At 51.7% G+C, this 141,319-nt stretch overlaps 1 protein-coding gene and 13 non-coding genes across 14 annotated transcripts; 6 read left to right on the forward strand and 8 right to left on the reverse strand.

Moving 5' to 3' along the window:
• Positions 1-9,864: 9,864 nt before the first annotated feature.
• Positions 9,865-9,937, reverse strand: TRNAK-CUU. The gene has a single exon. It is a non-coding gene; the product is annotated as a tRNA-Lys (tRNA).
• Positions 9,938-12,661: 2,724 nt separating this feature from the next.
• On the reverse strand, positions 12,662-12,743 carry TRNAS-UGA. The gene has a single exon. It is a non-coding gene; the product is annotated as a tRNA-Ser (tRNA).
• Positions 12,744-56,341: 43,598 nt separating this feature from the next.
• On the forward strand, positions 56,342-56,415 carry TRNAT-AGU. The gene has a single exon. It is a non-coding gene; the product is annotated as a tRNA-Thr (tRNA).
• A 4,973-nt stretch (positions 56,416-61,388) lies between these two features.
• Positions 61,389-61,601, forward strand: LOC120375938. Its single transcript, XR_005586872.1, has one exon. It is a non-coding gene; the product is annotated as a small nucleolar RNA U3 (small nucleolar RNA).
• Positions 61,602-64,561: 2,960 nt separating this feature from the next.
• On the forward strand, positions 64,562-64,778 carry LOC120376552. Its single transcript, XR_005587410.1, has one exon. It is a non-coding gene; the product is annotated as a small nucleolar RNA U3 (small nucleolar RNA).
• An 11,524-nt stretch (positions 64,779-76,302) lies between these two features.
• Positions 76,303-76,374, reverse strand: TRNAA-UGC. The gene has a single exon. It is a non-coding gene; the product is annotated as a tRNA-Ala (tRNA).
• Positions 76,375-77,703: 1,329 nt separating this feature from the next.
• TRNAE-UUC lies at positions 77,704-77,775 on the reverse strand. The gene has a single exon. It is a non-coding gene; the product is annotated as a tRNA-Glu (tRNA).
• Positions 77,776-83,349: 5,574 nt separating this feature from the next.
• On the reverse strand, positions 83,350-83,422 carry TRNAK-UUU. The gene has a single exon. It is a non-coding gene; the product is annotated as a tRNA-Lys (tRNA).
• A 2,777-nt stretch (positions 83,423-86,199) lies between these two features.
• On the reverse strand, positions 86,200-86,516 carry LOC120375506 (histone H4). The gene has a single exon (XM_039496167.1). It carries the CDS (start codon positions 86,511-86,513, stop codon positions 86,202-86,204), a length of 312 nt encoding a protein of 103 aa, XP_039352101.1. The 5' UTR covers positions 86,514-86,516; the 3' UTR covers positions 86,200-86,201.
• A 1,202-nt stretch (positions 86,517-87,718) lies between these two features.
• Positions 87,719-87,790, reverse strand: TRNAQ-CUG. The gene has a single exon. It is a non-coding gene; the product is annotated as a tRNA-Gln (tRNA).
• A 3,782-nt stretch (positions 87,791-91,572) lies between these two features.
• Positions 91,573-91,654, forward strand: TRNAS-AGA. The gene has a single exon. It is a non-coding gene; the product is annotated as a tRNA-Ser (tRNA).
• A 2,469-nt stretch (positions 91,655-94,123) lies between these two features.
• On the forward strand, positions 94,124-94,288 carry LOC120376209. Its single transcript, XR_005587114.1, has one exon. It is a non-coding gene; the product is annotated as a U1 spliceosomal RNA (small nuclear RNA).
• A 4,195-nt stretch (positions 94,289-98,483) lies between these two features.
• TRNAR-UCG lies at positions 98,484-98,556 on the forward strand. Its single transcript has one exon. It is a non-coding gene; the product is annotated as a tRNA-Arg (tRNA).
• Positions 98,557-106,025: 7,469 nt separating this feature from the next.
• Positions 106,026-106,097, reverse strand: TRNAQ-CUG. The gene has a single exon. It is a non-coding gene; the product is annotated as a tRNA-Gln (tRNA).
• Positions 106,098-141,319: the final 35,222 nt, after the last annotated feature.

Below are 141,319 nucleotides of genomic sequence, written 5' to 3' on the forward strand. Positions count from 1 at the left end.
GCACCTGGAGAGCAGCTCAGGTGAGGCAGGGCAGGGCGTGTGGTGTCCGTTCTGCGTTGCCTGGTGCTGGGCCATTGCACAATCCCCAGCCACGCCGCACAGCGCACCCTGAGAGGGAGTGGGGGGCCAAGCAGATGATCCTGCATGAGGGGATCATTCTCATTGGTAGCCGTCCAGTGGCAGTGAGTTCCACAGGCCTTGGCACATGCTGTGTGGGGAAGGAGGTCCTTGTATTTGGAGCAGTGGGAGTGAACTGTGTGCAGTTGTGTCTCTGAGCACGATTGTGAATATTATGGTGTGTGTGGGGGGGTGATTGTGAGTGTGGCTGGGGGAGTGATTGTTGCTGTCTTTGGGGGTTGGGCTAGCATGTCCCTGTGGGTGTGTTGAGTGTGAGTGTTCTTGGGATTGTGTGAGTCTGTCTGTGTGTCTGTGTGTGTGTGTGTGTGTGTGTGTGTGTCACTTGCTGCAGGATACAAAATCCTGCAAAGCCATTTCCTACTGGTTAGCCCAGCAACACACTGATACAAACAGTGTCACACACACACACACACATACAGAGTAGGGCTCAGCCCCACCAGCAGAGGGCAGCAGGGACACACACGTCTCTCCTGGGCCAGCTTGGACAATTTCCCATCACGACCCGGCACAGTGCTGGTGCCCCCACACGGGGGTGGGCAGTCACTGAGCAGGGCGGGCAGATGTGCTGGATCTGTAAAAGCAGCAAAGAGTCCTGTGGCTCCTTATAGACTAACAGACGTATTGGAGCATGAGCTTTCGTGGGTGAATCCCCACTTTTCGTTGGATGGATTCAGAAGGAAGCACTTTGGGAAAATCAGTCAAGGCCCTTAGCAGAGCTGGGACACGGACCCAGTGGCCCTGCACCACCCTGGGAGGGGAGTGGGGTCTAGTGGTCAGAGCAGGGAGGGGGCTGGGCACCAGGACCCCTGGGTTCTATCCCTGGCCCAGGGAGTGCAGGGGGTCTAGAGCAGGGGGACTGGGAGCCAGGACTCCTGGGTTCCATAGGGGAGACTGTTTTTTCCTGGGCTCCCCTCCCTAGAGATCCCAGCCCAGCCCCCTAGTGGAGAGTGAGTGGCAGCGGGGGAAGTTGCTCTCCCACTTCAGAAACATGATTCAAAACCCTCCCCCATGGGCTGTGACATCATGGAACACCCCCCCACCCCGCAGACAGTAGAAGCTCCGCCCACCAGAGAAGGGGGGGGGTCTAATTGCACCCACAAAACACCCACTCATGGTTGCACAGAAACCCCACACAGCCCTCTGCTAGGACAGAATCTGCTGCTCCTACTGCTTTCCTTATCACCATGAGCTGCTCCCGGCCAGGCACCACACCCCATTCACACGCCTTTAGTCAATATGTAGCTCGGTGGCAATCACTGCCCCGAAGTGACTCCGGTGCAGGGACTCACAGCACGAACTCCCCACACCGGATTCTGTCCACACGCAGAGAATTCTCTCCGCCGGGCTCCTTCGGTTCCTCTCGCTGCTCCCCGTCCTGCCGCCAGACACTGCTCATCTGCATAACCCCGCCCATGGACACGTGACACCTTCTGTCGTTTTGGTCTCCAGTGAATGAGTCGCCTGCAGAGAGTGAACACGTCAGCGCACGTCACAACCCCAGCAAACGTCACAGCCGCCGGGCGGGGATTGTCTGTGAGCCCCGCGCTGGGGGCGGGGCTTCAGGGAGAGACCCAGCCCCATAGACAGTCTGGGGCAGGGAGCTATTGGGGGAAGGGATGAGGGGATGGGGGGAGAAGGGGGAAGGGAGAGACCCACCCCCATAGACCTGCAGGGGCAGGGGATCTTGGGGTCAGGAGGGGAGAAGGGGGTTGGCAGAGACCCAGCCTGGGGTGCAGGAGAAATGGGGTGGGGTGGAGGGAGACATGTCGGGTGGGGGTGTGTGAAATGTTGGTCCAGGGAAACTGAGTCACTCCCAGGACATGCTGTGCAGGGGGGAGCACAGGGGCAGGGAGAGAGCCCCAGCTCCAGCCCCACAGAGCCCCAGAGGGATATTGGGGGCAGGGGAGGGGATGGAGGGGGGAGAGACCCAGCCCCACAGACCCCTAGAGGCAGCGGGATATGGGGGGGGCAGGAGAGGGGATGGCAGAGGAGACACCCATCTCCATAGGCCCCCAGAGGCAGGAAATGAGGGGAGAAGGTGGGAGGGAGGGATCCAGCCCTATAGACCTGTAGGGGCAGGGAGATATTGGGGGCAGGAGGGGAGAAGGGGGGTTGGCAGAGACCCAGCCCGGGGTGCAGGGAAATGGGGTGGTTTGGAGGGAACTGGGGAGGAGAAGAGACACAGGGCAGGACACATGGTGGGACAGGGAAACTGACTCACTCCGAATACATGCGGAGCAGGGCAGGGCGGAGGCAGATCATGCTGGTCCCAGGGTAATTTCGGGGGGTTCTGATTCCCCACTCAGCCGGGGGGCTCCCCTCTGGGCTGAGGAGCCCTGGGGTGGGGCGGGTGCAGGGGCTGTGTGTGTGTGTGTCAGGCTGGGGAAGCTGCCTGGGCAGAGGGGCTGGAACCAGGGGCGGCTCCAGGCACCAGCACACCAAGCATGTGGTTAGGGGGGGCAAGCGGCAGGGGGCTCTGCTGGTCGCGGCGAGGGCAGCAGGCACCCCAACCCCTCCCCCACTCTACCCCCCCTCGCCCCACTCCCCTCCCAGAGCTGGGGGAGAACCCAGGAGTCCTGGCTCTCAGCCCTGCCCCTCCCCTGTATTTCCATATGGCTCCATCCAACAGCCCCGTCCCTGAGTGGGGAGAGACGAGGCCAAGGGAGAAGCAGGGGGCGCTGGGGGCGTGGCGCTGCGGGGGTGCGGGGCCAGGCCGTGCCCCCGGCCCCGGGAGTTCGTGTCAGGAGCCGGAGGGGGGCGGGGCCGGGGCTGTCTGGGGGGCGTTAGATCCTGTCCTAGCAGTGGTTTGTGGGGATGTGGGGGTTTCTTTGCAACCATGAGTGGGATTGTTGTGGGTGCAACTAGACCCCCCCTTCTCTGGTGGGGCGGGGCTTCTACTGTCTGCCTTGGGGAGGGAGGGGTCCATGATGTGTCAGCCCATGGCGGGGGGGTTGAATCATGTTTCTGAAGTGGGAGAGCAACTTCCCCTGCTCCCACTCACTCTCCACTAGGGGGCTGGGCTGGGATCTCTAGGGAGGGGAGCCCAGGAAAAAACAGTCTCCCCTATGGAACCCAGGAGTCCTGGCTCCCACTCCCCCTGCTCTAGACCCCCTCCACTCCCAGGGCCAGGGGTAGAACCCAGGGGTCCTGGTGCCCATCCCCCTCCCTACTCTGACCACTAGACCCCACTCCCCTCCCAGGGTGGTGCAGGGGTCACTGGGTCTGTGTCCCAGCTCTGCTAAGGGCCGAGACTGATTTTCCCAAAGTGCTTCCTTCTGAATCCAGCACATCTGCCCCTCCCCCCCGCCCCGTCACTGCCCACCCCCATGTGGGGGCACCAGCACTGTGCCGGGTCGTGATGGGAAATTGTCCAAGCTGGCCCAGGAGAGACGTGTGTGTCCCTGCTGCTCCCTGCTGGTGGGGCTGAGCCCCACTCTGTGTGTGTGTGCGTCTGTGACACTGTTTATATCAGTGTGTTGCTGGGCTAACCAGTAGGAAATGGCTTTGCAGGATTTTGTATCCTGCAGTAAGTGACACACACACACACACACACACATTGACGCACAAAGGGACTCACACAATCCCAAGAACACTCACACACAACACACCCAGAGGGGCATGCTAGCCCAACCTCCAAAGAGAGAAACAATCACACCCACAGCCACACTCACAATCACACACACACACACCAGAATATTCGCAATTGTGCTCAGAGACACAACCGCACACAGTTCACTCCCACTACTCCTAACACAAGGACCTCCTGCCCCACACAGCGTGTGCTGAGGCCTGTGGAACTCACTGCCACTGGACAGTTACCAAGGAGAATGGACCTTTCCAGGAGACCAATAGACATGGCCATGGCGACAGAGGGGGCTGGGCTCCCAGGGTCTGACCCGGGCTGAGACTGGTTCTGACCTAGTGGGGTCTATCCAGCAGGGGGCAGCGTGACCCACACACAAACCCACCAGAAGCACCTTTCTTAGTGGGTCTCCCAGGCCATCCCCCACCCTGCCCCGGGTTGGGTAACAAAGGGGCAGCACAGGACTCTGGGCCATGTCGCAACCCGGCCCAAGCCCCTCGCTCCCACAAGCTGGCGAGTTGGGTACCTGCCAAGGGATTGTACAAGAGAGAGTCAGAGCCAGGGAGAGAACCCAGGAGTCCTGGCTCCCCCCCGACACACACCCTAACCACTGGACCCCACTCCCTTCCCAGGGCTGGAGATAGAACCCAGGAATTCTGACCACCAACCCCCCTCCCCCCATTCTGACCACTAGACTCCACACTCCCCTTTTAGATTTTAGTCCCGCTGCCTCTTCTATCCACCCACCCCACCTGTCCATCCCTTTGCTGCAGGTTTCTGGGGTGTCACCCCTGCTCTGCGCTCCCCCAGTGCAGCCCAAGGCTTTTCCTCCCCCAACCACACATCCTCTCCCCCTTGTGCCGGATCGTCTGCTTGGCCCCCTGTCCCCTCTCGGGGTGCACTGTGCGGTGTGGCTGGGGATTGTGCAACGGCCCAGCACCAGGCAACCCAGAACGGACACCACACGCCCTGCCCTGCCTCACCTGAGCTGCTCTCCAGGTGCATCAGAGCCCAGTGCCCTGCACCTTGGCACTCCTGCCCCACAGGGGGTGAGCTGCAGCCCCCGCCACACTCCGCAGAGGGGAGAAGGGTCAGGGCAGCCAGCCCTTGTAAGATGGGGAAATCACCACTGGGATCGACGGTATGGGGGCTGTGACATACAGAGAAACGATTGTTGCGCCGAAAGAGGGCAGCAGAGCACACACACACACACACACACACACAATTGCAAACATACACAAACACATCCATGAATCCAACCACACACACACACACTTGCTAATATACACAAACACATGCACAAATCCAGCCAACATCAACACAACTGCTAACAGATGCAAACACATGCACAAATCCAGCCACATGAACACACACACTTACACAGCCACAAACACAACCCCCACAGCTGTAATAACACCCCCCCACACACACAAAACCCTTACAGAAAACCACACATGCACAAACACATGCAAAAATCAATCCATTCATCCATCCACCCACACACACACACACACTCCATCCCCACTCTGTGCACACACCTTGGGTCACTGCGACACTGAATACTTCAATTGGATGGGGGGCCCAGCACCATGGCTTTTCCCTGCCCCCCCAGGGCCCACAGGGGGTGGATTGGGGGGGGCACAGGGGGCATGATCCAGTGCCAGCCAAGGGGGGGTTAGAGGTGGGGATGAGGCCATGGTTTCTGCACCACCCGGTTCCTGGCACAGGCTCCTTCGAGGATTTGCATTTCTTGGTAGTTTTCACCCCATCATCACTTCCTGCCCAGCCCCCTCCTGCTGTGCAAGGTGGTTTCGGGGGGATGGAAAGAACCCAGGAGTCCTGGCTCCCAGCCCCATCAGTGCTAACGTGCAAGACTCCACTCTAACCCCAGTGCTGGGACTGGAACCTAGGAGTCCTGACACCCATCTTCCTTTCCTCTAACCACTAGACCCCACTCCCACCCTTTTGGGGAGCCAGGATTCCTGGGTTCTGTCCCCCACTCTGGGAGCAGAGTGGGGTCTAGTGGTTAGAGCAGGAGGAGCCAGGACTCCTGGGTTTTATTCTCAGTGCTGCTGTTTGACCCTGGGCCTCAGTTTCCCCTCCCACTTTTTGGGTGTGGAGCCTGTAAACTCTCTGGGGCATGGCCTGTATCTTGCTGTGTCTGGGCAGCGCCTGGCCCAACGGGGCCTGATCTCAGCTGGGGCAGGGACTGTCTCTGTGTTTGTGCAGCCCCTGGCACAACGGGGGCCCTGATTCTGCCTTGTCAACGGCAGCGCAGAAAGCCCTAGTGCCAAAAGAAGATGGGGGGGGGGGAAGCTTTGCAAAAATCGGTCACACCAATAGGAAACCAGCCTCAGCAGTTTGTGACTTCACTTCCCAAAATTAGACACAGACACACAGAACCCTGCTCAAAACGCCCCGTTTGCCAATGCACCACCTCACCTCGTCCAGGGAGGTCTAGGTGGGGAGCTCAGTGTGGGAGCGGCGATGGACGGCACCATCAAGGTAGGTTCTGGGGATGGTCCTCCAGGTGCGGGCGTCTCGGCTCCAACTGGCACTGGGCTCATGCTGGGCTGTGTTCAGTTCCTCTCTCTGGTGTGCGCCCTGGCTCCACAAATGCCCCCACCCCCTGTTCTTTCCTTCTGGTACAAAAAATATCCTCTTCCTTCGCCCCAGAGAGAGACACCCACGGTGCTGCTCAGAACACGGCTTCCCCCCACCTTCCCCCATTCCCAGGAGCGTGCGGGAAGGGAGTCATGATTGGGGAGAGCCCGTGTCCCAAGGGGAGGGTATGGGGGGGGGCTTGTCCCCTCCTCGGAGTATGGGGGTGCCAATAGGCACCTATGGATGGTCCCTCCAAGCAGGGCCAGGATGAAAATGGTGGGGCCTGTTCCCCCAACATGGAGAAACTGGGGTGCAACCTTACTTAACAGGTCAGTCTGTCCTTTCTCTGACTGTCCCATTCCAGCTTCAACTAGCGCTTGTGGTTCATTCGTTCTTTTTCATTCCTTTCCTTCTCTAGCTTGTATGTTCTTGCTTTCGTTTTTCCCCTCTACCTTTCATGCTCTTCCTTTCTTTCCTTCTTTTTCTAATGTTTTTTTCTCTCCCTTTCTTTCTTTCTCTGCCTTTCACGTTCTTTTCACTCTCTCTCTCTCTCTCTGGTTATTTTTTTCACTCACTCGTTTTCCTCGCTCCTTCCGAGCCAAGCGGGTTCTCCTCCCACACAGATTTTGACAGGTTTTCCTCCTGATCAGCAAGTGGATTAAGCACGTCTTCAGTGGGGGTTTGCCATGCCAGGGAGCAGGCTGGCCGGGTGTCTTTGTGGCCGTCTGCTGGCCACACATACGCATGGTCCTCTCCTCCTCTTGCCCTGCCCTTGGTTGCTCTGTGGCTTTTAAGCCTTCCCTTGTAGCTGTCAGCACCAGCCGCCTCTGCTCCAGGTGCCCAGAGGAGGAGAGGTGCTGGGCTCCAGCCTGGGACTCTGCCTCCCTCCTGCCTAGCCCTGACACTCCTTCCTTCAAGTGCCAGGTGGACAAGAGGTAACATGTGGCTGCAAGCACAATGGCCAAACTTCTGGGCCTCATGTGAAGCAGCAAGAATCCCAACCACCTGGTAACAAGTTCTAGAGCCCCAACCAATTTTGGCCATTCACCACCCAAGACCTGGCTCCTGTGGGCAAGTCACCCAGCAGGAGGGGAAAGATTTGCTCTTGCAGAGCTGGACACAGGGAAATTGAGCACTGGGAGCTCCAGAGCTTTACCACAAGCCAACACAAGGTCCTACTGAGATTTGAACTCAGATTGCAGGATTCAGAGTCCTGAGTGCTGCCCGTTACACCATGGGACCAGCTTGTGTTGCTTTCTCTGCACATCGGTGACCCTCACAGGGCTGGCTTGTGTAAGGGACTGTTGGCCCCATACTAAAAGTTAGTGGGGGTTCGGTTGGCTAGTTCCCAGCACCAATAGAAGGGGAAGGGCCAATGGGAAATCAGGCCCCTGAGACTGACAGTCCCCAAGGGCAATGGGGAGAGGCCAAAGCTCCATGTTAGCCGGACTGACAGCCCAGGCAGTGTAATAAGAGAGTCACCAGGCCAGGGGGTCCCATCCTCCGTGGGAGCTGGAACTGCCTGGGCCAGAGTGGGGCAGAGCTAAGGAGAGCAGGAGCCGAGAAGAGCCAGGAGCAGAGCTGCACCAGCCAGGAGAACCAGAGCAGATCTGTGCTGGGAGCCGAGCCGCAGCAGCACGAGCCGTAGAAGCTGCCCAGGAGCAGATCTGTGCTGGGAGAAGAGCTGCAGCAAGCGGAGCCAGAGGAGCAGCCCAGGAGCTGGAGGCAGAGCCGCAGCAGCACTGGGGCTGGAGGTGGGTGCAGTGAGCAGCGTGGGAGAGCGAGGGGGACCCTGGGCAGAAGGCCCAGTGCAGGAGATGCCACCCGTCAAGAGATCTTGCAGGCCAGACTTTTGGGGGTGGGGGGATCATATCCCCTACATGGGGGCTGACACTGGGGACAAGGGGCCTGTCACCTAGAGCGTGTGGCCACTGCCAGAGCAAGTGTCCAGCCCGTGGTGTCCCTGCAGCACAGCCAGGGCCTGGGGAGGAGGCCTGGGACATGTGAGGGAGAGACTGTGACCTGCCCTGACCCTCCAGAGACGCTGGTTGTGATCTCCCTGCGCCACAGAACAGGGTGACATGTTTTCCTTTCCCATCTTTCCTTATGTTTTACATTGATTGCTGGGTAGTAAATGGTGTTTGCTTGAAGCACATGCAATGAGGAGTGGGTCAGGGAAGTGCCCAGAGTGGGGACACTGTAGCCCCCGTTCAAGTGATCATGACAAGATTGGGGGTCATCAAACCCCCCAGGATTCCTGGGCCCAGCCTTGTTGGGGTTACGAGGTCTCTGCCACACAGGAGAGTAGAAAGAGCGTCCTTGGGGTCAGGCAGCCTCTGGGTAAGGGGCTGGGGACTCAGATCCTTCCACCGGCCAATTGCACCAGGGTCGTGTTGTCATAAACAGATAGTTAAGGGTTAAAGTCTCTTTTACCTGTAAAGGGTTAACAAGCTCAGTAACCTGATGAACACCTGACCAGAGGACCAATCAAGGGACAGGATAATTTCAAATCTCTGTGGAGGGAAGGCTTTGTCTGTGCCCTTTGTTTGAGTTGCCGTGCTCTCTTTGGATCTAAGAGAGGCCAGACATGTCTCCAAGCTCTCCTGGAGTATTTCCTACTATCCAGTATAGTGAGTATTAGAAAGGCGAATTAATCTTCTAATTAATTTCTGCATTTGCAATTGTGTGGTTGCTGGAGAAATATCTTTATTTCTGTTTGCTGTTACTTTGATTCTTCTGAGGAAGGAGGAGGTGGGGAAAGCCTCTCCAGGCTTCTAAGTTAGACCCTGTATTTTTGCATCCTGGTAATACAGAGATAGTGTACTTTTTTTTCTCTCTTTAATAAAATCTTTTCTTTTAGAACCTGAGTGATTTCTTCCCTTGTTTGGATTTTCAGGGGAAGGGGAGGGGGAAAAGTGAATCTCTCTTTGTTTTGATTCAAGGAGTATGAATCCAGGTATCTCTCCCAAGGACAAGGGGAGGGGGAAGAAGGTGGGGGGAATGAATTATTTCCCTTTGTGTTAAGATCCAAGGAAGTTGGGATCTGTGTTCCCCAGGGAAAGTTTTGGGGGAACAGGGAGTGTGTCAGACACTTAAAACTTGACTGGTGGCAGCGAGAACCAGATCTAAACTAGGATTTTAGTTTAGAGGAGTCCATGCAGGTCCCCATCTTGTGAACGCTAAAGTTCAAAGTGGGGAAAAAACCTATGACATGTGTGTAAACCAGGGAAGTTCCCCACAGTAGCCGGACCTGAACCCCCTGTACACTTGTGCTCTGTTCTCATTGCTTCTCTGTCTCTCTTCCCCTCATCTCTGCTGCTCCCCCTCTGGGCTTTCTCAGCACCTGGCCCCACAGCACTTCCTGCCAGCCAGAGACTGCGTGTTCTAGGCCTGCTCCTGTGGATGTGGCCTCTCTCCTGATTCCTGAGGAAAGGAACCTTCCCAGGAAATGGCCACAGCTTCTGGGAATCCGCATGTGGCTGGTGGAGAGCACCAGGAATCATTTGGCTCCTGGCACACAAGGCAACTTAAAAGCTGAGCACCCAGACAGGGGCTTGAACCCTGGACCCTCAGATTAAGAGCCTGATGCTCTACCAACTGAGCTACGTGGGCTTGTTGAGGCCAGCTTCACCGTTCACCACAAGAGTGAGTAGGCCGGCAAACAAGAGGCAAAAAATGTCCCTGGAACCCCTCCTCTTTTTCTGCACAGCCACTGCCTGTCAGCAGGATTCCTCCTCCTCCTCCCTCCTGTGCCTCAGTGCGACTAAATCTCCACACCTAGACAGCCGGTCCGTCCGCTGCACCCCAATCCCCCATGCCTGAGCCTCCCTGCCAAAGCCCTGCACCTGGCCCCATAGAGTTAAGTCTCACGTGTCGCTGGGAACTCGACTTCTTGTGCCCAGAGATTCTCAGCCCCCCTCAGCAGATGACCTAAGAACAATGTCGGCCTTTTCCAAAGAAGGGCTTGGAGGGGCTTTTCTCATGTGGCCTAATGGATAAGGCATCTGAGTGTGGATCAGAAGATTGAGGGTTTAAATCCCTTGGTAGTTGTGTTTCTGCAGTTTTACTGTTGTGCTGAACGTCCTGCTCCTTGCAGGGCTGGAACCTCTTCTTGGCGGCTCAGGCCAATGCTCTGGCTTCAGCTAGAGCCCCGGGAAGGAGTTGGGGGGTGGGCGTCACAAAGGCTGGGGCATGAGCCCCAGGTGCTTCCAGTCTCGCCTTTGCCCTTCCTGACTTGCCAAAGAAAATGGGCGGCTGACTGGGCTAGCGTGTGCGCCTGTCCCTGTGCTGGAGGGTACTTGCTACACAGCGTCTTTGGAGCCTGGGTGTTTCTCTGCTTCTCACCAGCTGGGGAAAAGCCTCTTGGGGTAAAATCTCCTGCCCCACTGCAAAAGTGAGCACCTTGAGTGGGACCAGTCAGAGGCCCCACCATGGGGGCTGGCCCTGCTTTCCTACCATCTTGTGATGTTGGCCACAGAACATCAGCAGCCGCCCCGCATGCTGGTGACCTTCAGTGGGTGTTTGGCATGGCAGGGGGCAGCCTGGCTGGGTGTTTTTGTGCCTGTCTGAAGGCCACACATAGGCATGGTCCTGTCCTCCTCTAGCCCTGACCTCAGTTGCTCTGTGGCTTTTAAGCCTTCCCTTGGAGCTGTCAGCACCAGCTGCCTCTGCTCTAGGTGCCCAGAGGAGGAGAGGTGTTGCTGGGTCACTTTTACAGATGCCCCTTCCCTGGTACTGCCCTTGCTCAGCTGCACAGAGGAGCTTCCATCCCCAATCCCTGCCTGTCACTGCCCAGCAGCCCTCTGGCACCATTCCTGAGGCACAAAAACACCCAGCCAGGCTGCTCCATTCCTGAGGGCTGCCCTGCCTTACTCTTTCCCTGACATATTTGGAAAGACAGCTCCCCACTCTCCTTCTTAAAGGTCAGGTGGGCCAACTAGGGGCAGAAGCCCATTCTATGTTTTCCTACTGCAGAGCCCAAGCTCAGGGACTCACCTTGGGTGCAGGCAGTGCTGTGCTCCCAGAAAACAAGCCACCCCTGCACAAAGAGGGATGAAAGGACCCACCAAAGCCTGGGATTGAACCAAGGACCTTTGATCTTCAGTCTAACACTCGCCCAGCTGAGCTACTTTGGCACCTGCATTGAAGTATTTTGGCCTCTTGCTTCTCTGTCTGGGATGTTCTTGTCAGCAGTTGCACAGAAAAAGGACAGGAAAACGAACGGCTGCTCCACACCCCCACCGGAGGAACCCGGCGCCCTTAGCTGTGGGGAGTAAGAAGTGGCTGTTGGCTGACAGGGCCTGTCCCCGAGGAGCTGGAACAGCAGCTGCCGCCTCCCCCTCGGCTCCAGGCTATGGGAAATGCTCATTGCCTGGCTGCATGGGCGGCTGCTGCTCCGTGCTCTGGAGAGCGTCTGTATTGCTCTGTCAACCCCCCGTCTTCACTGAGCCAGTCTGGTAAGGTCCCAAGTGCCCCCTCCGGCCTGGCAGCTGAGAGTCTGTGCAGACATCAGCCCCCTGCCAGCCCCACAGGCAGCAGCAGCGCCAGCCCCCCAGCACCACAGGGGCACTCAATGCACTTCCTGTGGGGAAATGGCTCCTTGGCGTCCAGCTGCTAGAGTGAGAGCCAGGAGAGAGCAGTGTCTGGCTCACCGTGGGGGAGAGAAGAGACCTGGTGAGTGCGGATCTCCCTCAGCCTCCCCCGCAAGGCTGGTCAGTTTTATTGTCACTGTGAGAGTCGGTGCTTCCCTTCAGGGCCGGCCCTAGAGGGGTGTGGTGCCCGGGAAAAATCCCCCCTTTCCTCCTCCACCCCTTCCCCCAAGCCCCCACCCCTGTCCCATTCCTCTCCCTCCCCCACCTCTTTCCGTCTCTGCTCCTCCCCCTCCCTGCCCAGCACCTCCTGCACCCCACTGAACAGCTGATCACTGGCAGGTGGGAGGTGCTGAAGGGGAAGAGGAGGAGCTTGTCGGCAAGGCCTGTAGTGTGAGTGGGGGGGGGGGGAGCTGGCTGCCAGTGGGCGCTGAGCACCTATTTTTTCCTCTGTTGGTTCTGCAGCCCCGTAGCTCCCATGGAGTCGCTGACTTGGCTCCTTTCGCACTCTAGAGAGAGGAGCAGAACCAGGGCTATGGCTGATCTATGGGGCACCAGGTGAGTGGCAGAGGCTTCAGGTGCTGAGAGTTTGCCTGACCCCTCAGGGACACAGTGTGAGGGGGTGTCCCAGGGATCTCTAGGAAAGGAGCAGAACAGGATTTACTTGGGGTGGGGAGAGAACTGAGAGTGTTTCAGGGGGTTGTACAGAGGTATTGCCCGGGTGAGGGACTGGCTAAAACACAGGCCTTGCTGTGAGCAGGATTTGAACCTGCGCAGGGGAACCCTATTGGATTTCAACTCCAACGCCTTAACCACTCGGCCATCACAGCTGTGAGCACAAAAATGCCCCAATGCCAGAGAAACTGGTAAAGAATCCCAATGCCCAGGCGTGAAGTCATCTGAACTACAGAATTCCCACCGCAAACCTGGCTCCCAAAGCACAGGGGGGATTGGGGGTTTGTTCTCTTTGCTTAGCCATGTGCAGTCACACAGAGAGCGCGTTTAACAGTCTCCCCTCCCACAGAGCGGGAATGAGAAATAATTCTCAGCTTGAAGCTTGATGTAATGAGGCTGTCTGGACCACAGGGCCAGGGACTTATCTTTGCTAGAGAAACCAGTGACACACAGAACTACACTAAGGAAAATGTTTCCTGGAGTCAGTAACTGGATTAGCAGCAGTATCGTGCAGAGAAATGTCTCACAAGAGGAGTCAGCGCATTGGTAGTTCAGTTGCAGAAGTCACAGCTACAGCGGGGGAGGTCTAGCTTTGGTTTCTGGCCAACAGAGGGATGAATTTTATTATCTCCAAATTTCAGTAGAAAAATTCAGACCCAAACTGGGTGTGGTGGGGGTTTCTCTGATTTGGTTTGTTTGTCTCATTTGAAATGTCCTTGATCATTTTTCTGGAAAAATTATTTGGACAAGGCCAAGGAAGAGTTAGAACAATTACAAATCTCCATGGGAGTGAGGGGGTCTCTCAGTGCCGGGGGAGGGGTGGAGATTTTCATGGAGGGGAGTTGAGGAGATAAATGAGAGGCTTTTGCTCCAGCAGAGGGAGCGGCTTGGCAGGTTCATTTTTACCAAGTGAACCCCCCCCCCCCACACACACACACGTTGCTCCCCTGCTGCTGCTGCTCCCAGCTCAAACCCCACTGTCACCCCCAGCATGTGACCTACAGCTTCCTGCTGACAAAGCCCTTATCTATCAGAGACAAAATCCCCTCGTCTGCCCCTTCTCCCAGCTGAGCCCTCCCCCCACAGAGCCCAGGACAACCCCGACCTAGCCATGCTGGGGGGTCAGGCTTAATCTTCAAGGCCGAGCGCAAAACCTTCAGCCGGGCACGTTTCGCTCCCTTCCCACCTCGGCTCAAGCGGCAAGGGAGAAACGGAGGAGACACGCCGGCTGGAAGACGCCTCCCTCCCACGTCTCTATAGCCTGCTGTGACGTTATTAATATGAACTGGGACTGTAGAGATCATTGTTGCCACCAGTGTTATATATGTGCAGCAAATACTGTGCAAAGGTTGGCGTGTGAGGTGTCTAGGACAAGGTTATGATTTGCTGGTGATAATGACGCTGGCTGTACGTGTGCACCATTTTTGTATTTGAAGTTATGAATATGGGCTATGTACTCATATCTCAAATGTATTTGATTCCAAGTAGCCTCAGTGTCATCAACCCCCAACTCCTTCAGGAGTCCATAGCAAAGAGACCCCCCCACCACTGTCCTGGACTCCCTGGGAGGTGCCTCCCACCCCCCAACCCAATGGAGCACCAAGGATTAAAGTGGCAGCATCTAGTGTCAGTGGGGTTCAGTGGCTCAGGCCAGACTCCTGAGCTGAGGACCCGCCCCCATAGCACTGCTCAAGGGCCTGGGCCCGGGGTGCTCACAGCCCCCTCCTCACCCCTCCCTGAGCCCAGCCTGTCTCCTCACCTGAGTCTCCTCCCTGTCAATAACCCCCTGCTCAGCCAATCAGGGTAGAGAATGAGGACGGGAGGCTGAGGGTTCTCACCAGGGAGCCCAAAGGATGGCCCAGGTCACTGGTGGGGATCACTGCCCGAGCACTATTTCAGCCCCACATTTTTGGGTGGACCTCCCACAGTGGGGGCTGCAGAGCACTTCCCTGCAACACACACACACACCCCGCTCTTGATGTTGGGAGGGAAACAGGTGAAAGGACAAAAGAAGCAAGAGACGAGAAAGGAGGAAAGGATGGTGGAAAAGGTGAAACACAAAGGACAAACCCTAATGTCTCCAGTAATTCTAGGGGACAAAATCCCAGGTGCGGAATAAAATTCTGTCTCCTTAAGCTAGTGTTTTCCATGCTTAGACTTTGTCACCAGATGGATCAGACTGAACAGGTTTCAAACCTTGAGGAGGCTCTTACCTTCTAAACAGGGACGGCTGGTCTCTAGTAAAATCAGGAAAAGGGAAGGAGAAAACTCAAAAGAGGTTCCTCCTGGCACTCATATATGTGAACCCGAATACTCCCTCAGTCCTCAAAGAGAGACCTGGAGAAGGAGACTTGCTGAAGCAAAGCCACAGGGGTCTCTGAGGTTTCCCTGGCCCCTCGCCCCTGTCCTGCCTGGCTGATGTCAGCATCTCTCTGTGAGGTCACCACCTCCCCACCACCTTTGACCAATAGTCTGAGGTCCTGCAAAAGGCCTTTGTGATGTCACTGCCACACCCCTCCCTTGCTGTGCTAATATCCTGCCCCTGGCCAGGCACTTTGGGGGTTTGAGCTACTCCCTGTGGATCACCCCACTCAAGGAGCGTTCGTTCTAGGCAGCAAGCCGGCTAGACAGGAAAACATCAGACGCTGCTCCCAATGCTGCACTCAGTTTTTCAGAAATTAGTTGACTTTATGGCCAGAAAAGACCATTAGAGCATCTAATCTGAACCCCTGCATATCACAGGCCTCCTGTATGACACTATAGCGGGTGAGGAAGGGGGGGTTGGAGGATGTGAGCGGGTGGGCAGTGGCGGGGGGACAGGTGAGCCGGCGGCGGGGTAAAGGGCCTGAGGAGGCGAGTGGGCAGGCAGTGGCTGGGGAGCAGGTGAGCTGGCGGCTGGCCCCAGCTTACCTCCGCTCCGCCTCCCCCCTGAATGCCCCGTCCCACTTTCCCCCCTCCCCCCTGCTTCCCGCAAATCAGCTGTTCGCGAAGGAAGCCTTGGCGGGAAGAGAAGCGGTTTGGCGGCTTTGTGCTCAGGTCCAGCAATGTGGAGACAGAGACAAGGTGAGATGGGGCAGGGGGGACACCCATACTGCAGCAGGTAACCTGGGGGGCGCACAGGGGAACCGCTCCCCACACCAGCTCACCCACCTCCCCACTGCCTCCCTGGGCCTGAGCCACCATTTGCTTCTCAGCCCTCCCAGGCTTCCCACACGAACCATCAGGGGCAGGGGTTCCAGGGGCGGTCAGGGGACTGGGAGAAGGGGTGGTTGGATGGGGCAAGGGTCCCAGGGGGGCCATCAGGAATGAGAGGAGGGGTTGGATGGGGTGACAGGGGGCAGTCAGGGGACAGGGAAGGGTGGATGGGGTAGGGGTCCTGGGGGTGTGTGTCAAGGAACGCGGGGCGTTGGATGAGGCAGGAGGCCCGGGGCGGGGTGGCCCATGACCCCGGTGTGGGGTGAGGAGGGAACCGGTCATTAAGATTTTGGCAGCTCATCACTGCCCAGGGGGGTGGGAGGCTGAGGAGGAGAGCGGAAGGGCAGTGGCAGGGGGTGAATATGCGAGCCGGGGATGGGGGAGCTGAGGTGAGCGGGGGAGCAGGTGAGCCAGGGAGTGGGGTCTGAGGAGGCGAGCAGGAGGGCATTGGTGGGGGCCAGGTGAGCGGGCGGTGGGGGAGGAGAGCTGAGGCGGTGGGCAGGCAGGCAGGTGAGCCGTGGGGGCTGAGGAGGCGAGCAGGCAGGCAGTGGGGTCAGGTGAGCTGCTGGGGTGGTGGCTGAGGCGGCGGGCGGGCAGGCAGGTGAGCTGTGGGGGGCTGAGGAGGCGAGCAGGAAGGCAGTGGTGGGGGGGCGGGTGAGCCGGCGGCAGTGGAGGGGGGCTGAGGAGGTGAGCGGGGGGTGGGGGGGCTGAGAAGGCGAGTGGTGAGTCAGTGGCTGACCTTCTACACCTTCCTCAGTCCCACCTCATTCATTCAACAGGGCAACTGATTACAACGTGGGGGGAAGATCTTATTCTACTTCTAGCAAAAGGACATTTTTCTTTTACCTTAATTACACTACCTTAGGGGCCTGCTATAACATATTACCAAGGTGCAATACCACTGTTTTGGCAGGGCAGTGCTGGGGAAGGAGGGTTTGTTTCCATGGGGCAGGCGGTGCTGGGGGGGGTTGTTTTGGGAGGGCTGCGTGGCATTTGGGGGGTATTTCAGCGGCACAGGGGGGTGTTAATGGGACCGGGGAGGTTTCAACCCTCAGCTGTTTTCTTTGGAGCAATATTGCCCTCGCTGCTTTATGAGTTGTGCAGGCCTGGACTAAACCAGAGACTCTGGACTCAGCATTCAAGTATCCTGCAATCTGAACTTTGAATCTGATACATTCCCTCATTGGCTACCATCGTTTGCCCAGCACGGAAGTGCTTCTTGTCCGACAAGACAACCAGATTGGGGCCCATAGGCATGGAATGACTCTGAAGGAATCAGCTGTTTCTGTGCTTCATGAAACTTTGGATCCAAATGGTAAAAGACAGTTGTGCCCAATTTAATCATGGCGTCCTTTAGGAGTGTGTCCAATGTCACTTAACTAGGGAGCAGGGTTCTAAAAATAGTTTACCTGGGCCACAGGTCACCATAGCTTCCATCTCTGGGGTGAAAATCAACCACCACTACCTGCAATTTCTACCTGAGTTCTTGTCAAATCTTTGACCTTACTTGGAGTAATTTTACACATCTCTGGTGTAGAATTCTTCACCAACCACACAACAGATCAGTAGCGATAGTGAGGCACAACTCCCCCAAATATGCCCTTTCATTTCTTTAATCTGGTGGCACAGATTTAAATTAGGGACTAAATTCAGGTGCGGTTTAGAATCCCTGTAAAACACCAAATGTCAGGTATCTATGGAAAATAGGTCTCTTTCTGCAGCTATGTCACATTCAACACGGATTTCATTTTCTGCATATTTGCAGCATCTCCCAGGGGTGAGCTGAACAGAAACATCACTTCCATTTTCCCATCTCTACCTAGATAGGAATTGCATTTCCCAAATAAAAGGCAACATGCACCTGATTAGGAAGGAGATCTCTTCAGGAGCAACCTCCTGCAGGGCCTGGCCACAACTGCTTTGGAAGCCCAATGCAGGGGTATCGTGCTTAGTTAAAAGTCATTTACTAGGGAATCCTCTTCCCAGACCTAACGAATTGAACAACAGAGGGATTGGGATGGTGATGGGGAATAACGGAATCCCTCTGACTTACCCTATCTTCTTCTGTTGTTACAGAGGGTGAAATGACATTTTCCCCTATCCCTGCCCTGTTGCTGCTCTTCGTTATAGTTCAATATATTTTAAGTGAGGAAAATGGTAGGAAAAATATCTGCTCCCCAGCACAACCTGAAGCAACATCAGAGCAACTGGGAATGAAACAATTTGTTTCCAAAGGGGGAACTCGATGACTAACAATTGCTGTGAAATGGGGGAACAGTATAACCGTGCTGCTCAGGGTTTGTTTAGACTAGGAAAAGTGATGGAGTTTAGGTCAGGTCAAGGGGAAAGCTAATGCCAACCCCTGCCCCTGGGCTGCATCCACTCTACAACTATAACTGTCTTTTTACACCAAGATCACTAACTTGAGTAGCCAACGCCATGTGCAGCCCTAGTGGATGGAAGGCACAGGTAGCTTTTGCCTCAGTGTTGCTTGTTGGGAATCAACCCTCTCTCCCCCACCTGGAGCTGATGAACATTCCTGGCTGGAGGGGGGCACGCTCCTATGAGTCAAAAGGAAAGGAGTTGATAGAAAAGATCACAGGACTGACCCCAAAGAAGGGTGAGCTGCAAAAGGCAGAAAGAGGCAACTCATCTGGGGGAGCTGAGAGACCACGGTGAAGATGGTGCAAAGATCACTATATTGGAATTAGCAAATGTGATTTTTTTAAAAAACAAATCTTTGGCCAGCCCTAATCAAGGCATTTCTTACAGTTCTCTCCCATTTGGAGTTTCTGATGTCTAATAGGAATGACCTCTGATTGAAGCTTTTCCCAAATGCAGAGCACGTGTAGGGTCTCTCTCCACTGTGGATTCTGCGATGTCTGACAAGGTCTGAGCGCTCAATGAAGGTTTTCCCACACTCAGAGCATGTGTAGGGTCTCTCTCCTGTGTGGATTCTCTGATGTCTGCTCAGGCTAGAGCTCTGACTGAAGCTTTTCCCGCACTCGGAGCATGTGTAGGGCGTCTCTCCTGTATGGATTCTCTGATGTGTGATAAGGTGCGAGTTCTGATTGAAGCTTTTCCCGCACTCGGCACATGTGTAGGGCATTTCTCCTGTGTGGATTCTCAAATGTGTGATAAGGCTTGAGCCCCGACTGAAGTGTTTCCTGCACTCAGAGCACGTGTAGGGCGTCTCTCCTGTGTGGATTCTACAATGTGTGATAAGCTGTGAGTGCCAATTAAAGCTTTTCCCACACTCAGAGCATGTGCAGGGCATCTCTCCTGTGTGGATTCTCTGATGTCTGATAAGATGTGAGCGCCAACTGAAGCGTTTCCCGCACTCAGCGCATCCATAAGGTTTCTCACCTGTGTGGATTATCTGATGTGAGGTAAGGTGTGAGCTCCGACTGAAGCTTTTCCCACACTCAGAGCACATGTAGGGTCTCTCTCCTCTGTGGATTCCCTGATGTGTGAAAAGGTCTGAACTCCCATTGAAGCTTTTCCCACACTCATGGCATGTGTAGCGTGTCTCTTCCAAGTTGAGTCTCTCGTGTGTAATAAGGTCTGAGAGCCTACTAAAATTTTCCTCTGGCCTCTGCTGAGTCTCACAGGCTTTTGCTTTTACTGGCAGTGCACAACTCCCAGAAACATTTCCTTTGGGTCTTCCTGATAACGTCCCATGTGGTTCTACTTGCTCAGCATCTTCCTGCTGGGGATTCTCCTCCTCTTTCTCACTCACTATCTCAACACCTGATGGGAGACAGAGAGAATCCAGACATAAGTCACTCCCTGTGCCTGAGAAAAAGGAAATGTCAGAGACAGGAATGGAATAAGGGAGAGCCTAGTAGTCTTGCATTAAATGACCAAACTTTTCTGTATGACCCTTCCCAGTCAGTGAAACCTGCAGTGAAAAACTTTCCCTTGACTTTACTGAATTTGGATTTCCTGTCTTGTTGAATGGGTCCTAGGAGCTGTCAGGCAAATATCCATGGAAAAGGGGAGTAGATGTGAGCTTTGTTGGTTGGGAGATTTGACTGTGTTTTGTCTCCTTGTGAGATGGGCAAATTGGAGGAGCTCTTGCAGCATTTCTGATGATTGAGTTAAAAACTGCTACCACCTTTTGTTTTCAAAATAGCTCAGCCCTCAGTGTGTTCAGCCTTTCTGAAAACCTGGCCAACATTTTTGTTGCCCAAATGGCAGCTGAGTTCGTCTGAAATTCTGGCTCTAGGGGTGAGTGCGAGACCTGCTGAAAACTCTGGGCTCTGTGTCTGGAAGCTCTAAGAACCTTCAGAACTTTTATCTTGTGTGAGAGCCTGATGAGAAAACCTTCCTTCTGTAGAACTCAGCAGAGATTTTCTCACTGACTTACAATCACAATGTTTTATCTTGATCTCAGGTTTAGATACCAACAAAATGCATTTATTGTATTTTTACAAGCAATTTGAAACAAACATCCCTAGTTGGGCAGAGAGATAGAAGTAGGTCTGCGACTAAATCACATTCCCTTTCATCAGTAGCTACCTGAGCAAGGTAGTAACCAGTGGGCAACAGGTGAAAGGCCCATTGTCCATGCTTAGAACACTTCAGCAGCTAGACCTCAGGAATGGAAGAGGCTAATGATCAGTTTCTCCGGGATAGTTACTTCCAAAGAGTGGGATGAAAATTTTTGGCTGAATATTTTATTTGCTGAAATATTTTGGTTAACCCAAAATGATTTTTTGGTTTTGTTTCAGCAAGAAAATTGGGAAAAAATTCATCTTGGGTCAACCTGAATGTCTATTATTGTTATTATAATGTTGGTTAGGCTAGCTAGCAAGGGTGGGGGGAATAATTTGCACGTCTATTTGTGTAAAAGGGCATGCAGCCTGGACTTCCAGGTGCACACGGGAAACATGCCCATATTCTGTTACTAGTCAATGGGAAGCTTTGATTTTTATATGGTCTCCAAAGCCCTTCCCAACATCATGTAGAAGATGGGGAACCAGGAAAATACATGGATTTGTTTAAATTGGAAGTGAAAAATAATTGAAGGTTTTCTGATGTGAAGTCACTTTTCCCTGACTGGGAATTGAACCCAGACCATTGCTGTGAAAATGCCAAATCCAAACCACTAGACCACCAAGGAGTGATGATGTTGTTCTTCTTCTCACTTATGCTACACTTCCTTAGGCTACTTTCTGTCCAATTTCTGAAGCAGCTCCATTATCCACTCCCTGAGGGGCTAAGAGCAGAAAGTGCAGGAACCCCTATACTCAGGGTCACAACCTGAGCCCAATCCAAGCCACTGAAACAAACTCAAATCATGCTTCAGCTTCCTCCAGCAGGATCACAGAGCAACACAAAGAAAACCCATGAGGAACAATTGTCCTCTGCCTTCATTTAACCCATCGCAACCCTCTCAGCAGCCGACTCTTGCAGGAAGGACACTGAGCTGATAGGAGCTCTGGCACAGAGACCAAGGGAGGGGTGTTGCTCCCCCTGGGTGTCAGCTGATCACATTCTGACTCGGGACTCTGAGCTTTGCCATCTTGTGAGTTCTGTGTCCTCAACCAGCAGCCAAAGTGCTGAACTCCCCGGACCCTTCTGCTGGGAGCATGGTGATTGCACAACAGCTGCAAGCCCTTTTTCCTTCTCCTTGTCCGCCTCCACTTCCCTGGCCCTTCCCCACAAATGGTTCTATCAGGCGCTGGAGGGATCTAAGGACCTGCAGGTTTCCCTCACCCACCTCTTAAGGCAAACGGTGATTCCCTTCTCTGACACTCCTGGGCCTGGGCTTCTTTTTGAGTTTTTCCCAAGGGGGGCCTGATTCCCTGTGAAAATGTGTGTGTAGCACCAGCTTGTCTGCCCCCTCTCTGGGAGCTGAGAAGCTTTTTCAGACACTCTCCCACTAGATGAGTCTAACAGCACCTCTCCCTTGTGGGAGAATCCTAAATTTCACCCTCCCACCCTGGTTACTCTGACAGCTGATGGCGACAGCATGCTAAATCAACCCCAGCTCTCTGGTCTAGAAAGCAGCATCTAACCAGCCTTGTGACAGCTCCGGTTTGCTCGCTGGAGACATAATCAGGAAAAAAGGCGAATGTCAGAAAGGGAACCTCAGCTCGCAAATAAATACCCTCAGGGCTCCTTCTACATAGAGACTGGGCAGCTGAACAGACTCAGACCTGGCTAGCTCAGTTGGTAGCACATAGCACGTTAAATCCCATGGTCGTGCATTAAAGCCCCACATTGGGTGGTAGTGACAGCCACTCTTCCACTTATATTCACAACCCAAAATGAAATAAACTCTCTGTCCTCTCTACCACCTTAGGCAGGTAATGTGTCTTCCTCTCTCTAAGCTTCTGTAAAACATGAAGAGAGAACAAACTGACGTTTGCATCCTCTGTTGAGACAGGTTTTTCTCCTCTTCCATTCTACCCCAGGCAACAGAGGGGGGATAATAAACATTTAATGGATAATTCCAGAGAGAAAAGTTTGGTCATTATAAATAGGATGATCCATTGAATCATATAGAAAGGTGGGGCAGGAGGGACCCCGAGAGTCAGGACCAAGTATCCCTAGGCCATCCCTGACAGGTGTTTGTATAACCCCTTCTTAAAACCCTCCAATGATGGAGATTCTGAAAATTTCCATTGAGGCCTCTGCCATGCAATCAACAATGCTTGGCTCATGGTTAAAGGCCAGGCTGTGATTCAGAAAATTTGGATTCAGTTCCCAGTTTGGTCCCATTATTTTCTGTGCAAACATGGACAAATTACAGCACATCTTTGGGCCTCAGTTTCCCTATCTGTAAAATGGGAACAGCCCTCCCACACTTTTGTCTATTTCACCTGTGAGCTGTTGGCAGCAAGGACTCTCTCTCTCACTCTGAGTTGTATAACACCTGGCAGAATCAGGGCCCCCACCCTTGGTCAGGGTCTCTGCAGTGCTTGGCCCAACTAGGGCACCCACTCTTGGATGGGGTATCTGCAGTGCCCAACCCAATGAAGCCTAGGAGCCTAATGAGGATACAAAATCTTCCCTTCCATTTGTTTATTTTAAAAGTCCATTTTTAGCCTTCAAGTTCAGGCAGAAAACATGGTCCAAGAGTCTCAGAAAAACCAAGAAAGTAATAACATTACCCCCACAGGGAGCATTTTTAAACATCTCATGATTTTTAAGCTGCCCTCTGGATTTTTGAGTCCAGACTCCTAGTTACTGTTCTCAATCTAACCTTGGCTGAACTCTGGAACTGTAACCAGTGACACTGAACTAGTAAGTGGAGTTGTACAAACAATTTTCCTTGGGCCATTGGTCATCATAGCTTCCTTTACTGGGGTGGAAACCAAGAACTGAGTGTGTGCTCTCTCCACTCCAGTTCTTTCCAAATCCTTGGCCTTGGTTAGGGTAAATTTACACTTCTCTGAAGTAGAATCCTTTACAAAACCACTCCAAATCTCAACAGTGTTAGTAAGCACTGGCTTCCCGAAACATGCTCAGCTTTTCTTTAATTTGGTGGCACAGTTCCAGGCAAGGGACTGGATACAGGGCTGGATCATAATCTTTGTTTGTTACCAGAGCTGGAGATTGTATTCAAAAATAGCTATTTTTCTGCAGCTATTAGATTTCCAACATTGATTTTGTACACATTTTCAACACCTACAAAGGATAAATTCAACAAAAAGCCCACTTCTATTTCCTCAACATCTGCGTCAAGAAGAGCAGCATTCCCTTCTTGACGCAGGATTAGCCAGGAGAGATCTTTTGTTGGGCCTGGGGTACATATCATTTGGGAACCAAATACATGGACATTTTGCCTAGTTCAAAATCACCTAATGTGGAGTTCTATCCCCAGATCATCTGAGACAATATTGACTTCAACAACTGAACTACAATGCGAGCATATGAACTTCCTTCAGATAGTTGGGGTTCTGCTGTTGTTAACCATTTCTGAGTGGAGAATCACTGCTGTGTCTTTGTTAGCATGTCCAGTAAATTGGACAGTTCTCTCCTGTTGACAGAACTGCACTTGAATTGTCTCCATGTCATCAGGGAGGGATGGGGGAAAAGCAAAGCTGAAATCACAAATGAGGACTTTAGAAAATGGTCATTTGTCTTAAATTCTCCAATAAATCTGAGCTACATCCTATCAAACTGAACTAATATCCAACTGGGTGACCAAACAGCCTTCAGGAAAGATAGAAACCCATACCACAGAAAGACAGAATACATGATAATGGAAGTGTTAAGTGAAATTCCAGAGCAGGTTACATCTGATTATTCAGAATCAGGACAAGAGATTCTCCCATCACATTCTTCTCTGATCCATTCAAACCTGCTTCACTCAGCACTGTCTCAATAGTCAGTTATGTTATTTACAACATTTTTAGTATCCTAGCATCCCATAATGGGGGACAAACCAGCTACCTTGTAAGAAGTGGCTTTACCAATAGATGGAACCTGGGATTTAAACTCCCAATGATCACACTGTGTTTGGGATCCATTTGGATTCCCCTCCCAGGTCTTTGACACTTACATCTGCACTCATAGCAACTCTGATATAGGATTAAAGTCAAACCATCATCTCCAAGTACAGATAATGGAGAATGCTTCATCACATGACATTTTGAAAAGTGGATGGATAGAATGTGAAGGTAAACTATACATGGCTCAGACAAAAGGTAACCGTTCTGCAGTGATGGGGAAGGAGGGAATCTCTGAGTCGCCCCGTATCCTTCCGGTGTCACAGAGGCTGAAATGACACTTTTTTCCTGCCCCTGCTCCTCTTCATTTAGATATAATTTGAAAAGTTACCAATAGAACTGCTCTTCAGCACAACCCAGAGCAATGGGAGAACAACTGGCAATGATACAATCTGAATCACTGGTGACTCTAACAATAACTTTGCAATAGGAGGAATGCTATAAATGTGATGCTCCCTTGTTTCTTATGGAAAGGGCTCACTCAAATTACTCATGAGACAATGGAGTTGATAGAAAGGACAAACTGGTCTACCTCAAAACAGGGCAAACTGTAAAAAGGCAAAAATGGGCCACTCATCTGGTCAAACTGAGGGATAATGGTGCTGCAAACAGTTCAAACAGCTTCAAAAGTTACTGTGTGGGAATCAGTAAAATTATTAAAGAAAAATAAAGTATTGATAGCCCTAGAGGCTTTTATAGTGTTGATCTCCTTGGCAGATTCTCTGATGGCTAACATGAGTTGAGAGCCAAGAGAAGGTTTTCCCACACTCACTGCATTGATAGGGCCTCTCTCCTGTGTGGATTCTCTGATGGGTAAAAAGGTTTGAGCTGCGACTGAAGGTTTTCCCACACTCACTGCATTGATAGGGCCTCTCCCCTGTGTGGATTCTCTGATGTTCGGAGAGGGTTGAGCTGCTAGTGAAGCTTTTCCCACACTCACTGCATTGATAGGGCCTCTCCCCTGTGTGGATTCTCCGATGCCTAATAAGGTGTGAGCTGTGATTGAAGGTTTTCCCGCACTCACTGCATTCATAGAGCCTCTCCCCTGTGTGGATTCTGTGATGTTCAGAAAGGGCTGAGCTCTTAGTGAAGCTTTTCCCACAATCATTGCATTTATAGGCCCTCTCTCTTGTGTGGATTATCTGATGCCTAATAAGGTGTGAGCTGCGATTGAAGCTTTTCCCACACTCACTGCATTCATAGGGCCTCTCCCCTCTGTGGATTCTCAGATGGCGAAAAAAGCCTGATCTGTGAGTGAAGTTTTTCCCACACTCACTGCATTCATAGGGCCTCTCCCCTGTGTGGATTCTCTGATGCTTTATAAGGACTGAGTAGTCAAATAAATTCTTCCCACCTTCAGTGCATGTATTTTTTCTCTTTCCCATGAGGATTTCCTGCTGTGTTGTGGTTTCGTTGAGGTCCGTCTGAGTTCCCCGACAGGAAATACATTTATCCACTTTCTCCCCTGGATGGTTTCCCTGCTCTCTTTCTGGTCTGTGCTGAATCTCACAGGAGTTTCCCGGCTCATGATTGCAGGACACATTCCTTTTCGATCTCTGCGATAATTCTCTGTGTTTATCCACTTGCTCAACATTTCCCTGCTGAGAATTCTGCTCATCTTTCTCACGTACCATTGCATCACCTGCTGTGGCAGAGACAGAAACCTCAGACAGGGATGGAAAGGGGAAGGCCAAACCAAAACAAGTGCTGGAGAGAGGTCAAATACAAATCAGGAACTGAACTCCCCCAAACTCTTCCCCCAAATGTAGTGGTGGGATTTTATGTTTGTATTTTATATAATTTGGAATGAAGAATAAAGAATAATTATGTAGCCTGCATTAAGTGTATTGGTGTATGATCTGAGCACATCCTGCCAGCCACCCTTTTTGAATAACAGAAAGGAATGGCTAATGGGCCAATAGGTAGAGATACATCACCCAGAATCTGTGTCTGGACTGAGTTCAAGGCAGTAACAGACCTTTGAGGGTCACCAATTTGTTGCAGGTTTAGCATTTTAAAATAAGCAAAAGAATGCCATGATTGTTTTCTTTTGCGTTGCAATTTGATGTTCCTGTTCAAAATGTTCAGTGTAAATTAATTCTGGTTTGTGTGTGAATAAGGAATGTACATGTTAAGAGGTAAGTGTGAAGGTCATCGCTGAACCAGATGTACGAGGGATGAACTGAAGAAAGACGTAAGGGTGCCAGGAGGCTGCAACACACCCCTACTGAAATGTCAGAGGAGGGCAGACTGATGATTCTAAAGATGAGACAGGCAGGGCCACCCAGAGGATTCAGGGGCCTGGGGCAAAGCAATTTCAGGGCCCCTTCCATAAAAAATTGCAATACTATACAACACTATATTCTCATGGGGGCCCCTACGGGGGGCAAATTGCCCCACTTGCTCCTCCCCTCACGGGCGGCCCTGGGAAAAATGAACTTTCCACATCTCGGCACAAACCCAGTTTTGAGAAAACTTCTTTACAAGGTATCACTGGTTCTCAGCATCAGCTAGTGCTAAAAGGCACTAAAGCTCATTAAATGGGTTGGACAAATATTTTCCGTCAAAACTTTTTTTGGATCGAAAACTAGGGGGTTTTAAAAAGCAGAAAAAAATCACGGACAATGTCTGCTTTCCTTCAAACTTTGTTGTGGTTTTTTAAATTGAAAAGCTGAAATTAGTCCGCCAAAACCTGAACATGGTTTGGGGTTTCAGAAGTGTGTGGCCAAATATATGCTGGCTGTGTTTGATTGCTTAAAGAAACAATAAAAAAATTCTGCTAAAAAAAAAATCCAAAACTTTTGAACCACCTCAGCTTGCGACCAAATGCCTGAGCCCATCCAGGCAGAGATTTTTCCAGGTTTCTGATACTCTGCTGGCTTCCTTGACTAACATCTGTCTGCATAACTTTGGGTTCACTTACCTTAGAACATAAGAACAGCCATACTGGGGCAAACCAAAGGTCCATCCAGCCCAGTATCCTGTCTACCGACAATGGCCAATGCCAAGTGCCCCAGAGGGAGTGAACCTAACAGGTAATGATCAAGTGATCTCTCTCCTGCCATCCATCTCCACCCTCTGACAAACAGAGGCTAGGGACTCCATTCCTTACCCATCCTGGCTAATAGCCATTAATGGACTTAACCTCCATGCATTTATCTGTTTCCTAGAGACTGGCTCCACGGGGTCCCTCACAAACTGGAGACGGTTACTGTGGGTTTGTCTTTACTATAGCTTATGTACATACTCCACGAACTGAGCATTTGAGCTTGTCCAGAATCTGGGATGAGCCTATGTTGTGAAAACTGAAATGCTCAAAATAGCACATGCATGTGAATGGACACAGGGTGCTAAATAAAATTAACCCAGAGCTTCTCAAACTGAGGGTCGGGACCCCTCAGGCGGTCATGAGGTTATTACTGGGGGTTGCAAGCTGTCAGCCTCCACCTCAAACCCCGCTTTGCCTCCAGCATTTATAATAGTGTTAAATATATTAAAAAGTGTTTTTCATTTGTAAGTGGGGGGGATCACACTCAGAGGTTTGCTGTGTGAAAGGGTCACCAGGACAAAAGTTTGAGAACCACTGAATTAACCCCTCTGAAGCCTCAGGGAATGCAGGGGAGGGGGGTCTCCCTTCGTAGGGTTGGGAAGGATATTGCTCTTCTCATGTGATCCCTCCCCCAGTGCCTAATTTTAAATGAAGCTCCCCTCCCCTGACACGAATCACCCTATGGCACTGAAATTAAATACAGACTATAACTTGGCATTTGAGAAGTGAAAGGGATGGGAGCCCTAATGGAAAAGCTAACAGCTTGGCTCTTCTGCAAGCCTCAAACTGCTGAATGAGCTTTAGGGTAGGGAAGGCTGTGCCTCCCAAACAGCCTGGCCCTGCTCCCTATCCGACAACTGATTACAACATGACGGTGCAAAACTCATTGGTCCCTATGAAGGAAAATCAGTATATAACCAGGGTGCCTTGCCATGAAACTTTGGGTTCATCCTGCCAAGACTTCCCCAGAGGATCATGTTGCAATTGACAGAACCCGGCTCCTCCTACCCATGATCAAACTAGCTGGCCACTAGGTTGATCTGGACTTTGGACTGGTAACTATAACATCGACTGGCGGGACAGTGTGTGTGTGTGTGGTGTGTGATTGAATGCATATGATAATTGTTGTATCTTCAATAAATGCGGCGTATTGCCTTTTCCCCTGAAAAGATCCTGTGTGCTTCTTATAAGCTACCCCAAGGTAGCTAGCTAGCACATCTTGGAGGACTGTTCAAATTAAGTGGTTCATCAAGACACACTTGGTTGACAGTGGATCATGGGAGAAGCCCATCTACACTGAGTGGACTGTCATGTAAATGTGCTGTCTGGAATCTAGGTAATGGCTTCCTGCAATGACTGAGGGAAAATGGGCATGAACATGTGACTTGCCCATGTGACTCCAAACTTCATCCTGTTGCTCTAATTTTCCACAGTAAGAACCATGGGATGCCTTTCACACGGCAAAAGCTATAAAAGGCCATGGAAACACCTCCATTTTGTCTTCAATCCTGCTTCTTACCTCCAGAGGAACTTTGCTACAGACTGAAGCTCTGAGTAAAGGACTGAATGACCCATCCAAGGTGTGGATGTACTCCAGAGACTTGATTTGAACCTGCAGTTTATTCCATCACTGCTACAAGCCTGAACCAAGAACTTTGCCATTATGGATGTAATTGATTCCCTTAGCCAATTTTAACTCCCCCCTTTCTTTCTCTTTATGAATAAACCTTTAGATATTAGATACTAAAGGACTGGAACCAGCATGATTTTTGGGTAAGATTTAAATTGTGTATTTACCTGGGAGTGGCTGGCCCTTTGGGATCAGAAAAAACTATTATTTAATGACACTGGTTGTAAAGAACCACTTATCTCTGAATCCAGTATTTTTTGTGGTGATCTAAGAACCGGAATGCCTGAGAAAACTGCCTTTATGTTTCTTGTTAGCCAGTGTGGTGAAACAGGAGTTTACTTTTGTGGCTGGTTTGGTCTATCTTATAAAAGGACAGGAGTATTTGTGGTACCTCAGACACTAACACACTTATTTGAGCATAAGCTTTTGTGGGCTACAGCCCACTTTATCAGATGCATGCTTATGCTCAAATAAATGTGTTAGTCTCTTAGGTACCACAAGGACTCCTGTTCTTTTTGCGGATACAGACTAACATGGCTGCTACTCTGAAACTTATAAAAGAATATCCACCAGTTTGGGGTTGTGTTTGCCCTATTTCTCAGCAGTTCGTTCTGAATTTGGCATCCTCAGTTGTGACCCACTAAGGCTCGGTGACAGGAGGGGGCTGGGTCATGGATTTAGAGGGAGTTAGGTGACCCAACATTCATACAGTCTCCCTTGGGACCGCCCTCTTTAGGGTATGTCTAAGGTGCATCAGGAGTCGGCCGCCTTCAGGCTGAGTCTCATGCTAGCGCATTAAAAATGGCTGTGGAGACATTGCTTTGATGTTAGGGCTCCGCTTGGAGTTCAGACCATCCAGCCCACCCACCCCCCTCAACCCCTGGCTTTAGAACCCAAGCTACAGCCGCAACCGACAGCGCCTGCACCGGTATTTGTAGTGAGTCAGCATGGACTCTGGCTGGGAGGCAGCTTCCAGACGCAGTGCAGACATACCCTTAATGGGCGACACGCTCGCTTTAGCTTTTTCAAGGGTGAACCCTGGTTCCCTTAGAACCATAGAGTTAAAAGGACCACAAAGGTCATCTAGTCTAACCCCCTGCCTTTTGAAAACCTCCAGTGAATAACCTTCCACCACCTCCCTAAGCGTCTGTTCCATTGTCCTACGGTTCTTCCAGTTAGGAAGTTGTCCCTGAGATTTAATCTAAATCTGCTGTGCTGTAGTTTGAACCCACTGCCTCTTGTCCTGCCCTCTGTGACAAGAGAGAAGAACTGTTCCCCATCCTCTGTATGGCAGCCTGTAGCGGGGAAGACCAGCAGGGACCACAACCCGCCCGTTGGGCTACAGAGCCAGGAAAGCCACCTCCACCCCTCCGGAAGCTGAGGGGCGGGACAGGAAGCAGAAGTACAAAGGGAGGGGGCCCTGCAGCTCAGGTGGGCTGGAGCTGCCGCGGGAGACAGACACTTATCACCCGCTGCCGGAGTGGGACACTGAGGACCTGCTGGGGCGGCCACCAGAGGACTGGCCAGAGCTCCCAGGGTCACCAGCCAGTCGAGGTGCCAACGAGCTGATGGGCTGCCACAGACCACCAATCCCTGGGGAAACGGAGGCCAGAGGTACCAAACCCTGGAGATTGTAGGAAGTAGCCCAGGGAAACTCGACCATCGTCTGGCTGAGTGTTGGCCTGACACTAAGTAAGGGTGTTGTGGGCGGATCCCCCCGATCCAGTGGCGGATTACACTGCCACTGCTAGGACCCGGGGCTGGGACCCAGTGGAGTCAGGTGGGCCGGGGTCCCCCTACCTCCTGCCACCCACCTTCGGCCAGGAGGCCTGTGTTGGTCGACCGCCCGCCGAGCTAGGACGCTAGACTGGTGCTTGCCCCTGCCTGAGCCCTAGACTGTTTGGTGCTCGCCCTGGGCAAAGCCCCTCATTGTTTGCTGCCCCACCCTGCCTGAGGGCCTGGGCTTGGCGACTTCGCAGCTCTGCCCTGGGACAGACCAGGAGGGACGGCCACACACGCTCACACGGCCTGTCGAGTATTTGAAAACCACTGTCATATCCCCCCCCCCCCCATTAACTCATTTCCAAACTAAACACACCCAGTTCCATCAGCCTTTGCTCACTGGCTTGTGTTCCACCCCTTTGACCATCTTTGTCACTTGCCTCTCGACTCTTTCCAGTTTCTCTACATCCTGTCTAGTCACTGGTGACCAAAACTGGACCCAGGACTCCCCTGAGGCCTAACCAGTGCTGAGTAGAGCAGTACTATCACCACCTGTGATTTGCATGCTATGCTTCTCTTAATGCATTTGCTTCTTTTTGCATTACCATCACGCTGTTGACTTTGTGTTGAGGTTGTGATCCACCACAACTCCCAGATCCTTCTCAGCAGTGCTGCTGCCATGCCAGTTATCCCCCAGTCAGTATTTGTGCAATGGGTTTTTCTTCCCGAAGTGTATCACCTTACACTTGTCTTTGTTCAATTTCATTGGCGTCTAAAGCCCAGTTTGCCAATTTATCACGATCCCTTTGAAGTTTTGCTCTACCCTCCAAAGTGTTGACAACCCCCCCAGCTTTGTGTCGTCTGCAAATTTGATCAGTATGCTCTCTATTCCTACATCCAGGTCGTTAATGAAGACGCTAAATAGCAACAGACACAAAACAGATCCCTGTGAAACCCCATTTGAGAAATCCCTCCAATCTGACATCATTCCAATAATAGTTATTCTTTGCTTGTGGTTGTGTAACCAATTATATATCCACTTAATGGGAGTTCTGTTGAGCCTGCATTTCTCCAGCTTACTCATGGGACTGTGTCAAACGCCTTTTGAAGTCCAGGTTTTTAGCCACCAAACCAGTTACCCTATCAAAGAAGGATATCGGGCTGGTTTGTCATGCTACGTTCTTAGTAAATCCATGCTGGCTGCTACCGATTACCCCTTCATCCTCTGGGTATTCGCAAATTGAATATTTTATACATTGCTCTAGTAGCTTCCCTGGTATTGAGGTCAGGCTGACTAGGCTCCAGCTTCTCCTTTTTCCCCTTTGTAAAGATGGGCACTATGTTAACCCTTCTCCAGTCTTCTGGGACCTCTTCTGTCATCTGAGTTTGCAAATATTGCCAGAGGCTCTGAGATTCCATCAGCTAATTCTGGGCTGAACAGCAAGAAAGGAGGTGGGGGGCTGGTTTGGGGGATTAAGAGCTCTGTTATCAACATTTGAGCTGTTGAGCTTGAGTTGATGGCTGCCATCCACGAGGAGTCATCAGAGGGAGGCGGGGATTTCAGTCTGGACAGAAGGAGACAGGTCTGGAGTAGAGCGGTAGATCTGTGACTCATCAGCATACGGACAGTAGCTGAATTTGTGTCTGGGGTGAGATTTCCCAGAGATAAAGTGCAGAGGAAGTGACCAAGGACTGAGCCCTGTAGAACCCCCACAGAAGAGTGGAGTGGGGGTGAGGAGGATCTTCCTAAGGACACGCTGAAGAAGTGGTTACAGAGGTAGGAGGAGAACCAGGAAGCAGACAAGATGTCAAGACGACGACCATGGTCAGTGGTATTAAAGGCGGCTGACGGGTCAAGAAGAATAAGGGTGGAGCACTGGTTCTGAGCTTTGCTTAGGGAGAGGTCATTAGAGACTATGGCAAAAGCATTCGCAGTGGAGGGCCCCAAATATCTGCCTCCCTGAAACCTTCCCTTCCCACTGCCACCAGATCCTTCCCGCTCCTTGGAGAAACCACTCCCATCCCTTCCCACTATCCTCAGTCTTTTCCAGTTCCAAGGATCCCAGATCTCCTACCCAATCCCCAGCTCCAACAGCACCACTGCTGGGACCTCCACCCCTTTCTCCATTCCCAGGCTCCCACTCCCCCAAACCACCACACTCCCTGTTCCCAGGAGATTCTGTCTCTGATTCCTCACCTCCTCTTCCTTCCATGGTACCCATCCCTCCCTGATTTCCTCTAGTCCTCCACATCCCTATCTCTTTCCTCCCACTACACTCAGCCTTCCCTACCTTGTGGCACCCCACAAGCACTAGCTCCCATCATCTTCTCCACTCCCACTGCTCCCTGCTCTCCTTCCCCCTACCCCCCAAGAACTCCTGAATAGGAACCTCACACTGCTCTCACAGTCATTGGCTGGTTGGGTCAAGAGGACATGCTGTGGCCACTGCCTCTGACCCACTCATTCATCTGAGTCGGAGCCGTACCACTGTTAACTTTCAGACTAGGTGTATTGTGCGTTTTGCTTGCATTCTGAAGGAGTTCCTCTTAGATGTTTCCCCCTGATTCCAAAATTTCAGGGCTGAGAGCAATATTTTAAAGTGTTTTAAAATCCACTCTGGCCTCTTCTGAGCTGCAAAATTTTGTCAGCATAGCTCTGTTTGTTAGGGGTGCGAAAAACCACATCCTTAATTGATATAATTATGCTGGGAAAATCTCTCATGCAGACACAGAGTGCTGAAAAGTCTATTAAAAAAATAAGGAAATCAAATGCCCATAACCTACATCAATACCAGTACAGGTTGCCCAGTTCTGCTTCATGCCTTTCCACTAGGTGGGTGGTGGCTAAACCTAAACCTCTGAAAACCAGAAGAGCAAGAGTTAATATACACACCGCCCTTAAATGCAACCTTAACTCTGCCCCTGGCCCTGCAACTGGTACTAGCCACTGAGAATGGCTCAGTAAGTCTGGTGCAAAGGTTAAGAAACTAACAAAGGAAGTGGAGGTTTCTCCATTTCTTGAAGTCATCAAGTCGCAGTGGATGCCTTTCTGAGGGCGGATTGAGTCCAACACAAGGTATTCAGCTCAGTACAGCAGTAACTGGGTGAAATTCTATGACCTGGTTATACGGGAGGTCAGACTAGATGACCTAATAGCCCTTTCTGGCCATAAAATCTATGATTCCAATATAGCTATGAAGGACTAGGAACGTGCCACTGTCTGTGTTGTGTTCACAGATGGGAATCCCAGCATTTCTCCACATGCCTCCAGCTGTGTGCACTGGGTTAGCTGTAGCTGTAACTGGATGGTGGAGGGAGGAGTTGGAGCAGCTTGGCAGAGTTGTGACTGTGATATGAAGGGAGGTGCATGTGAACCCTGAGGGACCTAGTCTGCCCCATTTCAATGCACTCAGTGGGCTGTTGCTGAGACAGGGCAGAGCAAAGGAGGCATTGTGGGGCTGGCGTGAACCTTAACTCTTCATTTTCCCTTCCAAGAACCGAGGGGACGGGAATCCTTACCCAGCGAGGTCACATTCTCATAGTTCTCCTGCATGACGTCTCTGCAGAGGGCTCTTTGACGGGGGTCCAGCAGAGCCCACTCTTCCCTGGTGAAATACACAGCCACCTCCTCGAAGGTCACCGGCCCCTGAAAGAGCAAGAGCCCCCCACTCACAACCTGCTGCCCCACTCACAGCCCCACTATTCATGGGGGAGAGGAGCCAATCAAATGGATGCTCTGAGAGAGAGACAGTCAGCAGAGTCCCACCCCCACCCTGCTCAGAGCAGCCAGGAGGCAAAACAGGAGGGGAGGTAGAGATCCCCTCACCCCCCCCCAGCAGACGGAGGGGGAAGGGTCTTCTCCTCCATCACACACCTACAAGCCAGAGGCTGATACGGGGGATGGGGCCCCCAGCAGGCTCCAGGGTCGGCTCCCCAGTAGGAATCCCAACAGGCTTCCCATTGCCAGCAGCTGGAAGGAAGGGGAGGGGTTATCTACTCTAGGCCCCACTGGTGGGTAACCTCCCACCCCCTCCTTCGAATCTCCTAGCCGCCTCTGGCCAGTAGGTTCATGTTCTTGCACTGGGAATCTGATACGTTTCCCCAGCGCTGTCCAGGGTTCCCCCACCCCCAACACAACCCCATTCCACAAATAGGGTCATTTCCTCCCCCAAGACCCATGGGTCTGTTCCCGGAATCCAGGACTTGGGTTAAACAATTCCCAGCAAGTTTGTCTCACTCCTTGTCCCCCTCCCTTTCTCCACCCTGGGTGTTTCCTGCCCCCATCCCACCTCCAGACTGAGCTCCCCCAAAGATCCCAGGCCCTCAGTATTTCCTGCCCCTCCCCCTCCAGCAGGAACCCACTAGCAACCCCGCAATAATCCCTACCTGGACTGGCTCCACTACAGCCAGTTCCCTTCCCTGTCCTGTGGGACGCTGGGACAATCTGGAGCCAAAGGTGGGCGTTACTCTGCCACCTGTCAGGGTGAGAAGGGTGACAGGGAAGCTTTCAGAAGTTAGTTCCTGTCACATCATGATCTTCCCCGGCGCTTTCCCTGCACAAGATGTTTCTGACTCGCATGCTGGGAAAACATTCCATCACTTTATCACAGCCCAGACCCAACCCCTTCCACCAGCACTAAACCCACTGTGCTACTTTTAAAACCCTGAGAGCAACTCCCTCAATGGTGGGGACCAGGTGGAGGCAGGGACAGGACAAAGTCTGCCCAGTGTAGGTGCAGTAAATTAAATGAAGTGGTGATAGCTGGAAGGCTTGGTCAATAGAGACAAATAGTGGACCATGAAGTGGGGCTCACTTCCATTTTATGTATTATCTTCCTCACCCTCATGCTTCAGGGTTTCAGCCAAAACTGCTAGGGGTCAGGAAGGGATTTTTCCCCCTCTATGTATTTTTAGAGGGTTTTTTTAATCTCTTTCCTCTGAAGCTTCAGGAACGGCCAGAGAAGAAGACAGGATATTGGGCAGGGTGGATCTCTCTCTCTCTCTCTCTTTGTGCTCCGATGCTCAGAGTCTAACTGATCATTATAGGTGGGATGTGGAAGAAATTTTCCCCCTGGGTCAGGTTGTAGGTGACCTGGGGGTTTTTCATCTTCCTCTGCAGCGTGGGGTGTGCGGCACTCACTAGGATCACCCAGAAATATCTCACTTAACCATTTCCCTGCCACTGCAGGGGTCTGGGGCACTGGGGCACCTCGGTCCCTCCCATTCTCTGCCTGGGGCATGTAAGAGTCTAGTCTCCTGGGGGCTGCAAGACGTTGGTCTCACTCCAGCTGTTGGGTTTAGTGGGCGGGTGCTGGGGGTGTTGGCAGCCAGTGCTAGACAGGAGGTCAGACCAGATGATCCAGGGGTCCCTTCTGGCCTTAGACTTTATGACTCTATGACCGGATGTGGACAGGTTTGGGAGCTTGTGACCGCGGCCCCCTCACTTATGTCTCCTTCATTTTCTGACTTCTGTTCCCCCCCATCCCTTCCTCTGCCTGGGAGACTTAGTGACCAACGACCCCTGGGTTCTTTTGCTCTCCTGCGATCGCTGACAGCACTCAATGCCAGTCTGAATCAAAACTTTCTGCCTCGTCCCCATTTCTACTGACCACCGCAGGGGTTTCAGTCTCGCTGGCTGGGGTACAGGCAATGAAAGGGTTACTGTGCACAGCTGCAAACTGCCTCATTTCACAGCTGAGATAAGTAAGCAAGTACCTCTCAGTGGCAGTCAATTTTTTTCTGACCCCTGAACATTTACTTAAAAAGTAAGAATAAAACATGTATCCCTGCTGAGTCTATATATCACTTGTATATTTCAAGAGGCTGGCAGAGAACACTGACCACAGTGAACAGGGGACTGCAGGAGTGGGGGAGTGAGATTTTCTTTGCTTTAGATCATAATGAAACACTCAACATCTCTCAGCCTCCTGACTGCCTTTCCTGACCCCCGGGGGTCACAAATCACCAGCTGAGAAACACCAGCCTAGATCATTCTTTTGTATCGGCATTGACTACGCATGGGAAGAGAGTGCTACATGGTGTGAATGAGCCCAGAGCAATGACATACATGGACCAACCCTGGGAACTGTTAATTCCAGTAACACCCACGTTTTGAACTCTCTGCCTTACTTCACTGTAAAAAGAAGACAAAAGTTCATAAGATCTTACAATACCCTATAGCAGCAAGTTGATGAAAAGTAGGTTAAATTCTTTCAGCCACGAAGGCCATGCACAGGTGCAAGACGACCAACGACAGAAAATTCAATTAGTCCAAACAAAAGGGGGCTAATGATGTCGTTCAGGGCCAGCACTAAGCTCTGTGCTTGGTAAACAAGAAAACGTGGCAACAAAGCTACCTAGCCCAAATTTGGCCTTAGGGACATGGATTTAATTAGTAAACAAAATAATAAAAAATTAACTATGCCACCTACATAGAGATGGGGGCGGGGGGGGAGAAGAGAAAATCATCTCCCACCTCACCCCTGACATGGCAACACTGCTACTAAACTGATATATTTCCTTTCTGAGAGGCTTTGTTTTCATTATATTTTAATTTGTGTTCCTTCCTCTTCTCACGATGCACGTTTATTAATTTGCACTTCATTTTGACCATAGTTCTATCCTGTTTCTCAGAAAGGCTCTAAGGGCTTGTCAGTTAAAATATGTTCCAAAGAGACCCATTGCTCCCGTGATTAGTGACTTTCTTAAAGTCTCTCAGTGCTTCTAAGTTAAACTAGTTTTCTAAAAAGACCCCTCTTTTTAAGAGCAGGATTAGTAATGAAACTTACCCTCTTTCCCACAAGCCACTGCCTCTGTGCCGCCTTTACTGTCTGGTGCAACACCTTCAAATAATTCTGCTGAGGATGTTTCCCAGAAATTAATCATCATCGGGATGGCTAGGAATGTATGGGGAGAAAAAAAATTAAGATTCTATATTAAATGAATAAAATCATTCCAAGAAATATAAATTAATTTAAGGCATAATGTAAGCATAAAAAAAAGTTTAGAGCAAAAAGTTAATTAAAAGAACCAAACAAACATTGCATTCTTAAAGAAGTGCAGGTTATGCAAAAAAAAAAATTATATATATATATATATGATGGATAGATAGATAGATATAGATAGAATTGCTGTTTTAACCAAATTAGATGCTAATAGCTGTTTTATTTATTTAAAGTGTAAAAATCAGCTACAACCTGTGTCACAAGAGGTAAATAGTGCACTAAAATAATAATAAGTTAAAAATGTGACTACATTACCAATTTAGAGTCACAACAAAAAAAAGTCTATATTTTTTAAAAAACTAACTATACTCAGCCTTTGTATTTTTTTTAAAAAAAGTATCAAGCAGGCACTCAAACATAGGAAAAGTTGTCAAAGACAACTTAGTGGTCTTTTAAAAAAAAGCTTTAAAATCAGACTACGCAAACTTAATTAAAACACTATTAATATTACTGCAATTAAAAGGGCAAACAAATTCTTAAAATTAATGTAGTCAGTAAAAAATGCAATAATTAAAGAAAGTAAAGGAAAAACAATTAATGAGTACTAAAAAACCTGCAAAACGCTTTAAAAGCTTACGTGACATTGATGAGCTAAAATATTTAAGAGACAAGTCAGTTGAAAATACAGTGGTGCAAGAACAAAGTAACATCCCTTCCCATCGTTACACAGCTTCCAGGTGCTGGAGGCTGTGATCCCCTGTTAACATCGTTATTGGTCTGAAATCTCTCCATGGCCAGTCAGAGACAGACACGTACCTGTGTCGCTCCCCAGCCCCCGTCGCAGTGTCTCTAAGGGAAGGAGAAGATGGGAGAGATGAGAATTCAGTCCCTCGCATTCATGGAGAAATCCCCATTGCTTATTAATGGAACTGCTGTTAACTACGAGATGGTGACAGAGATCAGAGGCCGATAACGCAGCCGCTGCAGACAGAGCCAGCCCCACAGGGCTGCTCCATGGGGAAGGGCGACTCGCTGAGCTGGGCTGTGAGATGGAGCCGAGGATCAGTGACATCACTAGAGTCCCCGACTCCTCCCCAGGGCGAGGGTCGCTCTAACCAGAGGAGACGCCACCGCAGACTCCAATTACCTTTGAATCCCAGCAGCACCTCCTGCAGCATGGCACTTTGCAGAGAGAAATCACTGAGTCTCTTCTCCAGCTCCACAAACGACGGCTCTGGCTTCCGAAACGTCCCATCCTCCCTGCTGGGGAAAGGAGGGGTGAGAAAAAGGCCTGAGCCCCAGACCTTGAGCCCAGCAACCCCCAAACTCCAGGAAACCTGGATCTGAGCTTTGCAGCCTGAGATGGTCGTTGTCATGGTGAGTCACCTCAGCCCTGTGCTCCCCAGAGAGACGGGAAGTGGGGAGACACTAGAGCAGGGAACGGAGACATTGTTCAGGAGCTTTCTCAGGGACACACTGGTTCTGTGGGGGGCAGAGCCACCCCCTACGCTGGGTTACTGCAGGAACAAGGGGCACCAGCACGGGGATCATGTGGAAAGGGAGGAGACACAGAGCAGAGAGTGGGCAGGTCCTACATGCTGACAGTGGCCACAGACAGAGCTCAGGGCTCCAGCAGGGAATGAGCCTGGCCCCTTAAACACCAAATCCCCCGAACCCTTCAGCTGAAGCAGTAACCCTGGGGTGTCCAGCTCATTCGCAGAGGGGGCCACATTGCCCTGTCCGTTACGGCCAGTGGCCCGGGCATCAGGTTAGGACTCTGTGCCCTGTTCCATTCACAGCAGAACACCCACTGCTCCCCATGGGACACCACGTACGAGGAACAAGGGGAGAATCTGCCCTTCGCATCAGAAATAAAATTTTAGTTCTTAGTATTTTGCCAAGTCTTTGTCTGTCACACTCAGTGTCACTCAGGAGGAAAACAGCCCCTTCCCGGACACCCTGTAGGGCCCTGCTGGTTCTTCCCTGTGTTTTACTGCCTTTCCCACCCTCCTTTCTCCATTTCTCTCTTGCTTCCTTGTTGTTGTGTCTCTCCTCTGTTCTTCCTTCCCTACAGCAACCCCCTATTCCCACCCTGCAAAGGTTTCACTCCCGCCCTCTCCCTGATCCACCTGCTCAGGTGATCACCAGGGAACATTCAATGTTGACATCAAAGTGTTGTTATTTCAGTTGACACCCGATGACATTAACAGGGACAGGAGAGTTCACGCTCTCAGAGCTACGGCTTCAGGCTGCTGGCAGCCCCAGCAAGGCAACGCTGTCTCCGTTTACACTGGGGAGGTGCTGAGGGCCAGCAACTCACTTTAACAAATGTGAAAGCTGAGATTCTGCACCCTTGGAATACGTGACGCGGCCACATCAGTCCAGGAGACAGGCCTGGTCCGTCCCATCGGCCCTGGGTATAGCAGCCCTGCTGTGACCTCCTTAGCGATCAGACAGTAACCGGCTCGTCTCCTACCTGAGTCAGCCACTAGGGAGCCAGAATCACACGCTCCCAGGGCAGGGCAGCTTCTATTCAGCGCAGTTATCAAACCTAACGGCCCATGAGGGGAGCGAAATGGAGCCCAGGACTTACCTGCCCCAGTGCTCCCAGCACCCTAGAGAGGGGAGAAAGAGGAGGCCATCAGGGGAGTGTCCCTGGGTGGGGAGGCCTCCTGCTCTGCAGGGGTCACCACTGAGGCCTCGAGCAGTAGGGAATTTCAGGTTTACATTCCCAGAGCAGCTACCCGCCCCGGGACTTTCCAGGCAGAAGATATTTCTCTGCATTAAGAATCAAATTCCCCAGTGCCGAGAGACCCAGAAGGCCCTGGCCCCACTAAACCCATTAACCTGCAGTGTGAGGGGCCTTGGGGCCTGGCTCGGGACCTCAGCATGGTGGGAGAGGATTTCACCCTCCAAGTGCAAATGCAGAGAGTCATTTCCAGGAGAGAAGGTCTTGGGGCTGCAGCATCCAGGACTCCCAGGGCCCATCCCTGGCGCCGCTGCCAGACTCACTGTGTGACCTTGGGCAGGGCTCTGCCCCTCCCTCTGCCTCACTTTCCCCATTTGTCCCAGAGGGATAATGCCCCTGACCCCACTCTGTAAAGTGTTTTGGGGTCCAGGGCTCAGAAGTGCCTATAGAAACGCTGCGTATGATCCTTGCAATGACAGCCTGACCTGCAGGGGTTGGCTCAGCGGCTGCTGCCCCTTCTCTCCTCCCCTCTCGCTGAGCAGGGAAATCTCCCAGGACAGGCTGCAGACGCCCTCATCCCTTCTCTGGACAATGGCTCTCTCTAGCTCTTCCAGCCGGGCCAGCAGCCGCTGCTCTTGCTCCTCCAGAAACCCTCGCAGCTCCTGCCACTCCCAGACGATCTTCTGCCTCTCGGCTGCCGTCTGTTTCTGCAACCACAGGGAGAGGGCGGCTCAGTAACAGGGGAACATAGAACATAAGAACAGCCAGACTGGGTCAGACCAAAGGTCCCTCTAGCCCAGTGTCCTGTCTTCCGACAGTGGCCAATGCCAGGTGTCCCATGGATCAAGTGATCCATCCCCTGTTGCCCATTCCCAGCTTCTGGCAAACAGAGGCTAGGGACACCATCCCTGCCCACCCTGGCTAATAGCCACTAATGGACCTGTCCTCCATGAACTTATCTAGTTCTTTTTAGAACCCTGTTAGCGTCTTGGCCTTCACAACATCCTCTGGCAAGGAGTTCCACAGGTTGACTATGTGCTGTGTGAAGAAATACTTCCTTTTGTTTATTTTAAACCTGCTGCCTATTCATTTCACTGGGTGACCCCTAGTTCTTGTGTTATGAGGAGTAAATAACACTTCCTTATTTACTTTCACCACACAAGTCACGATTTGATAGACCTCTACCATATCCTCCCCCCCCCCCAAGTAGTCTCTTGTCCAAGCTGAACAGTCTCAGGCTTTGTCTACACTGGCACATCTCTCCTGCCAACAAACAGCAGCTACTCTGTGCGCCTGTTAGCGGCACGGCTGTAGCGGCACAGCCGTGTCGCTAAAAGCTGCGGCGTGTAGTCATAGCCTCAGTCTTATTCATCTCTCCTCATACGGAAGCTGTTCCGCACCCTTCATCATTTTGTTGGCCTTTTCTGAACCTTTTCCAATTCCAGTGGGGTTTTTTTTTTTTTTGAGATGGGGTGACCAGATCTGCAGGCAGTATTCAAGGTGTGGACATACCATGGATGTATATACAGGCAATACGATGTTTTCTGTTTTATTGTCTATCCCTTTCCTAATGATTCCCCACATTCTGTTTGCTTTTTTGACTGCTGCTGCACATTGCATGGATGTTTCCAGAGAACTATCCACAGTGACTCCAAAATCTCTTTCTTGAGTGGTAACAGCTAATTTAGACCCCATCAGTTTATGTCCATTTGGTATTATCTTTTCCAACGTGCATTATTTTGCATTTATCAACACTGAAATTCACCTGCTCGGTAACTGGGGAAAATCATAAATGCGCTTCGGGGCGGGTGGCAGAGTTATTTACCAGAACACAAGATCTCTTGCGGTGGGGGATGGGAAGTTCATTTATCCCAGGAAGGGAGGTGGGATCAGGGCCGGGGTGAGCTGTACATCACCTACAGGAGGACACTTCTCCCGAAACCTCATCAACTTGCACTGAGCCAAATCCTCCATCTCTGCAGCCCACGTTTCATCTCCTTCCTCCCCATCCCAGGAGCTAGAAAGGATCCTGGTCACTGTGACATCCAGACAGCCCGTGGGCAGGGGCTCTGGGCTAACACAGACTGACCCTGTGCTGCCCAGCAGCCTCCTGCATCCTAAGGGCATCATGTTACCCCCGTGTCTGACCCTGCAGGCTCCCTGGGCTCCAGCGGGGATGGGTCCCTGGCTGAGGCTGGCAGGGTGGGCCCTGCACTCACCAGGTCATTCTTATGCCAGGCAAACCTCAGTGGCGGGGGGCTCTGGGCACCTACCAGCAGCTCCTCGCTCTGCCGCTGCTCCTCGGCTTTGGCTGCTTCTCTCTCTTTTCCCAGAGGGCCAGATGCTTTGTGGGGCCTCCTGGAAGAAGCAGGAGGAGGGTTAGAAACTGCTGCAAACCTCCCAGCTGCCAGATTTCAGGGCCCGTCCTGCCCTGCAGATGCCTGGGCAGGGTCCCTGGGACTCAGACTGAGAGGAGCTGGTGAAACAGGAGCAGCTTTTCCAGAGGAAAGGCAGGGCCCCAGGCTGCAGGGACAGGGTGCAGCCCAACCCCAGCTCCCGGGGCCTCACCCACATCCCAAGCAGCCAACTTCAGACAGTCCCCACTTTCCCCAGCGCCAGCCCCAAAGCTCCGCAGTCAGATCTGAACATGGAGCCCCCAAACATACCCCAGCCCTGACCCCCAGCGCACCCCAAACTCCCAACTCCCCCACAGTCCCCCCCCAGCCCTGACCCCCCCCGCCACACCCCAAACTCCCAGCAGCCCCACAGTCCCCCCCAGCGCACCCCAAACTCCCAGCACCCCAAACTCCCAGCAGCCCCACAGGCCCCCAGCCCTGATCCCCCAGCGCACCCCAAACTCCCAGCAGCCCCACAGGCCCCATCCCCAGCCGCTCCCCCCCAGCCCGGCTCTGACACTCCAGATTCCCCCCCGCTCCCGGGCCCAGCCTGGGCTCCGAGCTCTGCAGCCGAGCCGCGCTCCGGCCCCTGCAGCTCGGGCTCCGCCCCGCCCGGGCCACTCGCCCCCGCAGCCCCGGGCAGCCCGCTCCGGCCGCGGGAGCGCGGGGACCCCGGGCAGGGGCGAACCAGGCAGCCGGGCCCGGCCTCCCGGCAGGGCGTGTCCGCCCCACGCGTGTCCCCGCCCCGCGCTGCCCCGGCCCCACCGCGCTGCCCCGCGGGCTGCAGGGCTGGAGCAGCCCCGCGCTGCGCGCCCGGCCCCGGCCATGGCCCCGCTGCCGCACACAGGGGCGGGGGCCGGGCGGGGAGCAGGAAGGGCAGCTCCTCCCAGGCCTGGCCCCGCCCCGGGCCCCTCGCAGGGGTTGGGACCCGCCTCAGCCCGGAGGGGCAGGAGAGGGCCGGGTCTCCCAGGGGAAAAGCGGGGCGGGGCTGGTGCTGCTGAACCATCAGACCAAGGAGCCCCCGGCGGAGAATGCAGCGAGCGCGGGTCAGTTCAGCGCTGGGGGTGGGACCCAGCGCGTGTCAATCACCTGCCGCTAAAGCATCTAAATCCCCTGGGCACAGCTCGCCAGGGCACAGCTGGGAGCTGCGCTGTGACTACATCCTGCAGGAATCTCCCCTCCCCCCACAGCAGAGTGGCGCAGCGGGAGTGTGCTGGGCCCATAACCCAGAGGTCAACGGATCGAAACCATCCTCTGCTAGTTTGGGTTTTATTCCAGCCCTGGAAATAATCCAGCTGCCTGCGTGTGTTCAGAAAAGAAGAACAAATTCTCTCCCTGTTCACCCTTCCACGGTGATTAAAGGAAGGAAGGAAGCCCCAGCAGAGCCCTGCCCCACAGAGTCCCCTCCTGGAGGGCGAGAGATGGGCAGTGACTAGGGCTCCAGCTCAGGGTTGCCAGGTTTATATAACTTTTGGTCATGCCCAGAACGGGTCCAAGTCCTGCCTCCCCTCCCCTCCCCATCTCTGCCTAAGGCTCTGGGAGGGAGTTTGGGAACATGAGGTGCCGGTTCTGGGATGGGCAGGGGAGGCAGTTTGGATGCAGGAGGGGTGCATGCGCGGGGAGGGAATTTGGGTGCATGAGGTGCAGGCTCTGGGCTGGGGCAGGGGTTGGGGGGCTGGGGGGGCAGTGGCAGACTCAGGGAGGGAGTTCGGGTGTGTGCAGGATCTGGGCTGGGGCAGAGTGTTGGGGTGTGGCACCTTATCTTGGGAAGCTCCTGAAAGTGACCCGCACCCACATCTGGCAGCAACTTCTACATGAAGGAGGCTGGGGGGAATCTCCTGGGGCCACTGCCCACAGGCACCACCCCTGCAGCTCCCATTGCCACAGTTCCAATGGCAGAGTTGGTGCTTGGGGCAGGGGCAGCGTGTGAGAGACACACCCCGCAGGGATGTGCCAGGTGCTTCTGGGAGTGGTGCGCCGTGCAGAGCGAGGGTGGGCAGGAATCCGCTTTAGCCCCACGGTGCTGCCGGTAGTAGTGGCAGGAGCCCCCAGGGCCAGCTGATCTGACTTTCTGATAGGGAAGCCACAGGAGTGGTCATGCACCCCTCATGAGCAGTTCTGGGGAGTCTTTTGGGGGCTCCTGGAGTAGGCAGCAGAGAGGTGCAGCCTCACCACAGAGTCTGTTTCCCTGGAGGGGAGAGGGGGCTGCAGGTGATCTCCCACCTCTGGGCATCCAGGAGCCTCTGCTCCCCACTGTCATGCTGGAGCCTCCACATTTATTTATTTATTGGCAAATAAAATTTGCAGAATTCTAAAATATTGTGCACAGAATTTTTATTTTTTTTTGGTGCAGAACTGACTCAGGGAACCTGCTTGGATTGTCACTGCTTGGTGAACCACTCAGCCACCACACCAATGCACAGACAGAGTGCCAAGCCCTACTGCAATGTGGGGCTGGGGGTGGGGCTGGGGTCTGGTCACACACATTCAGACTGTTCGCTCCACCAGCTACAAACCGCTGCTGATTTCCCAGTTAGGACATTAGCCGTTACTGACAAGGTTTGTCCAGGTTCTTTTCTTTATCTCATGCTGCTAGTTAGAAGGATCAGTACTGATTTTGTTTTTCAAAAATACACAACCCCCTAAACCTGCTTTTAGCAATCAGAATAATTTACTGTCACCTTATTTTTGTCTACACCAGTACAAAAGAAGAGGCTTTTGTGGGTTTCCTGACTCAGAGGATGAAAATGACCGTGTGTCGGGCCGCACTGCTGTGAATCGTTGTCGAGCGGAACCCGTTGTTGGCATTGGTAGTGTAGACGCAGCCTCAGACTGGGTGCTGGCCAGGGGAAGTATTGCCCCTAGAGACACCCAGGGGTGGTGTGGGATTGTCCCAGGTTACTGGGTGGGGGCTCGAGCGGGTTCTGTGCTGTGTTGTTAAAAAGGATCCCCAAGATCTTGAACCCTGGGCCATGTTGCTGCCGACTCCAGCTGGCAGAAGGGTCACAGAGAGAAGTGGGGGGAGGGGAGGAGCACCAGTGAATTTACGCAGTTATTCAGGGAGGCAGAGGCCTGGCAGGAGGAACTACCTGTGCAAGCCCCCTGGGCAGAGAGGGGGATCTGTGATGGCCTCGGCACTGGAGCTACAGCCCAGGGATGGGGCAGTAACTGGAGCGGGGAAGATCTGTGAGCTGGGAACCCCTCTCCCTGGGGATTTCCCCTGCAGGCCTGTTTCAGGGTCTCCCTTTGCTCTTTCCCTGTGTAACCCAGTGGGGCTCAAACTTTTGGAACTGGTGACCCCTTGCACAAAGCAAGGTGCCGAGTGCGACCCCCCCCATCAATTCAAAACACATTTTTTCATATTTAACGTTATTTTAAATGCTTAATTTATAACCCAATTCTTTAAAATGAGTTTAACTTTTCTCCCCACTTTTAAATTCAGCCTAGAACACACGTCGATTGAATTATTGTTATAAGCAGAAAAGGGTTTTTAAATAGTTCCTGTTTAACACTGGGGGTGTGAAGACATTTGTCAATATCACTTTTCACAGCAGACTTTGCTCCATTGCCACCCTCACTGCTGCTGCCTGCAGAGCCGGGCGGTTTGTGACCCCCACATAATAACCTCACCCCCCCACGAGGGGCTGTAACCCCCCATCTGAGAACTCCTGGGCTGCCCCCTTCCCGCTCTGGCTGGGACACTTGGCCCCTGTCCCGTTCCCAGGGGGCACCTGCTCTCCTGGAGCTGGATCGGCCACTCCTGAGGGGAGCCAGAGCCGGGGGGGGGGGGGGGAGAGGGGATGTCAGTGGGGCCAGCAGCGCTGGGAGCCACAGACACAGGGGGGCAGAGATGGGCTGAGGAGGGGCCGCTTGTGCAGAGTCACTTCCCTGCCAGCCCCCAGTGCTCCCCCCAGCTCCCCCCATCCCCTGGGGCTGCCTTAATTCAGACAGTCCCTTTCCCGCCAGATCCCCAGCACATCAGTGATTGCGATAGCAGGGGGCAGGTTTTCTCTGGGGCACTGAGCTTTGCCAGGGGGTTGGTGGCTCTTTTCTTTCCTCACTCTGGAGTAAACTCAGCTTTTTATTCCATCCTTGATGATTCATGGAATAACCACAGCAGCAGGAAGAAAGAGGTGGGCACAGCGGGTCTCCGGGGGGGAGCCGAGAGGTGCAAGCGGTGGGGTGGGCTGGGCTGGGCAGGGGAGGGGACAGAGAGGTGTGGGTGGCAGGCAGGATGGGTGTCACGGATGGGGCAGAGAGGTGTGGGTGGTGGGCAGGATGGGTGTCACAGGAGGGGCAGAGAGGTGTGGGTGGTGGGCAGACCTTGGGCAGAGGGTGTAGAGGCATGAGCAGCAGGTAAGGAGGAGGGAGGAGAGGAGCAAGCAAGAGGTGGACTAGCTCCTAAGGGAGCTTCCAGAGCTCATGCCCAGCCTCCCCACATGCAAGAGTCATGGGCCACCTGTTCTCTGGGTCGTCACTAACCAAGCCCCTCCCCAAGCTCTGTTGATGGGAGAAGCCCTCCTGTTGACACAGCGCTGTCTGCACCAGGGCTGGGTTGATAGAACTGCATTGCGGGGTACATTTTTACACACCTGAGTAATGTAGTTACACCAATCTAATTTTGCAGCATAGACTTGTGCAAAGAATCACACACCCACCTTAGGAGTAAATCTTCCCCTGCTCCTCTGCTTTACAGAATCCAAACACGAGCAAAGCTTGTCAGGCCCCTGTGGGGGTTGGCAGACAGTCAGGTGTGGGCAGACAGGATGCTTTAAATAACAGCAGGCACCATGGCGTAGCTGGTTACAGCCCTGTTTAGTAAACAGGAGATCCTGGGTTCACCTCCCAGTGGTGCTGTGGGTAGTGGCTTTTGGGGCACCTGGCATTGGCTACTGTCAGAAGACAAGATTCAGAGCTAGGTGGAGCAATGGTCTATCCCAGAGTGGCTATTCCTATGGTTTAAATTACACTCACAGGCACTGATAACAGAATTACAGAAAGTTTGGGAGTTAAGAGCAGAAAGACCAATGGAGAAATGCCATGAGTCTAAGGTAATACTTCACTGTGGCTTTACCATTTCCGCTTGATAAACTCCCTCCCAACTTTCTGGGCTCCTAGAGCAGGGTACAGAGTCTGAGCTGAGACACATATACTGCAACTTTAACCAGACCAAGCTGCAGGATCCTGATTAATATGACATGGGCCAGCCCTGGGTGTTTCATTGTACTGGAGACGTAGACTAATGTTATGTCTACACTGTGATTAAAACACCCAGGGCACCTGTCTCAAAGCCCGGGTCAGCTGACTCAGGCTTATGGGGCTTGGGCTGCAAGACTATAAAATTACAGTGCAGACATATGGGCTTGAGCCCAACCTCTGAGACCCCAGGAGGGGTGAGGGTTTCTGAACCCAGGCTTCAGTGTGAACACAAATATCTGCACCACAGATTGTAGCCCCTCAGCTTTAGCTCCATGAGCCCAAGTCAGATGACCCAGGCCAGCCCTGCTGCCATTTTTATCCCAGGAGAGATGGACTCTAAGGGTACGTCTCCATTGCAGTGTAAGCCCAGGTGTGGCACGCTGTGCTCAAAGCAGCACCCTGCAAGCCCCATATTCACCACTCTCATATAATGATGACATGGTTTGTACAAAGTCTGCCTGGTGAGGTATCATTTCAAAAGTCTTGATCTGTTGAACATTAATATCGTGTTGGATTGTGCGTGCTCACATTGGTTGGGAAGTTATGAAGTTTTGCTCTGTGTGCATTACTGAAATATGAGGTTTCAAAATGCCCCCCACCAGCCTTTCAGGTGTGACAATGGAGGAGCCAGACTTGCTGCTGGCCCATTGAAGGGATCCACACTCCCAAGGACTATCCCAGGAACCATGTACAATGCAGACTTCTCCGAGATAGCACAGCAAAAATGGACATTGCTTGACTCACATCGTAGCAAAGGAGCTTCCTAGCAAGTCGGAAGAATCTATGAAAGAAGGGTAGAGACATCATGACTTGGCCTCTCTCCCCCACAACTCAACATCTGGAAACATATCGGGAGGACAAAGACTGAACTGAACTGATTCAGAAATCAGAAGCGAATAATAACAATAATACTTTCAAACCAGTCTCCAAACAGACTAGTATTGGGTTCTCAGCAGAAAATTTTCAGTTTGGGGAATTTTGTTTTCTCAGTCAGACTTTGCCAAGGGAAACAGGGAGAAAATGTTTGAGTTGCCTCCTTCAGAACAGCTTGGCCTAGACACTAGCTCTGGTTCACTGTTGTAGCCTTGCTCGGGTTGAGGATATTTTAATAATTTGGGGAGGTCCTGGGGTGTTTGGGGGAGATGATGAGGATGTTACCTTTTGAGATAAAAACTAAGAAATATGAGACTAGAGAATTTCTTTAAAAATCTGGGATTTAGACATTTTATTTAAAGCAAGGAGGGTCTGAGTTTCTGAGAAAGTTTTAGTTTGATCTGTAATTGTACCAAAGGGTAGATGGTTGTCTATAAATAAAGAAGGTCTGAAGACTAAACACATTCTATGAGAAAGGGTTTGAACCCGTGCATGCAGAGCACAATAGATTACCAGTCCTTCACCTTAACCACTCAGCCACCTCACCTGAACTAGCAAAAAAAAGGGACAGGAGGAGAAATCTAAGGTCAGCAGTGATAGGGCCAATATGGAGTTTTTAAATACTAAGCATAAGCAGGGGCTGAATGAGCTGGGGGAAAGACTTTAGGAACAAACTGTGTTTGCACAGACACACCTACTCTGCCTAGGTATGCAGCATGATGGGGCCGCTTCCACAAAATGAGCAGTTTTGGCTGGTGGTGGGTTACAAATCACTTTAGGATTGAGTGGAATGAAATGTTATTATCCTTCCTGCATGAGTGAAGGGCAGCAGAACATACCTAGTCCGTCCTGATGGAGGGGTGGGTGGGTGAGGAATAGCTTTTATTGGACTGCATAGATGTGATTGAGGACATCCATGGTTGGGGCCCCTGGGACGCCTTTGTAAAAAACTGGGGGGGGGTGTGGGGGTGTTGCTTGCGGGGGCGGCGGGTGCAAACTGGGTTATGGGGGTCAAGGCCAGGATGGGAGTCAGGGGCCCAGGCTGAGGGTGGGTTTGGGGAAGAGCTGGGGAAGAGGTGGGGCTGAGTGGTGTTATCTCCCTGCCCTCCATGGGGGCTGGCTCGGGCCCTGAGGTGCCCCCATGAAACTTCATCTGTGTCCCCCTAGGAGTCATGCCCCACATTTTGGGGACCACTGAACCCTACTCGCTAAGCAGGGGCTAGTGATGCCAAAGCCCAGGGAAAGGGAGAACAAGTGCAGGGGCTCCAGAACTGGAACCATGACCCCCCATTACTGTCTGTGGCTCCGCCCCCTTCCACACACAGCCCCATCCACTGTCACCTCTGTTCCACCCCTTCCCCCACTGGCCCCGCCCTATCACTCCTTTGCCCCTGCCTCGCTGCGGCCCCGAGACCAGAGAAGCTCTGTGCCCCTGCTGCAGCCCCTGGGCCGTAGCAGGGAGTGGGAGCTCCTCCAGCCCTGGGGCCAACATGGGGGAGACTTTTCCAGGGGGCCCAGTTTGGCCAGGGCCCCTAGTCATGGGCCCCACTGCCCCCTTGGCGACGCAAGGTTTGGGGAGGCTGAGCCCCCCGAGCCTCCATTATGAGCCGCCCAGGCTACCACTGCTCAGTGGGTGACCAGTCTCCCTGTGTCTCTGCTGTTCGTGCTGGGGAGCCTGGCCGGCCTTAGGGGTGGGCCCCCCCGGCAGCCGCCCAGGGCTCCAGGGGTTAAAGGGCACCGTGTGCCAGTGCAAAGGTGCTCACTGCTCTCCCCTGCCCCAATGCTCCTCCGTGGCCCCATAGAGGGTTGTGGGGAGCGAGGAGCAACACTATCTGCTCAATGCGTCCTGGTCACTTTCCCCACCTGGTGCTGTGACGGGAGCATCAGAAGCTGCTGCTCTCTGCCCTCCCCTGATGCAGTCCGGCTGAGGAAAGTGACCTGGATGCAGGGAGCTCGGATGATGTCACTTATCACCCTGCCCCCGCAGCCCCTCGGGGTGCCCGGAGAAGCAGCATTCCAGGGAGGAGCAGGCAGCAATGCCAGCTGCTCCATGCACACAGGTCAGTGTCCCCACGTGGGTGCAGGACGCGGCACAGTGGTTAGGGGTGAAGGGAGTGCAGGAGCGGGGCAGTGGGTTGTAATTGCTCAGCATCTTCCTGCTGGGGATTCTCCTCCTCGTTCTCACTCACCATCCCAACACCTGATGGGAGACAGGGAGAATCCAGACATAGGTCACTCCTGTGCCAGAGAAAAGGAAATGTCAAAGAGTCGGCCCTGGGAAGACGCAGGCACGGCACTCTGACTGGCGGAAGCCAAATGCCCACACCGAGAGTTTAGCATGGACAGCTTGGAAACAGCCAAAGCGGGAAGGGCTGCGTTGGTCTGGAAGAGGAGTCGGTGGCTGTCTATCCTGGCGGAGGCAGGGTCGTTTTGCTGTATGCTGGGCAAGTGGCCAGGGAGTCTTCTATAGTTGCTGAGCTGGTCCTGCATCTGGCTTAGCTTGGGTTAGAGGAAAGTGGTGAAGATAAGAACGGCCCTCCTGGGTGAGACCGATGGTCCATCTAGGCCACTATCCCGTCTTCCGACAGTAACCGATGCCAGGCGCTTCAGAGGCAATGGCCAGAGCAGGCAATCGTCAAGTGATCTATCCCTGCGTTGTCTTCTGAAGCTTGGTGCTTGTTTCAGGGGCTAACTCTCAGCCCAGACACACTCCAGGGAGGGAGCGTTGGTGTTTGTGCCGAGGAGCGTGGCTGAGACTCGGACCCACTTCCCCAGCTCTGGGTAGCGCCCCCCCTCCCCATTTCAGGCTGTGTTCTGCTTAAGGCCTTGCCTTTTTTTGCCCGGTGCCTGAGAGTCAGGCCAGCTGCGGGGAATTAGCTCAAGCGGCAGAGCGCTCGCTTTGCATGCGAGAGGTAGTGGGGGACGCCGCCCGCATTCTCCGAGCCTGTCGACTAAGGGCTCCTGATGAGCGTGGTGGACGGGAGAGCCGGCCATCTGACTTTTGGCCTTGCTGCCCGTAGCGGTCAGGCCGAAAAATCAAAAGCCACCCTCCCCAGGCCCACAGCCACCCAGGGGCTCCTCTGCACCAGGGCCGGCTTTAGGAAGCGCGGGGCTTGTACTCACCGGGTGGTGCTCCGAGTCTTCGGCGGCAGGTCCTTCACTCACTCCAGGTCTTTGGCGGCACTGAAGGACCCGCCGCCGAAGTGCTACCGAAAACCCAGAGCGCCGCCAGGTGAGTAAAATTTAAAAAGGCGCCTCTAGCCAGGGAAGGGATTCTCACTGGACGTGGGGCCCTCTTAGGCGCGGGGCCCGATTCGGAGGAATTGGTGGAATAGGCCTAAAGCCGGCCCTGCTCTGCACCATCTTGCCTGAGCGAGTGGAAGTGGAGCCTGGAACTGAGCTGAGGTGCTGAGGGTTATTTGGTCTGCGCGCTTCACATGGAGGTAAAAACACGTGGCACAGATCTTTGAGCACAACCCTTGTCCTGAGGAATGGAGGGGGCTGCACAAAGAGAGACCGGCTCTCCCTGGCGGGGCTGCAGCGGCTCTTCACAGGGTCAGTGCCACTGGCAATTCGTACCAGAGTTTTGAAAGCCTCCTTTTATGGCCTGGTTCCCCTCTCTTTAGGGAGACTGGCGGCCCCAAACGTCCCAGAAACCATCATAGTGAGGCCAACCTGAGCACAGGCACCTGCTCAGCACCCCGGGGTGCAGCCCTGAACTCCGGCAATCAGCTACGCTCAGCTGCCCACCCACCAAGCGTAACACGCAGGAGCCTTCGTGCCCCGCATGTTCAGGTCGCTCCCAGCACCAGCACCAGCTTTAAACTCCGCTGCTCAGTTCTAAGCTTTGGCCACACGGGGGCAGCCCGGAGCTCAGCCAGCGCCTCCCGTTGCTGGTTGCGTTTCCCGCTCCTCGTGGCAGGTTCACACCCCACAGGCAGATCTCTGAATGCTTTAGCCAGCTAAGCCATGGTGCCTGTGGATGGCTAAAACACACTGTCTGCCCACACCTGACTCCCTGCCATCCCCACCAGGGCCTGACAAGCTTTGCTTGTCTTTGGATTCTGCAAAGCAGAGGAGCAGGTGACATTTCCCTTACAAGTTGTGTGTGAGTGAATCTTTGGCCAGGTCTGCACTACAAAGTTGTTTCAGCAGAATTATATTGCTCTGGTGTGTGAAAAACACACAACGCTCTCTCGGTCGGCAGCTTGTGGCTGGTGCACACACTGCAATGCCACGTCTGGCGACAAAACTGCCCTGTTTTGCTGACAAAATAAAATGACTTCGATGAGAGGGCTAGAGCTTTTTGCAGCAAACTTAAAGTGACAGAGTAGATGCTGCTGTTCATTATATCACCATAACTGGCCTTCTCCAGTATCCCACAATGCCCTCCGTGAACTCGCCTGCCCTGCATTCCTGCTACAGAGCCATGGGCCCCACCCCTTTCATCGCTCTGGGAAGTTCTGACAGCTGAGCCTGCTGCTCTGCTCCGGCAGCCAGGAGCAAATCACTGCCGTGGATGCTGCTCTCTCCCGCCCTGTGAACACAGAGCAGGCGGCGGGAGCTTCCTTACAGTGTAGGGGGGCCACTGGCATCCGAACTGTGACACGCCCAGGACATCCCTTCCTTCGAGGAGGCTCTTACCTTCTAAACAGGGATGGCTGTTTTCTAGTAAAATCACTAAAAGGGAAGGAGAAAACTCGAAAGAGGTTCCTCCTGGCGCTCACGTACGTAAACCCGAATACTCTCTCAGTCCTCTAAGAGAGACCTCGAGAAGCAAAGCCACAGGGGTCTCTGAGGTTTCCCTGGCCCCTCACCCCTGTCCTGCCTGGCTGATGTCAGCATCTCTCTGTGAGGTCACCACCTCCCCACCACCTTTGACCAATAGTCTGAGGTCCTGCAAAAGGCCTTTGTGATGTCACTGCCACACCCCTCCCTTGCTGTGCTAATGTCCTGCCCCTGGCCAGGCACTTTGGAGGTTTGAGCTACTCCCTGTGGATCGCCCCACTCAAGGAGCGTTCGTTCTAGGCAGCAAGCCGGCTAGACAGGAAAACATCAGATGCTGCTCCCAATGCTACACTCAGTTTTTCAGAAATTAGTCGCCTTTATGGCCAGAAGAGACCATTAGAGCATCTAATCTGACCCCCTGCATATCACAGGCCTCCTGTAGGACACAATAGAAATTTTTGGGTGCAACACATTCCAGAAAGGCAGCTAGTCTTCATTAAATGACATCAAGAGATGGAGAATCCACCACTTTCCTTGGTAGCTTGTTCCTGTGGTGAATCATCCTCGCTGTTGAATATTTGTGCCTTAGTTGTAATATGAATTTGTCTCTTTTCACCTTCCAGCCATTGGGTCTTGTTATGCCTTTCTCTGCGAGATTAAAGAGCCCTTTCATACCCAATCTTTTCTCTCCATTAAGGCACTTCAACACTTCAATGAAGTCACTTTTCATTCATGAAGGACCTCCCGCCGCCGAATTGCTGCCGAAGACCCAGAGTGGAAGAATCTCCGGAGGCCCGGACCCCACGAGAGTTTTCCAGAGCTCCCGGGGTTAGTGAAGGACCCCGCTCCAGGAGCCCCAAAAAACTCTTGTGGGGCCCCTACGAGACCAGGGCAAATTGCCCCACTTACTCCACCATCTGGGCGGCCCTGATGGGACCTGGAGCTACTGTTATTTTAGGACTCCTGTGAGACCCTCAGCTGGTTGGTTTGCACTCTGCTCTTGGGACTCTCTCTCCTCCTCCCTCTCTGCTGCTCTCCTCCCCTAGACATTGAACCCAGCCCTTGCTGCTGCCAACACCAACTGGCAGAAGGGCCTATAAGTCCCCTGCCTGAGGGGAGGCCAATGCATGTGGTCGGCCATAAGCAATATGATATTTTCTGTCTTATTCTCTATCCCTTTCTTAATGATTCCCAAGGTTCTCTTTGCTTTTTTGCCCGTCGTTGCACACTGAGTGGATGTTTTCAGAGAACTATCCGCAGTGACTCCAAAATCCCTCACTTGAGTGACAACAGCTATTTTTGGCCTCGTCATTTTATATGTATAGTTGGGATTATGTTTTCCAATGTGCATCACTTTGCATTTATCAACAAATCTGTCATTTTGTTGCCCTTTCACCCAGTTTTGTGAGCTCTTTTTGTAACTCTTCGCAGGCTGCTTTGGACTTAACTTTCCTGAGTAGTTTTGGATCATCTGCAAATTTAGCCACCTCGCTGTTTACCCCTTTTTCCAGATCGTTTATGAATATGTTGAATAGTACTTGTCCCAGACCCCTGAAATACCACTATCGACCTCTCTGCATTTTGAAAATTGACCATTTATTCCTACCTTGTAATCAGTTATTTACCCATGAGAGGACCTTCCCTCTCATCCCATGAGAGTGTAATAGAGCAGAATAGGGCTTCCTTGGGAGGGGGCGTGAATTCACAATATATCAGGGGGTTGTGCACATTTATTGTCCTGGTGAAAAAGTGTGTCTGATACTCAGTCTTTGCTGCTCCTGCCAGCTGTGACTGCTGAGGACATTTTCCTTCTCTGCTCCAGGGTCTCTCCTCTGCCAGATTCTCAGCAAGTCAGGCCCCCTGCAGACTATGGCAGAGCAGTTTGGTAATAGGCTGCAGGACTCAGCATGTAAGAATGTAGCTGCTGTAGCACCTTGACTGTCCATGGGCCAAATCCTGCAGCCCAGGATAACCTCCCACTGATGGCAATGGGAATTGAGCCTTTGTAACTAGCTGCTGGTACCTGAGGTCTCAGTTACGGATTAAACTGGTGGCAAACAGAGCTTCAGCCAAAGAAGTGAAGGATGTAAGTGAAAGAGCAAAGCTGGCCCTGGGGAGCTGCTGCAGTCCCATCACCACAGCTGGAAGGGAGAAGAGGAAAAACTCCTAAAGTGCTGGGAGCAGCCCGAGAAAGGAAGTTTGTCAGTGAGATCAGTCGCAATAACTGTGAAATGACAGAGTACTTTCTCCTCTGTGCCGACATGGCTGAATTGTGTTACTTTACTGTGAGAATAAGCTTTAAAATATCCTGCTCTAATTTCAGGATGGGTCTGTAACCATAACTGGACTCTGTGGGAAGTGGCCTCTGGATAGTGATCTTTGGGCAGAGCTGGCTGAAGAGCCTTCCTACTCACCAGGAGATCCTGGCTTGACCTGCTAGTTCTTCCTTGCTGAACCTAGTTTGTCTGTCAGGCTCCTTTCTTTTATTTCTTCTAATGAAAAGAAAAGACCTCACTGCACAATCCTTGTAAGTGCTTGTTCAAGACACAGAGACCCTTCCTTGCTAAGTCTTGGAAAGTGTTAAGTGGTAAATCTGGAGCTGATGGAAAGGTTACCATGACTCAGAGTTGAGCTGAAGCTGCTGTGACTGAAACACAGAGCACTAATCAGTATCTGATCACAGCAGCTTGTGGGAGAAGCGCATGTTAGAAGCCTTCTGTCAGCTCAGCTGTGGCTTTCTGTGCACTGAGCCAGCCTGCTCAAGGTCTGCAAGTCTTGAGGGAAATGGGGAACATTTTTACTTTGGAATTTGAAGGTGTAGTCTTGGACCATCAAGTGGAGGGGTTGCAAAGTGCCTGCTGGGCAAGGCACCATGGCTTAGTAGACTAAAGCACCTGTCTAGTAAACAGGAGATCCTGGGTTCAACTCCCAGTGGTGCCTTGTTCTATAGCTTTTGTCTCCTCTGCTCACATTTTCCTGTGTCTTCCTAGGAAACAGAAGAGACCTCCCTTGACAATCCAAGTAATTGCTTGTGAAGGAAAAGGCTTCTTTCCAACGGAGCATTGGAGAGAATCAAATCCTCAGTCTGGTGTTGATGAAAAGGCTATTGGCATTGGCAAGGAGGTTGCTTCCGCTGCAATTTGCTGTGACAGGAGACCCTGTGTTGTGCGGCCATGCAATTCACTGGGGATATCTGTGCACCAGGGGCGGCTCTAGGCACCAGCAAAACAAGCTGGTGCCTAGGGCGGCAAAATCTAGGGGGCGTCCCCTGCGGCCGAGGGGGGCGGCAGGCTGGGCCGGCGGATCTGCCGCAGTGATGCCTGCGGGAGGTCCACCGGAGCCCCGGGACGACTGGACCTCCCGCAGGCATGACTGCGGAGAGGGCGCTCGTCCTGCAGCTCGGCTGGACCTCCCGCAGGCATGACTGCGGCAGCTCAAGCAGAGCTGCCGGACCCGCGAACCGTCCGCAGCCGCGGGAGGTCCAGCCGAGCCACGCGGGACCAGCGGTCCCTCTGCAGTCATGCCCGCGGGAGGTCCGCTGCTCCCGCGGCTCCGGGGCGCCTCCCGCGCATGACTGCTTGGGGCAGCCAAAAACGTAGAGCCGCCCCTGCTGTGCACAGAGCCCCTTCTAGAGGGTTCTCTGCAGGGCTTGCAGGAAATGGAGAATGACTGTCCTTTCACTTTTCATGTTATTGTTGATGAAAAATGGAGCAGTTCGGGGAGAAGTCCCAGAGCGTGGCACCATGGCAGAGCTTGCCAAGAGAGCTGCTGGATAAAGAGCAGATTCAGGATCCAGCATCCAGTGCTGCCTTGCTGAACGTGCCTCCTCTTGTCCCCTTTTGGTCAATCTTTTTTGTTAACGGAGAAGCTCGACTCTGGCTAGCCATACAAATGCTTGCAAAAGAAACGGGTCTTTTTGCTGACAACTGTCAAAAGGAGGCTTTGGATAAACATGGAAAGAAGGTCAAAGTCACTGTAAGCTGTTGAAGCTACAAGGCAGAGCACTAAGCACAGTATTACCGTGGCTGGTCACAGCAGGATCTCTGTGTGGTGGGATCCGCGGGGTACAATCCCAAACTGTGGAACTGCTCTGCTCTGTTCTCTTCTCTCTCCAGCCTGGGCTGTGTCTTACAATGCTGCACTAGTGACAAGCAGCAAAACCCCCTCCATGTGCTGTGATCAGTCAGCCAACAACATGCAGCAATGCACCCAACTAAGTTGCATGAATGCTCTATAAGCCACTTCTCAATTATACATGGAGAGACACCAGCATATCTCCCCAGCCCTCAGCCTTGCACCTCAGGAATGTACCATCTTACACTGCTCAAAACCTCTTGAAAAGTGCAAGCTCATTAATTAATTCACCACTTCCTCAAAAAGAAAGTGAACATGCACCAGCCTTTTTAATCTGAGCAGCTTTCCCAAGCACTTTGGACAATTTCACAAGTAAGTATAAAACATTAAAATAAGTTTATTAACTACAGAAAGACAGATTGTAAGTGATTATAAGTGTTAGGCAGAGAGGTCAAAGTTGGTTACGTAAATGAAAATAGAATCTTAGTGTGACATTCTAGACCTTTGGGGGAGCGGCTGTATCCCCCATATTCCTCATTTTCATATAATCGTGATCTTACATATAGAGCATGACTTGTAAGGTATCAGGGGAAAGGATATGATCTGCTGAAAGTCATTTCTCTACCCATAGATGTATACCATTCATGCATATGAAGTTATAAGAATTGTGTAGTATGGTTGTCACTATGCTGTAAGCAGTGATGAGCTGCCAAAATATTAACAACCGGTTCCCTCCTTCTCACCTCACGAGGGGGTCGTGCCCCCCCTGGGAGGTCATGCTCCATCCAACCCCCCATGTTTTTGACACCCCCCCAGGACACCTGACCCATCCCCCCCTTTCCCTGTCCCCTGACTGCCCTTTGCAGCCCCATCCAACCCCTCCTCTCATTCTTGATGGCCCCCCGGGACTCCTGCCCCATCCAACCCCCCCTTCTCTCTGTCCCTGAGTGCCCCCACCACCTCATCCAACCCCTGCTCCTTCCTGATTGCCCCCCGGGATCCTTGCCCCCATTCAATCCCCCTGTTCCCTGCCCTCTGACCGCCCTGACCCCTATCCACCCCTCCACAACCAACCAAATACCCCCTCCCTGCTCCCTGCCCCCTTACCACACTGCCTGGGGCCAGGACTGGGTCCACTCCACCGGGACCTCAACCGGCCCTGCGGGGCCCAACTCCCCGGGCCGGACCAGCACCGGGGCCGGAGCCGCGGGGCCCGACTCCCCGGGCCGGGCCCAAGCTGGGGGTGCTTGGCTGGGACCGGGCTGGGGCACTTGGCCAGGGCCAGAGGAAGCCATTCCGCCCCCATGCCCAGCTTACCTGCCTGCTGCTTTTTTCTGGCTTCCCGTGAACATTTGAAACAGTTTTTTAATTGAACTTCTAATTGTTTGAACTTCTAAGTCCACCTTTTTATGCAGTGTCCTTCTCTTTTGTCCGCCCTCGTTCTAGTTTAAAGTAATAGGCTCATGGATATTAATTCTGCAAGTTCTCTTCACTTTCCACTTTTTCTTCTTTTCTCCACCCTCTCCCCCATTTCGAGTAGCCCCTATTTTTACCCCTAATGCTCTGCCAGTTCGTTGGTATGCAACTTTCTGGGAGCCTCTCTGAGCCCTTAGTACAGGCTGTAGGGTGGAAGTGGGGGAGGAGAAAATGGGACCCTCAGAACTCCTGGCAGGTAAGGGGACTGGGAGAGCTTGGTTTGGGAATGGGGGAGAAGAGGCAAATAGGGGTGCACACAGTCTCTACAGTGGTGGAGAGAATGGGGGCCCTGAAATGAAGCGAGGGGATAAGTGGAGGTACACAGAACCCCTCATCCTATGGAGATTGGAAGAACCTGGCATGGGGGGAAGGGAGGGTACACAAAGACCCCGGCATGGGGGAATAGAGGGAACACAGAGTCCCTGCCATGGGGAAGTGGGAATGGGGGTGTGAACAGAGCCTTTGGTGTGGGAAGAAGTGTGGGGAACTTGGTATGGGGAGAATAAGGGTGAGGAGATTCTCTGGTAAGGTCTGAGATTGGGGGAATTTCAGGGAGTCCCTAAAAAGAGTGGGATGGGAGAGGGCACATAGGGAGCTTGTGGGAGGGAACTGAGGGGTGCTAGGAGCCTCTGGGGCGGGCAATAAACTTGACCTGTACAAACTACAAAGTGTGCCCCCCCCCACTTCTGTGAAGAACGTGGCCATCTGCTGACAAAAAGGCTGTTTGCAAAAGGTCCGATCCATTTTCTTTCGTGACCCCTTGTTTTTAAAAACGAGTCATTACAACGTTAATCAGGGTAGCCGGGGATTGGCAGCAGGGAGGGTGTCTTTGCAGGAGAAATGGCCGGCGCTTAGCTAGAGACGTGCTTTCCAAAGGGATAGTTGGAGGACGATTTTTACCATGTTTTCTTCCAATCCGGCACCGAATAGGCGGGATTGCTAGAATGCAGCTGCTGTCTGGCGCTGATGCCCGCTGCTTCTTCCCGCTGGAGAAGCGGGAGGGAGACAGCATAGACGGGGGCAGGTTTGTATTAAATGAATGAATGAAAAAGCTTTGAAATATAACTTTTTAAATTATGCTTTGGGAAGTTTATAATAGGTGGTTTTGTTTCTCAATCTATAGAATACTTAGTTTTTCTAGGCGTTGTTGTGAGGGGTTTGTTCACCAGCCTTTTTTTATTTGTTTGAGATGTGGGATTTTGAAAACCAGTTTAGAAATCAGTGGGAATTGAGTCTCCAGATCACTTGTATGGCTTTGAAAATTCTCCTACAGGCAGCTTTAAGCCTTTGCCTTTTCCCGTTTTTCAGGAGAAAGAGACTGTAGTTAAATGCCTGTTACACCTCTACAGATGGTTACCGAACACTCTCCAGGGAGACGAACGTGTGCAGCACCTGACTCCGATGCCAGCTCTCTCTAGCTTTCACTCCAGACTATTTGGCTGGGCTCACTAACAGTTATTGATATTTAGATCGCTATGAATTATGGGTGCTGCTGTTTCAAGGGGGGAATCGTGGCGATATACTTGCAGAACTCGAGACTTGCTGTCTCCTGGCTACACCGTGCAGGGCGCTGGGGAATTGTGCTGAGAGCAGCAATTGAACCAAATCCCGCTGCTCGGCCTCCGCTTTGCAGCATTTAAAAGGTTGCGGTTGCACTAGTACGATGTAGGGGCGCCGAGTTTCCACTATGCTGGGGCCCGGGGGCTGCCCCCCCCCTCGGGCTCCTCCCAGGCCGCGCCCCCACCTCACCCCACCCCCCCTGTCCCCAAGGCCCCACTCCCGCATTCAGCTCCTCTCCCCCCCTGTCAGCGGGCGGGAGGCGCTGGGGGAGGGCGAGGAGTGGAGGGGGCGGGGGCTGCTGCTGCTGGGCACTAATGACCCATCTGGTTCCCCCCCCCCAATGCTCCAGTCTCGAAGCGGCCAGAGACGGTGCCTGCCCCCGGTCACGTGACACGCGAAGTCTCTAGTGCCGGGAACCGGAGAGAACCAGCTGCAGCCCCGGGCCGGCAGAGCTGCGCCTGGCCGGGCTCCGCCTGCGGGGACACGGGCGCGGCGCCGGCACGTGGCAGAGCGGAGCCTGTGAGAGGCGGGGCCGGTTCGGGCAGTAACAGCAAGAGGGTTTGATTGGTCGGTAGGAGCTCCGCATGCTAATCAGGAGGCGTGTTTCTGTAAATAGCGACATAAACATCTTCTAATGGCCAGTGGGCTAAAGCTGCCTCGAGTGTGCGTCATGGCATGGGGACCTGGCTTTAGATTAGTGTCCTTTAGTTCCCAGGGGGTGAAACCCGCTGTATGAAAAGACTCACCGTGGGGTAAAAGCGTGTGCGCATTAGTCTGGGTTTGTAGCCGAGGCTGGGGCTTTGAAAATGTAATTTAGACATCATTTCTATAATTTGTAATTAGGGAGTCATGGTTGAAAGGTTCTGATTTCGTTAAGCATGAAGAGGAATTACCGTGTCTCTTCTGAGAACAAAACAAGCAGCATGTGTTGCTTTAATATAGCTGCTGTTCGCTATTGATGAGCATTCCTGCTTCCTTTTGGGGAGCCGTGAGGGAATGAATAGGGTCTTAAAAGTAGATTTTACGAAGCAAGTTTAAAAATGTTTTTGTATTTTTGTTACATTAATCTATTCATAGTTTTTGCTGACGAGTCTGTTAAATGACAAAACTTAATTTGTTTTGGTAGGATTTGGAAAAGAAGTAAGTTTAGTGTGAGCATGGTGTTTTAAAGGTTTCTAGTTCGGTACTTACTGAATTTTTTTTTAAATTCCTTTGCGCTGTTCCATCTCTTTTTCTCTTGTAATCTATTTCAGAATTTAGGTGGGTTCCTGTGTCTGCACGTTCTCTTCCTTTTCCACTTTCTTCTCTGGTTTTCTTTTCTTCCCTTCCCATTTTTCTGGAAGCCCCAATTTTTACTCCTACTGCTCTGGCAGGGGATATGCAGTTTTCTCTTGGCCCCAAGCCCATCAGACAATCCACACAGGATCTGAGAGTTGCTGTCTGCTGGCCGTATAGTGGGTAGAGGGTGGAATGGGGAGAAAAGCAGCTCACACAGAGCCCCTGCCATTGGGGAGAATGGGGGACCTTGCTATGGGTGGAATCAAACACACAGAACCCCTGCCATGGAGAAAGACTGGGGAACCCTGGAATGGGTAGAGGAGACAATGAAGGGCATGGGGGGGAGGGGTTTACATGAGGGATTTGCATATGTCAACATCTCCCATGCCCCACTGGGTGTTTTCCTTCCCATCTTATTTCTTCTCTTTTCTGTTACTCTCTTTTTTTCTGTCTGAGGTAAATTAAAAATCCACACCCCTGAGAGACGTAGCTGAGCTGACCTGAACCCTCCTACAGTAACTCCTCACTTAAAGTCGTCCTGGTTAACGTTTTGTTATGTTGCTGATCAATTAGGGGAAATGCTTATTTAAAGTTGTGTAATGCTCCCTTCTAATGTTGTTTGGCAGCCGCCTGCTTTGTCTACTGCTTGCAGGAAGAGCAGCCCGTTGCAGCTAGTTAAGGGGGGCTTGGGACCAGGATGGACCGGCAGCCCCCTATCAGCTCCCCACTCCCCTAACTTCCCTGTGCTGCAGCTGTCTCCAGTTCAGCTGTGTCCCTCCCCCCACTGCCATGTGCTGCTCCTGCCCTCTGCCTTGGAGCTGCTCCCCCAGACTCCTGCTTGCTGTGCTGGGGGGAGGGAAGGAAGGGGGAGCTAATGTCAGGGTGCCCCCTACCCCCTGCTCCTGCACCCCACTTACCCTATCTTCCATAGAGCAGGGCTCAGGAGGGAGAGAGCTTGCAGCAGCTGGGGTCTCAGCAAGCTGATCTAATTAACAAGCCAGTGTACTTAAGGGAAATGTGCATATCTCCCTCCATTCCTGCTGCCTTGCAGAGTGAGAGAGTTAACCTTTGAGGGCTCAGCCAATTGCTAGTTCATCATTTAGCAGCAAGGGAAATATCCCACCCTCTGACTCCTCTACCTCAACCAAGCTTCACAATCATCATCACTGTGTATCAGTATTAAATTGTTTGTTTAAACCTTATACTCTTTTGTCTGGTGAAAAAAAATTCCCTGGAACCTAACCTAATAGTCTGGTTTCTTTCATAATCTGAAGTGGATTGAGCATCTAAATCCTTCTACTCCTCTCCCCTCCCCCTCAAATGTGAAGGGGAACAGCCTCGACCTTTTGTCTTATTCTGCTTTGTAGGAGAAAGATGCTCTATGTAAATAGTCATGATCCATTTAGGTTAATTCTTATGCTGAATGGCGGGTAGGAGAGGGTATAAATCATTGGAGACTCTTGCCCCACTCCGTGTGTGGCCTGTGTTTTTCTTTGTTTTAAAATGAGACTGTCTAGTTTTTATATAAATATATTTGGGTGGTTTCACTCATATTTATATTGCTATGAATTTCATGTGCTCTTGTCTCACAGCAGCCATGGGGGGGAAAGCCTGTGGCAATGGACTTTGCAAAATTATAGACTAGTGATTCTCAACTTGTGGCCCAATCGGCAGCTGCGGCCGATGTGGCATCCTCAGGGCCATACAGGTAGTATATAGTGTGTGGATTCTGCTCACATAACACAGAGAAAGTTGCCTATGCAGCTCACAATAGTAAATAGGGTCAGACCAGAAGATATCTTCTTTCCAAGTGGGAATTGTGCAGGGAGAAACAACAGACCTAGTGCAGCTGTGTTGCCACTGTCTACTAGCACTGAACTGGTTCAGAATGCCTTGGTTCAAGTGGCACCAGTTCTAAAAGTAAGGGTGATTTAGTGCTGTGGTTCTCAAACAGGGGTATCCAATGGTTTTCCAGTGGGTACATCAACTCATCTAGATATTTGCCTAGTTTTACAACAGGCTACATAGAAAGCACTAGCAAATTCGTAACAAATTAAAATTCATACATTGATTTGTTTATACTGTTCTCTATACTATACACTGAAATGTAAGTACAATACTTATATTCAAGTGATTTATTTTTATAAATATTGCATCTGATTATGTAAGCCAGTAGTTTTTAAGTGAGGTAAAACTTGGGGGTATGCAAGAGAAATCAGACTCCTGAAAGGGGTACAGGTGTCTCTAAAGGTTAAGACCCACTGATTTAGTGCAGGTACCACCAGTAACATAGAACCCTGCAAAAACTTCTAGTGCAGATGAATTTGAGAGCAAGCCGGAGAGAAACAGCTGCGGAGCATGCTAGAAAGGGTTGACCTGTCCGCATTGTCTGTGCCTGACTGGCTGTCATGTGGCACAGAGGAGCCTGTGAGAGGTATGGCAAAGCAAGAGGGTTTGATTAGTTGCTAGGAGCTCCACATGCTAATCAGGAGGTGTGTTTCTGTAAATAGCGACATAAACATCTTCTAATGGCCAGTCTTCTAAAGCTGTCTCAATTGTGCTTTAATGAAATGGGAACCTGGTTTTAGATTTTTGTTCTTTAATTCGCTGGGGGTGAAACCCGTAGTATGAAAACATTCACCATGGGAATAAAGCTTGCGCACATTAGCCTGGGTGTGTAGCCGAGCACAGCTTTATTAAGACTATACTTTCAAGGATCATTTCTATAGTTTGTAACTAGAGAAGTGTGGTTGAAAGTGTCTGACCTTGCTAACCACGATGAGGAGTTAAAGTGTTCTTTTCTGAGCATGAAGTGAGTGGACAGTGTTGCTTTAATGCGTTTGCTGTCTGCTATTGATGGCTGTTCTTGCTTTCCTTTTAGGAAGCTGAGAAGAAGAGAACACAGACTGAGTGGTTAGTCCTTATAAAACAAATTTAAAAATAAATGTTTTTTTTTTCTGTTATCTAAGCTTGTTTAAAGCTGTTGTTTAGTGGCAAGTCTTAATTTCTTTTGGTAGAATTTGGAAGAAAAGTAAAGGTAGTGTGAAAACTGGTGTTTTAAAGGTTTCTAATTCAGTTCTTACTGAAAGTTTTTTAAGTTTTCTTTATGCTGCTCTCTCTCTTTTTTTTCTTGTAATCTATTTCAGAATTTAGGTAGGGTTCTGTGTCTGCACATTCTCTTCCTTTTGCACTTGCTTCTCTCTTCTTCCCTTCCCTTTTTTTGGGAAGCCCCTATTTTTACTTCTTCTGCTCTGGCAGGGGGTACGCAGTTTGCTCTTGGCCCCAAGCACACCAGACAATCCACACAGGATCTGAGAGTTGCTGTCTCCTGGCTGTATAGTGCATAGAGGGTTCTAAAGCTGTCTCAGGGTATGTCTACACTATGAGATTATTCTGATTTTACAGAAACCGGTTTTGGAAACAGATTATATAAAGTCAAGTGCACGCGGTCACACTAAGCACATTAATTCGGAGGTGTGCGTCCATGTACCGAGGCTAGTATCGATTTCCGGAGCATTGCACTGTGGGTAGCTATCCCATAGCTATCCCATGGTTCCTGCAGTCTCCCCCACCCATTGGAATTCTGGGTTGAGATACCAGTGCCTGATGGGGCAAAAACAGTGTCGTGGGTGATTCTGAGTAAATGTCATCACTCAATCCTCCCTCTGTGAAAGCAATGGCAGACAATCATTTTGCGCCCTTTTCCCTGGATTGCCCGGGCAGATGCCATAGCACGGCAACCATGGAGCCCGTTCAGCCTTTTTTCACTGTCACTGTATGTCTACTGGATGGTGCTGACAGACGCGGTACTGCAGCGCTACACAGTAGCATCCCCTTGCAAGTTAGCAAAGATAGTTGTCAGCCAAATTAACAATGATAGTTGCAAGTTATACTGTACTATCTGTTGCTGTTACGGGTGCGCTTGGCCAGCCTTGGTGAGGTAGGCCAAGGGCACATGGACAAAAATGGGAATGACTCCCCAGGTCATTCCCTTATTTACGTTTTGTCTAAAGGGAGAGTCAGTCCTGTCTAGATTATCAGACAAGCCTCCTAAAGAACAAGAGGCAGACAGCTGCTCCAGGTCAGAGCCCCAGACATCCTGCAGAAATGATGGGCTGTATGCTATTCTAGGGGGTGCTCCTGCAACAACCCCACCCATTGCTTCCCTTCTCCCACACCCCTCCTGGGCTACCATGGCAGTTATCCCCCCATTTGCGTGATGAAGTAATAAAGAATGCAGGAATTTGAAGCAACACTGACTTTATTGCCTCTGCAAGTAGAGCTCAAAGGGGCGGGGCAGGCAGCCTCCAGCTGCTATGATATTCCAGGCAGGACTGAATCTCCATTAGACAAAGCTTAAAGAAGAGAATGACCTGGGAGTCATTCCCATTTTTGCCCAGGCACCCCCAGCCGACCTCACCAAAGCCAGCCAGGAGCACTCACGGGACGATGATGACAGATATCAGTCCTACTATAACGTCTGCCCTCAGGAAGGGAAGGAAAGGGGATGCTGCTGCACCGCGTCTGCCAGCAGCATCCAGTAGACATACGGTGACATTGAAAAAAGGCGAGAAACAATTTTTTTCCATTTGCTTTTGGGGGGGGGGCAACATAGACCCCGAACAACCCGCGACAATATTTTTTGACCCTTCAGGCTTTGGGAACTCACCCAAGAATTCAAATGGTTTTCAGAGAGTGCGAGAACTATGGGATAGCTACAGATGTCAGTCGCCCCACCCCCCATGAGCGTCCATTACATTCTTTGGCTTTCTGGTATGCTTGTCTCAGCTCCTTAAGTTTCAGCACTGTGTTGAGTCCCTGTTGTGGCCTCTGTCTACCATGGCCTTGGAGATTTTTTTCAAATGTTTTGGCATTTCGTCTTTTGGAACTGAGTTCTGATAGAACAGATTCATTGCCCCATACAGAGATCAGCTTCAGTATCTCCCCTACTGTCCATGCTGGAGCTCTTTTTTGATTCTGGGACTGCATGGTCACCTGTGCTGATCAGCGCTCCAAGCTGGGCAAACAGGAAATTAAATTCAAAAGTTTGCAGGGCTTTTCCTGTCAACCTGGCCAGTGCATCCGAGTTCAGATTGCTGTCCAGAGTGGTCACAATGGTGCACTGTGGGATGGCGCCTGGAGGCCAATACCATTGAATTGCAGCCACACTAACTCTAATCCGAAATAGCAATACCGATTTCAGCGCTACTCCCCTCATCGGGGAGGAGTACAGATACCGGTATTAAGAGCCCTTTATATAGATATAAAGGCCTTCATTGTGTGGACGGGTGCAGGGTTAATGCGATTTAACGCTGCTAAATTCGATATAAACTCATAGTGTTGACCAGGCCAGAGAGAGCAGCAGGTTTCCCCTATTGTTTCCTGCTCTTGTTTTCTTGACTAGTTTCTGCACAGCACCAACTTGCTCTTTTGCTTTGTGAGCCTGGCTAGCTCAGTTGGCAAAGTATCAGACTTTTAATGTGAGGGTCCACGGTTCAAGTCCCTGGTCAGGTGATAAACTACTCACCAAGATCTTAAACTGTCTTGCTGGAGTCCTCTTTGATGTTACTTTTTCTCTTCAGGATTTTCCCTTTTCTCAGAAGGGCCTTTTTGTGTGTGGGTTTGAAGGGGCAACTTCCTGACAGCCCCTCTGTCCTTGCAGCCTGGAGGAATAAAGGCCTCTGGGCATAGAGCATCTTCCTTCCCTGCACACACACACACATACAAACACACAGAATATCCCTAAGGAATTAGAATCACCTGCTGCCTTCCCCTGTCCTGCTGGATCCCCAAACGAGGATGCTCTTCAGCCTAAACCCATGCCCCCTCTTTTCCCAGTGCCCCTCAATCCCAACCCACAGGCCCCTTCTCCTCATGCTGCTCCTCAATCCCAACCCACAGCTCCCTCCTTCCCTCCAGCAGCAGGTGCTTCAGACCCCCTCAGGAAGATTTTCTTGCAAGGTTTAGTGTAGGAGTCTGCATGTGGATTTTACAGTATGTTGGAAATAGGTTGGGTCGCTTGCCGAAATGATCACTTTTGGCTGGTGTTGGATTCCCAGTCTCCATGTTATAGGGGCAGGAGAAATAAAGGGTTGTTATCCTTGTTGTGTGAATCGAGGGCAGCACAACTGTGCTTGGCAGACCCCCGACTGAGGGACTCACCCTCAATTCAATAGCACTTGCTAGGCAGGGGACATGGATTCCAAAACCAAGTGGGCTGGGGCCTGGGTCTCAATACTAAAAATTTAGGTGTTAGACCAACATTAGGACAGGGTGGCTGTGGAGGAATGAGTGAGTCCCTAGACACCATAGTGAGTACGGGGCCTTCTTATTTTCCCCCTTTTCCATCCAGGATGGCAGGTGAACTCTACAGAGGCACCTCTGGGCTTGCACTGACTAAGGACAACAGCTGTGAGTAGGGTGCAGTGAGGGGATGGCTCATGTTAAAGGACTTTTGGTTGCTGGACTTATGAACCGTAGGGAGAAGGACACTGCCCAGCTTATTTGGGGGTGGGACTTTCCCTCATGGGTTATGTTTATGTGTTGGGGCTGCTGACATGACTTCTGCTAACCCTGGGCTTACATTGCAGTGTAGACATACCCTGAGAGGGCATCTAGACTGTGACAAAATCCCTGTGGCCTGGCTGGCCTGGATGATCTGATTTGGGCTCGTGGGGCTCAGACTGGAGCCCAGGCTCGGAGACCCTCACCCCTCGTGGGGTCTTGGAGGCTGGGCTCAAGCCCAAGTGTCTACACTGTAATTTTATAACCCTGCAGCACAAGCCCCACAAGCCTGAATCAACTGACCCAGGGTTTGAGAATAGTGACGTAGGTGTGTTAATGGCAGTGTAGACATAATGCTAGGCTATGTCCACACTGCAATGAAACACCCACGCCTGTCCCATGCCAGTGCAGGCTCCCAGGCTAGGGCTGTGGGGTGGTAAATTTGCAGTGTAGACATCTCAGCTCAAGCTCAATATTGGGCTCTGGGAGCCCTCAAGGGTGGGAGGGAGTTTAGCAAGCGAAAAATGTAAAATGGCAGTGGAGTATTAGCCTGGACTCAATGGCATTTCTCCATTGGTCTGTCTGCTTTGGGGCAGGGACAATAACATGTCCTGCTGCTTTCGTTATTTCAAAGGGCGGTTTAGGATTTTCATTCTCACACACAGTGCACAAAGCAGGACTCAACCCTCCGTGCAAACTAAATGAGCTTCTCACAGATTCTGGCAGCCACAATGAGCATTTGATGTGAGAGCCCAGACCTGCCCCTGTCCCAGAGGGAGGGGGGTCATCTGTGATGGGCTGGACCACTGACCTATCAGCTCTTAACTCTCAGACTTTCAGTAATTCTGTTATCAGTATAATTTAAACAGCCCTACTGGGTTGGACCAAAGGCCCATTTAGTTCTCTGACAGTAGCCAATACCAGGTGCCCCAAGAGGTACTCAACAAGGCACCACTGGGAGTTGGACCCAGGATCTCCTGTTTACAAGACAGGTGCTTTAGCCAGCTAAGCCGTGGTGCCTGCTTGTGGCTAAAACTCAGTGTCTGGCCACACCTGACTCCCTGCCATCCCCACCAGGGCCTGACAAGCTTTGCTTGTGTTTGGATTCTGCAAAGCAGAGGAGCAGGTGAGGTTTTCCTTGCAAGCTGTGTGTGTGAGTGAATCTTTGGCCAGGTCTGCACTACAAAGTTATTTCAGCATCATTATATAGCTCAGGTGTGTGAAAAACACACAACGCTCCCTCGGTTGGCAGCTTCTGGCTGGTGCACACACTGCAATGCCACGTCTGGTGACAAAATTGCCCTGTTTTGGTGACAAAATAAAACCACCACGACGAGAGTCCTAGAGCTTTGTGGAGCAAACTTAAAGTGACAAATTGTCATTGTAAATGCTGCTGGTCATTATATCACCATAACTGGTCTCCACCAGTATCCCACCATGCCTGCCGTGAACTCGCCTGCCCTGCATTCCTGCTACAGAGGCTGGGCCCCTCCCCTTTCATCGCTCCAGAAAGTTCTGACAGCTGAGCCAGAGGCCCAGGCTGAGGGTGGGGTTTGGGAAGAGTTGGGACAGAGTGGGGCTGAGTGCTGCTCCCTCCATGGGGGCTGGCTCAGGCACCGAGGTGCCCCCATCAATGTTCCTCTGTGTGCCCCTAGGAGTCATGCCCCACATTTTGGGGACCACTGAACCCTACTCACTAATCAGGGGCTAGTGATGCCAAAGCCCAGGGAAAGGGAGAACAAGTGCGGGGCCCCCAGCACTGGAGCCATGTGAAGGGGCTGCAGGAGAGAGGCAATGGCTGGTGGCCCAGGGAGTTAAGGGCAAAGGGGGCACAGGAGGGGGCAGGAGTTAGGGGTGAAGGAGGCGCAAAAGTTGGGAGTGCAGGAGCTAGCGGTAAAGGGGGAGTGGGGATCATCCAGGGGCAGTGGGGAAGTGCCAAAGTACAAGCTTTGCCCAGGGCACCATTTTCCCTAATGCTGGTCTGAGCAAACAACTGGAAATGACCCTTCAGTGAGACCAGAACCATAGTGTAGAAAAGCCCCTTTGTTAAGTGGTGGTGGCTGAGGGCTTAGGGAGATGGGTTAAAAACAGCAGGCATCTTTCTGTGGAGTTTTGATTCTTGCCTGTTAGGCAAGGCTGGTGTGTGGTGTCTCCATGGCTGTACTTTCAGTGTCTGATCTGCCACAGGGAGCCAAGTCTAGACATATTCAGAGGCTCTATGCCAGGGTTTCTCCAACTTCTTTTCACTGCAATCCCCTTCTGCTAAAAAAAACTCACTACATGGCTGTGGAAAGAGGGACCAAGCTCCTCCACACTGAGCAGAGGCAGGGGAGACAAAGCCTGGGCCCTGCCCCAGTTAGGGGAGGGCAAAACCAGAGCTTGAGGGATTCAGCCCTGGGTGGTGGGGCTCAGACTTCTGGCTTCAGCCCCAGGCCCCAACAAGTCTAATGCCAGCCCTGTTGACCCCATTAAAACAGGGTCACATCCCACTTTGGGGTCCTGACTCACAGTTTGAGAACCACTGCTCTATGCTGAGGGGAGAGAGTTTTCCTGTGGGTGCAGTTAATCCACTTCCCCAAGAGGTGGCAGCTATGTCAGTGGGAGAAGCTATATCGGTGGGTGTGCAAGCTGTGGTGTTTACCACATTTAAGAAGTTTAATCAAACCCCATTTTTAAAACCACCTGCGGTCTGGGAATGGCAAAGGAGCTCGATGAAGCAGGGTCTGTCCTTCAAAGTCCTGGAAATCACAATTCCATACTCATGTTGTCATGGGGGTATAGCTCAGTGGTAGAGTGCTTAACTGCTAATGAAGTAGTCCTTGGTTCAAACCCCTGTGTTCTCTTCTAACCTTTTTTCTTTTCTTTTTTTAAAAAGGAAAACATTTTCATTTCCATTCTCCATTATGTTCAGGAGCTCCACTATACGGGGGTGCTTGATATGAATGTAAACACTCAACATTTCGCTGTTCAAATGCATAAAAACCTAGCAAAGCTGTCCATCAGCTGAAATCGGTTCCAATCCTCTAAGTGTCTAGTTTATGTTTTCATCAATTAAACAAAGGTATCATATGAATGTACATTTGCAGATCCCTCTTCTCCAGGAGCTATGCTGTGCAGAAGAACAAGCTACAGTTCAGGAATCTGATGACCAAAGAGCCACCAAATGTTCTGAGGGCTGGAGAAAAATGCCTTCTAGTGAGCTATTGAATGAGCTCAACCTGTTTAGCTTATCAAAAGAAGATTGAAAGGTGAATTCACTGAAGTGTTGAAGGGCCTTAATGGACAGAAAAGATTGGGTATGAAAGGGCTCTTTAATTTAGCAGAGAAAGGCATAACAAGACCCAATGGCTAGAAGGTGAAAAGAGACAAATTCATATTACAAATAAGACAAATATTCAACAACGAGGATGATTTGCCACAGGAACAAGCTACCAAGGAAAGTGATGGATTTGCCATCTCCTGATGTCATTTAATGAAGACTAGATGCCTTTCTGGAATGTGTTTGCCCCAAAAGTAGCTGTTGTGTCATACAGGAGGCCTGTGATATGCAGGGGGTCAGATTAGCTGCTCTAATGGTCTCTTCTGGCCATAAAGTTGACTAATTTCTGAAAAACTGAGTGTAGCATTGGGAGCAGCGTCTGATGTTTCCCTGTCTAGACGGCTTGCTTCCTAGAACGAACGCTCCTTGAGTGGGGTGATCCACAGGGAGTAGCTCAAACCTCCAAAGTGCCTGGCCAGCGGCAGGACATTAGCACAGCAAGGGAGGGGTGTGGCAGTGACATCACAAAGGCCTTTTGCAGGACCTCAGACTATTGGTCAAAGGTGGTGGGGAGGTGGTGACCTCACAGAGAGATGCTGACATCAGCCAGGCAGGACAGGGGCGAGAGGCCAGGGAAACCTCAGAGACCCCTGTGGCTTTGCTTCAGCAAGTCTCCTTCTCGAGGTCTCTCTTTGAGGACTGAGAGAGTATTTGGGTTCAGGTACGTGAGCGCCAGGAGGAACCTCTTTCGAGTTTTCTCCTTCCCTTTTAGTGATTTTACTAGAAAACAGACGTCCCTGTTTAGAAGGTAAGAGCCTCCTCGAGGTTTGAAACCTGTTCAGTCTGATCCATCTGGTGACCATTGAATTCTAGGCATGGAAACCACGAGCTTAAGGAGGCAGAATTTTATTGCGCACCTGGGATTTTGTCCCTTAGAATCACTGGGGTCATTAGGGTTTGTCCTTTTGGTTTCACCTTTTCCTCCATCCATCCATCCCTCCCTCCTTTCTCTTTGCCTCTTGCTTCTTTTGTCCTTTCTCCTGTTCCCCTCCGAACACCAGGAGCAGTGTGTGTGTGTGTGTGTGTGTGTGTGTGTTGCGGGGGAGTGCTCTGCAGCTCCCACTGTGGGAGGTCCACCCGAAAATGTGGGGCTGAAATAGTGCTCAGGCAGTGATCCCCACTGGTGACCTGGGCCATCCTTTGGGCTCTCTGGTGAGAACCCTCAGCCTCCCGTCCTCAGTCTCTACCCTGATTGGCTGAGCAGGGGGTTATTGACAGGGAGGAGACTCAGGTCCTTGTTGTTCTCTTTTAAGCCCAAGGAAATAAGTCAGAACCCATCATATGTTTGATGAATTTTGCTGCTCCTCTGCATTAATTGTCTCTGAGCAGTTCATGATTCTCTCTAACATTGCAGTTCTCCTCAAATACTTGCTGAATATTTATTGTGCACTGTTGTTGGTCTGGAGCTCATCTGAGAGCACTTTATTCAGGTCATTCAGTGTCTGAAATTCAAGATCCGATGGTTAGTTTGAAAATCAGGGCTCTTAGGTCCTATTCCCAACTCTGCCACTGGCTGGCTGTGTGACCTGAGACAAGTCAATTCTCCTGTCTCAGCCTTAGCTTCTTCCTCTTTCAAGTAGGGATAATAATGATCCGCTCCTACCTACCTCACGGTGGGTGGGGATCCATTGGAGAGTGTCACTAGGAGTAGTGCATAATATGCGGTGTCCTATCACGTTTACTCAGAGCAGATTATGACATAATAGAATAGCTGAAATAGTCTATTTGATTTGTATTTTTTTATTTTGAAATTGTTAAGAGCAGCAATTACTTAGCTCAGACTGAAGCATCTTATCTAATGTTTGAGATCTAAGTGTCTCCTCTTTGTGTGCGACGAGACAATTTAACACACTGTGACAAACAGGAGATGCTTTTGTTTTGCAACAAAATATTTTTGCAAAGAACTTTCATCTCACTTGTTTTGATTTCGAGAAACAAACTGGTTTAGTCTGAAGGGGATTTTCTGACAGAAATGGTTTCAATGAAATTTCCCCACCATCTCGATTCCTGGGCGCTATCCTTTTCTCTGGGTTTTTTTTTTGTCCATTAGAACAGGAGTCAGGACTGTTGGCTTCTCTTTCTGGCTCTGTCACCACCTTGCTGTGTAGGCCCTTGGGAAGGTCACTTCCCTTCTTTGTACTTCAGGCTTCTCCCCATTTGTCCAATGAGAACAGGGACAGTTCTCGAACTCTGGGCAGTCATTTTCGGCGGGGCCCCGGCAGGGATAACTAAAAATTTATAAGACTTTCATTTCTTAGGAACCGGTTCCCTATAAAAAGTTTTCATTTAAGGGATGTGTCACAGTACGTATTTTTTGTACCAATAGCGTTACCATGCGTCCGTATTTTCCCAGGAGGAATTTTTAAATTTTTAAATTTTTAAAATTCCTCCCAGACAGTGATTTAAGAACCAAAAAGCCTGACATGTCCAGGAAAATACGGGTGTATGTTAACCCTACCTAAAGTTCTTTTTTAAAAAGATGGGCCTGAACCAGAAACGAATTCCGTTTTACATGTGTGGGTCCCTGCCACTCCCTGGGGGTGTGCTAGGGTGACCAGATGTCCTGATTTTATAGGGACAGTCCCAATTTTTGGGACTTTTTCTTATATAGGATCCTAATAACCCCCACCCCCTGTCCCGATTTTTCACACTTGCTGTCTGGTCACCCTAGGGTGTGCACATGTGTGGGTCCCAGCTGCTCCCTGCCCCCCTCATTGAAACAGGTGAGCAGGGTTACTGCCCTGGGAACTGCAGGGCACCAGTGGACATGGGGCTGGCTGGAGGCAGGGCAGGGGCTGACTGGAAGTAGGGTCTGGCTGCAGGCAGGGCAAGGGGTGCGGGGCTGGCTGGAGATGGGGTGTGCGGGACTGGCTGGCTTCAGGCAGGGGGGTGCAGCAGGGGTTGGCTGGAGATAGGGCAGGAGGTGCAGGGCCGGTGGTGTAGGGCTGGTGCAGGCAGGGGGGTGTGGGGAGCTGGCTGGCTTCAGGCAGAGCCGCAGGGGGTATGACAGGGGTTGGCTGGAGACAGGGCACGGGGTGCAGGGCTGGCTGCAGGGGGTGCGGGGCTGGTGCAGGCAGGGTGTGCAGCAGGGACTGGCTGTGAGCAGGAGGTGCAGAGCTGGCTGGAGACGGGCTGGCTGCGGGCAGGGCAGGGGGTGGGGGGCTGGAAGGAGATGGGCTGGCTGCAGGCAGGGGGTGTTGGGCGGGCTCGAGGCAGGGGCTGGGGCAGGCAGGGCAGGGGGTGAGGGGCTGGAGGCAGGGCGGGGGGTGCAGGGCTGGCTGGAGATGGGCTGGCTGCAGGCAGGGGGTGTGGGGCTGGCTGGAGGCAGGGGCTGGGGCAGGCAGGGCAGGGGGTGAGGGGCTGGAGGCAGGGCAGGGGTTCAGCAGGGGCTGGCTGCTGGCAGGGGGTGCAGGTACAGAGAGTACAGCCCACCCTGTACGGTAAGTGCCCCCTCCTCCCTCCCTCAGCACCGGGGTAGCAGCAGCAGCCCGGGGCTTGGGGCTATTTAAATGGCCCAGGGCTCCTGTTTCCACTGCCCGGCCCTTTAAATAGCTGTGGGAGCCCTGGGAAGCGGCGGGGCTCTGGGGCTATTTAAAGGGCCGGGGCGGTAGAAGCAATGGGAACCCTGGACTTTTTAAATAGCCCCCAGTGCCCTGCAGCCCTACCCCAGCCCTATCCCAGCCCCTGCTGGGAGCCCCAGGCCCTTTAAATTGCCCCCTGGGGAAGCCGGGCCACCCTGGTACAGCGCACCAGCTCTTGCCAGTACGCAGTACCAGGGCTTGGGCACGGAGCCCTCTTAGGGGTGGGGCCCAATTCAGGGGAATCGGGAGAATCGGCCTAAAGCTGGCCCTGTGTGGGGGTGGGGTGGGGTGGGGCAGGACTTGGTCCCATTCTGGGCACCACCAAAAATTATACAAACCTGCCGCCCCGTCCAGCCCAACCTTCTGCTGATGCACCTCAGCCCACACCCCTGCAGGGTTTGAAGCTTCCGTTGCTTAAACTCCAGGACACCGAGGGATTTCAGCTCCCCTTTGCCCAGAGGGAACCTTCACCCCACTCCCAGCCAGGTTCTTGTCCATGGGATCACTGTAGGGGGGCTGGGTCCCGCTGTGTCTTTTCTCTCTCTGTGACAGGCCAGGGTGCAATAACTGGGGCATCTGAGCACCCAGGACCTTCTGTGGGGCTGCCATTCCCCTTCCCCTTCTGTGGTCTCGTCTGTCATTGACTCCAGCCTTTTTTCTATCCATCGTCAGCACCATCCCAAGCCAGCTGCACTCACCTCAGAAAGAGAGTGTCCCCTGGTGGGTGTAAATCACTGACCTCTCTCCTCCCTGAGCACTGACTGCCCCTCTGTTTCCTGGCCTCTCAGTCTGTGCAGATGGGACCTTTCCCTCCAGTGCTGGAGGATTCGCCCTTCTCATCTACCATTGTCCCATGCAGCACAGCGGGTGGGAATCTTACATGTACTGAGGTGACTTAGGAGCAGAAACCACCCCAAGACCTTCCATGCAATTGGCACTTGCCCCTCACTGAGCAGGATTAAAACTCCTGCAGGGAGACTGCTGGGCCACATGCCAGCTGGGCATGAGCAAAGCAGCAGGGTGAAAAAAAGAGCTTGGAGATGCTGGGGATTGAACCCAGGGCCTCATACATGCAAAGCATGTGCTCTACCACTGAGCTACATCCCCAGATGGGTTGCAGGTTACACTCAGAGCTGTCCTATTCCCAGAGCATCCAGTGGCCTAAGAGCAGCATGGGGGACACATTCCCTGCTCTGAGGGCAAACCTGCGGTACTTGAGGCTGCTGGTTCTTAGGGGTCACTTTGCAGCAGGGCCAGATTCGATGTGTGGGGCAGAGAGAGTGGGTGCCCTCTCCCCTGCATTGGGTGGGGGGTGCTGCCACCCCCTGCTGGAAGGTAATGGGAGGGGAGGGGCACTGTGAGTCTCTCAGCACCTGACCCTGGTGGCAGCAGTGGGGTGGGGAGCTCCAGGTGTTTCCACCTGCCTATGAAGTCCAGCTTTCCCCAGCACATTCACTGCGGTGCAATTGGGTCACTGTTTCCATGGCTGAGCAGCAAAGAATCACTCCCAGTTTCCCTTCTATCGGCAGCAGGATTAGCCTGTGTTGGTGGTTAATGAGGTGGATCTAGTTGTAGATTGTTATTCATTCCCCACCTTGACAATTCACACAGTCTCTTTCCTACTCAAATCCCCAGCACCTTGGTGATCCCGGTAGCAGGGGTTGGGTCCTGAGATTTTCAGGGTCCTTTTTCCCCTCCACCTGGAGTGAACTCAGCTTTCCCCCATCCCAGACAATCCATGAAATAACAACAGGGGCATAAAGAAAGAGGGGAGGGAACATCTCACGGCCAGGGCTGGATGTGCCCAGAGCCCCCTGCTTGTCCATCTTGCATCCGAAGAAGTGGGTATTCACCCACGAAAGCTCATGCTGCAAAACGTCTGTTAGTCTATAAGGTGCCACAGGATTCTTTGCTGCTTGTCCATTGTTTCCATGGAATTTGGCCCCCTGCTTTGCACAAGGGACAGAGAAAGATTTTGCTGTTCCTGTGTCTCTGTTAGGAAAATTGTGCTTCTGTATGAAAGAGAGGCAGGAAATGGCCCCATGATGGGATAATAGCCTCAGGATTAAGACCTAAGGACTCAGGCTGAGAACTGATAGAACTGCACTCATCTGGGATTTAACAAATTGTCTTCCCTGGAGCAGGGCTAGTTTCAGTGTTTTTGCCACCTCAAGCTGAAAAATAAATAAATAAAAAAGCTGCAATCAACTGCAGCTCTACCTCTGCTGCTTTTGGTGGTAAGTTCCTTTGCTCTGAGAGGGCCAAATTGCCCCTGAAGCCTCCTCTTTCTATTGGCCACCCCAGGGACCTGCTTGCTGTGCTGGTGTCAGCCCTGCCATGGAGACACTGGGAAGATGGGGGAATCAGGAGAATACTAGGGATTTGTTTACACTGCAAGTGAAGAATAGCTGAAGGTTTTTTGGTTTAAAGTCACTTTTCCCTGACTGGGAATTGAACCCAGGCCTTAGCAGTGAAAGTGCTAAATCCTAACCACTAGACCACCAGGGAGGTGATAGTGGTGTTGTTCTTCTCACTTATACTACACTTTCTTAGGCTACTTTCTATCCATTTTCTGAAACTGCTTCATTGTCCATTCCCTGAGGGGCTAAGAGCAGAGAGTGCAGGAACCCCTGTGCTCAGGGTCACAACCTCAGCCCAACCCAAGTCACTGAAACAAACTCAAATGATGCTTCCTCCAGCAGGATCACAGAGACACACAAAAAAACCCCATGAGGAACAATCCTCCTCTGTCTTCATTTACCCCATCACAACCCTCTCAGCAGCCCGCTCTTGTGGGAAGGACTGAGCTGATAGGAGCTCTGGCATAGAGACCAAGGGAGGGGTGTTGCTCCCCCTGGGTGTGAGCTGATCATATTCTGACTCCCTGTAATGGGGCTCTGAGCTTTGCCATCTCGTGAGTTCTGAGCACTGAGCCCCCCGGACCCTTCTGCTGGGAGCATGGGGATTGCACAACAGCTGCAAGCCCTTTTCCCGTCTCCTTGTCCTCCTCGGCTTCCCCAGACCTTCCCCACAAATGGTTCTATCAGGCACTGGAGGGATCTAAGGACCTGCAGGTTTCCCGAACCCACCTCTTAAGGCAAACAGTGATTCCCTTCTCTGACACGCCTGGGCCTGGGCTTCTTTTGAGTTTTTCCCCAGGGGACCTGATTCCCTGTGAAAATGTGTGTGTGGCATGTGGGGAACTCAGACTCAGACTCTCCCCCACTAGATGAGTCCAACAGCACCTCCCCTTGGTGGGAGAATCCTAAATTCCACGCTCCCACCCTGGTTACTCTGACCAGCTGATGGCGACAGCATGTTAAATCAACCCCAGCTCTCTGGGCTAGAAAGCAGCATCTAACCACCCTTGTGGCAGGTCCGGTTTGCTCGCTGGAGACATAACGGACCAGGAAAGAAGGCAAATGTCAGACAGGGAACCTCAGCTCACAAATAAACACCCTCAGGCTCCTTCTACACTGCAACTGGGCAGTTGACTGACTTTAAATCTAGCTAGCTCAGTTGGTAGAGCATGATGGTCTTTCAGGGTGTGAAAAACCCCAAAGCCAGTATAATTAAGCTGACGTAAGCCGTGGTTAGCTAGTGCTAAATGAAAGGAAAGATTGTTCTGTCAATGTAGCTATTACAGGGATGGAAAAACCCTCCAGTCACTGTAGCAGCTGTCTACTCCACAGTGCTAGAGCAGTGTCACAGCAGCATTTTAAGTATAGCCAGCCTCACAGTGAGACCAGATCTAGCTCTGTGGACACTCAGGCACTAGCAACATACTAATGCCTCCATAGTTGGCAGGATTCAAACCTGTGTGGGGAGACCCCAATGGATTTCTAGTCTATCATCTTAGCCACTCAGCCACAAGTATTTAATGTACAGTTATTTCACTACACCATGATTCTGTTCTCACAGAATTGTCACTTCAAATGGCTCAGACCAGCTCCCCCAGCACACTCACGGCTGTGCATTAGTGTAAGTGTGTCCATGGCTGAACAGCAAGAGTTCCTGCCCATTTCCCTTCCGGCTGGAGCAGGGTGAGAGTGTGTTTGTGGTTAATGACATTGCTATAGGTTGTTGTTCATTCCCCACACTGACAATTCAGATAGTCCCTTTCCTATTCGAATCTCCACCATATCATTCCAACAGCCGGGGTCAGGATTTCTCTGGGCACTGAAATGTTTCAGGAGGTTGGTGCATGAACTCAGCCTTGCATTCCATCCCTGATGTTTCATGGACTAACAGCAGCAGCATAAAGAAAGAGCTGAGCCAATATCTCACTGTCAGAGGTGAAGGTGGCCACATCCCCCCTGCCTGACCATCGCCATTGCAGGAGAGAAGGTTTCAATGGAATCGAATGCCCTGGCTCAGACAAGAGACACAGGGAGGTTTTGCTGTTCATGGATCTGTGCAAAGGAAATTGTGTCTCTGTGTGAAATTGAGGAGGGAAATGAAATGTTCACATGGTGGCCCAATGCCCTAACAAATGTGGGTGAAGGAGTCGGGCTGGAAAATGATTTTACTGGAGTTCGTATAAATTTATTGCCCTGATTAAAATCTATGGCTAAAAGGCAGCCACTGTTGTTAGTACTTGAACCTGTGTAGGGACACCCCAGTGGTTATCAAGTCCATTGCCTTAACCAGGGATAGTCGATTATTTTATCAAGATCTAAATTTCTTGGTCAAGATATAGTCAATGTCTAGACTCCAGAGAAAATAATACACTGATGATAATAAGAAGAATTTAGAAATAATTTGCAGTCACTATGGGCATAACTATGATGATTGTCTCGTGTTTCACTCTTTATATCTGGCACCACCACTGCGTTGCCCTTTAGTCTTGTAATTTACCAAGGGTAAAACTAAACATCTCTTCAGATACCAGGGAGTGTTTGTGTTCATTCCTGTTAGCTACACGGGGGTTTGATGTAGCTGCTTTCAAGCCTCTGGCTCTGCCCTGATAAGTAACATTTCAGGGTGTCACTGAACTGAAGGAGGGAGATCATTTTTTGACAGATGACGCCGCCTCTTAAAGGTGTTTGTCTGGCTGGCAGCCCTGGTTCCCAGGACTCTCCTGAGGGAAGAAAGTTTCTGTGCAAAATACTAAAACTTTTAACAGAGAGGAGGGAAAGGCGATGGCCACATGATGGGGCCAGTATGTACGAGAACCTGGTTCTTTTATATGGGATGACTCTGAACACTGACTGATCTCCACTCCCTTGGATTTGAAGAGATGTTTAGTTTTCATTTAGGAACCTATAAGGCTGAAGCAATGTTATGGATGGTGACACTACGATTGAAGGGTTATTTAATGTTGTAGAAATTGTTAAAAACACTGAGCTTAAACTAGAACTGCCTGGTATTAAAGGCTGGTTTCCCCACGTCAGTTCCATAAGCTCTGCTAGAAACACCCTGGGTTCTCTCCTGCCTCGGTGGGAACTGCAGGGAATCGTCCCCTGCTGCCCTTGGCTCCAGGCTGGTTTTTCTGGGGAGGGGACGTGGAATTTATTTGTTTGCTGTTGAGAAGGGAGCCAGGCCAGTTCTCAGGGAATGAGAACCCCCAGCATCTTCCCAGCCCAGCCCAGGCTGCTGCCCTGTCCCAGCCTCTGTTCCCCTGGGGGCCCTGCGTGTTTGACTCTAGAGCAGGCTGGGAGCAGCAGCTGAGGCAGAGGACAGCCTGGGCCAGGCAGATAAGAAGGAGTTTAGCCAGCAAAAAAGGTAAAATGGCAGTGGAGTATCACCTTGGACTCGACGGCATTTCCCCATTGGTCTGTCTGCTTGGGGGCAGGGACAATAACACATCCTGCTGCATTCGTTATTTCAAAGGGCGGTTTAGGATTTTCATTCTCACACACGGTGCACGAAGCAGGACTCAACCTTTGCTGTAAACTAAACGAGCTGCTCACAGATTCTGGCAGCCACAATGAGCATTTGGGTGAGAGCTCAGACCTGCCCCTGTCCCAGAGGAAGGGGGTCATCTGTGTGGGGACTGAACCACTGACCTATCAGCTCTTAACTCCCAAACGTTCAGTAACTCTGTTATCAGTGCCTGGGAGTGTTATTTAAACCATAAGAAAAACCACACTGGGCCAGACCAAAGGCCCATCTAGCTCTGAATCTTGTCTTCTGACAGTAGCCAATACCAGGTGCCCCAACAACCAGTCAACAAGGCACCACTGGGAGTTGAACCCAGGATCTCCTGTTTACAAAACAGATGCTTTAGCCAGCTAAGACATGGTGCCTGTGAGTAGCTATAACACAGTGTCTGCCCACACCTGACTCCCTGCCATCACCACCAGGGCCTGAGAAGCTTTGCTCGTCTTTGGATTCTGCAAAGCAGAGGAGCAGGTGAGGTTTTCCTTGCAAGCTGTGTGTGAGTGAATCTTTGGCCAGGTCTGCACTACAAAGTTGTTTCAGCAGAATTATATTGCTCAGGTGCGTGAAAAACACACAACACTCTCTCGGTCGGCAGCTTGTGGCTGGTGTACACACTGCAGTGCCACGTCTGGCGACAAAACTGCCATGTTTTACTGACAAAATAAAATGACTTCAATGAGAGGGCTAGAGCTTTTTGCAGCAAACTTAAAGTGACAGAGTACACGCTGCTGTTCATTATATCACCATAACTGGCCTTCCCCAGTATCCCAAAATGCCCTCCGTGAACTCGCCTGCCCTGCATTCCTGCTACAGAGCCATGGGCCCCTCCCCTTTCATAGCTCTGGGAAGTTCTGACAGCTGAGCCTGCTGCTCTGCTCCGGCAGCCAGGAGCAAATCACTGCCGTGGATGCTGCTCTCTCCCCCCCTGCGAACACAGAGCAGGGTGGCGGGAACTTCCATACATGGGGGGGGCACCGGCATCTGAATGAGACAAACCCATGACACCCCTTCCCTCGAGGAGGCTCTTACCTTCTAAACAGGGACTTCTGTTTTCTAGTAAAATCACTAAAAGGGAAGGAGAAAACTCAAAAGAGGTTCCTCCTGGCACTCACGTGCCTGAACCCGAATACTCTCTCAGTCCTCAAAGAGAGACCTGGAGAAGGAGACTTGCTGAAGCAAAGCCACAGGGGTCTCTGAGGTTTCCCTGGCCCCTCGCCCCTGTCCTGCCTGGCTGATGTCAGCATCTTTCTGTGAGGTCACCACCTCCCCACCACATTTGACCAATAGTCTGAGGTCCTGCAAAAGGCCTTTGTGATGTCACTGCCACACCCCTCCCTTGCTGGGCTAATGTCCTGCCCCTGGCCAGGCACTTTGGAGGTTTGAGCTACTCCCTGTGGATCACCCCACTGAAGGAGCGTTCGTTCTAGGCAGCAAGCCAGCTAGACAGGAAAACATCAGACGCTGCTCCCAATGCTACACTCAGTTTTTCAGAAATTAGTCGACTTTATGGCCAGAAGAGACCATTAGAGCATCTAATCTGACCCCCTGCATATCGCAGGCCTCCTGTATGACACAATAGCTACTTTTGGGACAAACACTTTCCAGAAAGGCATCTAGTCTTCATTAAATGACATCAGGAGATGGAGAATCCACCACTTTCCCTAGAAGACATTTTTCTCCAGCCCTCAGAACATTTGGTGGCTCTTTGCTATTGAACGAGCTCAACCTGTTTAGCTTATCAAAAGAAGATTGAAAGGTGATTTCACTGAAGTGTTGAAGGGCCTTAATGGAGAGAAAAGATTGGGTATGAAAGGGTTCTTTAATCGAGCAGAGAAAGGCATAACAAGACCCAATGGCTGGAAGGTGAAAAGAGACAAATTCATATTACAACTAAGGCACAAATATTCAACAGCGAGGATGATTCACGACAGGAACAAGCTCCCAAAGAAAGTGGTGGATTCTAATTCTAATTCCTTATGAATATTCTGTGTGTTTGTGTCTGCAGGGGAGGAACATGCTATATGCCCAGAGGACTTTATTCCTCCAGCCTGCAAGGACAGAGGGGATGTCAAGGAGTTACTCCTTCAATCCTCCCCACAGAAAGGCCCTTCTTAGGAAAGGCAAAATCCTAAAAAGAAAGAGTAACACTGAACAAAACTCCAGAAAGACAGATTTTTATAATCACAGCGAGAAGTTTTTCATCTGACCAGGGACTTGAACCCTGGACCCTCAGATTAAAAGTCTGATGCTCTGCCAACTGAGCTAGCCAGGCTCACATGTGAAAAGTACAAGTTGGTGCAGAGGTGAAGCTAGTCAAGAAAAAGCGAGACAGCCACAATAGGGGAAACCTGCTGCTCTCTCTCTCTTCCCAGCCCTGGCCTGGCTGGGTATTAGTGCTGGTTAAAAAGACGGGAAAATATCGGCATCTACCAGCCATTCATAGCTGTACAAGACTCAGGCACAATACAGAGGTGCCCATCTGTAAGTGCCAAATGGTTGGATTGGCTAATGCAGCCTGTAGACGTCCAGGGCACACTGGGATATACAGCCAAGTGTCCATCACCATCATTATTTCAAAGGGATAATGATAATGGTAGCAAGGTTCACAACTGACTCAGCAGTTGCATACAAAGGTGCATGTTTGGCAGTTACGTTGGCTCAGGTTGGCCACCCCAGTCTAGATGTAGAAGTTACAACATTTAAACTTGAAAGAGGGGCCAATTTCCCCATCATTTCTCACCTTTACATCCAAACACGATGAAGGTAGCAGATAGAGCCAGAGCAGGTTGTCTATGGGACCAAGTATATGCAGAGTCTCCTCGACAGAGGTTTGTTCAACCTGTTCTTAAAAACCTCTGAGGACAGAGACACCACAGACGCCTTTGGGAGCCTATTCCAGAGCTTAACTGCACTCAGAGTCTGACATTGGTGAAGTAGGAGGCTGAGAAAAACAACACTGGCTGTCAGAAAAAAACAACCCTCCCTGGTGCTTTAAGCAATAAGTTCTGGTGTTTTAGCAGCCATGGCCTGGGTTCAATTCCCCCTAAAAACCAGAAGTTTTTCAATGAAAATCTCCATTCATTTTGCATTTGAAATAGAAAGGCAAAGAGGGCTTCTTGTCCTTATCAACAAGGCAAAGAATGGCTTTTTTCTCAGTAAATATTTTTAAAAGGCGCTGACTCGACCTGAAGATCTCATTTCATTTGTATTTACAATGGAATGATTCTCTCTAGGATAGACAGAAATTCTTCAGCTAGACTCGGATTCCACGGGAATACGAGAAGCGATTGTGTCTAACACCTGCTTTTTTTTGGACAACAGTGATGTCCAAGTTTTCCATGGACATTTCCCTTCCAGCACTTCAGGCCCCATCCAACAATACAAGAAACTGAAATGCACAGAAAGTTTCTCACCATAGGATTCAGTGACCAGGCCGGGGGGAAAGTTTTGCCATTTGAAGATGTTTGAATTCCCTCCAACTTCTCTCATACAAATGCTAAATAGTTGGTGGTGTAATGTTACAGGAGAGGTTGAAATTAGGCTATGTCATCAGATAGAAGACAGTGATGGTGTCAGGCGTGGGATGTGAATGGAGCCTAGAGCAACAAATGACTGTTAGGGGGCTTATTCCTTCACCCTCTCACTTCCCTGGTCCTTCTCGCATGAACAGAGAGCAACAATACCCAAAGTCCAAAGGCGCAAACAATTCAATGTTTATTGGGGTGAATGTCCAGCAAGCATGATTCCAGTTTCCTTCCTCAGTGTCCCCCTTCCCAGCTCTGACACCACAGAACCTTGCCTGTATCCCTGTTTCTGTTCCCATCCCCGTTCCCATTTTCCCCTTTAGAAAAACATGATCCCAATTCCCCCATCCCCAGTCCCTGTTCCCATTTCCCCCCTCCCCCCAACCGTCCTGATTGACTGCAGACTATATAGTAAAACCTGAGTTTTGCTTAGCTATTCCTTAACCAATCATTTTACTGAAATGTAACTAACCAGTCCTAACATACTGTAACATGATTATCTAACCAATTATATTCCACCACCTTCATTGGTTTACACCCAACAAAATCAACTATAACAGCAGACAGAAACAATCACAGAACCAGACAGAGACCATGCAAATAAACATACAAAACAATATAGAAGTGAGGATTTCACAACTACATCTATACAGACATAAGGGTTTTCCAGCTGCGTCTATTGATAAGTGAGTTCTTGCCAGACAGGATGCTACCAAACTAAGTTTCCCTTTCTCTGGAGGTGATGGAATATCAGGGCAGGATTGTATTCCTAACAGCCCAATAGCACCTTATTTCAGTGTGACTAGTTGGGAATGTGAGGATGTGACCATACACTTCCCACCTTATGGCTGCCTTTGCTGCTTAGCCGAAGAACCAGGCCTCAGACTGTCACAGTAAGAGAAGGCCATTACACAAACAGACAGTGATTTTCTATTCTTTCTTTTATACCTCTATAACTAGCTAAGTGATAAAAATACACCTAAATTCTTAAAGTACAGGCCTTTGCAGACAGGCCTGAATCTCTGTATCCTAACAGTCCTCAAGGTCAGGCAGCCTCTGGGTAAGGGGGTGGGGACTCAGATCTTTCCACTAGCCAATTCCACCAGGGTTGTATATAAAGCAGGGAAGTTCCCCACAATATCCAGACCAGATGCCCCCTTTACACACTTGTGCTCTGTCCTCATTGCTTCTCTGTCTCTCTTCCCCTCATCTCTGCTGCTCCCCCTCTGAGCTTTCTCAGCACCTGGCCCCACAGCACTTCCTGCCAGCCAGAGACTGCGCTATCTGCACCTGCAGCTGTGGCCTCTCTCCTGCTTGCTAAGGAAAGGAACCTTCCCAGGAAATGGCCACAGCTTCTGGGAATCTGCACATGGCTGTGAACAGAGTTTGGCTCCTGGCACACAGGGCAACTTAAAAGCTGGGTGCCTAGACAGGGGCTTGAACCCTGGACCCTCAGATTAAGAGCCTGATGCTTTACCAATGGAGCTACCTGGGTTTGTTGTTTTTGAAGAGAATTACTGGCACAGTTTAGCCTCCAAATCCGTACAGAGTCCGACCCTGGCGCTTCAATGCATAAACAACGTCCATAGCAGTCACAGTCTTCCGCTTCGCATGCTCGGTGTAAGTAACAGCATCTCGGATCACGTTCTCCAGAAACACTTTCAGCACCCCGCGAGTCTCCTCGTAAATGAGGCCTGAAATACGCTTCACTCCCCCACGACGAGCCAAACGGCGAATAGCGGGTTTCGTAATACCCTGGATGTTATCCCTCAACACCTTCCTATGGCGCTTAGCGCCTCCTTTCCCAAGACCCTTGCCTCCCTTACCACGCCCAGACATATTCGCTGTTGAAAAGCATCTTCACCGTTCACCTCAAGAGTGAGCAGGCAGGCAAAAGAGAGGCAAAAAAAGTCCCAGCAACCCCTCCTCTTTTTCTGCACAGCCACTGCCTGTCAGCAGGATTCCTCCTCCTCCTCCCTCCTGTGCCTCAGTGCGACTGAATCTCCGCAACTAGACAGCCGGTCCGTCTGCTGCACCCCAATCCCCCATGCCTGAGCCTCCCTGGCAAAGCCCTGCACCTGGCTCCAGAGAATTAAGTCTCACATGTCGCTGGGAACTTGACTTCTTGTGCCCAGAGAGTCTCAGCCCCACTCAGTAGATGACCCGAGAAACACAGTGTCCGGCTTTTCCAAAGAAGAGCTTAGACCCCCCCTCATCATGTGGCCTAAAGGATAAGGCATCTCCCTGTGGATCGGATGATTCAGGAGTTGAGTCCCCTCATGGTTGTGCTCAATTTGTGCTGCAAGTCCTGCTCCCTTCAGGGCTGGAACCTCTTCTTGGCCGCTCAGGACAATGCTCTGGCTTCAGCTAGAGCCCCGGGAAGGAGTTGGGGGGTGGGTGTCACAAAGGCTGGGGCATGAGCCCCAGGTGCTTCCAGTCTCGCCTTTGCCCTTCCTGACTTGCCAAAGAAACTGGGCGGCTCCACTGCCAAAGTGAGCACCTGGAGTGGGAACCGTCAGAGGCCCCACCAGGGGGGCTGGCCCTGCTTTCCTACCCTCTTCTGATGTTGGCCACAAAGCATCAGCAGCCACCCTGAGGGTGGCCTTCAGTGGGGGTTCGGCATTGCAGGGAGCAGCCTGGCCAGGTGTCTCTGTGGCTGTCTGCTGGACAACACATAGGCATGGTTCTCCCCACCTCTTGCCCTGCCCTCTGTTGCCCTGCAGCTTTTAAGCCTTCCCTTGTAGCTGTCAGCACCAGCTGACTCTGCTCTAGGTGCCCAGAGGAGGAGAAGTGGTGGGCTCCTGCCTGCCCAGCCCTCTTCAAGGGCCAGGTAGGCAAGAGGAGAAGCACAGCAGCAAGTGCCAGACTTGTGGGCACCAGATGAAGCCATGAAAATCCCAACCCTCAGGCACCATTAACCAGCTATAGAGCCCTGACCCCCCACAGCACCTGAATCACCCAGCAGGAGAGGAAAGACTTATTCTTGTCCAACAGGAGACAGGGAAGTGGAGCAGTGTGAGCTCTAGGGCTTCACCACAAACCAAAGGTCCCACTGAGATTTGAACTCAGATTGCAGGATTCAGAGTCCTGAGTGCTGCCCATTACACCATGGGACCAGCTTGTGCTGCTTTCTCTGCACAGTGGTAACCCTCACAGGCCCAGCTTGTGTAAGGGACTGTTGGCCCTTTACTAAAACTGAGTGGGGTTTTTGGTTGGCTCGTTCCCAGTCCCAATAGAAGCGGGAAGGGCCAATGGGAAATCAGGACCCTGAGACTGACAGGCCCCTGGGGCAATGGTCACCAACTGGTAGGGAACAAGTGAGAATTTGTTAATGGAGAAAAATTCCTGGTGAAAATTGGCAAAGCTGTGGAGAGTTTGAAAAGTTCCAGTGAATTTACACATGAAGATACAAACAGAGAGACAAACCCACACAGAGAGAATGAGAAAATCACACACTGCACAGACCCACACAGACATAAACAAAAACCAAACCCGCACAGCACACAGAGCCATATACACAAAAAGGAAAACCACACAAAATATAGAAAGAACAAATCCACACCAAAAAATACAGCAAAAGCCAACAACAGGAAACACAAAACCCACATACCAAAAGAATACTAAGCAAAAAACAATCTGCATGCAAAAATCATACACACACCCACGCACACAAAACTATGCCAGGCATCCACCAAAATCACACAGGACCCACATGCACATCAACACAACAGCTGAAAACCCCACCGACATACAGAAAGCCAGGCAGGGTTTGAGTCTCACAGCGAAGAGGGTGAGCACACAGGTGGTTTGGGGAGCAAAGACTGAGGGGGAGTCGGGGGCAGTGCCCTGGGCTCTGCCTGACCCCTCCTGACACAGGCGGCAGGTGGAGAGCAGAGCCTGGTAGATCTGTGGAATCTGACCTGCTCTCTGTAAAGCAAGGGGACCCTGGTGTCTTCTGAGCTGCAATTGTATTTTCTGCAGGGCAAAATGATTGGCAGAAGCCATTTGCTTAAAGAAAACTAGTGCTCCAGGTGAGCTCACAACTTCAACATCACTCCACTCAGCACTACTATTATGAGTTCTGTGTACTAACCCACTGCACCTCTGGTGCCTGATTAAGAGTTTTTTCTCCTTGATTCATGGATGAATTAGGGGTTGAGGGGGTTGCATTAGCTAAAACAAATCCATATTAAAGGCTGCAGGATGGCAGCAGCAGAGGTGGGGAGCCTCCTTCCATGTGATAGATCTGGTTCCCCCTTCTGTTGCTGAGGGGAAGGTTGGTGCTTTGAGCCCACCCGGTGCTGGAACGTCCCATGGGTGAGATTAACAAGACTCTTGAGAAGAGAAGAGAGGGGAAGAGAAGGGAGGGGAAGTCTTTTCTATCCCTGCCTAGCTCCATTGGTCTCCTGTGGCCCTTTCGGCTCTCTGCCCCTCCGTTGGGGAGATGCAGAGACAAGCCCCCATCTGGGTGAGTCACCGAGAGGCTGTGTCCCATGGCGTGTGTGGGGGGGAGGGGTAGGGGTGGGATGGGGCTCAAGGGGAGGAGGTTGTGTGTGACAATGTGGGGTGGGGTGGGGTGGGGTGGGATGGAAGGGGGGGCGGGGGAGTGTGTGTTCCTTAGGATAGAAATAATGGAAAACACAGGGGCAGTTACAGCGAAGCCCCGTGTCTGAGTGTTATGACCCTGTGTGGTGCTGCTGTTCACCTTCCCCTCCTATGGTCTCAGCTTTCATTGAATCCAGCATTTTTTCACCTGTCCTCACCACAGAGGTGTCCCACATGTCTCAGCTACCGAGTGTCCCTCTTAGAGACGCCGAGGACTGGAACTGATTTCAGCTGCTGGACAGTTCTGCTAGGTCTTTATTCATTTGCACAGGAAAATGCTGAGTGTTTAAATTCATTTCAAGCCCCCTGCCCCCATTCAGCGAACTCCTGAACATACTGGAGATGGGTCTGGAAATTGATTTTCATTCGAAAAAGTTTTTAAAGGGAATCACTTGGATTGGAACTAGGAAGCCATTACCCTGCAGGGAAACATTGAACGACTGATCTATACTCACAGCAAGGAGTGTCCTGTATAGCCCAGAGCATGAACAGTTTTTTAACCTGGGGGTTAGTAAACTTTATCTCTATACAAACACCACAGCTTACAAACTCCCCACCCCCGCTCCGTGTCACCAGACCACAACAACAACTCTCCTTGGGGCACACACGGCTCCCCAGCTCCCTGCCCGTCAGTCTCTCCAGCATTGCTCCAATCCCTTAAAGCAGGGTCTCAACCTCAATTTACCTTAGGGCCGGTGCCAGTCCTCCAGTCCTCCCAGTGGGCCAATAATGTCACTCATACCGCCCAGAACCCGCCCCCCAAAACTCCACCCGTCACCTGCCTAAGGCTCTGGGAGGGAGTTTGGGTGGGGGGAGGAGGTCTAGGGTGCAGTCCCCGCACAGACCCAGACCCGTTGTTGGGGGAGGTGTCAGGTTGACCCAGGGACCCGCCCTTAGCTGGGCTGGAGAGGACGGAGGCGCCCCGGGGCAGGCTGGGAGTTGTAGTTCCTGGCTCGTCTCAGAGCGGAAGTGACGAGCAGGTTGCTCAGACAACGCGCCCCCTCCCGGTGCACACTGGGAAGCGTAGTTCTCTCTCTCTCTCTCTCACACACGCGGCCTCTATTGGAGGAGGAGCCGTAACCCGTCACTTCGCCGCGCCCCTCCCCGCTCCCTGATTGGCGGAGAGAGCGCGGGACAGAGACTCGCCGCGTGGGGGGAGGCCCCGGTTCCCTCGCCCGAGGCCGCTGCCCCGCCCCGGCGCTGCGGCGTTGGGATTCGAATCCCGCGTGGGATCCGGGCTGGGGGGGGCACAGGGCAGAGGCAGCGCGGAGTGAAAGGGCTTCACCCCAGCTGGGCCTGGGGCGGCAGCGGGGAGGGGCTGAGCTGCCGGGAGCAGCCCACAAGCGGCAGCCTGGGGCCGCGGGGCCCCTCAGCCCCCCCCAACCTGCCCCCGCAGTGTCCCCCCCCATCCGCTGTGACCCTCCCGCCAGCCCCGCCCCCGGCGTCCCCTCCCCCACCCTGTCCGCTCTGCCCGGCCTTTCCCTTCGCCCCCCCGCCCTGCTCGTCCCCCCCCATCCCTGTCCTCAGCACCCTGCCCCCTCCTCCTCCTCCCCCCATCCCTGTACTCACCACTCCACCCCCCTGCTGGGGATTGGGGTGCAGGCTCTGGGGGGAGTTTGGGTGCAGAAGGGGTGAGAGGCTGGTCTCTGGGAGGGAGTTTGGGTGGGGGAGGGGTTCTGGGGGGCAGGCTCTGGGATGGAGTTTTCAGCACCGTAACATGGGCGAGGCGAGTGAGGCACTTGCCTCGGGCGCGCAAAGTGGAGGCGCACAAACCTCCCTGTGTCTCTGGTCTGAGCCAGGGCATTCAATGCCAGTGAACCTTTTTCTCCTGCAATGGTGACGGTCAGACAGAGGGGTCGTGGCACCTGCATCCCTGCCAGGGAGATATTGGCTCGGCTCTTTCTTTCTGCTGCTGTTGTTAGTCCATGAAACATCAAGGGTGGAATGCAAGGCTGAGTTCACGCACCAGCCCTCTGAAAAATTTCAGTGCCCCAGAGAAATCCTGCCCCCTGCTATTGGAACGATGTGCTGGAGATTTGACTAGGAAAGGGACTGTCTGAATTGTCAGAGTGGGGAATGAACAACAATCTACAGCAATGTCGTTCACACAAACACACTCTCATGCTGCTCCAGCCGGAAGGGAAATGGGCAGGAATTCTCGCTGTTCACCCAAGGACACACTTACACTGATGCGCAGCCGTGAGTGTGCTGGGGAAGCTGGTCTGAGCAAACAATTTGAAGTGACAATTCAGTGAGAACAAAATCATCATGTAGCGAAATACGTGTGTGTCAAGCAGTTGTGGCCGAGTGCTTAAGGCGATGGACTAGAAATCCATTGGGGTCTCCCTGCGCAGGTTCAAATCCTGCCAACTACGCAAGCGCTGTGCTGTTGTTGTTATTATTGTAGTCTTAGTGCCTGAGCATCCATAGTGCAAACTGGAGATAAATCTAGCTTCACTCTGTCTACACTTAAAACACTGCTGTGGCACTGCTATAGCACTTTGGAGTAGACAGTGACTGGAGGGATTTTCCCATCCCTGTAATAGCTGCATGGACAGAACAATTCTTCCTTTTCTTTAGCACTATCTAACCCGGGCTTAGGTCACCTTAACTATATCGGTTTGTGGGGGGGTCACACCCTGGGAAACATCGCTTTGCCAGTTCAGTACCCAGCGTACACCAGCCCTTAGATCCCTCTTGGTATTTCAATGCAGGCACTGACCTGTGAGAAGAAAACATCAGCTCACAAACACAGAGACTGAATTCCCCACATTTAATCTCGCTGCACTTTCCAGAAAGTCACGAAATTCAATTCATTCTTGCTAGGACAGAGAAAAAATAAGTGACACTAAGTTTTTGGCTTGATTAAATAAAATTAAGTGTTTAATTAATATAGTAAAAATATGTCCTGATTCTTCTAACTAACACCACAGCATGAAATAGGAACAGAGACAAAGCTTGTCAGTGATGACTAGTTTCACAAATGATCTTCCCATTATTAATTTCCACGCTGCCCCCATTTGAGGTCTGGGCATCGCCAGTGCCATTGCTCTGCATTCACCTTCCCCTTAGAATTGTTCTCGGACATTCGATGTCCTCTGCAGCATGAGGCTCGGGTCACTTGCTGGAGGATTCCCTGCACCGTGAAGTCTTTAAGCCACGATTTGAGGACTTGAATAACTCAGACGTAGGTCAGGGGTTTGTGACAGGAGTGGGTGGGTGAGATTCTGTGGCCTGCATTGTGCAGGAGGTCAGACTAGATGATCATAATGGTCCCTTCTGACCTTAAGTCTATGAATCTATTAATCTTTTTCCAAATTTGGAAAATTGTGCAGTTCAGAATGTGAATAGTGACCCCATTTCCTTCCTGCACCTGCTCTACATTGCTCCACAGCAGCTTCTCCACCTGCAGAGTCACTCCAGCACGGCAGTGCAGCCGCCCAGGGTTCAGCAGGGGCCCCTGGCAAGAACAGTGGGTAAAGCTAACAGCCCGGTGTGCCTGGCCGTGAGGCAGCTGTAAAAAAGCAACACCCCCCCCCCAGAAGTACAGAGACTGAATTCCCCAACTATAACATCATGACCCCCTGTAGAAAGCCACACGTGTCAGTTGTATTTTCACAGGGAGATGCAAAAATCAAGTGATACCAATTTTTAAGTTGAGTAAATAAAGTTGAGGAGATAGTTATTAACCTCACAAAAATACACTAAAGATCCCTCAACATAACACCTGAAGGTGAAATATGAACAGAGACAAACCTTGTCAGCAAAGGCTCATTTCCCAAACGATCCTCAAAATGTTACTAATTCCCACCCCTCCTCCACAGGAGCTCTGTGCAGTGTAACTGTTCTGCAGGCAGCTTCCCATTAAATGCTCTTGTGGGACATTCCCAGACCTGGAAATGTACGAATGACAGAATTTGAAGAGCAAACCTGGCTCCCCGCACCAGGCGGGATTTGAGTGTTTTGTCCCTGTAATTTAGTCTTTGTCAATAATACAGATGCCATGGGCAGGACTCCAGGCTCTGCTTGAGGGATCCTGGCACAGGGGCTGGTGGGGGAGAAAGGATTGTAGATTCTCACCTGAGCTCTGGAGAGGAGGTAATAATTGAAGGGGGCATTTTTGACTCCTCCCCTCCTCAGTGTCCCAGGGCTGGAATTCTGGAATATATATATTCTGTCTGCAAACACACACCCCCTCCCCCGGGGCGGGCTGCAGCGCTCGCTGGGGCTGTCTCCAGTGGCTGAAGTTGCCTCCATCTCTGCTTTACCTGGGGGGTGGGGGGGAGACAAAGAGAGGAGATGGTCCCGGGGTGTGAAAGCAAAATTAGGGGGCTGGGAAAGGACTGTTTGGAAAGGTGGGTTTTTTTGCGAGGGGAGGGGAGGTCATTCTTGTATTGGACCAGCTTCCGGTGGGGAGAGAGAGATAGAGCGCGCGAGAGAGAGAAGCGAAATGCAAGCTGCGCTCTTTCCCCAGCAGCAGGTGGGCCACGTGGTCTCTCTGATGGCCTGGCTTCCCGGGACGGGACTCGGCTACCGCTACAGGCCAGGCAAGAGCGGCGGCCCGGGCGGGCAGGGGGAGGGGCCCGAGCGGAGGGGCGGAGCCGCGTGAGCAGGTATGCAGATCTGTGTGCGAGCAGAGCATTGTGGGAGCGGACGCAGGCTGCCAGGCAGGGCCCGACTTTGGCACTGGGAGCTCGGCGTGGAGAAGGGAGGGGCTCCGGGGGACGTGTCGGGGCGACTGTCGGCAGTGGGGGCCGGTGTGGGTGAGGCCGGCGGTCGGTCCGCCCCGTGTGTGATAAGTGCGGGGCGAGCAAGGGCAGGCGGCGGCCGGGCAGCAGGAACTCATACTTACCTGGCAGGGGGAGATACCATGATCATGAGGGTGGTTTTCCCAGGGTGAGGCTCATCCATTGCACTGCGGGTGTGCTGACCCCTGTGATTTCCCCAAATGTGGGAAACTCAACTGCATAATTTGTGGTAGTGGGGGACTGCGTTTGTGCTCTCTCCTGGCAATTGGTTGGAACAACAGAAAACCAAAAGTGGGCTGCTTAGGCTTAATGCACTGCAAAGTAGACTCTAAGGAGAGCAGGGTTTTTTTCTGTAATTTTGGGAGTGCTCTTTTTCCACAGGTCCTGTACTTTTGGGCACCTTCATCATTCTTCCTTGTAACTTCCCAGGCACGCAGATCCTTCTGTTCAACGCGCACTGGACGGACGGAGAGAATGTGCAGCTTTTGGACTCTGGCGCCCAGCAAGAAGTCCTGAGACTCTTTTTCTGATGGATGGACCCCACTGACTTGCCTTTACCAAGCAGAGACTAAGGACCGGCTGATGGCTCTCTTTGCAAACGAACGCCATCAGACTGAGCCACGAGGCGCGCTGCAGGATAGCCCCTCCCCACCAAAAAGCAATGCCGTGACCCGGATTTGAACCTAGGCTGCTGCGGCCACGGCGCAGAGTACTAACCACTATACGATCACGGCCAGGTGCTGGGGCAGCAGGCAGCAGCCCTGTGGCAAATGCTCAGCTGTGCGCCCTCGGGGCGTCCACCTACCTCGCTGGTGGCCACAGGTATTTCTCAAGTCTCCCCATTACAGTCACAGGTCAAATGCTGAGCAAAGGAAAAAAGACAGGAAGCCAATCCCATGCCTGTCCCTTTTTCTGTCTTCCTCCACCCCTGGACCAAGTCCCTCCCCGTTTGTCTGGGCCATTGTCCTCATGCCCCTGGCCAGCCTATTTCCCTTTGCCGCTCTGAAACGTGCCCCCACGTGCAGGCCCCGAAGCTGGGCCCGGGGGCGGAAGGCCAGGGAGAGGCTTTGGCTAGGGCGAGCGTGTCCTTGCGAGGTAATTGTCTCTCTGGAGGTGAAAGTCATCAGTTCGGGGTGCGAAGGGAAGTGGCCATAGAAGGAGAATACAAGGCATGTGGTGGGCAGGCCAGGGATTTCTTTGTCCCCCCTTCAAAAGGGGTCACCCTCCCCGTCGGGGAATCAAACCCCGGTCTCCCGCGTGACAGGTGGGGATACTCACCACTATACTAACGAGGAAAGGGGCATGGTGAGTGGCCCCAGCTCCCACAGACCAGCTACGGTCAGCGTACACCTACACCGTCGCATGGGCCCCAGCAGGCAACAACACCCCTGGCCCTCTTCTGCTTCCCAAAGGCTTTGGCCGCAGCAACAGCCCTGGGAAAAGCCCTGGCCCTCCTCACCTGCCCTTGCCCAGCAGGACGCCTTTCCGGGCCTACACAGCTCCTCACACAACACCCGCCTGGGACCTTGCCCTCCCCTACCAGCTCAGCAGAACCTTTTTCCCTCTCAAAACCTCCTCTTGACACCCTCCCCCTTCCACACTTCACACTCACCTCATCACAAACTCACCCACGGCCCCTTTGGCTTCTCAAGCGCCTCTGGAGGGACGCAGCTTCCCAGGCACGCAGATCCGGCTGATGGCTCCCAAGTGTGCAAGTCCGTCCCCGCAGAGCTGCCCCATAGGGTGACATTGAAGAAACTGTGGAAAACGGGATGGGGTGGGGGGTAATAGGCTCCTGTATAAGAAAAAGTCCAGCCAAACTGGCCTGTCCCTTTAAAAATTGGACATCTGGTCACCCTGGAGCAGCCCCGCACTCCTGCTCCCCGGCTGGTGCGTTTGTAACCCGGGGGCTGAAGCCGACGGGTGAAAGGGAAGGAAGCGAGATCGGAGATCTCCGGCGCCACCTGCTGGGAGCAGAGGGCAATGACTGAGCGACGTCCTGGGTAATTTAAATATCACCTGGTTCTCTGCTGGGTGGCTCCACTGGAGAGCTGGGGCGTGGCCTGAGTGTGGCAGCACCTTATTTGCATATTAAAAGCGGCAGTTTGGGGCCATTGGGGTAAAATAGAAGTAAGTTTTGGGGTTGGGCCCCACATGTTTAGTGCAGGCTGTGGGGAGCCGGGCTGAGCAGAGCCTGCCCCGACGGGGTGTGTGGTCACCCTGAGCTGGGAGCGTGTGGCCAGACATGGGGAAGGAGAAGCTTGGTTGTGGGAAGCAGAGAGTGTTTGGGTGTCTGGGTGGGGTTCTTGTTACCTAATGCAGAGCAGTGGTGGGGGAGGGGAATTGAGACTCTGCTTTGGGGGTTGCTGTGGGGCGTGACACGAGCCCTGGCTGCTGCTGTGGGGAGGGTAGGACAGGTGGGGGTGGAGCTGTCTGGGTGCTTGAGATGAGGGGCGGGTCCTGATTGGCTGGTGCCCGCCTGCCTAGTGTTTTCTGACAGCTAATCTCCCATTGGCCCGCGTGTGGGGCGGGTCTCTGAAAGCTGGTCTCCCATTGGGCCCTCCCCACCTGACGTTTCTGACAGGCTCATCTCCCATTGGTGACGTTGTCCGACAGCGATGCGGGGCGGAGCCGCCAGGGCCTTGTGCGCTCGGAGCTCAGCGCCGCCCGCGAGAAGCGGCGCGAGGCCGCGCGGGCGGGTCCCGCTGCCGGGCGGAGGGACCGAGACCGCAGCCGCGGCGCCGCCTCCCGCCTGGCGAGAAGCCGCAGCACCGGGGTCACAGGGCGCGGGGCGCTTCCGCGCGCGGCTGTTTCCTGCCGGTCGCGGGGTGACGGGTCCTGCCCGGGGCCGCCGCGGGGTCCCGATGGCAGCGGGGGGCTCTGGCGTCCGCCCGCCCGCGGCGGCTGGGAGCTGCGGGGCCCCCTGCACTGGCCGGGGGCTGCGGCTCCTCCTCACCCCCCCCCGGTGACTGGGAGCTCCGGGCTCCGCCTGCGGTGTCTGAGCGCCGGGGGCTCCTCTCCTGCCCGGGGCGGCCGGGAGCTCCCAGGGCTGCGGCGCTGCAGGGTCTGTGAGCAACGACGTGGGGCTGCGGGGCCCTCCCGCCATCAAGGCCTGTTGGGAAATCCCGGGTCCCTCCGCAGCGGCTGGGAGCTCTGGGGTCCGCTCGTAGGAGCTGCAGGGTCCATAGGCAGTGGGGTGGGGCTGTGGGGGCTCCCCGGCCACCCATGGCTGCTGGGAGCCCCAGGGTCTGCCTGTGGGAGCTGTGGGGAGATGAGGGGTTTGGGGTGGAGGAGGGGGCTCCAGGCTGCAGGGTGGGGCCGAGGGATTCGCAGTGCAGGAGGGGGCTGTGGGTTGAGGCAGGGGGTTGGGGTCCAGGATGGGGTGATGGCTCTGGGGTGGGGGCAGGGATGAGGGGTTCCAGGTGTGGGAGGAAGCTCTGGGCTGGGGCATGGGGGTGAGGGCTCTGGGGTGCAAGAGGGGGCTCTGGGCTGGGGGGGTTCAGGGCTGGGGCAGGAGGTTGGGGTGCAGACTTACCTCGGGCGGCTCCTGGTCAGCGGTGCAGCAGGGGGGACCTACTGGCCACTTCCAGGGCACAGTGCGGTGCCCTAGGACACATAGGGACCAGCCTGCCTGAGCCCCACAGCAACGCTGACCGGACTTATAACCTGGTCACCGCACTGGGAGCTCCAGGGTCCCCCTGTCCCATGTGGTGGCTGGGAGCTCTGGGATCCACTCACAGCAGCTGGGAGCTCTGGGGGCCTCCCGCTGCTCACAGTAGCTGGGAGCTGTGGGGTCCATCCGTGGTGGCATGGGCCTGTGGGAGCCCCTTCCGCCACTGGTGGCTGATAGCTGTGAGGCCCCCACTGGCCGACAGCTCCAGTCTTCCTGCCCCAGGGCTGAGGCGGAAAATGTCACTGAGATCTCTGAAAGTCACAGATTCTGGGACCCCCTTTATATAATCTTAGCCTTAATCGTTGTTGACTGTCTCTCTCAATCTAGAGGTCTGTTCTAGGGCAGATGGGACAGGGAAGACAGAAGCTCACCCCCCAGCACAGGTTTGGGCAGCAATGGCTCTTGGGCTATTTTCTGTGCATGCAGAGGACTTGTCCAGGCCGGTGGAGCAGCTCAGCCAGATGAGGAGCTGGAAGAAGGAGACCTGAGCAGCCTGGAGAGCCCTCTTTTTCTCCACAGCCACTGCCTGTCAGCAAGATTCCTCCTCCTCCTCAGTGAGACCAAATCTAAGCACCTAGATAGCTGGTCTGTCCGCTGCACCCCAGTCCCTCATGCCTGAGCCTCCCTGCCAAAGTCCTGTACCTGGCTCCAGAGGATTGTCTCACATCTCGCTGGGAACTCGACTTCTTGTGCCCAGAGAGTCTCGGCCCCATTCAGTAGAGGACCTGAGAAACACAGTGTCTGCCTTTTCCAAATAACTGCTTGGAAAGGTTTTGTTCGTGTGACCACGTGGCCTAATGGATAAGGCATCTGACTTCGGATCAGGAGATTGAGGGTTCGAGTCCCTTCGTGGTTGTGCAATTTTACCTTTGTACTGAAAGTCCTGATCCCTTCAGGGCTGGAACCTCTTCTTGGCCGCTCAGGCCAATGCTCTGGCTTCAGCTAGAGCCCCAGGAAGGAGTTGGGGGTTGGGTGTCACAAAGGCTGGGGCATGAGCCCCAGGTGCTTCCAGTCTCTCCTTTGCCCTTCCTGACTTGCCAAAGAAAATGGGCGGCTGCCCGGGCTAGCGTGTGGAGCAGTTTCCCTCTTCCAAGTGTGCGCCTGTCCCTGTGCTGGAGGGTACTTGCTACATAGCACGTTGGGAGCCTGGGTGTTTCTCTGCTTCTCGCCAGCTGCGGAAAAGCCTCTTGGGGTAAAATCTCCTGCCCCAATGCCAAAGTGAGCACCTGGAGTGGGAACAGTGAGAGGCCCCACCAGGAGGCTGGCCCTGCTTTCCTCCCATCTTCTGATGTTGGCCACAAAGCATCAGCAGCTGGTTGTGTGTGGTTTTCAGTGGGGGTTCGGCATGCCAGGGAGCAGCCTGGCTGGGTGTCTCTGTGGCTGTCTGCTGGCCACACATAGGCATGGTTCTCCTCTCCTCTTGCCCTGCCCTCGGTTGCTCTGTGGCTTTTAAGCCTTCCCTTGGAGCTGTCAGCACCAGCCGCCTCTGTCCTAGGTGCCCAGAGGAGGAGAGGTGTGCTGGGCTCCAGCCTGGGACTCTTCCTCCCTCCTGCCTTTCCCTGACTATGAAACCTGGCCCTGACACTCCTTTCTTCAAGCGCCATGTGGGCAAGAGGAAAAGTGTGGTAGAAAGCACAAGGGCCAAACTTGTGGGCATCAGAAATCCCAAACACCCAGTCAAACCATAGCCACTTCTAAACCCCATTCCAACCAAAGACCTGGCTCCAGTGGGTATGAGTCACTCAGCACAAGGTAAACAACTCATTCTTAGACAGCTGGAGATAGGAAAGCACTTGGATCTCCAGGGATTTACCATAATGTCCCACTGAGATTTGAACTCAGATTCCAGCATGCCAACCATTACACCATGGGCCCAGCTTGTGCTAGTTTCTCTGAACATTGGTGACCCTATCATAGAATACCAGGGTTGGAAGGGACCTCAGGAGATCATCTAGTCCAACCCCCTGCTCAAAGCAGGGCCAATCCACAGACAGATTTTTATCCCAGATCCCTAAATGGCCCTCTCAAGGACTGAGCTCACACACCTGGGTTTAGCTGGCCAATACTCAAACCACTGAGCTCTCCCTCCCTCACAGGCCCAGCTTGTGTAAGGGACTGTTGGCCCTTTACTAAAAGTGAGTGGGGTTTTTTTGGTTGGCTAGTTCCCAGTTCCAATAGAAGGGGGAAGGGTCAATGGGAAATCAGGACCCTGAGACTGACAGGCCCCTGGGGCAATGGTCACCAACTGGTAGGGAACAAGTGAGAATTTGTTAATGAGTAAAATTCCTGGTGAAAATTGGCAAAGCTGTGGAAATTTTGAAAAGTTCCAGTGAATTTACACATGAAGATACAAACAGAGAGACAAATAGAGAGAAAGAGAACATCACAGACTGCACAGGCCCACACAGACATAAACAAAACCAAACCCACACAGCACACAGAGCCATATACACACAAGGGAAAGCCACACAAAACATAGAACAAATCCACACCAAAAATACAGCAAAAGCCCACAACAAGAAAGCACAAAACCACATACCAAAAGAATACTTAGCAAAAACAATCTGCATGCAAAAGTCACACACACACACACACACAAAACTATGCAAGGCATCCACAAAATTATACAGGACCCACATGCACATCAACACGACAGACAACAAAACCCAACATACCGAAAGCCAGGCAGGGTTTGAGTCTCACAGTGAAGAGGGTGAGCACACAGGTGGTTTGGGGAGCAAAGACTGAGGGGGAGTCGGGGGCAGTGCTCTGAGCTCTGCTCGACCCCTCCTGACACAGGCGGCTGGTGGAGAGCAGAGCCTGGTAGATCTGTGGAATCTGCCCTGCTCTCTGTAAAACAAGGGGACCTCGGTGTCTTCTGAGCTGCACTTGTATTTTCTGCAGGCAAAATGATTGGCAGAAGCCATTTGCTTAAAGGAAACTAGTGCTATAAATGAGGTTTGAACTCACAACCTCAGCATGACTCCACTCAGCACTGCTCTGTAAGTATTGGGCACTAACCCATTGCACCACTGGACCCTGCTTTCAGGAGTTTGTCTCTATGTTCCATGGATGGATTGGCGGAGTGTGTGTGTGGGGGGGGTTGCATTAGCTAAAACAAATCCATATTAAAGGCTGCAGGATGGCAGCAGCAGCAGAGGTGGGGAGCCTCATTCCATGTGATAGAGCTGGTTCCCCCTTCCGTTGCTGAGGGGAAGGTTGGTGCTTTGAGCCCACCCGGTGCTGGAACGTCCCATGGGGGAGATTAACAGGACTCTTGAGAAGAGAATGGAGGGGAAGTCTTTTCTATCCCTGCCTAGCTCCATTGGTCTCCTGTGGCCCTTTCGGCTCTCTGCTCCCCTGTTGGGGAGTTGCAGAGACAAGCCCCCATCTGGGGAGTCACCGAGAGGCTGTGTCCCATGGCGTGTGTGTGGGAGAGGGGTAGGGGTAGTGGTAGTGGTGGGGTGGGATGGAGCTCAAGGGGCGAAGGTTGTGTGTGACAGTGTGTGGGGGATGGTGTGTTCCTTAGGATAGAAATGATGGAAAACACAGGGGCAGTGACAGTGAAGCCCCGTGTCTGAGTGTTATGACCCTGTGTGGTGCCGCCGTTTACCTTCCCCTCCTATGGTCTCAGCTTTCATTGAATCCAGCATTTTTTCACCTGTCCTCACCACAGAGGTGTCCCACGTGCCTCAGCTATCGAGTGTCCCTCTTAGAGACGCCGAGGACTGGAACTGATTTCAGCTGCTGGACAGCTCTGCTAGGTCTTTATTCATTTGCACAGGAAAATGCTGAGTGTTTAAATTCATTTCAAGCCCCCTGCCCCCATTCAGCGAACTCCTGAACATACTGGAGATGGGTCTGGAAAGCGATTTTGATTCGAAAAAGTTTTGAAAAGGGATCACTTGGATTGGAATTAGGAACCCATTACTCTGCAGGGAAACATTCACCCACTGAACTCTACTCTCAACAGAGAGCGCCATGTATAGCCCAGAGCAGGGACAGTTTTTAACCTGGGGGTTAGTAAACTTTCTCTCTATACAAACACCACAGCTTACAAACTCCCCAACCCCGCTCTGTGTCACCAGAGCACAACAACAACTCTCCTTGGAGCACTCGCAGCTCCCCAGCTCCCTGCCCGTCAGTCTCTCCAGCATTGCTCCAATCCCTTAAAGCAGGGTCTCAACCTCAATTTACCTTAGGGCCAGGGCCAGTCCTCCAGTCCTCCCAGTGAGCCAATAATGTCACTCATACTGCCCAGAACCTGCCCCCAAAACTCTGCCCCTCACCTGCCTAAGGCTCTGGGAGGGAGTTTGGGTGCAGAAGGGGTAAGAGGCTGGTGTCTGGGAGGAAGTTTGGGTGGGGGGAGGAGATCTAGGGTGCAGGCCCTGGGCTGGGGCTGGGGATTGGGGTGCAGGGTCTGGGAGGGAGTTTGGGTTGGGGAGGGGGTCTGGGGTGCAGGTTCTGGGATGGAGTTTGGATGCTGCTGCAGGCTCTGGGCTAGGGCAGGAGGAAGGGGGAACAGGAGTAGGGGTGGGGTTGCGGGAAGGGGGAGGAAGATTGGGGTAGGCGGGAGGGGGGTGTGGGAAGGGGAGGGGTGCAGGCTCTGGAACGGATTTTGGGAACTTGGGGGTGCACAGGGAGAGGCTGCAGGCTGTGGGAGGGAGTTTGGGAGCTGGGGGGTGTGGAGGGAGGGGCTGCAGGCTCTGGGAGAGAGTTTGGGGATGGGGGTGCAGGCTCAGGAAGGGGGTCAGGAGTGTGGCGCTTACCTGGGGCTCCAAGGCAGGGCGGGCTGGGGGTCCCATTGGCCACAGGGGTGATCAGGCAGCGGCAGTGCGCGGAGGCCCAGCCCCACCCTGCCCTGCCATGGGGAGGGGCCGGCAGCCACTGGAGCGAGCAGGCAGATGCTGCTCAGCTCCGCTGCACTGACGGGGCCCCTGGGGGGGAGCGCCTGGGGGCAGCAGGTGGGGCCAAGGGAGTGACCTGGTTCCAAAACTGCTGGAGCCCCACGGGCAAGACCTGGGAACCAGGACTGCCAGTCAGACAAACACCTTTAAGAGGAGGCGTCCCTCTCCCTGTCACAAACTGATCTTCCTCCTTCAGTTCAGTGACAGCCTGAATTGTTCCTTATCCTGCCAGAGGTCCCATCCTCCATGGGAGCTGGAACTGCCTGGGCCAGAGTGGGGCAGAGCTAAGGAGAGAGCAGGAGCCCGAGAAGAGCCGGGGAGCAGAGCTGCACCAGCCGGGGAGAACCAGAGCAGATCCGTGCTAGGAGCCGAGCCGCAGCAGCACGAGCCGTAGAAGCTGCCCAGGGAGCAGATCTGTGCTGGGAGAAGAGCTGCAGCAAGTGGAGCCAGAGGAGCAGCCCAGGGAGCTGGAGGCAGAGCCGCAGCAGCACTGGGGCTGGAGGTGGGTGCAGTGAGCAGCGTGGGAGAGCGAGGGGGACCCTGGGCAGAAGGCCCAGTGCAAGGAGATGCCACCAGTCAAGAGATCTTGCAGGCCAGACTTTTGGGGGTGGGGGGATCATATCCCCTACATGGGGGCTGACACTGGGAACAAGGGGCCTGTCACCTAGAGCATGTGGCCACTGCCAGAGCAAGTGTCCAGCCCCTGGTGTCCCTGCAGCACAGCCAGGGCCTGGGGAGGAGGCCTGGGACATGTGAGGGAGAGACTGTGACCTGCCCTGACCCTCCAGAGACGCTGGTTGTGATCTCCCTGCACCACAGAACAGGGTGACGTGTTTTCCTTTCCTATCTTTCCTTGTGTTTTACATTGATTGCTGGGTAATAAATGGTGTTTGCTTGAAGCACATGCAATGAGGAGTGGGTCAGGGAAGTGCCCAGAGTGGAGCGAGTACCCCAGAGTGAGGACACTGTAGCCCCCGTTCAAGTGATCATGGCAAGATTGGAGGTCAAGCCCCCTAGGAATCCTGGGCCCAGCCTTGTTAGGGATACAAGGTCTCTGCCATACATGAGAGTAGAAAGAGAGTCCTTGAGGTCAGGCAGCCTCTGGGTAAGGGGGTGGGGACTCAGATCCTTCCGCTGGCCAATTCCACTGGGGTCGTGTATAAGCCAGATTAGACTCTCCTTACACTTGTACTCTCTCCTCACTGCTTCTCTCTCTTCCTTCCCCCATCTCTGCTGCTGCCCCTCTGGGCTTTCTCAGCACCTGGCCCCACAGCACTTCCTGGCAGCCAGAGACTGCGCTTTCTGCATCTGCCGATGTGGCCTCTCTCCTGATTGCTAAGGAAAGGAACCTTTCCAGGAAATGGCTACAGCTTCTGGGAATCCCTGTGTGGCTGTGAACAGCATATGGGTCCTGGCACATAAGGCAACTTAAAAGCTGAGCACCCAGACAGGGGCTTGAACCCTGGACCCTCAGATTAAGAGCCTGATGCGCAACCAACTGAGCTACCTGGGCTTGTTGAGAAACATCTTCACCATTAAAGCAATAAAGAATCCTGTGGCACCTTATAGACTAACAGACGTTTTGCAGCATGAGCTTTCGTGGGTGAATACCCACTTCTTTGGATGCAAGTGGTGGAAATTTCCAGGGGCAGGTTTATATATGCAAGCAAGAAGCAAGCTAGAGATAACGAGGTTAGTTCAATCAGGGAGGATGAGGCCCTGTTCTAGCAGTTGAGGTGTGAAAACCAAGGGAGGAGAAACTGGTTCTGTAATTGGCAAGCCATTCACAGTCTTTGTTTAATCCTGAGCTGATGGTGTCAAATTTGCAGATGAACTGGAGCTCAGCAGTCTCTCTTTGAAGTCTGGTCCTGAAGTTTTTTTGCTGCAGGATGGCCACCTTAAGATCTGCTATTGTGTGGCCAGGGAGGTTGAAGTGTTCTCCTACAGGTTTTTGTATATTGCCATTCCTAATATCTGATTTGTGTCCATTTATCCTTTTCCTTCACCGTTCAGCACAAGAGTGAGCAGGCAGGCAAACGAGAGGCAAAAAAAGTCCCAGGAACCCCTCCTCTTTTTCTGCACAGCCACTGCCTGTCAGCAGGGTTCCCCCTCCTCCTCCTCAGTGAGACTAAATCTAAGCACCTAGACAGCCGGCCTGTCCGCTGCACCCCAATCCCCCATGCCTGAGCCTTCCTGCCAAAGCCCTGCACCTGGCCCCATAGAATTAAGTCTCACATCTCGCTGGGAACTCGACTTCTTGTGCCCAGAGAGTCTCAGCCCCGCTCAGTAGATGACCCGAGAAACACAGTGTCCGGCTTTTCCAAAGAAGAGCTTAGACCCCCTCATCATGTGGCCTAAAGGATGAGGCATCTCCCTGTGGATCGGATGATTCAGGATTTGAGTCCCCTCGTGGTTGTGCTCACTTTGTGCTGAAAGTCCTGCTCCCTTCAGGGCTGGAACCTCTTCTTGGCGGCTCAGGCCAATGCTCTGCCTTCAGCTAGAGCCCCGGGAAGGAGTTGGGGGTTGGGCGTCACAAAGGCTGGGGCATGAGCCCCAGGTGCTTCCAGTCTCGGCTTTGCCCTTCCTGACTTGCCAAAGAAAATGGGCGGCTGCCCGGGCTAGCGTGTGGAGCAGTTTCCCTCTTCCAAGTGTGCGCCTGTCCCTGTGCTGGAGGGCACTTGCTAAACAGCGTCTTTGGAGCCTGGGTCTTTCTCTGCTTCTCGCCAGCTGGGGAAAAGCCTCTTGGGGTAAAATCTCCTGCCCCACTGAAAAAGTGAGCACCTTGAGTGGGAACAGTAAGAGGCCCCACCAGGGGGGCTGGCCCTGCTTTCCTACCGTCTTCGATAATGGCCACAGAGCATCAGCAGCCGCCCCGCATGCTGGTCTGTGGGTGTCCTTCAGTGGGGTTTGGCATGGCAGGGAGCAGGCTGGCTGGGTGTTTTTGTGCCCATCTGAAGGCCACACATAGGCATGGTCCTGCCCTCCTCTAGCCCTGACCTCAGTTGCTCTGTGGCTTTTAAGCTTCCCTTGGAGCTGTCAGCACCAGCCGCCTCTGCTCTAGGTGCCCAGAGGAGGAGAGGGGCTGGGCTCCCGCCTGGGAAGCCTGGCCCTGGCCCTGCTTCCTTTAAATGCCATGTGAGCAAGAGGAAGAGCTGCAGCTACAGGGACCAAAGTTGTGAGCGTCAGGTGAAGCAGAAAGAAACCCAACATCAGGTCAACCCGCAGGAATCTCTAGCCAGACGGTTAAGTTCTAGGACCCCGCCCTATGGTGGCCCAGCTGGACCAGAGACCCATCTCCCAGTGGGCACCAGTGACCCAGGAGGAGGAGAAACAAAACATCCACTCTAGTTCAGCCAGGAAGAGGGTAACCGAGCACATTGGGCTCCAAGGCTTTACAGCAAACCACCCTACCTGGCAGAGGCCCCACTGAGATTTGAACTCAGATTCCAGGATTCAGAGTCCTGAGTGCTGCCCATTACACCATGGGACCTGCTGCTGTTTTGCTTTCTAGACCCCTGTGACTCTCAGCTGGCTGGCTTCTACTCTGCACTTATTGCTTCCCACCAGCGGCTTCCTCTCGCAGGACTCTCTCTCCTCCTCCAGCGACTGTGGGCCTGCACGGCTGGATCCGCGGGTCCTGCCCTGAGTCCCCGCATCCCCCTGCTTGATCTCCATTCCCTGCAGGCTGCAAAAATGTCAGGGGAGGCCGCCCCTCCCTTCACTCAGTGCTCCCGCTCATATCGGCCAACTGCAGCCTCATCTCCTGGAACTCGGGCAGCTGTCGCTTGATCCTGTTCTACAGTCACATGCTGACTGGCTCCCCTGCCTGGATGGTCTTGTGGAAATCTCACAGGCGACGCTGCAGGACTTGGCACTGTTGGTTTCTTTAATGTTGTGGTGTTTGCACGACTGCCAGAACAAAGCCGCCAACTCCTCCCTCACCGACTCCCACCAATCCCCCTGGTAACCACAGAACCCTCTGATGCTTTCCCCTTCTGCCAACAACGCCAGGCCTCGGCCCCCTGCTCCTTTATCTTGCAAGCTCTGGATGTTCAGCTTCCAATATCCTCTGCCCTGGGTCAGGGACAGGGGCAGCTCCAGGCACCAGCGCAGCAAGCGGCGGGGGGGTGGCCTGCTGGTCGCTGTGAGGGTGGCAGTCAGGCTGCCTGCAGGAGGTCCCCGGTAATGCGGATTAGGCGGCATGTCTGCGGGAGCTCTGCCAGTGCCCCGGCTGCAGCAGCAATTCGGTGGTGGTACGCTGAAGGCACAGGATCGGCAGACCTCCCACAGGCATGCTGCTGAATCCGCCTTACCAGAGGACCTCCCGCAGGCATGCCACCGAATCCGTGTTACCAGAGGACCTCCCGCAGGCATGCTGCCGAATCCGCCTTACCAGAGGACCTCCGGCAGGCATGCCACCGAATCCGTGTTACCAGAGGACCTCCCGCAGGCATGCTGCCGAATCCGCCTTACCAGAGGACCTCCGGCAGGCATGCCACCGAATACGCCTTACCAGAAGACCTCTGGCAGGTGTTGGGATAGATCTGTATTACATTATACACTAATGTTAGATGTGTAGAAAGTGTGACTAGAAAGGAGCAGTGTGACGGTGCTGCCTGTGGGAGCCAGCTGAGGTCACTCAATCAGGGTGAACTGCAAACAAAATGGGGCAGACAAACCCCAAACATTGGTGGTTATTCCAGTACTTAGATTTACCAACCAGCACAACACAGCTTCTGTAGCACCTCACTGGTTACTCAGAAGTCCAAACAACGCAGTTCCCAGCCTCCGGCCTCCGTCCAGACACAGACATCAGATATGATGATGATTCCTGAAAATCTGATCTCATCATATAAAAGAAAAGGTTCTTCCAATCCCAAAGGATCAGCCACATACCCAGGTCCAATTATAACTTAGATCTTACCCAAAATACACGCTACAGCCAATTCTTATTAACTAAGCTAAAATTTATTAAAAAAGAAAAGAGAGAGAGTGTTGGTTAAAAGATCAATATACAGACAGACTTGAATTCAATTCTTGAGGTTCAGATGCATAGCACAGATGAGCTTGTAGTTGCCAAAAGTCCTTTTAGAAATAGTCCATAGATTATAGTCCAATGTCCATATTCAGGGTGACTCCAGTCAGTGACTCGGGATCTCAATCCTTATGGCTTAAGGTTTCCGTCTCTTGAAACCCAAAGCAGATCTGAAATGAAGCAGGATCATGTCCCAGGCTTCTTATATAGTTCCAGCAGCCTTTCAGCCTGAGAAAACTATAGGCTTAACTCCTTCTCCCAAACATCCTGGCAATTAGCACAGGGTAATTTACCCATTAAACAGTTCAGATACAGGTTAGTACAACCTTCAAAGAGACACAGAGACAATAATGCTATTTCACTCAAGTATCATCATAAATATTAATATTCCTTTTTTGATCTTTGAATTAAAACTACAGCAATAGACAAGACTTGTTTGCTGACATCACAAGCCCTGAGCAAACATCTCCCCTTCTACCTCTAACAGTGCAGACTTGCATTTCAAAGCTCTGTTCATTTACAGATCTTCCTAACCAGTCCTTAAGGTTCACCCATGGGTCAGGTCAGTGGGTGAGGTGAGTTAATTAACTCTTTCTGGCCCTGTCACCTTTCAATGAAATATTATATTACATTCATAACGTCACAGGAGGTCAGGAATGGGATGGCAGGGGCTGCGGGTCGGGAGTGAGGGGCACCAGCAGAGCTGGAGGGAGCGCAGGGGGCTGCGGGTCAGGAGTGAGGGGCACCGGCAGAGCTGTAAGTCTGGAGGTCAGGACTGGGATAGCAGGGGCTGCGGGTCGGGAGTGAGGGGCACCAGCAGAGCTGTGAGTCTGGAGGTCAGGACTGGAATGGCAGGGGCTGCGGGTCGGGAGTGAGGGGCACCGTCAGAGCTGGAGGGAGCGCAGGGGGCTGCGGGTCGGGAGTGAGGGGCACCAGCAGAGCTGTGAGTCTGGAGGTCAGGACTGGGATAGCAGGGGCTGCGGGTCGGGAGTGAGGAGCACCAGCAGAGCTGTGAGTCTGGAGGTCAGGACTGGGATGGCAGGGGCTGCGGGTCGGGAGTGAGGGGCACCAGCAGAGCTGTGAGTCTGGAGGTCAGGACTGGGATGGCAGGGGCTGCGGGTCGGGAGTGAGGGGCACCAGCAGAGCTGTGAGTCTGGAGGTCAGGACTGGGATGGCAGGGGCTGCGGGTCGGGAGTGAGGGGCACCAGCAGAGCTGTGAGTCTGGAGGTCAGGACTGGGATGGCAGGGGCTGCGGGTCGGGAGTGAGGGGCACCAGCAGAGCTGGAGGGAGCGCAGGGGGCTGCGGGTCGGGAGTGAGGGGCACCAACAGAGCTGTGAGTCTGGAGGTCAGGACTGGGATGGCAGGGGCTGCGGGTCGGGAGTGAGGGGTGTCACGGAGTCCCCGGGCGATGCTCTGGAACTGCTCCCCACAAAGTCAGGCAGGACTCTAGGGAGCCTCCTTTCCCTCGGAGCAGACTGTCTCCAGGGCAAGAAGCTCACACGGCTTCACCTCCTGGGTCTCTCCTTGGAGCATTCAGCATCCTCTGCCCCTCCGTGCGCTTCCCACAGCGAGTCCACCCAGCGGGGTCCTGGGGAAGCCACAGGGTCCTGCCCCCCCACTGCGCAGTCAGACGTGACTCTCAGCCAGCCAGTAACACAGAGGTTTATTTAGATGACAGGGACACAGTCCAAAACAGGTCTTGCCGGTACAGACAACAGGACCCCCTTTAGTTAGGTCCATCTGGGGCCCCAGGGAGGCCACAGCCCCGTTGGGAGGCCCGAGCCCCATGGGGGCTCCCCTCCATTTCCCAGCCAGCTTCCAAAACTGCCAACCCCCCTCCAGCCCCTCCTCTCTGGGCTTTGTCTCCTTCCCAGGCCAGGAGGTCACCTGATCTCTTTGTTCTCCCACATCTTTAGCATCCCCTTGCAGGGGGGAAGGGCCTGGCCATTAGTTGCCATGGAGACTTCGTCACATGACCCAGTCTAGACGAAGTGAGGCAGAGTTTGGGCCAACATCAGCTTGGAACAGCCCGACTTAACCCGGCAGTTTTCTCAAAGTATCTGCTGCCGTAAACCGCATGTCATGTGGACGTGCGAACCCCAAAGGTATCAAACATGAAAGACACATAAGGCCAGTTACGGGGAGGTTTCCATGGCCAGGCCTGAGGGTTAAACAGCTGGGCTCTAACAGCTGCCTCCTCAAAAGGAAAAGGGGCCTCAGCACCCATAAAAATAACTGGTTGCAAAAATCAATTGTCCTGCATCCATCACCACTTTAAATTCTGACCTCTCCTGCCCGATGTGTCTTTGTTTAGCAAACAAGTGAACTGGGGAACTCTGTGGCTGTTACCCTCTAACTCAGGAGAAGGTTACACATCTTGACTCAAGCAATATTCCTCTTGAAAAAAAATTATTTTAAAGTTTATCAAAATAAATTCCATTTGAAATAGAAATAATTACAATCTACGCTGGGGCTCTATTTTCATACATGCTATTTCTCTCCCATGTTCCCCCACTCTAATTCCTTTGGAGTGAGGTTTTACTTTTCAAGATTAGCCACCATTTCCGATATAGTAGGAGGGGCAGGGAGAGAACTAGAAGAAAACCTGAATTATATTGTAACACTGAAAGTTATCACATAATCAGCCTCTTACTTTACACTAATTAACTTCATGTTTAATTTCATTAACAACTTATTCAAAGATTACAAAATATAAACCTATAGGGCAGTTTTCTCTTAATTCCCATTTCCACCCAGTGAGCTTTGTGTGAAATCACATTCTACAATAACCTAGGAGCCTTCCATTTCTGTGAGTTCATTTCCTCCTGGGTCTTCTCCCAAAAGTGTGGGTGGAAGAGCTCTCATGCTAGTGGGTAGGTTGCATCATGAGAAAACCACCTGTGCTCTATTTCCACACTTTCTAATCTTTCAAAGTAGCAGGAGGTGGAGAAGTGATACAAATGCTTAAGACCTAATAGCAAAACTAAGAGACAAAACCACGGAGTCAGGACTCAGCATTCATGTATCCTGCGGTCTGAACTTGGAATCTGATACATTCCCTCATTGGCTACCATCATTTGCCCAGCATGGAACTGCTTCTTGTCCAGCAAGTCAGCCAGATTGGGACCCATAGGCATGGAATGGCTCGGAAGGAATCAGCTGTTTCTCTCTGTGCTTTATGAAACTTTGGATCCAAATGGTAAAAGACAGTTGTTCCCAATTTAATCATGGCGTCCTTTACGAGTGGGACCAATGCCACTTAACTAGGGAGCAGCGTTCTAAAAATAGTTTACCTGGGCCACAGGTCACCATAGCTTCCATCTCTAGGGTGAAAATCAAAATCTGCAGTTTCTCCCTGAGTTCTTGTCAAATCTTTGACCTTTCTTGGAGTAATTTTACACGTCTCTGGTGTAGAATTCTTCACCAACCACACAACGTATCAATAGCGATAGTGAGGTACAACTCCCCCAAATATGCCCTTTCATTTCTTTAATCTGGTGGCACAGATTTAAATTAGGGACTAAATTCAGGTGCGGCTTAGAATCCTTGTAAAACACCAAATGTCAGGTCTCTATTGAAAACAGGTCTCTTTCTGCAGCTATATCACATTCAACACGGATTTCATTTTCTACATATTTGCTGCATCTCCCAGGGGTGAGCAGAACAGAAACATCACTTCCATTTTCCCCCATCCCCACCTAGACAGGAATTGCGTTTCCCAAATAATAGGCAACACGCACCTGATTAGGAAGGCGATATCTTCAGGAGTCACCTCCTGCAGGGCCTGGGCCACAACTGCTTTGGAAGCCCAATGCAGGCGTATCATGCTTAGTTCCAAGCCATTTGCTAGGGACTCATCTTCCCAGCCCTTTAGAAAAAATACTGACCTAGCCAATTGAACCACAGGGGGATTGGGATGCTGATGGGGAATAAGAACAGGGAGCTGCAAAAGGCAGAAGCAGGCAACTCATCTAGGGGAGCTGAGAGACCACGGGGAACATAGTGCAAAGGTTGCTCTGTGGGAATTCGCAATTGTGATTTTTTTTAAAAACAATCTTTGTCCAGGCGGAATCAAGGCATTTCTTACAATGCTCTCATATGTGGATTTTCTGATGTCTAACAAGGTTTGAGCTCCGACTGAAGCTTTTCCCGCACTCAGAGCACGTGTAGGGTCTCCCTCCTGTGTGGATTCTCTCATGTGTGATGAGGGCTGAACGATCCATGAAGCGTTTCCCACACTCAGAGCATCCATAGGGTTTGTCACCTGTGTGAATTCTCTGATGTCTGCGAAGGGCTGAGCTATAACTGAAGCATTTCCCGCACTCTGAGCATGTGTAGGGTGTCCATCCAGTATGGATTTGCTGACGTCTAATAAGGTTTGAGCCCTGGTTGAAGCTTTTCCCGCACACAGAGCACGTGTAGGGCGTCTCTCCGGTGTGGATTCTCTGATGTGTGATAAGGTTTGAGCTCTGACGGAAGCTTTTCCCGCACTCAGAGGCTTCTCTCCTGTGTGGATTCTCTGATGTGTGATAAGGTTTGAGCGCTGACTAAAGCTTTTCCCGCACACAGAGCACGTGTAGGGCGTCTCTCCGGTGTGGATGTTCTGATGTCTGATAAGGTCTGAGCTCCCATTGAAGCTGTTCCCACACTCATGGCATGTGTAGCGCGTCTCTTCCAAGTTGATGCTCTCGTGTGTAATAAGGTCTGAGAGGCTACTGAAGTTTTCCTCTGGCCTCTGCTGAGTCTCACAGGCTTTGGCTTTTTCTGGGAGTGCACAACTCCTGGAAACATTCCCTTTGGGTCTTCCTGATAACGTCCCATGTGGTTCTACCTGCTCAGCATCTTCCTGCTGGGGTGTCTCCTTGTTCGCACTTGCCATCCCACCGCCTGATGGGAGACAGAGAGAATCCAGACATAGGTCACTCCCTGTGCCGGAGAGAAAGGAATCTCAGAGAGAGGAATGGAAAAAGGTGTGAACAAACCAAAATATGTGCGGGAGAGATCAAACCTATCAGGAGCTGATTTTCCCCAAACCCTTCCCCAGAGCAGAGAGAGGAAGGGATCAGTTCTGGGTCTGCATCTCACCAGAACTCTCAGGGGAAAGTGAGATTGGGGAGGGACCTGCTGCCAACTGTCAGTCAGGATAGGTGGGAAGCCATGAGTGACATCTGCCTAATGATTCCACATCTGCAGGGAACAGTTTTGAACTTGGAGCGCTTACAACTTGGAGAGTCTTTGTAGGGCATCCCAAAGGTTTCCTGTATTCACAGACAGTTGTTGAGATGGTTCACCCAATTCCTCACCTGTGCACACAGCTCTCGGGAGCACTTTTTTCTAGAGCCATAGAGGTCTGAGACTCACGGCTGTTCCCCTCATTCCAGCTGCGAGATCACATCAGGTTTGGAAACTGGAAACCCTGGGAAGGGAAAGAAAAAAAGGAAGGTCCATGGAATTTGTGGGATACTTGTCACAAGGAATATTCCAACGGTTTTAACCCCAGCTCATTTTTAAGACGTAACACCCCAAGGCCGGCTTCCTTGGCTCAAAGTGGCAGAAGAGTTATTATTATAACTCACATTCATGACCCTAGTGCCTAAGAGCCAATGAACCATGGGCCCCTGTTGTGCTAGGCACAGCACAAACCCAGAATAGAAGATGGCCCATGCCCTGAAGAATTTACAGTCTAAATAGACAAGACAGACACAGATGAGGGAAGAGGTGGAACCCGCCAGCAGAGTGAACTATGTGAAGGCAGAGGGACAGATCTGATGAACACAGGTATAGAACTTGAGACTATTGTATTTAATGTTATGACTGGGGCCAGTGTTTTCCGGAAATTGCTGCTATTACTGCATTTCCCCCTGAAACTACTCTTCATTTCTGGAATCACCCTTCGTATCCAGAATAGCTGAACAGAAGGTGGTTGGGGATGCAGGGTCACAAACCCCACATTTCTACCTGGAGACCCCTGACTCCTCCCCAGGGCACGGGGCAGAGGCTGGGGGCTGGCTGCTTTTGAGACTTGCTGCCAATTTCTTCCCTCCTCATACAAGTCTGGGCTCAGAAAAAATACTGGAGCTTCCCCTTGGGAGACGGGGCACTTGGCAGTGGGACGCTGGGCACCCTCATTGTGCTGCAGCGCAGACGGCATCAACAGCACCTCTCCCCTGCTCCTCTCCCCTGCACACAGCTGGTTCATGTCCCATCTCCCCAGCACACAGCCGGCTCTAGGCTCTCAATGCCCAGTGTCTGGGCCTCATCTCCCCCCCACAGCTGGCGTAAAGGATTATATATTGCTCATGTCCCCTCCCCCCAATGCACTTTCCGGCTGTAAAGGATTATATATTGCTCATGCTTGGCAATTACTCTGTTTTCGCTGCCAGCAAACACTGGCCCTACTTATGACTGTTATCTGTATCTTTGAGCCAGCCCTTGAAAGCACGAATACTTCACAGACTGTGGTGCTGAGATGGGCCAGATGATACCGGGGAGGCTGAGGGGTGGGGGGATGGGTTTCCTGTGCAATCTGGTGTCACTAAGGCTGGATCTCAAGGCTGGTTATGCAGAACTCCATCTTCTGAAGCTTTGCCCCGCACAGAAAGGGGCAGTGACTGATTTTACCTCTTTCGGGAGACTGAATATGACAGACTTTTTGGGGAGAAACAGTTGAGTTTGAGCTGACTGAGAAGGGCCTTTTTGGGCTACAAACTGCCATGACCTGAGAACCCAGACATAAGCTTTTAAAGAAGGTTTTTAATACACTTTGGAATGATCGGGGATTCCCAAGAGGACTGATGGTAAATAAACATTTTGATGCTTTTCTTGCTTTATATCTTTTCCCCATAAGGCACAATGCCACTGTCATGGATCCACAGGATCTGTGCAATGCCCTGGCTTTTAAACTGTCCTTGGGAGGTGCCCCTTGAGTGCACTAGACCCCCAAGGGCTCCCACTCTTCCACAAGGACAGGCCATGTAGCTTCAGCACCTGAGACTGAGCCTCTGGCATCAACACTCCTATTTCAACCTGTGAGCTCTGCCAGCAGATCCAGCCGAACGACATTCCTGTTCAGAGACTGTTCCTCAGTCAATGCACAGAGCAAGTTTGTGCTGTGACACTCGGCAGACTTTTAAAACATAGCAGGGTTCATTAGTCAACTGAAATACAGCACTGATAGTCTTTAGATTAGCACAGAGAAGCAAAGACGACGATATAGTCCATACTGGCCAATGCCCTTGAGCCAGGCTGCTGTAGAAAACAGTTTGGTTTCCTTTCACTTTGCCTGCCCGTTTGTCTTCGCTCCGGTAGAGCTCCCTGCGTCTGCGAGCCCAGTTCTTCCTGCTCCCAAGCACATCATGAGTCCATGTATGCTTCACTCAGCCAAGCTGAGATCCTCCCATGGACAGGTGACAATTATTCCCTTGTCTCTGTTGGGTATTCCATTGATGTAGATTGGCCCCAGCCAATCCTTAACGACCAATTTATATCACCCCGTGACAGCTCCGTGACAAAACACCTCATGTCTCCTGCTCTTTATAATCATGGCAATACCAACCACAGAGGGAAACTGAGGTGTGTATTGGCATCACCAAAATTCCTGCCTCTCTCACACACACACTGCTCATAGCCCTTGGAGAGAAAGCAAAGCACGGGAACTGGAGGTTAGTCCAGTGAACACAGTGGAGGACAAGCTGCAATCCTCACACCCTGGTCAAACAGGAGAGGCATGTGGGTCCCCACCCATACAGAGGGGCTGGCTAGAGGCCTGATACCCGAGAGGCCATTGCTTGAGCAGACCATGGAGGCAGGTCAAAGGCTTCGCTACCCCAGAACTGTGGCATCGCAAAAGCACATTTTGGGGAATTAGGAAATCTAGTGACTCAGGTGTAATGGGAGGGAGAATTAAACTCCCCAGTGTGTGGAGAAGGCTGGGGAATTAAACACTAAAATTCAGGAGCAACAGCCCCTAATTCTTCTGAAAAGAAGGAAGTTTGGGGTGGGCTTTAGCAATTAGGTTGCAGCACATTCATAGATTGGAATTATTAATTAATAAGTGATGTAAATCATGAGTATTAATGCTTGATGCTTATGGACTTCCCAAAGGCCACGTATGGGTTGGGGCAGCTATTGACATTCTTGTAATCAGAGAAAAGGAGCAGATATGGTATATAGCCATCCTATTACCATAAGGAAGTGGATAAAATTCCTCTCCTAGTTACCAGGTTTTCATTTTGTCGGGTCACTGAGACAGTGTAAACTGAAGCAGGGCTCCCTTCTGATGGGCTCCCTTGCCCGTCGATCTTTCTTTCCAAGGGTGTCCGTATCTTGTAAGTATGCACAGTGCAAAACCCTCGTTACTGTACTTACCTTAGTTTAATCGTTACGTGTATTGAGCCTGGCCTATGATTTCAGTTATAACTGTCTGGATTAAATCACGTTTCCGTGCGTTTCACCAAATTCCATCTTCTCAATTAACTCTGAGTAGCCCTGTACAAGGGCAAGTTGTGCCCCAACCTGTAACCTTATAAGTGTAAAAACTGTCCAGGCTACACCACCGCCCTGTGACATCATCAGCCAAGCGCCCATTGGTGCCTGGGAGGTGGCCCTGGTGTGGGAGGGAGGATGCAGCAAGGACTCAGGGTCGGAGGCCGGGGTCACTATGCATTGAGATGGGGAGGTCATATGGGGAGGGGGGTAATGAGTGGGAGAGGGAGGTCAAGAGTTATAATAATAATAATATTGGGGGGGGAATGTATAATGAAGTGAAACTGAACAGAAAGAAAACTGGAGTGGAGGCTCTAAAGCAACAAGGCTTGGGTAGGGATTTGGGGTTAAAGGTCTGGGATCCCCCAGAGCTCTGGATCCCCAAACCTCTCCTCCCTCCCACTGACCCACCCAGCCCACTTCCCGGGTGCCCTTCCCCCACACTCCCCTCCCCTTCTTCCCATTACTCTCAGCTGGCACCACCTCCCGGCACCTTGGGAACTTCTTGTGTTCCCTCCTCCTCTCTCACTACCTCCTCCCTCCCTGCTGCTTCTTAGCTCTAACCCTGCACACACCCGCCCCATGTCCTGGCACCCCAGAATTATCTACTCCTCCCTTCTCCTCCCCTCCCACGGCTTTGTTCTCCCTTCACCTGTGGGGTCCTAAATGGCAACATTATACACTCTCCTATCAAAAGAGGAGCTCACCTGACTGTCACACAAGCCATGCATGAGTCATACACCTATTAACTCAATTTAGAATTCTACAGGTGGCATATTTTCCTCCTAAAATGAGGAAACGGCATGAAAGCTACAGTGATTAATGTAGTTATTAAGGTATCCTATAAGGATACATTAAATGCAATTTTAAAATTACTGTTGGCACCAAAAAGGCAAATGTCCAAAAATTATTTTAGTGGGTGGGAGATAAGGCAAAAAAAGGAGGGCAAGGGAACTTGTCAAAAGTTGTATGACAAATAAAGGTATAAAGTTATCACTACTCAGGTTTTTTAGATCCCCCACAGCTTCTAATAACCGAGGGGACAGGACTCCTTACCCAGCGAGGTCACCGTCTCATAGTTCTCCTGCATGACATCCCTGTACAGGGCTCTCTGAGCAGGGTCCAGCAGAGACCCCTCTCTCCTGGTGAAATACACAGCCACCTCCTCGAAGGTCACCGGCCCCTGAAAGAGTGAGAGTCCCACACTCAGTATCTACTGCACCACTCACAACCCCACCACTCATGGGGAAAGGAGCCAATCAAAGGAAGCTCTGGCTGGCTCACAGGCAGAGTCCCACCCCACCCTGCTCAGAGCAGCCAGGAAACGCCAGGGTGAGGGGACAGGCGAGAGCCCCTTGTCTCTCTCAGCAGATCCATCACCCCGCAACTAGCCACAGACGGACACAGGAGATGGGAGCCCCTAGCAGGGCGCAGGGAGAGCTCGCTGGCAGGGAGCCCAACGCTGTTCTCATTGTGAAGAGCAGGACAGGACCAGACTTAGTGGGGGGCAGACGACATGACGGTCCAGGGGGGCCTTGCTGAGGGGGTTCCTCCAGCAGGGGTGTCCTGTCTCTCCTCCCCCCAGTTCTCTTCAGCTGTCTGCCCCTGCACCTGTTCCTGCAGCCCTGCCCCCTCCCCCACTGGGAGCTGCCCCGGCCAAGCTGCTCCCAGGAGCCTCCTGTGCTGTGCCGTGCGGCGGGGAGGGGGTTTTCTGATGTCAGGTGGCCCCACCCTCCTGCCTCTGTGCCAAGTCTCTGCTGAGCTGAGTGGGGGGGCAAGAGTCTGTGCTGCTGCCTCTGGGTCAAGAGTGGGAGCTGCTGGCCCCTGCTGCTGTGTGCACGAGCCTTCAGACTAGTGAGTGCCGCTGGGCTGGGAGTGACAGCGGGTGTGTCGCACCCCTGCCGCCCCCCACACACTCACCCCACAAAAGACACTTCAATTACTGTTATTACTTCTTTTTACTTCCTGTCAAAATGTGCAAAGTGCACATAGTCTCTGCAATTTTATTCTTTCACATTCGGTCAGGATGACAGTGCTGGTATTTTAGCTTTCTAACTGGTCTGTGCATTTCAAAATTTTATTTCTGTCTTATGCTTAAATTCAATTCTTTGAGTAATGAGTTCTAAAATGCCTCACCTGTCCTGGCTGGAGTAATTATCATTATTACTGTTATTACCATATTGTGCTTTGTCATTCATTATTTAAAATGGTACAGTCAAATAACAGACTCCACATTTTGCATGTACTTACCTTAGCAGGGCTCATTTAAAAAAAATTAGCTAAACTCAAAACTTTAGACACTGTGCAGATGAAGATCACTTATCTTCAGATTGTATTTTTAAATCTGTCCGTAAAGTAACTTAAAATGTCTATGAAAATAAATACAGTTCCAAGTAGGATACTAATAGCAATGATGGAGTGAAATGTTAGTGAGTCACCTACATGATAGTGACCAGTTAACACAAATGCCAAAATAACTAGAGAAATAAATTCCCATTCGTAAAAAAGAGAAAAAAACTTTAATCCCCTATGTAAACTAAGTAAATATGTTTTCAGTGGAATGAAAAACAATTGACTAAAATAGAGGAGATAATGGCAGTAACATGGAGCGTGTCTGTTTGAGAAAGTAAGCAGATTTTATTTATTTTTATTTATCTCTACTAAAGATGGGGTAAAAAGTATCAACCTTGTGTTTCTGATACCTGCATTAAAGCTCCAGAACTGATACCTCAAGGCTTGGGATAGGGAATATCTTGCTGTATTGTCTCCTGATTGTTCTAAATTTACTTTTAAATTTAATATGTGGCTATATTAAGATTATGGGAAAAGAGGTACCAAGTGGTAACAGGGTGAACAATTAGCAGGAAGATTAATTTTAAATAAAAAATGTTTTGTAAAGGCACCTCTGTTTCCAAATGTGCCTTAACCACAGGATACAGGTTGTGTGTCGATGCTAATGAGGTATAATCAGAATCTCATTATAAAAGGGGTGCCCAGAGCAGGAAAATTGAGCTCCTGTGGGAAATTCCAGCAGGAACCATCCCTCTACTGATGATCAATCCATGAGAGACACCTCAGACCCTAATACTATTGAACAGGATGTGAGTAGAACTAGAGTTGTAACTTTTGCACAGGTCTTCATAGAATGTCTATATGCTTGGGTCGTCGTAACCTTAACTGTAACCTCAATAAAACTTGTAAAACCGACTAGACCTTGTACCTGTGAATGTCTGTGTGGTCACTCCCCTTGGTCTCTGTGTGTTCCTAGAGACTGTACATTTGAAGCAAGTAGCAGAGGCGACTTTCACTCTGTTAAGCTTGAAACTGTCGCCACCAGAGCCGACCCAGCGGTGTAATACCACATTACAAACTGCACTTTAAATAAAAGGCTGCACAATACACCACACACCAGGCCACCCTCACTTCTGCGCTGCTGCTGCTGGCGGTGGCATGGCCTTCAGAGCTGGGCGCTCGGCCAGCACCCGCCGCTATCAGGCCGCCCTGCCAGTGCTTAATTTGTGCCATGGCTGAGCTCTGGCACCTCTTTCAATACAAATTAAGCAATAGACGGAGGCACCGGGGCCTGGATGTGACGGTGGGGAGCCCGTGAGGGCCAGGGGGGATGGGGGGCACCAAAATACAAGTTCACCCAGGGCGCCATTTTCTCTCAGGCCAGCCCTGGAGCTGGGTATGGGGGAGGGGCATATCCCCTCAGGCCGTGGTTCTCAAGCAGGGGTCCCTGGACCTCTGGGGGGCTGCGAGCTGGTTCCAGGGGCTCCTCCAAGCAGGGCCAGTGTTAGACTCGCTTGGGCCCAGGGCAGAAAGCCCAAACCTCCTGCCTGGGGCCATGAGCCCTGCCACCAGGGGCTGAAGCCAAAGCTTGAGCAATTAGCTCCGTGGTGGGACCTGTCACATGGGGCCCAAGGCAATACCCCTGTATCCTACATCCAACACCAGCCCTGGCTTTTCTGTGCAGAAAACCAGTCATATGCAGGGCAGTGGGGGTTGTATAACATGTTGAGGGCCTCAGAAAGAAAACAGTTGAGAACCCCTGACTAAGCCTCATTGGTGGGTGCCCCTCTACATCTCACAGCCGCCGCTGGTTAGTCGGTGAGGCTCCAGCCCAGGGATTCTGCTCCCTTTACCTAGCCCCACCTAGGTGTGTTCTTGGCTCTTCCACAAATCAGAGCATTTCCACCTTCTAACCTCATGGGTCTGTTCCTAGAATGGAAGCCACATATTAAACAAGTCCCAACAGGTTTGCTACACCCTGGCTTCCTCCCATTCTCCACCCTGTGAATTTCCTGCCCCGCTCCAACCTCCAAACCAGACTGCCCAAGCCTCCCACCTCCTGTGTATCTGCTGTCACTCTCCCTCCAGCAGGAACCCACCAATAACCCCCAATAATCCCTACCTGAACAGGATCCTCTGCGGCCATTTCCCTTCCCTGTCCCATGGCAGGACGCGATGAACCGGAGCGAGACGTAGGCGTCATTCAGCAGCCTGGCAGGGCGAGAAGGGCAGTGGTGGAGGTTTCAGAACTGGCTTTAGTTCATTTCACATCACAATTCCCTCAGGCCCTTTCCCTGCACACAGACATCCGAGACTCTGCCTTGCTGGGAAATGCTCGATCTCTTTATTACAGTGTAGACCTGACTCCTCCTGCCAGGGGTAAATCCACAGACATTTTTCAGCCTCTGCAGTAATAAACTCTCTGAACAAAATGCTAGAAAGGAGCAGAACCAAAGGGGCTGGGCAGGCTCCATAGGGGACATTGGTTCCTCCTTCCCCACCGGTGCCCCAGCCATGCTCTGTGGCTGGCAGAGAACGGCCACCCCATCTCCACCCCAGAGGGAGATGTGTCTCAGGGCTCCCCCAAACAGCACCCAGGAACCCCCATCCCTTCTGGGGAATGACTCAGGGCAACAATTTCCCACCCAAACAAGGACGAATTGCTGCAGATGAAATGGGGGGTGGGGGGAAGCCCCCCAAATATGAGGAGAATTTAAATTGATATTTGAGAATTATGGAGAAAATCGGGAAAAATAAGAGACTAGAGAGTCAATAATTTTAGGAAAAACGAGGGAATCTCCTTGGGTTTGATAGTCCTGTGTGGTGAGGGGAGAGAAAAGGGGGAGAACTAGAGAGACTTGTTACCAGTGCTGGGGAGGGAAGTGGCACAGACAGGAGAAGGATGCAGGTATCCCCCCCCCGACTCACACACACTCTCCCCCTGGACTTTCCCGGCTGCACAGAGACCGTTCAACCCCCACCTGCCCCACTGCCCTTCCCCCGCCTGCAGCTCCGGCTTCTCCCTCCGCCCCCGCCAGCCACACAACGGGGAACCCCCGGGCCCCAGGCTCTGTCCCCACCTGGAGCCCAGCGGGGCCGGGGGCAGATCCCGGCTGCAGCTGAGAACAGCGGCTCCGCTCCGGCCCGGGCGGCTCCAGCGCTGCTGGCAGCACGTGGCCACCAGGGAGCAGCTGCACCGCCCGGGCTCCTGCGTCACAAAGTGCCAGAGCCCCGCCCCCAGGAGCTGCCCCGCCCCCGGGCGGGGGCAGAGCCCCGCCCCGTCTGTGCCAGAGCCCCGCCCCAGGAGCTGCCCCGCCCCAGGCTGTGCCAGAGCCCCGCCCCCAGGAGCGGCCCCCCCCCCGGGCTGTGCCAGAGCCCCGCCCCCGTCTGTGCCAGAGCCCCGCCCCCAGGAGCTGCCCCGCCCCCAGGCTGTGCCAGAGCCCCGCCCCTGGGAGCTGCCCCACCCCCGGGCTGTGCCAGAGCCCCGCCCCCAGGAGCTGCCCCGCCCCCGGTCCGTGCCAGAGCCCCGCCCCAGGAGCTGCCCCGCCTCCGGGCTGTGCCAGAGCCCCGCCCCCCGGAGCTGCCCCGCCCCCGGGCTGTGCCAGAGCCCCACCCCCAGGAGCTGCCCCGCTCCCGGGCTGTGCCAGAGCCCCACCCCCAGGAGCTACCCCGTCCCCAGGAGCTGCCCAATGTCCCATCTCTGGGCTTTGTTCTCCTGCCTCCTTCTTCCCAGCACCCCCAGCTCCCAGCTGCTCCCTTCCTGTGTCTGCAAACACCCTCCCTCCCCCGGGCGGGCTGCAGCGCTCGCTGGGGCTGTCTCCAGTGGCTGAAGTTGCCTCCATCTCTGCTTTACCTGCGGGGGGGAGAGACAAAGAGAGGAGATGGTCCCAGGGTGTGAAAGCAAAATTAGGGGGCAGGGAAAGAAGGACTGTTTGGAAAGGTGGGTTTTTGGGAGGGGGGGAGGGAGTCAGAAGAAGTTGGGCAGCAGAGGCTCAGAGAAATTGAGGGGAACCCCCTGGGTGTCCCAGTGTTGGCCAGGGTTTGTACAGCACCTAGCGCAATATGGGGTCCCGATCTCAGTCATGGTCTGTGCAGCACCTGGGAGCCCTGATGTCTGTTTCCTGATCACAGGTGCTGGGAATGGAGAGAGGGAAAAACTCAGCACCTGAAGGGTTAATGCAGCCCTGTGTGCAACCCCCACTGGGTGGCGCTGCTGCTCTTATGAGGGTATTAACAGACCAACATCGCAATCCCAGTCCCATAGGGTCTAGTGGTCAGGATTCCTGGTTTTCACCCACACAGCCTGGGTTTAATTCCCAGTGTGGGAATAATGCAGAGTTTTTGCTCAGAGGGGAGGAAGGGAATGAGGAGGGATCCTAGAAACAGAGCATTAGACAGTGCTGGGAGGGGATCCCAGAAGTGGGAGTGGGGGGCAGAGCTCTGAGGGGAGATCAGGGAAGGATCCCGGCTGTGTGGGAAGTGGGCAGCATGGAGAGTCCAGGCCTGGCATGGGGAGTGGGAAGGGGGAATGTGTCCCTCTAAACTCACCCAGGGCAGACTAGGCAGGCTTGGAAGAATTACGTGTTTGTTGGTAAATGTCAATTTCTGTGGAAACACACGACCCAATGGCAAAATATTTCTATCGATAATAATCAAAATTGACAGATGGGCAAAGTAAGAAACATGCTGCTTGAGAACATGTCCTGTTCTAATCCTATAGGGGTCCCTTCTGCCTTAGGCACCACCATGTGGGTGTTTCATTTTCCTCCCCATTTTCACACAGACACAATTTCCTTTGCATGGATCCACGAACAGCAAAACCTCCCTGTGTCTCTTGTCTGAGCCAGGGCATTCGATTCCATTGAAACCTTCTCTCCTGCAATGGCAATGGTCAGACAGAGGGGACGTGTCCACCTTCACCCCCCACCCCCCGGCAGTCAGATATTTTCTCTCCTCTTCATGCTGCTGTTGTTATTCCATGAGTCATCAAGGATGGAATAAAAAGCTGAGGTTACTCCAGGGTGAGGAAAGAAAGGAGCCACCAACTCCCTGAAAAATCTCAGTGCCCAGAAAAAACCTTCCCTGCTATTGGACTCACAGAGGTGCTGGCGATACGACAGGAAAAGGGACTGTCTGAATTGTCAAGGCAGAGAATGGACAATCTACAGCAGCATCATTAACCACAAACACACTCTAGCCATGCTCCAGCCAGTAGGGAAATGGGCAGGAATTCTTGCTGTTCAGCCATGGCCACACGTACAGAGCTGCACAGCAGTGAGTGTGCTGGGGAAGCTGGTCTGAGCAATTGGAAATGACCCTTCAGTGAGAACAGAGCCATAGTGTAGAAAGGCCCCTGTGTTAAGCGGTGGTGACTGAGGGCTTAGGGAGCTGGGCTGACACCATAGGGGTTTTTCTTTGGAGGTTTGATTCTTGCCAGCTAGGCAAGGCTGATGTGTGGTTTCTTCATGGCTGTACTTTCAGTGATGCAGGTTTCTCTATCCCATTGTTCCATAATTATAATCAGCCAATCAGAACCTCTCCATAGACCCCTTACATGACAACCTTTCTACCATATTGGCTGCAAATATAGACCAGTGGTCGCAACGGTGATCTATACAGTTACAGATTATGTCAATAACATCACAGGAGGTGACACGGCATCAGTGAGACTGACACTGGAATACTGCCTCCAGTTCTGGTGTCCTCATTTGAAAAAGATGTTGTGAAATTGGAGCTGGGGCAGCAAAGAGCCACCAAATGTTCTGAGGGCTCGAGAAAAATGCCTTCTAGTGAGCTATGAACGAGCTCAACCTGTTTAGCTTATCAAAAGAAGATTGGCAGGTGACTTCAATGAAGTGTTGAAGGGCCTTAATGGAGAGAAAAGATTGGGTATGAAAGGGCTCTTTAATCCAGCAGAGAAAGGCCTAACAAGACCCAATGGCTGGAAGGTGAAAAGAGACAAATTAATATTACAACTAAGGCACAAATATTCAACAGCGAGGATGATTCACCACAGGAGCAAGCTACCAAGGAAAGTGTTGGATTCACCATCTCCTGATGTCACTTAATGAAGACTAGATGCCTTTCTGGAATGTGTTTGCCCCAAAAGTAGCTCTTGTGTCATACAGGAGGCCTGTGATATGCAGGGGGGGGCAGATTAGATGCTCTAATAGTCTCTTCTGGCCATAAAGGCGACTAATTTCTGAAATATTGAGTGTAGCATTGGGAGCAGCGTCTGATGTTTTCCCGTCTAGCCGGCTTGCTGCCTAGAACGAACGCTCCTTGAGTGGGGTGATCCACAGGGAGTAGCTCAAACCTCCAAAGTGCCTGGGCAGGGGCAGGACATTAGCACAGCAAGGGAGGGGTGTGGCAGTGACATCACAAAGGCCTTTTGCAGGACCTCAGACTATTGGTCAAAGGTGGTGGGGAGGTGGTGACCTCACAGAGAGATGCTGACATCAGCCAGGCAGGACAGGGGTGAGGGGCCAGGGGCCAGGGAAACCTCAGAGACCCCTGTGGCTTTGCTTCAGCAAGTCTCCTCCTCCAGGTCTCTCTTTGAGGACTGAGAGAGTATTCGGGTTCAAGGACATGAGCGCCAGGAGGAACCTCTTTCGAGTTTTCTCCTTCCCTTTTAGTGATTTTACTAGAAAACAGAAGTCCCTGTTCAGAAGGTAAGAGTCTCCTCGAGAGAAGGGGTGTCATGCGGGTGTCACAGTTCGGATGCCGGTGCCCCCCTACACTGTAAGGAAGTTCCCACCACCCTGCTCTGTGTTCGCAGGGCGGGAGAGAGCAGCATCCACGGCAGTGATTTGCTCCTGGCTGCCGGAGCAGAGCAGCAGGCTCAGCTGTCAGAACTTCCCAGAGCGATGAAAGGGGAGGGGCCCATGGCTCTGTAGCAGGAATGCAGGGCAGGCGAGTTCACGGCGGGCATTGTGGGATACTGGAGGAGGCCAGTTATGGTGATATAATGAACAGCAGCGTCTACAGTGATGAGCTGCCAAATTTTTAACAACGGGTTCCCTCCTTCCCCCCCCCCCCTCTGGGGGGGGGGGGTCGTGCCCCATCGTGTGTTCCTTGACACACACACTCCGAGACCCCTGACCCATCCCCCCCTTCCCTGTCCCCTGACTGCCACTTGCCGCCCCCCCCCCCCTCCTCTCATTCTCAATGGCCCCCCAGAATCCCTACCCCAGACAACTACCCCATCACTCTGTCCCAGAGTGCCCCCACCACCTCATCCAACCCTGCTCTTTCCTGACTGCTCCCCAGGACCCTTGCCCCATTCAATCCCCCTGTTCCCTGCCCTCTGACTGCCCTGACCCCTATCCACCCCCCCACAACCCACCCCCTCCCTGCCCCCTTACCCCTGTCTGGGGACCGGGTCCACTCTGCCAGGACCACGACCGGCGGGGGGGGAGGACGCGGGGCCAGGCCGCAGCCAGTGAGTGTCGGGCGGGGACCCGGGGAGGGGCAGGGTGGTGGCCGGGATCGCAGGGCCGGGAACGCAGGGGGGGGGGAGACGCGGCCAGGGAGGGTCGGGTGGGGACCCGGGGACGGGGGGGCTGGGCAGGGTCGCGGCCGGGAACGCGGGGCCGGGACCGCGGGGGGGGGGCCGGGTGGCCGGGCAGGGTCGCGGCCGGGGAGGCTGGGAGGGGCCGCGGCCAGGGACCGGCGGGGGCACACGCCCCCCCCCTAGTTTCCGACCTCAGCGTCGTCGTCCTGGGCCGGGGAAGCCTGCGTGCTTGTCAGCCCTCCCAGGCTTCCCGCGCGAACAGCTGATTCGCGGGAAGCCGGGGGAGGAGAAGCAAGGAGGAGCTTCATGGTAGGAGGTGGAGGCAGAATTCGCCACGGTTCGCGCGAACCGTTTGCTAAAGTTAGACGCGCGACCGAGAACGTGAGCATACAGTAAGCTGTCCGGCGTCTAATTTAGCAAACGGTTCGTCTGCTTGTAACTGTCTGCAGCTCACCCCTGAGCGTCTACACTGACACTCTGTCACTTTAAGTTTGCTCAAAAAGCTCTAGGCCTCTCGTTGATGTGGTTTTATTTTGTCGCCTAAACAGGGCAGTTTTGTCACCAGACGTGGCATTGCAGTGTGTACACCAGCCACAAGCTGCCGACCGAGGGAACGTTGTGTGTTTTTCACACACCTGAGCAATATAATTCTGCTGAAATAACTTTGTAGTGCAGATCTGGCCAAAGATTCACAGACACAGCTTGCAAGGAAAACCTCACCTGCTCCTCTGCTTTGCAGAATCCAAACACAAGCAAAGCTTGTCAGGCCCCAGTGGGGATGTAAGGAGTCAGGTGTGAACAGACACTGTACCTTAGTCACAGTAGGCACCATGGTTTAGCTGATTAATGTACCTGTTTTGTAAACAGGAGATGCTGGTTTCAACTCCCAGTGGTGCCTTATTGAGATGCTTTTAGAGCACCTGGTATTAGCTACTGTCAGAAGATAAAATACAGAGCTAGATGGACCTTTGGTCTAGCCCAGTGTGGTTTTTCTTATGGTTTAAATGACACTCACTGGCACTGATAATAGAGTTACTGAAAGTTTGGGAGTTAAGAGCTGATAGGTCAGTGGTCCAAGCCCCTTGCAGGTGACCCCCTCCCTCTGGGACAGGGAAAGGTCTGAGCTATCGCACCAAATGCTCATTGTGGCTTCCAGAATCTGTGGGCAGCTCATTTAGTTTACACCCAGGGTTGAGTCCTTGATTCACACATCAAGGATAACAACCCTTTGTTTCTCCTGTCCCAATAACATGGAGACTGGGAATCCAACACCAGCCACCAGTGATCATTTCGGCAAACAACCCAACCTATTTCCAACATACTGTAAAATCCACATGCAGACTCATACATGAAACCTTTCAAGAAAATCTTCCTGAGGGGGTCTGAAGCACCTGCTGCTGGAGGGAAGGAGGGAGCTGTGGGTTGGGATTGAGGAGCAGCGTGAGGAGAAGGGGCCTGTGGGTTGGGACAGAGGAGAAGGGTGAAGAGGAGCAGGCTCTGGTTGGGAGTGAGGAGCAGTGAGCATAGGAGGGACTGAGGGTTGGGTCTGAGGGGCACTGGGAGTAGAGGGGACATGGGTTTGGGCTGAAGAGCATCTTCATTTGGGGATCCAGCAGGACAGGGGAAGGCAGCAGGTGATTCTAATTCCTTAGGGATATTCTGTGTGTGTGTGCAGGGAAGGAACATGCTATATGCCCAGAGGCCTTTATTCCCCCAGGCTGCAAGGACAGAGGGGATGTCAAGGAGTTGTTCCTTCAATCCCCCCCACACAAAGGCCCTTCTTAGGAAAGGAAAATCCTGAAGAGAAAGAGTAACACCAAACAAGACTCCAGAAAGTCAGATTTTTACACTCATAGTGAGAAGTTTATCACCTGACCAGGGACTTGAACCCTGGACCCTCAGAATAAAAGTCTGAGGCTTTGCCAACTGAGCTAGCCAGGCTCACATAGGAAAAGTGTAAGTTGGTGCAGAGGTGAAGCTAGTCAAGAAAAAGCGAGCAGGACACAATTGGGGAAACCTGCTCTCTCTCTCTTCCCAGCCCTGTCCTGGCTGGGTATTAGTGCTGGTTAAAAAGATGGGAAAATATCGGCATCTACCAGCCTTTCACAGCTGTACAAGACTCAGGCACAATACAGAGGTGCCCATCTGCAAGTGCCGAATGGTTGGATTGGCTAATGCAGCCTGTAGACGTCCAGGGCACACTGGGATACAGAGCCAAGTGTCCATCACCATCATCATTTCAAAGGGATAATGATAATGATGGGAAGGTTCACAACTGTCTCAGCAGTTGCATACAAAGGTGCACGTTTGGCAGTTACATTGGGAAATTCTGGCTCCTTCTCAGGCTCAGGTTGGCCACCCCGGTCTAGATGTAGAAGTTACAACATTTAAACTTGAAAGAGGGGCCAATTTCCCCATCATTTCCCACCTTTACATCCAAACACAATGACTTTCTGAATGAACCCTCCTCTTTCAGCCAGAAGATCTTGGGGTGGGTATAGGAGTCACTAGGTAAAATTCTCTGGACTCTGTTATGACTCAGGTCAGAGCAGAGGTACCTAGTGATCTAGTCTGGCTGTAAAATCTATATATCAACACCAAATATGGTGTGAAATTAATCCTCAGAAATGGCTGTTCCCCACCCAGAACCCAGCAAAGGGCTCCCCAGGGAAGGGGGCTGTTGAGGAAGGAAAGAAGAAAGATGTCCTCTCCCTGGAGGGACTGGGCTCTGCGCTTTGGACAGAAAGGAGGGGAAGGAAATGGCCAAACGATGGGAGCAGAACCTGAGAAATGAAACACAACAGGCTTCTGAGCACGTTGCTTCTGAACAGTGAACGAACCTGACTCCTGTATCATGAAAAGCCAAAAAGCCGTTTCTTTCTATGCCCGGGAGAAAAGAGTTCCAATCATTCCTGCCTGTTTACTTTTGAATTATTTTACATTATAAAGAAAATTGTAACAAAATTAGTCTGAACTTGAGCTGCCTGTTATTAAAAGCTGGTTCCCCAATTCAGTTCCAACTGCCCTGCTAGAAACACCCCCAGGTCCCTGCTCACCCCAGGAATTGGAAAAAGAGAAACCCCCACTGGGCACTGCCCTTGGCTCCAGGCTGCTGTCCTGGGGTGCGGGTGGGGACTGATTGTTTGCTGCTGAGGAGGGAGCCAGAAGAGGCCTCTGGTGCTCTGCTCCTAGCACCTGCCCGGCCCAGGCTGTCCTCTGCCTCAGCTGCTGCTCCCGGCCTGCTCTAGAGTCAAACATGCAGGGCCCCCAGGGGAACAGAGGCTGGAACAGGGCAGCAGCCTGGGCTGGGCTGGGAAGATGCTGGGAGTTCTCGTTCCCTGAGAACTGGCCTGGCTCCCTTCTCAACAACAAACAAATCAATTCCACGTCCCCTCCCCAGAAAAACCAGCCTGCCGCCAAGGGCAGCAGGGGACGATTCCCTCCAGTTCCCACCGAGGCAGGAAAGAACCCAGGGTGTTTCTAGCAGAGCTTATGGAACTGATGTGAGGAAACCAGACTTTAATAACAGGCAGTTCTAGTTGAAGCTAAGTGTTTTTAACAATTTTTACAACGTTAAATAACCCTTCAATTGTAGTGTCACCATCCATAACATTGCTTCAGCCTTTCAGGTTCCCAAGTGCAATACTAAACATCTTTTCAAATCCAAGGGAGTGGAGATCAGTCAGTGTTCAGAGCCATCCCACATAAAAGAACCATGTTGTGGTACATACTGGCCCCATCATGTGGCCATCGCTTTTCCCTCCTCTCTGTTAAAAGTTTTAGTATTTTGCACAGAAACTTTCTTCCCTCAGGAGAGACTTGGGAACCAGGGCTGCCAGACAAACACTTTTAAGAGGAGGTGTAACCTGTCAAAAATGATCTCCCTCTTCAGTTCAGTGACAGCCTGAAATGCTACTTATCCCGGCGGAGCTGGAGGATTGAAAGCAGCTACATCAACCCCCTGTGTAGCTAGCAGGAATGAACATAAACACTCCCTGGTATCTGAAGAGATATTTAGTTTTACCCTTGGTAAACTACAAGACTAAAGGAAAGGCAGTGGTGCCAAATATATAGAGTGAAACACGAAACAATTGTCATAGTTATGCCCATAGTGACTGCAAAATCTTTCTATATACTTCTTATTATTTTCTCTGGTGTCTAGACATTGACTAGACCTTGACCAAGAAATTTGGCTCTTGATAAAATAATCAACTACCCCTGGTTAATGCAATGGACTAGAAATTGACTGGGGTCTCTCCACGCAGGTTCAAATCCGGCCAGCTACAGCTGCATTAGTATATTGTCATTACTGTTGTCTTAGTGCCTGAGCATCCACAGAGCCAAACTGGAGCCAGATCTGGTCTTGCTCTGAGGCTGTCTACACTTAAAATCCTGCTATAGCACTGTGGCGAAGACCATTGCTACAGTGAGGGGAGGGGTTTTCCATCCCTGTAATAGCTACATTCACAGAACAATCTTTCCTTTCATTTAGCACTATCTAACCATGGCTTAGGTCAGCTTAATTATACTGGTTCTGGGGTTTTTCACACCCTGAAAGACGTACTTGTTAGAGGGTTTATCCCATCACCCTCCCATTCCCTGGTCCTTCTCGTGTGACCAGAGAGCAGCAATGCACGAAGCTCAAAGGTGCAAACAATTCAATGTTTATTGGGGTAAACTTCCAGCAAGCAATGATTCCAATTTCCTTCCTCAGTGTCCCCCTTCCCAGCTCTGACACCACAGAACCTTGCCTGTGTCCCTGTTCCCCTTCCCTGTTCCTATTCCCCCCCTTAGCAAAACATAATTCCAGTTCTCCTACCCCCATTCCCATTCCCCCCTCCTTACTTCCTGACTGACTGCAGACTATATAGTAAAACTGGAGTTCTGCTTAGCTATACCCTAACCAATCATTTTACTGAAATGTAACTAACCAATCCTAACATAGTGTAACATGATTATCTAACCAATTATAGCCCAGCACCTTAATTGGTTTACACATAACAAATTAATTATACAGCAGACAGAAAGAATCACAGCACCAGACAGAGATTATACAGACAAGCAATAGGAAAGTGGGGACTACAGTGATAGAACAACACAGAAATGAGGATTTCACACCCCAGCTATTGATCAGTGAGTTGTTGCCAGACAGGATGCTATCATGGTAGAGGTTGTGGGTGCTGGTTGCTTAACTGTCTGGCCCCCAGGGCAGGATTTTGAGGTTCACCATTACTGTCTCAGAATGCCAGCACCCATCTTTTGTTCACTTAAAATGCGAGCAGGGAGATTACAACACCACAGAACTCATGGAGCTCCAGGAAACGTGTAACTTTAGGTGCGGGTGAGTGTGTCTAAAATTCAGCTGTGCTGTAGAAGGTCTCTAGGAGCTAAAAGAGATGTGCCGTCTCGACCTCCCTAAAGAGTTCATCAACTATTAATGAAAACTAGGGTTGATAAGTCATGTTTTTTGTAGCAGGAGGATGGTGGACTGGTCTAAAGTGCCAGTTTTAAGACTCTTTTTTCCCTATCTCTTGGGTGTTCTGGTCTCTGCATAGAGATGTGGTTTCAAATCCCACTCCTGACATGACCATTTAATTCTATCTGGAGAAAATAGCCTCACTTCAATCTCCTGTGCAACAATAGAACCCCATTTGCTTAGCTTTGCTATTCCAGTAGTTGTGAGAGAAGCTCCAAACCAGGGGGAAACAGGGCCTGTTCTCTCGACCCATCAATTTTTGTCTTCCTTCATTCCAAGCCCTTTCCTCAGATACATCCGTATTTCCCACACTATTTTGTTTAATGTTCTTTGCTTTTATGAAACTTTAGAGTCATCATTTAATTGCCACACAACTGTACTTATGAAGTGAAACAATATTTTTTGGATATTCTTGCAGAAGAGTTTTGCTTTCTGACCTGGAATTGAACAGGGGCTACCCGAGGGGGACAATGCTGCTCCCTTTTCTTGGCTCATCCAAAAAACATAAGTTCTTGGTGCCCTTTGTTTCCCTGTTCTTCAAAGGCAAATCAGCTGGTTTAGCGGCTACTGAGAAAGCCTTAGAAAAGGGCCCCAAAATTGATAGCAGCTGGTTTCTATAGTGTAGGGGACAGGAAGCAGGGTGGGTTGGATGGGGAGTGGTTGGGGTGGGGGTCTCTGGAGGGGGCAGTCAGGGAGCAGGGGGTGTGGATGGGGCATGGGAGTCCCGGGGTCTGTTAGGGGTGGGGAAGGATAGGAGACAGGGCAGTCAGGGAACAGGGAGCAAGGAGGGTCCTGGGAGCACAGTTAGGGCGGGGGGGGTTTCTGGGGGGGGGTCAGAGAACAAGGAGCTGGGGGGGTTGTATGGGTCCAGAGTTCTGGGGGTCCTGTCAGGGGGCGGGGAGCGGTTAGATAGGCATGGGAGTCTGGGGGGTTCTGTCTGGGTGCGGGGGTGTGGATAAGGGTTGGGGCAGTCAGGGGACAGGCAGGGGGTAGGGTCCTAGGGGGGCAGTCAGGGGACATGGGGCAGAGAGGCTTAGATAGGGAGTGGGGTCCCAGGAAGGGGTAGTAGGGACAAGGAGCAGGGAGGATGGGGTTTGGGGGGGCAGTCACCCAGCCTTATGCCTGGAGCCCTAACCCCCTCCACACCCCGCCCAGGCCCCTGCCCTGAGCCCTGTACCACCCAGCCCCCTGTTGACTCCTTCACCCCGCCACGACCCCAGCCTCCCCACATCCCATGCACCCCGCACATCCTCACCCCCACCCTGAGCACCAAACGGGAGCTCCTGCACCCCTCCGCACACATTCCCACCTGCACCCCTCATGCCAAATGGGAGCTCCCCAGGTAAGTGCCCCCACACCCAAACCTCCTGCCCCAACCCTGAGCCCCCTCCCTCATTCTAGCTCCTGGCCAGACCCTTCACCCCCAGCCCTGTGCTCGGTCCACTCCCACCCTCAGCTCAGTGCAGAGAGGGTAAGAGAATGGGCCAGAACCAGGGTACCCACTATATGTGGGCAGGGCCGGGACTCCACACCAGCAGTGGGCTGAGCAGGTCCGGCAGCCGGGATCCCGGCTGGCAGGAGCCAGCGGATGGAACCCCTGAGCGGCAGTGGGCTGAGCCGCTCAGCCACTGCCGGTCTGGGGTTCTGGCTGACAGACCCTTCCCAGCTGGGGTCCTGGCCGCAGGCCCCGCTCAGCCCACTGCCGGCCTAAGTGAACAGAACCCCAGACCAGCAGCGGGCTGAGCGGGCCGGTGGCATAAGATCAACATTTTAATTTAATTTTAAATGAAGCTTCTTAAACATTTTGAAAATCTTGTTTATTTTACAATACAACATTAGTTTAGTTATATAATATATAGACTTGTAGAGAGAGACCTTCTAAAAAACATCAAAATGTATTACCGGCACGCGAAACCTTAAATTAGAGTGAATAAATGAAGACTCGGCACACCGCTTCTGAAAGGTTGCCAACCCCTGCTCTAGAGGTTTTTATGGCATTGATCTCCCTTGCAGATTCTCTGATGGCTAATATGGGCTGATTGCCAAGAGAAGGTTTTCCCACACTCACTGCATTCATAGGGCCTCTCCCGTGTGTGGATTCGCTGATGTTTAGAAAGGGCTGATCTTTGAATGAAGCTTTTTCCACAGTCACTGCATTCATAGGGCCTCTCACCTGTGTGGATTCTCTGATGAACAGAAAGGGCTGATCTTTGAGTGAAGCTTTTTCCACAGTCACTGCATTCGTAGGGCCTCTCCCCTGTGTGGAGTCTCTGATGTTCACAGAGGGCTGATCTGCAGTGAAGCTATTTCCACAGTCACTGCATTCATACGGCCTCTCTCCTGTGTGGATACTCTGATGTTGATAAAGGCCTGAGCTGCGATTGAAGGTTTTCCCACACTCACTGCATTCATAGGGCCTCTTCCCTGTGTGGATTCTCTGATGTTGATAAAGGCCTGAGCTGCGATTGAAGGTTTTCCCACATTCACGGCATTCATAGGGCCTCTCCCCTGTGTGAATTCTCTGATGTTTGGAAAGGGCTGAGCTGTTAGTGAAGCATTTTCTACACTCACTGCATTCATAGGGCCTCTCCCCTGTGTGGATTCTCTGATGAGTAAGAAGGTTTGAGCTGCAATTGAAGGTTTTCCCACACTCACTGCATTCATAGGGCCTGTTCCTGTGTGGATTCTCTGATGTTTAGAAAGGCTTGAGCTGCTAGTGAAGGTTTTCCCACACTCACTGCATTCATAGGGTCTCTTCTCTGTGTGGATTATCTGATGTTTAGAAAGGTCTGAGCTGGTAATAAAGCTTTTCCCACACTCACAGCATTCATAGGGCCTCTCCCCTGTGTGGATTCTCTGATGTTTAGAAAGGTCTGAGCTGCTCGTGAAGCTTTTCCCGCACTCACTGCATTCATAGGGCCTCTCCCCTGTGTGGAGTCTCTTATGAACAACAAGATTTGATCTGTAAGTGAAGGTTTTTCCACACTCAGTGCATGTATTTTTCCTCTTTCCGCTCAGGATTTCCTGCTGGGTTGTGGTTTCCTTGACGCTCTTCTGAGTTCCCCGACAGGAAATAAATTTACCCACTTTCTCCTCTGGCTGGTTTCCTTGCTCTCTTTCTGGTATGTGCTGAATCTCACAGGATTTTCCCTGCTCATGACTCTTCGACACATTCCTTTTCGATCTTTGTGATAATTCTCTGTGTTTAGCCACTTGCTCAACATTTTCCTGCTGAGAATTCTGCTCCTCTTTCTCACATACCATTGCGTCACCTGCTGTGATAGAGACAGAAACCTCAAACAGGGATGGAAAGGGGAAGGCCAAACCAATACAAGTACTGAAGAGAGGTCAAATAAAAACAAGAACTGAACTCCCCCAAACTCTTCCCCAAACAGGAGAGAGGAGGGGATCAATTTGGCCCTCACATCCCATCCAAATTCACAGGGGGAAGGGAGGAAGCTACTGCCTGGTGTCTGCTAGGGTCTACAGGAAGCCATGAGCTATATTTACCCTAAGGATACGACCCCTGCTAGGGACAATAATGAACTGAGAAACCTTCCAAGGGCATTGTAAGGCATCTCAGATGTTTCCTTCAGGCACTTACAGATTCTGAGTTAGTTTAATCTTTCCTCACCTGTGCAAGGAACTCTCAGAATCTCTCTTTCCTCTGAACCCTGGAGGTCTGGGACCCATGGCTCGTCCCCTTGTTCCAGCTGGGAGATTATATGAGGTTTGGAAACTGGAAACCCTGCTCAGATGAAAGAAAACAAAGGAGTTCAGTTGATTTCACATGACTGTGTCATAAAAAACACTATTAATTTAACTTCAGTGCTTAGTGTGACCCAGTGTTCCTGAGGCAGTCCACACTGAAAATGGCAAGGTCAGGGCAGGCTGAAAAAGGGAGAGCAGATGCTCCTAAAACTGGTGGTTAACACGGAAGTTAAATTCACTGATCAGTCACCAACTGTGCTTCTGATCCCCCACACTGGTTATCGAGAAACTGAAAAAAAGACATCACACGGCCCCCTTTACTGCATTCCAGTTCTCTGACTCCCAATCAGCACCTAGGTCCGGCACAGTGAGAAGTTATTTAAAAACTCTGCTCACATAAACAAAGTGTTCTTCTGACCCCAGAGTCAGACACATTACCAGGTCTGTATAGGTTTGGATCTTACCCAGAATACTATGATGCCAGCCAATCCTTAGCATCTAAACTAAAGGTTTATAAGCAAGAAAGCATCTAAACTAAAGGTTTATTATAAAAGAAGGAAAGAAAAAGGAAGTTGTTAAAATGGGAAAACAGTCAGATACATTCAGAAATCTATATATCTGGTTCTTAGCAGTATTGGTGAGTTTCTGGCTTGAAAGGCTCTCTGGTAATGATTTTTTGCCCCAGATCCCTAAGTGGCCCCCTCAAGGATTGAACTCACAATACTAGGTTTAGCAGGTCAATGCTCAAACCACTGAGCTATCCCTCCCCCCACATCATTCAGTCCTTTGTTCCAGGGTTCAGTTTGTAGAGAAGTTGCTCCAGAGGTAGGAAGAGGGACTAAAGACAAAATGGAGATGATGCAGCTGCCCTTTATATTCCTTTTGCCAAGTGGCTTCTACTTCCTGTGTCCCAAACACAAGCTTCACAGCACATGGCATGGAAAAGCCTTGGAGGTCTCAGTACACAGGCATACCCCTGCATGTCTTGCTGACTCAAGAGGTGTCTCCCCTTGATCCTTTCAATGGGTTCATTGTACAGCTGATGACCCCGGATGGGCCATCAAACAGGCTGGGCAGCGCTGATGCCAATATGTCTGGGGGTGTCACTCAGAAACACTACACAAGTCTGGAATACAGATATACCCTACATATCTATAACTCACAATATAAAGATAGAAACAAGATTATCAAACTTGGAAAATCATAACATTTTCATTGATACCTTACAAGGCATATCTAGCACGATTCATTGCAATTTCATCATACTGGTATTTATAATAAAATAATAATAATATAAAGTGTCTCTCAATTCCATAGAGTGTCACTTAATAAAGCAGTGAATTCCCAGGACCGGTTCCCCAGGTGTTTGAAGATGCCGAACACCTTGCTTGTGAGGGACTGAAATACCCACATATATGTTGGGAACACACAGACAAACACTGTGCAAGTCTGTGCCCCTATGTTCACTCTTCTAGAAAATTATGATCAATTTTGTTCATAGTATGTGTCAGGGCTGAATCTCCACTCTGTCACTCCGAGTGCAGAAAGTGGGGGCCCGCCAGGATTCTAAAAATTAATTTGTGCAACTCTAGGCTTGTATTAAACCCCCAAAGTTACAGCTTTTCTCTGACCTTGGCTTGGTAAATGCTGCCACCACCCAAATGCAAAAAAAACCCCAAACCCTTGGACCCAGGAAGGAGCATTTGAGAATTCTTCCCTGTGGGGCACCCTCAAGCCCTTTCACCTCCCCTCCGGGAAAGAGCTGAGAAAGAAAACAAAGGACACCAAAAATCTAACCCTGTTCTTAAGAGAGAGAAATTTTATTAAAATTGAAAAGAAAAACAATAAATCTGGAACTTAGGCTTTTGCTAGATCTTAAAAGAAACAATTGTTGTAAGCACCCAAAATAGCTTTCCTGGGGGTTCAGCTTAAAGCTTAGAAGCAAACAAAAGCATCTGGGATAGCACAGAGGAGCTCCAAAAGCCAAAATAAAAAATATAAACCTGATTGTGTCTGTCTAAACATTCCCTGTCCAAATCATTTCTTCTAGGGATGGAAGATGAATTTTCAAACCTGCTTCAAGCCATACACAGCATTGCTACTCCGTGTCGCCTTCTCCGGAGAACAACAGACAAAGGGAAAGTTACTGTCCCATTTTAAAAGTTCTAGTCTTTCCATTGTCTCTTTTGGTCAGGTGCCCTCCTTTTCTTTTACCTATGGCCTTGTTAACCCTTTACAGGTAAAGCAAGCAGAGAAGTCACACCAACAAGGATTTTACAGCAATCTGGCTGGCTGGGTGTTTATAAAGGGAGATCCCTCCTCCCCTTGATTTATCACTGTATGGCTTGTTCGGTACCATTCGAAAAGACAATCTACTGAAAATCCTCCTTAAAATGTGTAGCAACACTGTATGTAAAGTTATGAGATTTTACGGCATGATGTTACTGAAAAAGTTGCAACCCTAACCCTAAGTTCCTCAGAGACAGAAAGGCAAACAGCTGATCAAATAGCCATTCTCCAGGAGAGGGAAGGTGTGAAGAAGACATTTACATTCCATCGCAGGGACCACTTGAAGGTCATATCTACGAGAGCCTGTCACCATGACTCAGCTGAGAACTGGATTTGTTTCTAGTACAAAGGACTGAATTATAAAGAGAGGTGAGGAAAATGCATGAGACTCTCTCTCTCTCCCCCCCCTTTCCCTCTGCTCATGACAACTCCTGAAGAACTGAATGTGGGCAGCAGGGGTAGGTTAGAGGGATTCCCGGCTGAAAGGAAAACCAGCCTGTCTCAGCAGATGGTGAGAGAATCATTAGTTTTAAATCTGTTTTAGCTTGTTAAGTTAAACATTAGTTTGTGCTTTATCTTGCATTTCTTTTGTAAACAATTCTGACTTTTATGCCTCATTACCAGGGGCGGCTCTAGCCATTTCGCCGCCCCAAGCACGGTGGCACGCCGCGGGGGGCGCTCTGCCGGTCGCCTGTCCCACGGCTCTGGTGGACCTCCCGCAGACGTGCCTGCGGATGCTCCACCCCAGCCGCAGGACCAGCGGACCCTCCGCAGGCAGGTCTGCGGGAGGTCCACCGGAGCCGTCTGCTGCCCTCCCGGGACCAGCAGAGCGCCCCCCGCGGCATGCCACCCCAAGCACGTGTTTGGCGTGCTGGGGTCTGGAGCCGCCCCTGCTCATTACTTGTAGTCACTGAAAATCTTTTTTTTTTTTTTCCCCAGTAGTTAATCTTGGTTTATTGTTTTCTCTAACCAGTGTGGTTGGATTAAAGAGTGTTGGAAACTCCATTTGGAATAACAAGGCTGGTGCATGTCATTTTCCATTGATGAAATAACAGATTTCATATAGGCTCCCACTGTTCAGTAGTGTGCTGGACAGGACAAGATGCACATTTCTGGGGGATGTCTGGGAGCAGAGAATTTTCTGGGGTTCTCCGGTGGGGTACTGTAATTCGGGAGTTGCTGACTAGCAGCACTCAAAACTGTGTAGCTGGGAGCGAGTTACATTCTGGAGACTGCGTGTGACCTGCCCAGGAGTGGCTGCTCTCATAGTAGAGCAGTGTAAAAGGCACCCCAGCCTGGGGAACTGAGGGAACAGCTGTTCAACAGTCCAGATTGTACTGTGCTTAATGTCACAGACACTCAATTTCAAAGTCTCTTAAAACACATAGAAAGTAAGTCCATGTCCCAGAAATCGAAGTCTCCAGAGAGAGGGCAAGTCTCCCTGGCTCTGCTTCTTGCTGACAGACAGGTCCAGAGACAAAGAGAGAGTCCTGGGGAAGCTGGAAACATAAGCGTGGGGCTCAGTGGAGAAACGGGACAGGAAGGGCAGGGATATTACTGAATGCAGCATCTCAGCACTACTAAATGTCAGGATAACACATAGTGCAGCCCACTGGAAAACATAATCCCAAATATACATATAAAATGATGGGGTCTAAATTAGTTATTTCCATTGATTTATATAAGGGCAATAAGATATTCCATGTATTATTGTCTATCCCTTTTTAAATAATTTCTAACATCCTGTTTGCTTTTTTGACTTCTGCTGCACACTGCTGGATGTCTTCAGAGAACTATCCACAATGACAAAAAGATCTTTTTCCTGATCAGCTGTAGCTAAATTTGCCCCCATCATATTGTATGTATAGTTGGGGTCGTTTTTTCCAATGTGCATTACTTTACATTTATCCACATTAAATTTCATTTGCCATTTTGTTGCCCAATCACTTAGTTTTGTGAGATCTTTTTGAAGTTCTTCATAGTCTGCTTTGGTCTTAATTATCTTGAGCAGTTTAGTAACATCTGCAAACTCTGCCACCTCACTGTTTACCCCTTTCTCCAGATCATTTATGAATAAGTTGAAAAGGATTGGTCCTAGGACTTACCCTTGGGGAACACCTCTAGTTACTCCTCTTCATTCTGAAAATTTACCATTTATTCCTACCCTTTGTTCCCTGTCTTTTAACTAGTTCTCAATCCATGAAAAGATCTTCCCTCTTATCCCATGATAGCTTCATTTATGTAAGAGCCTTTGGTGAGAGACCTTGTCAAAGGCTTTCTGGAAATCTAAGTACACTATGTCCACTGGATCCCCCTTGTCCACATGTTTGTTGACACCTTCAAAGAACTCTAATAGACTAGTGAGACATGATTTCCCTTTACAGAAACTATGTTGACTTTTGCCCAACAATTTTTGTTCTTCTATGTGCCTGACAATTTTATTCTTTACTATTGTTTCAACTAATTTGCCTGGCAGAGACATTAGACTTACCAGTCTGTAATTGCCAGGATTACCTCTAGAGCCCTTTTTAAATATTGGCGTTACATTAGCAATCTTCCAGTCATTGGGTACAGAAGCTGATTTAAAGGACAGGTTACAAACCATAGCTAATAGTTCCCCAATTTCACATTTGAGTTCCTTCAGAACTCTTGGGTAAATACCATCTGGTTCCGGTGACTTGTTATGTTAAATTTATCAATTAGTTCCAAAACCTCCTCTAGTGACACTTCAATCTGTGGCAATTTCTCAGATTTGTCACCCACAAAAGGTTTGGGAATCTCTCTAACATCCTCAGCCATGAAGACTGAAGCAAAGAATGCATTTAGTTTCTCTGCAATGACTTTATCATCTTTAAGGGCTCCTTTTGTAACTCAATCGTCCAGGGGCCCCACTGGTTGTTTAACAGCTTCCTGCTTTTGATGTACTTAAAAAACATTTTGTTATTACCTTCTGAGTTTTTGGCTAGCTGTTCCTCAAACTCCTTTTTGGCTTTTCTGTTCCATTTTTACACTTAATTTGGCAGTACTTATGCTCCCTTCTATATACACCTCACTAGGATTTGACTTCCACTTTTTAAAAGATGCCTTTTTATCTCTCACTGCTTCTTTTACATGATTAAACCAAGCCACAGTGGCTCTTTTTAGTTCTTTTGCTGTTTTTTTTTTAATTTGGGGTATACATTTAAGTTGGGCCTCTAATATTGTGTCTTTGAAAAGCATCCATGCAGCTTGCAGGATTTCACTCTAGTCACTGTACCTTTTAATTTCTGTTTAACTAGCCCCTCATTTTTGTATAGTTCTCCTTTCTGAAATTAAATGCCACAGTGTTGAGCTGTTCTTCCCACCACATGAATGTTAAATTTTGTTATATTATGATCACTATTTCTAAGCGGTCCTGTTATAGTTACCTCTTGGACAAGATCCTGCTCTCCACTCAGGACTAAATGGAGAGTTGCTTCTCCCATTGCGGGTTCTTGTACCAGCTGCTCCAAGAAACAGTCATTTAAAGTATTGAGAAATTTTGTCTCTGCATTTTGTCCTGAGGTGACGTATCCAGTAAATATGGGGATAATTGAAATCTCCCACTATTATAGAGTTCTTTATTTTGATAGCCTCTCTAATCTCCCTTCGCATTTCATCCTCACTATCATTGTCTTTCACAGGAGGTCGATAATAGATCCCTACTGTTATATTCTTATTAGAGCATGGAATTACTATCCATAGAGATTCTATGGAACATGAGGTTTCATTTAAGATTTTTACTTCATCTGAGTCTACATTTTCTTTAACATACAGTGCCACTCCCCTCCCCACCCCCCGAGTATGACTTGCTCCGTCCTTCCGATATATTTTGTACCCTGGAATGATTGTGTCCCATTGATTGTCCTCACTCCACCAGGTCTCTGTGATGC

This window comes from Mauremys reevesii, linkage group 12 (genome assembly GCF_016161935.1).
Source record: "Mauremys reevesii isolate NIE-2019 linkage group 12, ASM1616193v1, whole genome shotgun sequence".
NCBI lineage: Eukaryota > Metazoa > Chordata > Testudines > Geoemydidae > Mauremys > Mauremys reevesii.

Coding starts and splice junctions, on each gene's coding strand:
- LOC120375506 (XM_039496167.1), bottom strand. CDS start 86,513: ATGTCTGGGCGTGGTAAGGGAGGCAAGGGTCTTGGGAAAGGAGGCGCT.